At 38.5% G+C, this 124,776-nt stretch overlaps 1 protein-coding gene and 1 pseudogene across 19 annotated transcripts; one reads left to right on the top strand and one right to left on the bottom strand.

Annotated features, from left to right (window-relative positions):
* Positions 1-17,729: 17,729 nt before the first annotated feature.
* CATSPERB (cation channel sperm associated auxiliary subunit beta) lies at positions 17,730-121,311 on the bottom strand. 19 transcript variants are annotated; one of them, XR_012379136.1, is made up of 29 exons: positions 121,090-121,311; positions 118,023-118,101; positions 115,977-116,065; positions 115,370-115,468; positions 113,589-113,729; positions 109,550-109,610; positions 99,439-99,534; positions 95,514-95,663; positions 90,639-90,734; positions 90,384-90,502; positions 89,497-89,529; positions 82,986-83,052; positions 82,666-82,712; positions 81,886-82,050; positions 80,419-80,571; positions 71,694-71,838; positions 60,757-60,911; positions 58,297-58,451; positions 43,880-44,070; positions 41,086-41,421; positions 35,391-35,530; positions 33,004-33,201; positions 32,101-32,211; positions 27,823-27,933; positions 26,397-26,532; positions 25,040-25,140; positions 24,067-24,141; positions 21,824-22,149; positions 19,122-19,253 (listed from the first exon to the last, which is right to left on the bottom strand). XR_012379136.1 is itself a non-coding variant. In XM_073895777.1 (28 exons), the coding sequence occupies exons 2-28, from the start codon at positions 118,099-118,101 to the stop codon at positions 19,038-19,040; spliced, it is 3,465 nt and encodes a 1,154-aa protein (XP_073751878.1). In that variant the 5' UTR covers positions 121,199-121,311; the 3' UTR covers positions 17,730-19,037. The 19 variants fall into 19 exon arrangements, 16 of the variants coding, with proteins under 16 accessions (XP_073751878.1, XP_073751879.1, XP_073751877.1 ...); XM_073895777.1 differs by lacking the exon at positions 21,824-22,149 and having other exon boundaries at positions 17,730-19,253; positions 121,199-121,311; XM_073895778.1 differs by lacking the exon at positions 21,824-22,149 and having other exon boundaries at positions 17,730-19,253; positions 118,023-118,040.
* LOC112822650 (pyruvate dehydrogenase (acetyl-transferring) kinase isozyme 3, mitochondrial pseudogene) lies at positions 100,172-101,394 on the top strand (annotated as a pseudogene).
* Positions 121,312-124,776: the final 3,465 nt, after the last annotated feature.

The raw sequence follows: 124,776 nt of genomic DNA on the forward strand, positions 1-124,776 counted from the left end.
TAATAATAAAAAAAACTCACTGAAGAACTTGTAATGAAATATGTTGATTAGCTTCCTGATACTGAATTCTCCTTGCATTCCTGAACTATAGGACTTGATCACGCTGTATTGTTCATTTCTTGCATGGCTGGATTTGATTTACTAATATTTTATCTGGAATTTTTGCTCATTTTTATTATTAGAGGTACATAAACTTTATAAAAAGAATTGGGGGAGTTTCCACTCTTTTCTATGGCGAGTAAATGTTCAAATAACATTGGAATTATCTGTTCCTTATAGGTGACATAAATCTCAGCTCTTAATCTCTCTGATTCTGCTTTTATTTCAGTGGCAGTTGCTAGATACCTTTTTTAATCTCTTTTATGATACTTGGTTTATGCAAACTTTCCATCTCTTCTTAGGTCCATGTTGGTGATTTAGAATTTGTTAGGGAAGGATGCATTCCTCCAGCTTGTTAAATTCATTTTTTCCATCCAGTTGCCCTGGAAAGTCTCGTACATCTTTTCATCTTGCTAGTATTTGTAGCTATATTGTCTTTCACATTTCTGCTCTTGATTTTTAGTAGCTTTATTTAGATGTAATTGGAATATAATAAAAGACACATATATGAAGTGTGTAATTTGGTAATTTTTGACAAATGCGTATGCCAGGAAAAAACATTACCACAATCGAGATAATGAAACTATCCATCACCCCCTAAAGTGTCTCCAGTGCTCCTCCCACTTCTCCACCCCACCCCCAGGCAACCACTGATCTGCTTTCTGTCGCTATAGATTGGTTTGTATATGGTGTGTACTCTCTTTTGTTTCCTTTGTTCAGTATCATGATTTGGGGTTCATCCCGGTTGTTGATTATACCCATAGTTCATTCCTTCTTATTGCTAAGTAGTATTCCATTGTGGGGTTACAGCCCAATTTGTTTATCCATTGACTTGTTGATGGATATTTGTGCTGTTTCCAGCTTGGGGCTATTATAAGTAAAGTTGCTATGAACATTTGTTTGGATGTGTGCTTTCATTTCTCTTGGGAAAATACTAAGGCATATGGTGCACAGATGTTTAACTTTTTAAGAAATGATAAGACTGTTTTCCAAAGTGGCTGTACCATTTTACATCCAACATTTGGTATGATCAATCTTTAAATTGAGCCATTCTACTAGTTGGGTAGTGGAACAAGAAATGTTGGCGAGGATGTGGAGAAGAAGGAACCCTTGAGCACTGTGGGTGGGAATGCAAACTGGTACAGCCTCCACTGTGAGGGGGAATGCAAACTGGTGCAGCCACTGCAGAAGACAGTATGAAGGTTCTTCAAATATTTATAAATAGAACTATCCTATGATCCAGTAATCTCACTACTGGGTATTTACCCCCAAAATACAAAAACACTAATTTGAAAAGATATATGTACCCCTATGTTTACTGCAGCATTATTTACAATAGCCAAATTATGGAAACAGTTCAAGTGTCCATCAATAGATGAATGAGTAAAGAGGATATGGTGTCTATATACAATGGAATATTATTCAGCCGTAAAAAATGAAATCTTGCCATTTGCAACGACACGGATGGAACTAGAGGGTATTATGCTAAGTGAAATAAGTCAGTCAGAGCAAAACAAATGCCATATCATTTCACTTACATGTGGAATTTAAGAAACTAAACAAAGGAAAAAAGAGAGACAAACCAATAAATAGAATTTTTTAAAGATTTTATGTATTTATTTGAGAGAGAGAGAATGAGCAGGGAGCGGGGAGGGCGAAGGGACAAAGGCAGAGGGAGAAGCAGACTCCCCGCCGAGCAGGGACCCCGATGTGGGGCTCCATCCCAGGACCCCAGGATCATGACCTGAGCCGAAGGCAGACGCTTAACTGACTGAACCACCCAGGCGCCCCAAGAAATAGACTCTTAACTATAGAGAACAAACTGATGGTTACCAGAGGGGAAGAGAGTGGGGGGATGGGTGAAATAGATACTAAGGATTAAAGAGTGCACTTGTGATAATCACTGAGCCATGCATAGAATTTTTGTTGAGTCACTATATTGTACACCTGAAACTAATATAACACTGTCTGTTAACTATACCAGATTAAAATAACAAACTTAATTTAAAAAAAACTTGTGTTGTAGTGTATTATTGTAGTTTTAATTTTGATATGGGCTTGATTTTGATTAGGGTTTGATTTTGATTCCTGGTTCTAATTCTCCTTCAGTTTGTTTTTGTTGCTTCACAACTCAAACAATTAGAAACAAACCGGGACAATCTACTCCTTCCACAACAACCACAGATATGGATACTTGTAAATCTTGTAAAAAGGGGGATATCAGACAATTAAGAAAATCATAAGACACATTTGCAATATTGTACTGTATTTATTGAAAAAAATCAGTGTACAAGAGAATTTTCAGTTCAAACCCATGTTGTTCAAGGATCAACTGTACTGTCTTCCTAACCACTAACTGCTGTAAACTATAAGGTGTACAACTTTGGGTTCATTTTTCACAATTCAAAAAACACAAGTCTTGGGGCACCTGGGTGGCTCAGTCAGTTAAGCGTCTGCCTTTGGCTCAGGTCATGATCCCGGGGTCCTGGGATTGAGCCCCTTGTCAGACCCCCTGCTCAGCGGGGAGTCTGCTTCTCCCTCTCCCTCTGCCCTTCTCCCTACTCATGCGCTCTCTCTCTCAAATAAATAAATTAAAAATCTTTAAAAAAAAAAAGTCAGTCTTATTTTGAAGTTGGGGGAAATTCACCCCAACAGGAGACCTTAAACTGAGGCTCTTTTGACTGTGACATGAGACAGACAGCTTTCTCACTGACTTTGGAACAAATAGATGACATCACAGTAGGGTCAGCTTCCGCCCAAAGCTGGAACACAAGTCCTTTGGATCCTCCCACCTAGGCTCCTTCATAGTCTTCCTTCATATCCTTCTCGTCATTCATTCATTGTCTATCGCCCACTTCCTTGAGTCATGCCTTCCCTTTCCTTTTCATTTCTGCCCTCCTTACCACTTCCTTCTCTATTCCTCATCTACCTACAAACATTCAAGGCTCCCGGTTGTTGCACATTTGTTCCCCTAAACCTCCCTGACATGGTAAGCAAGAACATTTGAGATGCTAACCAAGACAGTCATTGCACGGCCACCATGGTCCTGACCTATCATCAAAGGACCTCTCCACCCCAATTTCTTGAATCCACTAGATGGGTTCCCACTGGCCTCAAGTCTTGGTTGTGCTTCTTAATACAGCCTCTACTTCTTTTCTCCTCTGTCTTGTAATTATCTTCCCAACCAAATGTCTTGCCTCCAAAACCCTTTCTCAGCTCCAGACCACCATCAGAGCTCAACAGATGGTTTAGCCAGTGCTCCAAGGAGAGTGCCAACAAGGAACTGCTGACTCTGTGGACAGTTTCACCGAGCCTTGACCAAGACCTCAGAGATTACTCTAACCCCTAAGAGTGTTCTAAGACAAATGATGTCCGTCTTGCACTGACAAGGCCAAACACAGACCTTTCCCCTTTTGACAAGGCCAGACATTGATCCTCCAACTCCCCATTCTTGGTCTCATGATTGATTTGCTAAGATTAAAACTGTCCCCTGAAACTCGCTAACCACAGAGAAAAACATTTCCTGTTCACATAACTGAGACTTCTCCTGCTTGAAAAACAACCCCGACTATAAATCACCCCATCTGCCACTTGTTTAACCCTCCCTATAAAAAGTCTAAGGCAAAAACATCCTGCTGAGATGCTCTGATCTTTGGATTTTGGATGCTCCACCCATTGACTGAAAAACACCGATCTCCCTACCTGTCTGATTTTTGTCTTTGATATAAATTACATGAAAAAGTGATAAAGCCATAGAGCACCAGTGCAAAAACCAACAAATGGACCAAGAAACAAAAATAAATCATGTTATGTGGAAATCTGATATATGATAAAAAAAAAAAAAGGCACCACAAAGGAATGGCAAAAAAAAAAAAATTGTTTAATTGATGTTACTGGGCAAATTAGCTCACTCTATGGAGAAAAAAATATTAAAAATATAATAAATATAATATAATTATATTAAAAGGAGGGGGTCTCAGACTGAAGTCCTAAATTCAAAAGTTAAACTTACAAATCAAATTGAAGAAAACGTAAGAAAATATCTATGAACTAGAAGTGGAGGGAAACTTCCTAACCCAGACTCAAATAATGCATGACTTTGACTACATCAAAATGAAAAATTTCTGATAAACAATGTACCCATTGGCAAAATTAACAGAGACATGACAGACTGACTAGGGATAACATCAAGGAGAATTGATTTTAGACTCTCATCTGTAAACCATTATTGGGTGATAAATGCAGTGTAGTAATTGCAGATAAGCATTAAAAAAATAAAGTAGACTAGAAAAGAAAGCATCAGAGATCATAGTATTAAAGGAACATACTCATTAACTTTTTGTTTAAGTTGTGTAAATAAAATGCAAATTAAAATATACATTATACACAATGTGTATTGGGGAATATGATATTTGCATATACATATCAGTACATAGTAACATATAATTAGTCACATTTAATTACATAGACTTAATATATAATTACATATTAATATAATCAACATAAACTATAATTAACATATTTACATATCTTTTTATGTGCTAATATGATATATATTATAGATTATATATATGTTGATTGTAATGTTAAATATATTTTTACTGGCGATTATGATCAAAACAGTGAAAACCATTTAATATTTGCTTGAGCAAATCACAGAGAAAATAATGAGAGTCAACAGAAAATTGAGCAAAGTATCCCAAATAGGCAATGAACAGAGAGAGAAGCCTCAGTGGCTAACAAGTATATGAAGAGTTGCTCAAACTTATTAGTAATCTGGCAGATACATTTTAAAACTATGTTACATCAGAATGACAAAAATAAAGACATATGCTACTAAGTGTTAGGGTACCTGGGAACTCTTGCAATTTTGATGAAAGTATAAACTGGTTAGGACATTCTAGAAATAATCATTTGGAGGTACTTCGTGGAATTAAGAACGTAAATTCTCTTTGACTCGGGAAAGAGAAATCCACTTCTAGGTGTGTATATCTGGGAGTGGTATATATACCACCCCTGCCCTTAAGGTTGCATATGATGGGATGCTTGCTCTGGCGGTGTTTATGAATTGCAAAGTTGCAGGCAAATCTAGGTTTTATCCTTAGGGGAATAGATACCTAGAATGTGGTAAGTGCACATTTGTAATATGAATTACTATGCACTAGTTAGAAGCAATAGACTCGGTGTACACCAAACAAAATCTTGAGTGATAAAGGAAAACACAGAATGAGGTTTGCAGCATAATGCCATTCAAGTCAAATACATATATGCAAATACTGCATATTTTAACAGTTAAAACTAGCTGTCTTTAGGTAGTAGCAATATGGATTTTTTTCTTTTCTTTATTCTTTTTGGTATTTTAAAAGTTTTCCACAAGTTTATATATATTGGTTTTCATAATGAGAACGTACGTAATAAAATTTGCTATTAAAAAGTCACCTATGTGAAAGAATAGTCTTTTCAACAAATAGACATTTTTCCGAAGAAAATATATAAATGGCCAACAAGCATACAAAAAGATTCTCCACATCATAGTCATTAGGCAAATGCAAATCACAACCACACTGAGATACTGCTTCACATACATTTGGATGTCAGTAAAGGCAGACAATATAAAGTGTTGGCAAGGATGTGGAGGAATTGGAACCCTCTGCACTGATCGTGAGAATGCAAAACAACGCAACCACTTTGAGAAACAATTTGGCAGGTCCTCAAAATGTTAAACCTAGACGTCCTATATGACTGAGCACTTCTACTCCTGGTATCTACCCAAGAGAAATGAAAACATACGCCCACAAAAACACTTGTATGAGAATGTTCAGAGCAGTATGATTCATGATAGCCAAAGGGTCAAAACAACCCAAATGTCCATCAACTGATGAGTGGCTGAACAAAATGTGGTATATCTATATAATAGGATGCTATCTGGTGGTAAAAAGGAATCAAGTATTGATTCATGCTATAACATGCATGAACTTAAAAGCATTTGCTGACTGAAAGAAGTAAGTCTCAGATGATCACATATTCTATGGTTCAGTTTATATAAAATGTCCAGAAAAAGCAACTCTGTAGAGACAGAAAGTAGATTAGTGGTTGCCTAGGGCTGGGAGTACAGACTGAGGGGTGACTGCTAATGGGTATGAGGTTTCTTTCTGAGGTGATGATATAGTCTAAAATCAGACCATGGTGATGGTTGCCTAATTCTCTATGCTTTTTAGACATTGTGATGAGTGCCAGAGCATTCAGCTTATCCGTATTTTCAGTAATAAGGAAACACTATAACCAGGAGTCATAATTTTCCCATCATCAATGTCTCCAAATAAAGTCTGATTACCTAGAGGAAAAAAAACTATGAAAAATATCTTATATAATATTGTTAAATACACTTGTCTTTTATAAAATTAATACAAGCTCATTGTAAAATTTATAAAACAGAACAAAACTAGAAACAGCTATTATCCTCATACCCAGCACATAATTGCTGTTAATTTTGTGGTCTATTTTCTCAGTTTTTATGTTTTATTTTTTTTAAGATTTTATTTATTCACCCGAGAGAGAGAGAATGAGAGATAGAGAGCACGAGAGGGAAGAGGGTCAGAGGGAGAAGCAGACTCCCTGCCGAGCAGGGAGCCCAATGAGGGACTCGATCCCGGGACTCCAGGACCACGACCTGAGCCGAAGGCAGTCGCTTAACCAACTGAGCCACCCAGGCGCCCTCAGTTTTTATGTTTCAAATAAAAGTTGTATTGTCTATTTGGATTACATAGAATGTAGTATTTTATAATTATTTTATTCTCTTAACTCTGATTTAGAAACCTAGATCTGGGCACTAGATGCACTGTCCTTACTGGATTATCACTGCTTGTATGACCTCTCAGAGGGCAGAGATGGGGGAAGGGACACACACTAACCCATCCATATCAATGTCTATCTATTAGATAAACCCAAGTTTACATTTCAGACATAAGACATTTGCATATTGAAAATGAGGGGATGGAGAAACATTTATCATGCCAATGGGTGTCAGTGAGAAAGCCAGAGTAGCAATACTTATATAAGACAAAAGAGACTTTAAAACAAAGTCTGTACATGTCTCCAAAGAAGACATCCAGATGGCCAACAGACACACGAAAAGTTGGCCAACATCACTCATCATCAGGGAAATGCAAATCAAAACTATAATGAGGTATCACTTTGCACCTGTCAGAATGGCTAAAATCAAAACCACAAGAAACAACAAGTGTTGGCGAGGATGTGGAGAAAAAGGAACCCTTGTGCACTGTTGGTGCGAATGCAAACTTGTGCAGCTGCTGTGGAAAAACAGTATGGAGGGTCCTCAAAAAGTTAAGAATAGAACGACCCTATGATCCAGTAATCGCACCACTGGGTATTTACCTCCAAAATACAAAAACACTAATTCAAAGGGATACTTGCACCCCCATGTTTATTGCAGCACTATTTACAATAGCCAAATTATGGAAACAGCCCAAGTGTCCATCAATAGATGAATGGATAAAGAAGATATGGCATATATATGATGGAATATTATTCAGCCTAAAAAGAATGAAATCTTGCCATTTGCAATGACACGGATGAAGCCAGAGAATATAATGCTAAGTGAAATAAGTCAGAGGAAGGGGGCGCCTGGGTGGCTCAATCATTAAGCACCTGCTTTCGGCTCAGGTCATGATCCCAGGGTCCTGGGATCGAGCCCTGCATCAGGCTCCCTGCTCAGCGGGGAGTCTGCTTCTCCCTCTCCTTCTGCCTCTAGCCCAGCCCCTTGTGCTCGCTCTCGCTCTCTCTCAAATAAATAAATAAATAAAATCTTAAAAAAAAAAAAAGTCTGACCCTTAACCGACTGAGCTACCCAGGCACCACACACCTGAAACTGACATAATTCTGTATGTTAGCGATACTGGAATTAAAATCAAATTAAAATTTTAAAACCCCCTGAGTTTATACTAATATCTCCCACTTTAATCTAGCATCACAGGGTTCATTCTACCTTCTCTCCCTCTGCTTCTTTGTAATTTGTTTCTCTCACAGTGAGAAACTAGGCTCCTATAATCTACACTTTATTTACTTATGTGCTCAACCCTAGAATACACATTAAGTAGTTTCAGGATTTCTAATCTGTACCCCTTTAAGAAACAAACTTAACACCTAGAGTACAGTATTTATGTCCAGTTCATTTTGTCTTCAGCCTTACAGTATTCAGTCAAGACACTTCTTTCCCCAAAGTACTCGGGTCACCTCCTTTTCCTTCATGCACTTCATTAAGATCATATCAGACATTTGCAATACATTTGTTACAATGTGCATTCCATCCTGAAATCCCTCAACATCCTGGATGATGTTTTAAAATGGTATACAGTTAACTTCACCCTTCGTGCTATGTATTTCTAAGGATTTTGATAAATGTAGGGTCGTCTATCCATCACAAAAGGACCAGAGGTAGTTCCATTACCCTAAACACATCCAAGTATGACCCCTTTGTGGTCTGCCTCTCCAACTTCCCCCAATACCAGGCAGCCACCAATCTGTTTTCTGCCCCTCTAGTATTGCCTTTTCCAGAATGTTGTATAAGTGGAATCATATGAGAGTATCAATATAGGCTTTTAGGTTTGGATTCTTTTACTTAGCCAAATACATGTAAGATTCTTCTATGTTGTTGCATCAATTAACAGTCCATTCCTTTTTATCACTGAATAGTATTTGCTGGTATGAACAGATTGTTTATTTGTACACCCGATAAAAATGTTGAAGAACAGCTTGGTTGTGTCCAGCTTGGGGAATTATGAATGAGGCTGCTATAAACATTTATATTCAGGTTTTGTGCTAATATAAACTTTCAATTTACTTGGATTAATATCTAGGAGTGGGATTACTAAGTCAAAGGGTATGTGTATGTTTATCTTTCATAAAACTAACAAATTGTTTTCCAAAGTGGCTGTACTGTTCTGCATTCCCACCAGCAGTGAGAAAGAGTTACTATGACTTTGGGACTACACGGGTATTTGACATCATCATGTTGCTTCCTCCCCTGCTTCCCAACCCCCACATTCTATTAATGCTTATTTGCCATACGTGTATCTTCTTCTGTCAAGTGTCTCTTCAGATCTTTTGCCGATCTTAGAGGTTGTTCATTTTCTTCTTGTTTAAAGAGTTCTTTATATATTCTGCATTCAAGGTCTTTACTGGATATATGACTTGCAAATATTTTCTCCCAGTCTGGTTTACCTTTTCATTTTCTTCATAATGTCTTTTGCAGTGCAAAAGTTATTAATTTCAATAAAGCATAATTCATCATTTATTCTTTTATAGATTGTGCTTTCGTGTCATCTCTAAAAACTCATCAACAGGGCACCTGAGTGGTTTAGTTGGTTAAGCATCCGACTCTTGATTTTGGCTCAGGTAATGATCTCAGGGTTATGAGATGGAGCCCCACACTGAGCTCTGCGCTCAGGGTGAGGCTGCTTGAGATTCTCTCTCTCGCTCTCCCTCTGTCCCCTGTCACATGCTCTTGCTCTCTATAAATAAAATCTTTTTAAAAACTTCATCAGCAAACTTGAGGTCATGCAAATTTTCTCCTATGTTTTCTTTTCTAAAAGTTTTTTCTATGATACATTTGAGTTAATTTTTGTATAAGATTGGGAGTGTTGAGGTTGATTTTTTTTTTTTTTTGGCATATGGACATCTAGTTGTTTGAGTACTACTTACTGAAAAGGCTTTCCATTCTGTTCCATTAATTGATGTATCTGTCTTTTCCCCAACACCACACTCCTTTGATGACTGCCAAAATATACTAAGTCTCGGAATTGGACGGCATGAGCAACCAAATTTGTTCTTCTTTTTGAATTGTTTTGGCTAATCTGGTTCCTTTGGCTTTCCATATGAATTTTAGAATCAGCTTGTGTATATAAAAATTTGTAGGATTATGATTGGAACTGCATTTAATCTGTTGATCAAATTGGAGAGAGTTGACATCTTAAAAATAGTTTTTAATTCATCCATACAGTATATCTCTTCTGTTGACTTAGATCTTCTTTGACTTACTTCATCAGTGTTTGTAGTTGTCAGCAGATAGACCCTGCATGTATTAGATTTGTTTATATATGTTTCTTTTTTTCTTTGACAGTAGAAATTGAAATTAAAACAACAGTACCTTTTACAATGGCACCAAAACCATGGTATACTTAGCAATAAATTGTTTAAGTTGTGTGCAAGTCCTATATGCTGAAAACTAAAAAAGACTGATTAGAGAAACTAAGGAAGATCCAAATAAATGGAGAGAGGTGGCATGCTCAGGAGTTGAAAGACTCAGTACGGTTAAGCCTTCAACTCTCCCCTAATCTAGCTATTGATTCAACACAAGCCCAACCAAAATCTCAGATTTTTTGTTGAAATCACACCAAAACATGTACACAAGTGTTCACTGCACATTTATTCCTACTTGCCAAAAACTAGGAACAACCAAAATACACTCTTATTGGTAAATGGTTTAACAAACCATGGTTCATCTATAGACTACTACTCAGCAATAAAAAAAACAAACAAACTACTGAGACAGGCAATACAGATGAATATATATATATATATATATATATATGAATAGATGAATCCTAAGTGCATTCTGTGCAGAGAAAGACGTCCACCTTATAAGATTATATACCATACGATTCCACTTATATGACATTCTGGAAAAGAAAAAAAGCTGCAGAGTCAAAAACATACCCACGGTTCCCAGGGAGTAAGAGTGAGGGAGATGTTAACTACTATGGGTCAAGAGAAAACTTTTTGGAGTGATGGGATCTTGATTGTGATTGTGGTTATGTGAATGTTTACATACGTTTGTCAAAAACCTTAGAATTGCACACTAAAACGGGTGGATTTTACTTACATATAAATTATGTCTCTCTAAACTTAAAAAAGAGAGCAGAAATCAAAATAACAAAATTAGACAAATTTGAGTTCCAGACAAAATATATCAAATGAGACAAATTTGTATAATAATAACAGCGTTAAATAGTTATAATACAAAATAAAGCACCAACTATTATGAAACATTTATAAACCAAGTCAAAATATATGAAGCAAAAACTGTAGGAAATACAAAGGAAATTAAAAAGACAATATTATCAGGTGATTAACTTACCATTTTCCACATAAAGTAGGGAAAGTAAACAAAAATAGGAATTGGGAAGATCCAAAAAACATGTTTTTCTTTTTAAGATTTCTTTTTAACTTGTAAGTAATCTCTATACCCACTGTGGGGTTCCAGCTCACAACCCTGAGATCAAGAGTACCACGTTCTACCTACTGACCCAGCCAGGCACCCCTGAAAAACATGGTTTTCTAAATAAAAGAGATACAAGGTGTACGAATAAAATGATATTACTCTCTGGAAACGGAAACGATGTCTTCCTTTCAAATGTTATTTGAAATCAATCTCTTTATTGTTCCACACAGAGATGCTGAATTAAAAACATTTGAGCAGAATAAATTAAAATAGTATTAGGAAGTTAGGTTACGTGACACATTCTTAGTAGATACACTGCTGTAATAGTATTTACTCTGAAATTTTTTTTGGTCTGAATTTTTTAAGTTTAATATTACAAAGTGATTAAAACCAATTATTAATGTTTTTATGAACTTCAAAATTTGATTCAAAATAGTTCAATTCAAAAATAAGTCTCCGTCCTGGTGTTATTACCTACTTGTAAGAGAAATAATACGAATCGCGGGGCCTGGTACACAGAACATGTAAATGAATGAGTGAATGAATGAATGAATGAATGCGTGTGAATTAACAGATATTAATGCTCTCCAATTAGAAAAGAAAACAAGAAGGAAATTATTTCTATTAAATTAAAACAAACTAAGAATCCAAAAGCATGCCATGTACAAACTCTAAAATGAAAGAAAATGAGCACCTCAAAGCTGAAATATATATTACTGTATTAGGGGAAAAAAGAGGTATCCTTAGTATCAAATAAAAATAAAATTAAAGACAGAAGAGCCACAGATAAACATATCTGTTCTTATATAAACAGGTCTTTGACTAAGGAACAAAATGTCACTTTCATCACTAAAGGAAAAAGATCTATTGCTGGAAGGGAAAAGATTTGCTCTTAATCCCTTATAAATGTGCCCAGAACAGTGCCTGACACTGAATAAATATTTGTCAAATAAGTGAATCATATCAAATCAAGAAACTCAATATATGGGAATAACTGGTCAAACTGATAGCTGAGGAAGAAAGTGATAATTGGAAGATCAAGAAAAGAAACACTCCTAGAAGGCATTAGGGTAGAAAACAGGCATGAAAAAAATAGTACTCAGTAAAATTAAAAATAAATAAATCCAGGAGATTGTGTAAAGAAGAGTGAAGCCTAGCAAAGCCTATCATTGATATAGCTTTACTAGTGAGTTTAAAATCTTTATGGAACAGATAATCCATACTTTAAAGGAACACTTCCATAAAAGAGGGAAAGCGGCCAAACTCATTTTATAACAGAACTAGAAGAAAATATTAGCTAGCCAGACTCAACAGGGTATTAGAAAAAGAAAACATCACGGTCAAGTAGGGTTTATTCTAAGAATGCAAGAATGGTTCAAGTAAGGTCAAATTACAAGTCTAGAAGGCAGAATGACTTGTGGTTATAACTTTTCCTCTGCCAGAGAACTTTTCCATCCGACAAAGAAGCCTTTCCTTCCATGTGCCTGGGAGCCAACAGTCAGCATAATTAACCAGTAACCTCCCCAAGGTCAAAAAAGAGACCTCCCTCATTATAGATACTGGAGCATGATGCAGCACAAGGAATCACCCTGAGGATCACTAGCTGCTATTCTGATTCTCCTGAAAACACTAGCGCATTCACTATATCTTGAATTGAGAAGGGAAGAAGATTTTGCCATTCCAGAAAGGAGAGTGCTGGTTGCCACATACAGAATAAGGTTAGTTATCACCCAAATTGAATTACATCATTACTATTATTACCCTAAAGTCCTACCATTACAGTAAAAACTTAAACGTATCTAAATACTAGATATTTGTCTACTTTCCCCATGGCATTAAGGGTGTTCTTATGATGTGAATATCTTTTACCTAGAGTGTCAATAATCAACAAATCATACATGAGAATAGTTTTGAATAGGGAATGAACCAGAATTTATTCATAAAATATAAGAAAGCCCTCGCAGACGATGACTGTCTGACTTCGTTAGTTTCTCCTGCAGATACCAAAGGGTCTGATGCCCAAGGGTCTGATAAGTACTTGTTAAAATTGATTTGAGTTAGAGGGTAAAAATTGAATAGGTTTCTATGAGTAAGACAGCAGCCGCTTTATTAGGAGGTTTAAATGTATGTGTCCTCCTGAAAATGTCGAAGTCAAGGTCCTTGACCCCAAGTGAACATTGAAGATGTTGTAGTGTGATTTTTCATTCTCATGGGAAAAAGTACCAGATCACTGAGCACAGAACCTGTAATCATTCACTCCCTTGTTTCAACACTTTTTTTTTTTTTTTTTTTTTGAGAGAGAGAGTGCAGGGCAGGGGCAGGGGCAGAGAGAGAGGGAGAGAGAATCTTAAGCTCAGCGTGGAGCCAATGACGCCAGGCTTGATTTCACGACCCTGAGATCATTACCTGAGCCGAAGTCAAGGGTCAGTTGCTTAACTCACTGAGCCACCCAGGAGCCTCTGACAGTTATTCTTTCCATAGCCATTCGGCTAACTTATATTGAGGAGGGGAAACTAGATACGGACAGAAAGAAAAGTATAGAAGGGTCTTCACAAGATTGTTAACATTTATAATAGACGAACTGCAGGCAGAAAAAAAAGGCTGGGTCTTAAAAAAAAATCACATTATTTTCATCGTTGGAAAACCTTCGATCCTTTTGTCATTTTCTTCTTTTCAGACATGCAAACTGAAAGTAAATAATGTCTTTAACAGATCCAAATCTGCACACAACCTGAAATGTTTTGCATACATCCTACCATCTTCTATACTACACGAGGCTACTCAATGTTCATTTATTTCTCTGAAAATTTTTCTTCCATTTCTTTGTTACTTCTTCTTTTTGACTTCTCAAAACCTTTATCATCCTTCGAGATCCAATTTGGCCATTTCCACTTCACATGAGACTCCTCAAATGGCAACCCTTTTTCCTGGGCTCACCACTGGCCACCCCAAAACAAGCTAACAACCAACCAACCAACAAGGGGCACTGTGCTTACTGACAGTGCAGGAACCATTAAGATGTAGGGCCCCTATGCAAGGATTATTCTAACCAAGCAAAACCTCAACATAATGGCCATTAGTGCCACTGAACACATTTCATAATTTTAAGCATCTTTAATGAAAGTCACACTAAATAAATCTAGACATGGAGGGTTTTGGTTTTGGTTTTTTTAACTAGGAGGAACCTACATATAGTAAACTACAAATGTCATTTGGCAGTAATGTTATATAATATACACATACATACACACGGATCCCAAACTTAACAGATTAAGAAAATATGCCAAAATTTAAGTGGTATGATTTTAATTCTTCTTTCCTAGACTTTTATTTTCTAAATTTTCCAGTTACTACTCTTAAAATCAGAGACAAAAAAACCCCACTCCTTTTACTTTTGTTAAACTCATATCCCATCATAAATTAGAACACATCAAAATCATAAGGATTCTCCAAAGCTTCTTCTTTTGAGTCCTTTCTTTGTATTCATTTATAAATTTTTCAACAAATATTTATTATCTACTTTGTGCCTGTGGGATGCTAGGTATTTTGCTACTTTATCTGAACTTCTCTTATAACAGGATGCTCTTGTGTTGTACTTACGGTTTCCCTTGCTCCCCTGAATTTGATAATAAAGTGTTTTTATTCCTCAATCATTTACTGAACACCAGGCATGCAGTAGTCACTATACTAGATAGGCATTTCAAGGAAATGTGACAGCAAATTAGCACCACACCCAGTGCAGGGGCAGACAAGTGTGTAAATAGCAGAAGTGGGCTAATAAGCATGATAATATAGAAATGAGCACATGCAATGCTATTCAAAGTAAAGGAAAACTAATTATCAAAGAAAGGAGGAAACCTTGCAATAGGGAAGACATTTCAACTGGGCCTTGAATAATGGGTCAAATAATCTTGGATGAGGAAGGAGGAGGCTGGGAGGGGAGGAGGAGGCTCACAAAGAGGAGGAGGCTGGCAGGGAGGAGGCTGGAAGGGGGAAGGAGGCTGATGGGGCAGGAGGAGGCTAGCAGGGGAGGACGAGGCTGGCAGGGAGGACGAGGCTGACAGGAGGAGGTTGGCAGCGGGGAGAACTGATAGGGAAGTGCAGGTGCCCAGCTGATGAAGGCTTTGCACAAATGACCACTGCCAAGACCAGCAGAACGACGCAACGAGGTCCAGCCCAGACCACACCATCTTGAGCAAATAAAGTAGTTATTGTTTTAAGTCACTAAACTGAGGAGTTGGTTACACAGCAATAGAAAACAGAAGCAGTCAGGTAAGAGAGGGATCTTAAAACTTGTTATTTAGAACAAAAGTCTTGTTGGGCTTGGCCATGTGATTTGATCTGGCTAATGGAATGTGAGCAGCCTTGCTTTAGGTAGTGCAGATGATTCGGTCTCTTCTGTCTGGTCCCGTGCTGTGAGAAGAGCTGGCTGGGTGACCCCTGCTCTATAGCCTATGGTCCAGAACCACAGACATGTAGGGCAGACCTGCTTAGAGGCAAACCACCACAGCCAATCCACAGACCAGTGAGCAAGAGATACTTGTTTGTTGCCCTGAGCCCAAGAGCTGAGATGTAAGGGTTGTTGCTGCTCTAAAAATCTGACTGCTTTGCTCAGCCAAGCAAATACCATCTAAAGTCTTCCTTCAGTGAAACCTTGACAGCTTCCTGATGGCCTCCCTTGCAGGCTGAATCTCAAAATCCCTCCTGTGCCCCACTCTTTGGTGGATTTGGACTCAAAATAGACAGGAAGGTGTTAAACAGAAAAGAGTTACATCCCACAATTGCAGTGCTCCTTTTATTGTCAAAACCCCGGGGAAATTTTTATGGGCCAGCAGTTTTGAGGTGTTTGACCAAAGACTGAAGAACATAGTGCTGATTATTCTCAATCTGTTGCCATACTGATGCTGTATTCAGTATGCTAGCTGAGGCTGCTAGCTGGGGTTCTAAGGGATTGGATTAACTAATGCAAATCTGGCCCAATATGTGCACCATGCCAGGTGACACTGAAAGGCCATATAGCACCTGACCAGTGGAGAGGAATTCAGACCGATGACACCTGGATGTCTCTTTCCTTTTTTTTGGTCATTAAGAGTGGATTGATAAAGGAAGAATTTGAATCTTTCAAGGCATGCTCCCTGACCTTCTCTGTACATAGGTAATGTTTCTACAGCCCTTTCTAAGTGCCAGGCTCTGTTCTAAGCACTTTGTGTATTAAGTCCTTTAATTCACAAGCAATCCAATGAAGTAAGTCACATTATTATATTGACAAAGAAACTGAGACACAGAGAAATCGGTTTTTCAAGATAACACAGCTAGAAAGTGGCAAAGACAGCATTCCAACCCAAGTGTTCCTACCTTGGAGGCCAAGCTCTTACCTGCCATGCTGTATAGCAGGATTGGATGAGGGTGGGTAGTGCTGTAGTTAGAGCTGGATGCCTGGTCTTGATGGAGATGGGCAGTGCCGAGGACCACCATGTCCAGCATGCTCATAATGACAGCAGAGTAGGCACAGTAATCATGGTACAGGGGCAACCGATGAAAACCCTGGAACTTGGCATATTGCTCTAGTTCAAGCTCAATCCTTCCCTTGGCAGGGCAGCAATGTACCTTTACTGTTCTGCCCCCTCTGGCTCTGTGCCCCAGTCTGGTGGGAAGCAAGTTGACCCACCTCACTATGCTATAGAATAGTAGGTTTCAGGGACCTGAGAAGCATGTAGTAGCAACTTCTTAAGATATCTTGATATGGTATATGTGTGATGGAGTAGAAAGTCAAACTCAATAAGAATACACTTTAGCAAAGTTTGGGCTAATTCAGGATTCTGGAGCCTGTGGGGGCCTCCTAATCCAGGGTAAAGGACAGGCAAGAGCGCCTTGCATTCCCTACCACATAGAAGGATAAACAGTACCTGGCAGGTCGTTTGGGAAATGTGAGGCAGCCCACATCACATACCATTTAGAATATTCTGCTCTAATGCATTTTGGTTCTAAAAGTGGCAGCTTTGAGTGGCCTCTAGTCCAATAGAGGCTGTAGTACAGATCTGGTTACTCTCTTCTCATGAACCCGCAGACCCATGAACAAATTTATGTCTTGTTTGTATCAATCTCTGTGAAGAGTCTGAGATTTTATCCTACTTGCAAACGTACAAGGTAGTTCTGGGTGCCGGGTGAAGACACCCAGCCTGCCCATTCGCTCCGAAAGCCTTATATGCTTCCATGGTATTCTTCCATCTCTGCCCCTTTATGCGCCAACACAAGGAATGGGACAACCCTTGCCCCCCAAAATGCGAATAGTAAAGCCCTGATGAATTTTTTCGGAATTTTCTAATCAGAAAATCTAGACAGAAGTTATTCTCACTTCCACATATGTTGAAGTTTTGTGTTAAGTCAACATTTTATTTTAATTACGCTTGGGGAGATACAATCATCTTTTCAGCACGTATGGATTCTTAAGTGTTTTGATCTCTCAGAGGCAAATTTGCCTCTGACTCTGTCCGCAACTTCACAAAAACAAGTGAGGCAATGCGCTGATGTTCTGGGATTCACTGCATTATTGTTACTCCGTCACCCAGAAACGGGTGGTCTTATGATAAGGAGAAGGTCTGTTGAAAGTTCATGCACAATGGCCCCTTGGACACTGGCAATTTCCCTGGTTGCTGGAATATATGTCCCGTGTCATAATCCCCAGTATACAGGGTGGTTTCCTATAGCTACAGCACAGTCACTTGGGAGACAAGGGATGGAGAGTGAATGATTTCACTTAATAAAACCCTACTGAGAGTTCTGCTTTCTGTGTCCTGAACAAGGGGTCTCTCTAGCCAGTGTAGCAGTGCTTCTTTCTGTGAACACGATAATGATTCCACTGAATTGGAAACCAAGACTGTCATGTGGCTTTTCTTGGTTCCCGGTATATGAGGAAAACACACTCTTCTGGACTAGATACTTAGCTTCTCCTTACGTTGTCAAAGCAGTGTGCCACTCCTTCAGAGCTTTGCCAAGAGACTATAGCTCTGATCTCGGAATGTATTGTCATCTTCTATTTGGGAACGGGTGCTTTGACAGAGCATGCAGAGGTACATCTTTTGGAATTCCACATGCTTGTATGTAGGTTTGTAAACCAATACCTTGCCCAGTGTTCTTCCAACACCCCCATAATGGAGGTCACATTTCCCTCTTTTTAGGTACTACTATCTCATTTTGAAATTGCTTCAAGAAACCCAAATGGCTTTCTCTTTAATTCCCATGAAGCTCTGCCAGCACACTTGCAGATGAGCCTCCCCCACACCTGCCTTTCTCTGGCATGACTGCATTCTACCCACGTTCTTTCTTGAACAGAGCAAGGCTCGGGTGTCCTGATCCCACAGCATGGGCTCTAGTCAATAAAAGCCAAAAAATACCAAAAACCCATTCCAAGCTAAAAAATACAGAAAACGCAGTCCACACAGAGATGCTTATTCATTTTACAGTTTTGTAAAAACTTCAAGGAAAATCTTCTATGTAAGCGTTAACAGAAGACATTTTCCACATATTTAAAATAAGAAAACAGAACAGTAAACATATTTGACGAGTAGCGATTTGAGTTATAAATGGTCATCCTGAAGTATTTTTTTCTTGTTTTTATATTAACATTTAAATATATTGTTCTAGGAATTGTCTCATAAAGCCAGGACATTCAGAGAAAATTGTGATTATCACCGGTTCCCTATTCAGATTTTGATCTATGAGCCATCTGATTCATGCTGAAATTTGACAAGTTCACTTTGTTTCTCCTCATCAATTTTTGGCACATATCACTTGGGTGGATGTTACGTATTTGAAACATAAATGTTGTAAAAATTAACCCCCCCAGTGCTACAGCCGCTGCAACAGCTATGAGTGTGTGTCCTGGAAATGGCAATGGTACTTCATCAACATAAATCTGCAACAGAAAAAGCACAGTCTTTTAGTTTTCTGAATCTAGTCATTTAAGACGCTGAACTTTATATGATTTCCATTAACGGTGGAGACACTATTAATCAATTTAGCAAACTTCTGCTCAGGTACATACAGATATTCAGCATCCACAAAGCCTAGGAACAGTCTCTGGACAATCTGGTAAGTAACCGTTTGCATGCAATACAGAACATAAATTCTATTGTCCTAGGTCTTTAACCACAGAGGTCGGCAGGATACTTAGATGGCAGGAAAACACTCTGTGTTCAATTACAGAGGAACGGACAGAGTGCCATGGGAACACAGTTAGGAAATGCCTAACTGCCGAGGGTGACCAGGGAAAGCACTTCCTGAGCTGCATCTTGAAGAATAAGTGGGTTCACAGAAGACAAGGAGAAGAATGGGCATTCCAGGGAGAGGGAATAAGCATGTGCTCCTTCAAGCTGTCATCTTTTTAGAAAATCCTCTATGTGCCAACATAGGGAAATTTCTGTATATTCAAAACACTTCCTACACCTGAATGGATAACGAATAAAAACGAGTGCCTAGAAGAGAGACAGGATTGTTGACAGAGAGGCACAGAGGTGTCTTTTTCTCTGAGACTTGAGGCTAGGATGGGTGCCATATACGTTAATTCTAGAAGTGGGGGCATATAGAGAGTAAGGTGGTTCGAGCCCAGTGACTTGGGTTTTCTCTGTGAAGTAGGAAGCTAGATCATATTTTGAGGTAGAAGAAAGTAGAGATGAGTGGAAATAGGACAGTGGAGAATGTGGGAAAATGCTAAGGATGGGTAAGCTGCTTTAGGATACAGCTCAAGTTAAAGGTACCACCATCCTCCCACTGACCAAAGGAGGTATGCCTTTTCTTTGAAACAACCCTCATATGCCATCGATTCTTTTACGATATCTCTCAGATTCATTCTTTCCTTTCCATTTTCAATCCTGCTACTGTGAGCTTTATTACCTCCCTTTGTATGAACAAACCGCTCAGCCTCCTCTCTGGGCTGTCAATCCATGTTGACATAATAACATTGCCAGATTCGTCTTTGTAAGACACCCGTCTGTCTATAAAACACCTTAAAAAAAAAAGTGAAGTTGCTTTATTTGTAACGAAAATAATTTTGATGATACAGAACTGGTACCAGAAGTGGGATGTTATAAGCAGCAGAATTGAAAAGATGGTCCTGGCTAAGTGGTGTGGAAAGCAGTGAAAAACCGTTCTTTCCCATCTGGGCAGTTAAGTATCCTCGTGGTAATGGATCAGCTGGCTTAGCCATCTCCTGTTGTACTGTAGAGCCAATGGTGTGTGCCCAATGGTACTGGAATTATTGGGAATTTGATAGAAAATGTTAGATATTGGATGTGATATTCCACTTGTGGTCTTCAGGATGGTACTACAAGAAAACAAAAATCTTCCTTCTAAGCAGGACCATCAGAGGAGTATGGATGATTAGCTTTGTTAAGAAAGATCTAATCTGTTTGTGGCCAATGAGAGAGACAATTGTATGCTACGTGTAATCACAAAAGTGAATTTTCTTTTCCATGCTGAAGTTAGAAAGAGCCAGAGGAAACAATTCATTGTAATCTTGGTCTATTTGGCTTTTGTTTGCATCTTTCCGTTCTGCTTCCTCAGTGTTGGGTATCTCCCCTCTTAGACCCCACAGCCCTCATGGCTGACAGCAGCTCTTGGGGCCACAAGCTGTTTTGTTCAATATCATCAAAAAAGAGCAAATCCATGTCTCAGCATTTGGTGCAAAAATCCTGTGATTCACTCTGACTGGACTGCTGTAGACCATGGGCTCCATCCCTGAACACCTTTTTTCAAAAATGTTTAATGGCTTCTTCTTGCTGACAGGAACATTCTAAAGTTCTTATTATGAGCTTTAAGGTCTCCCACAGTTTGACCCTAACCTATCCACTTTCTCATACAGAACCTTACATTCCAGCCAAATGGATAGAAGCCGTTCAAGAGATAAGCTTGATGCTTTCTCTTACTTGTGTTTTTGCTGCTGCTGTTCCCTCCACCCAGAATGACTTCCTTACCCAATTTTTACATAAAATAAAATTTTAGTCACCTTACTAGACTCTAGAAACATTTCACTTGTTCAGTTAAGCCATCCATTATTTTTTTAAGAGTAGAAGGCTGTATCACCTCTGAATTCTGTATTCGCCAGCTAAATGGCCATGTCTACAGTTCTTGAAAACAGTTTTTCTTCAAATGTTTCCCTTCCATTCTTCTTTGACTATCCAAATATTCCACACCATGTCTAAAAAAAGGTTAAACCCCAGAATCATAGAAGAGTGTCTCCTAGACACATTATCTCTTTACTGCCAAAATACTTCGACTTGTATTTCTTAAACACAAAGAATTCACTTAAATAGCCACAGTGTAATTGCCAACATCAAGGCATTAACACTGAGACAGTGCTGTTCTCTATTCTACAGGCGTTATTCAAATTTTGTCAATTACCCCAATAATGTCCTTTAAGGTGCGCAAAAATCCCCATTGTTTCAGGATACTTTCAAAAGCAGGTGTCGACAGTCCCAAGAAACTTACACTCTTTTTCTACTGTTAATGATTCTCTCCCTTGGTTAACTGTACAATCACTTCCCGTCTTTCTTTTATTTATTTTTTTTGTGGTTCCTCCTTCATTCCAGAAGCTTTGTTTCCTTCTGTTGACACTTCTTTTCAGTCTGAAGAAATTCTTTGTGTTTTTTTTAAAAAGAGAAGTTCCGCCAACAGCGGATTATCTTAGTTTTCCTTCATCTGAGAGTGCTTTTATTTTTCCTTCATTCCTGAAGGATATTGTCACTGGATACAGAATTCTGGATTGGCAGTCCTTCCTCCCACGTTGGGCAACTTTCTTCTAGCTTCCATGGTTTCTGAGGAAAAATCAGCAGTCATTCAAATTATTGTTCACTTACATGGCTTTGTTGTTGCTGTTGTTTTGGCTGCTTTCAATATTTTTTTATTTTTCATTTTTAGTAGTTTGGTTATGATATGTTTAGGCAGAATCTCTATATCTTGCTCTGGATTCACTAAGCTTCTTAAATATGTAAATTTACGTCTTCACCAAATTTGGGACATTTTCAGCCTTTATTCTTTCCTCTTTTCTCCTCCTTCTCCTCCCCCTCCCTTACCCCTCCCCTCCCCTCCCCACTCCTCCTCCCACCTCCCTCTCCTCCCATTCCTCCTCCCTTTTCTCCCATTCCTCCCCCTCCTCCCCTTCATCATCCTTCTTTTTTCTGCATTAGTCCCTTTTTCTGTCCTGCATGGGCTCTGGGGACCCAAAGGTCAGACTTTTGATACTATCACATAGATCCCTGAGGCCACTCCTTTTAAAGTCTTTTTTCTTCAGAGTGGATTTCTACTCGTTTGTTTTCAAATTCACTGATTTTTTTTTCTCTGCATATTTGTTCTGCTAGCAAATCTATCCAGTGATTTTTTAAATTTTAAATATTGTATTTTTCAGTTCTAAAATTTCCATTTGGTTTTCTTTTTTATAGCTTCCATTTCTCTGCTGAGAATTTCTCCCTTTCCCTTTTCAGTCATTTCAAAACTCGTTTACCTTTACCTCACAGAGTCTGGTTATCATGGCTGGTTTAAAACATCTTCTGATCATTTCATTTGCCATCAATTGCTGATTGTCTTTTCTTTTGAGAATCTATTATATTTTCTTAGTTATTGGCATATTGAGTGATCTGGGATTTTATCCTGGACATTTAAGATGGTTCTGTTGTGAGACTCTGAGTCTTATTAAAAATTCTCTGGAAAATATTGGGGTTTTGTTTGTTTTAGCAGTTGGCTACACTGGTTGAGTTAAGATCAAGTTACACTTTACTCTCAGTGGTGGCTCTGGTGTCAGTTCAGTTTCAAAACTTTGGCTATGCTCTGTGTCTTTCTGGTTCCTGTGTTACTCAGGGGTTATTCCAGAACTTAAGTGGTGTTTATATTGCAGGTTTATTTTGAAGCCTTTGCTATGCTTCTTTGTTTTTGTTTTTTGAATGACTATATTTTCACCAATTTTATTTTATTTTTTAAGTTTTTATTTAAATTCCAGTTAGTTAACACACATTTACAGCAGTGCAGATCCATTACTGGGGCTGGCCTTAAGGCAGGGTCAGGATAGAAAAAGGAGAGGTGTGGGGGAAGAGGGAGGAACGGGAGAGGGAAAGAGGAAGGAAAGGAGGGAGGGGAGAGAGAGACAGAGATCTTGTTTTTGATAATGTGGTAACAGTATTTGATAATGAAGGAGTCATTAATCAATTTAATCAAATCCTCATTCCTTCTCATCCTGGTAGCCATTGTCGTTATGTGAAGAAGCATAACTGAATTATTGCACATCATGGGGTAATTTGGGGAGATTGATTTTGGTTCCCAAAACTTTCAGATCTTGATGGCTTTTGGTGTATTAAGACTCTACCATTACAATGAAGATAATCAGGAAGATTATAATGGAAACTAAAATGTTAAAGACATATGTTTCTTTGGGGACATGGGGTGAGAGGAAATGTGGTAAAAGTCTGAAAATGAGTTAAAAATGGAAGATGGAGAGAGAACAAAAACAAATACAGGCACTTATTAAAATTTTCCCACCACTGATGGGTACTGTTACATGTCATACACTCTACCTTCATCATTACTGACAATGTCACCCCCCTTTCTCCAGGATCCCCTGTCTCCAGGCCTTGTCCATCACACAAATTTTGCCGTTTTTCTCTTTTGTGTCTCTTGCACTGACACTTGTTATGCTACTTCCCCAGCCATCACCCCATCGGTACCTTGTGCATTTACCATACCTGAAATTCTTCAACTAAGTTACAAAAAGTGACCCCTGGAACAACGGACACTCTGAAGTGAAAAAGCTCAGAGCCCTGTGGAAAAAAGGCACTTGGTCATTAGCAGCACAGACACGTATGTTCCTTTAAGTTAAAATACACACTGGAGCCACTTAACCTATAGATGTTGCAAAGAAAGATAGGATCCCCTTCCTAGGGCATCTACTTCATGTATCAAAATAAAAATGGGGGAAGAAGGACAAAAGCTGAAACTTGGTTTTAGAATGAAGAAATATAAGGCGCCTGGGTGGCTCAGTCATTAAGCGTCTGCCTTTGGCTCAGGTCATGGTCCCAGGGTCCTGGGATTGAGCCCACATCGAGCCCCACATCGGGCTCCCTGCTCAGCGGGAAGCCTGCTTCTCCCTCTTCCACTCCCCCTGCTTGTGCTCTCTCTCTCACTGTGTGTCTGTCAAATAAATAAAATCTAAAAAAAAAAAAAATGAAGAAATATAAACATAAAGCCTAACATGACCTTGATAGGTAATTTGGGCTAATCCTCATATTCATGGTTTTGATATGTCCACTTGTTTTTATCAGCTTTTGTAACAATTATCTGGATTATATCAACTTCATGTGTTCTTACGGGCAGCTAGAACCAGAAGACACCTGTGTACATCCAGATGAAGGATACCAAAACCGTTTTATTCCCTAAATTTTGGAAATACCCTTTCTACTCCATCTTGAAAAATAATCTATTAGGTTTGCCTATCAGCTCAAAAAACAGTAAGTTAATGTTAAATTCAACTTTCAGATACTTTTAGAAATAATAATATCAAGAGAAAGGGAGGAAAAATAAACACCCTCCATATACTTTAAAGATGCAATTTCTACCATTGATTGACGCTTATACTTTAAAACTTAAACCAATCTTTGTTTAGACATATATGTTTTACTTCAACTCAAAACAGGAAAAACAGAAGTTCTGTCAACTCACCTTTATACTTAAGTTGAGGCCTAAAGGATTATACACTGGAGCATTAAGACGTGGTTCCAAGTAATTTTTCAACTTTTTTATATTGTCTGGTACACTGTGTTCTAAAAGTACATGAAGTATCTTTTAAGCATACTTATAATATTTTCACATTTTGCATAAAATTTGCTACATAATCAAGGTACAATGAAGGATTTTACTCTGTAACATGACTAAGTTATCCCAGACTTTTGATTCGGCTTGACTATATAGAAAATATATTTAGGGAAAATTAGGCCTTGTAGCTAACATTGCATCTCCTCAGGGACACTATCAAGAAGGATAAGACCTCTGGGGTGCCTGGGTGGCTCAATCAGTTAATAGTCTGACTTTTGACTTCAGCTCAGGTCATGATCTAAGGATTGTGAGGTCGAGCAGCACGTTGGGCTCCGAGCTGGGCATGGAGCCTGCTTAAGATTCTCTCTCTCCCTCTGCCCCTCCCCAAGTAAAAAAGATTTTATTTTATTATTTAATTATTATTTTTTTAGAAGGCTACATGTCCAGCATGGAGCCCAATGTGGGGCTTGAGCTCATGACCCTGAGATCAAGACCTAGGCTGAGATCAAGAGTCAGATGCTTAACTGACTGAGCCACCCAGATACCCGAAAGATTTTATTGTCAAGTAATCTCTACACCCAATGTGGGATTTGGATTTATAACCCCAAGATCAAGAGTCACATGCTTTACTAACTGAGCCAGCCAGGTACCCCTCATTTTTCTTATTTAATAAAGTTTCTGCATCCCTTAAATTATTTTACCATAGAATTTTGAAGAAACTTTGCTTGTAAAATTAGAAGATAGATTCTTTTTTTTTTTTAAGTTTTATTTATTTAAGTAATCTCTACACCCAACGTGAGCTTGAATTCATGACCTGAGATCAAGAGTCGCATGCTCTTCGGACTGAGTCAGACTGGTGCCCCTAGAAGACAGGTTCTATAGGCTATCTGGCCATACTTTTAGAACTTCCTCTGTAATATTGCAAAAGCAGTCAAAAGAGACAACTATGTAGCACAAATTCAATCATTTTTGCCTCTCATCTACAAAATTGCTTTTCAAATATTTTACCAAAAATGCTTTTATGCCATGAAATCCAGGGCACCGAAAGTAATAATGAAATACATGGGAGCAAGAGGAGGAGAGTGAATAGCAATGTGCCAGTTGATTCAAATTCTTCTCCAAAGAGGGGTGCCTGGGTGGCTCAGTCAGTTAGGTGTCTGACTCTTGGTTGTTCCTTGTGTAAACAGATTTTATAAGCCACTTACCTAGATAATAACAACATTAATTATAAGACAAAATAACCGTAGAAGAAAGCAAACCCTACTTAGTTTCCAGTTTTCCCTCTTATTCACTTCTGTCACGGTAACCAGATATGGAGTTTCCACTGGGATACGTCCATCCTCACTGTAAATTTCCAAAGAAACTGGATATTGTGTAACTGGAAACTTAAAACGAGGAACCTAAAGTTCAAATTCCAAGAATGAATGTCAATTTGGAAAATTCAAGACTAATTTCATTTCCTCGTAAAGGGTGAATAAATATATTTCCCCAAGAGTTTGGCCATTCTAAATGACATGCGCCTCTTAGGGTTCCTGCCTTCTCGGCCCATGAAAAACAATCTGTCTTAGAGTAGAATGAACGTGAACTCCAAAAGTAATGCACAAATATTGTGGTAACAAAATTTGTAACTTTCTTTTGGCCCTTTTCAGGAATTCATTATGATGGTATTCAAACTTTTTTGGCTAACTCATATCTCATAGGGCACTGCATGAATTGGACCTTGCCCACCACCTTTCCGCCTCTCTCCCATCCAGCCATGATCTTTCAGCCACACTCATGAAGCTCAGGCTCTGGAGTCAGAGTCCAAATCTAGCTCTCTCATGTATTAATGATGTAATCTTTGGCAAATTACCTGGCTTGTCTGTGCCTCAAATTAAATGAGGCAAATCATGGAGAGTGCTTAGAGCAGTGTTTAGTAGATAGTAAAAGCTCAACAAATATTATTGCAATTCAGTGAGGGGAGAGTTGTAGGGGTATATATAACAACCTTCCTAATTCACTGCTAACACTATGCTCGATATGGTATTAAGTGATTTTATATAAAGGATAAATATAGAGAGAGAGCGAGAGAGTCTATAATGCTATCATATAGTCTTACAAGGCCTTGAAATAGACCTACTTAAGTGCACATTTAACTTAGCTAATGCAAACACCAATATCCATCTGATACACCTCTGAACACTTTGAGATTAACAGAATCAAATATTTGACACAGAACCCATTCTCTTAAACAATACTATAGTCTTCTATTTTATCAATACTACCAAGCTGAGCTCCTTGATTACAAGGACTTCAACTTCTATATTCCCAGTACTGATACACATTAGATACTCAGTAATTTCGGAATGAATCAATATCCATTGTAATCTAGTGTAGTGTATGACAGGTTACAAGTTGTTTTCATATAGATACACACACACACACACACACACACACACGTGTGTGTATCTTTATAAGAAGCCTGTGAAATGGACAGTGTGGGCAAGTATTATTCTATTTTGCAGTGGTGGTTCGTTACCTTGTTTTGGAATATTTAAATCCAGATCTTCCGAGCTCTGTGCCCTGTTTAGTTCTATGTCATAAGACATTAGTTCCATGTCTTAACTTTCATATTTAATCAAAATGCACACTTCAGAATCTTATATTAATATGAAAGTACTTAGTCTTCAGGCAATTAAAAATTACCTTACCTTTTCTCTGCAATCTGAGAAAGCAACAGCATGTGAAAACTTCTGATCATTTGTGCAGTTACACTCCTCCCGAGTAGACATGTTAGCGCACTGCTTGAATTTACCAGATCTCTGCAAATAGAATATAGGTGACTTGCTTTTTTTGTGGCAGGACTTCTGCAAATTGAGTAAATGTTCACTAAATATTTGTTTCCCGAATGAATAAAATCCCTGAGAAGGTAAGAGGGGGGGAAAAGTCCATTAATAATGGACTCAAAGTACAGTATTTCTGAATTTTGTTTCCTTGCTTGGTAATTTGATCTCAAGTATCAGCTGCTTGTCAGGTTGATGATTAACACGCATGAGACCTACAAAGCCTGTGTTATTCTGAATGCAGCACATGAGGACCACCAGACTCCCTGTTCTGGGCCCCTCCCATTGCAGACATGAAGACAGAGACCTAGAAGGAGCCAACGTGATATGATGGGACTGTGGACTCTATGGAACCCTCTCCAAGTCTACCATTTCAAACTGCCTTTCTTCGTGGCATTCACCAATGCCATTTAAAATCTCCATTATAACTGTCCATTTGTCATTCATTTTTTATTTGATCACTCTTGCTAGAGATTGGCTTTTGATTTTGATAATCAGCTCTATTTTTTAAAATGTTATTCTTCCTTTTACTTTTTATTTTAGGATTACCATCCCCCCAGCTTCTTTTTTCTTCTTCTTCTTTTTATTGAGATAAAATTCACCATTTTAACCATTTTCAAGTGTACAATTTGGTGAGTTTTAGTACATTAGGAATGTTGTTCAATCATCATGACTGTCTAATTCCAGAACATTTTCATCAGCCCAAATGGAAACCCTGTACCCATTGATAGTTATTCCCACTGGGGCTCCTGCTTGGTTCAGTCAATGGAACATGGGACTCTTGATCTCAGGGTTGTGAGTTCAAACCCCGTTGGTGGGTGTCGAGATTACTTAAAAATAAAATCTTAAAAAAAGTAGTTACTCTTCATTTCCCCCAGCCCATCTATTCATTCTATTTTCTATCTCTATGAATTTTCCTATTCCAGACATCTTATATAAGTGGAAATATACAGTACATAGCTTTTGTGTTTGTTTTCTTTTGTTCAATACTGTTTTTGGCAGTATTGCCAAATACTGTGGTGGCATATGGCAATACTTCATTCCTTTTTATGACTGAGTAATATTCTATTGTGTGGATATTGCCTATTTTGTTTATCCATTCATCAGTTAATGGATATTTGGTTGTTTCCCTTCTTTGGCTATTATGCATAATGCTGATATAAATTTTCTGTTTGAACATACATTCTCAATTTTGGGGGGATGTATATCTAGGAGTAAAATTGTTGGGCCATAGAGTAATTCTATATGTTTAACTTTCTGAAGACCTGCCAAAATATTTGCTGCACCATTTCATGGTCTCCTCAGCAATGTATGAGGGTTCCAATTTCTCCACATCCTCACCAACATTTGTCATTTTCCATTAAAAATATTATTATAGGTATCCTAATGTGTGTGAAGTGGTATCTCATTGTGATTTTGATTTACATTTATGTAAGGATTAATGATATTGAGCATCATTCATGGGCTTGTTGGCCATCTGTATATCTTCTCTGGAGGACTGTCTATTTAGAGACTTCATCTATTTCTGACTGGGTGGTTTGTCTCTTTGTTGTGGAGTTATAAGAGATCTTGAGATAGTCTGGATACTAGATCCTTATCAGATACATGAATTGCAAATATTGTCTCCCATTCAGTGAGTGTCTTTTCACTTTCTTGACAGTGTCCTTTCATCCACACACAGAAGTTTTTAATTGACTGGAATTGAAGAAGAATGCAGTATTATAGCTAGTCATTGCCTGGAGCAGAGCTTCTTACCCCAAAATGCAAGATTCAACAAGAAGTCAACCTCCTCATGTGTTGAGTATATAATAATATATGTACAAATGTGCATTATCAGATTGTTCAATAGTCTGAAAGCACTCCTTGTGTCTGGCACTGTTCTGGGTACGAAAGATGCAGTAGAGAGTAAAATAGATTTCAAAACAACAACAACAACCCTGACTTAATGTAGTTTACCTTTTTATGAAACACAATAAATAAAACAAATGAGTAAAGCCTTAAAATTGTAATAAGTGCACTGAAGAACAAGAAAGGAGAGAAGGGGGACAGGGAGTGGGTACCACTGGGGGTGGGGCTTCCAAGTCTAAATAGCATGGTCAAGGCAGCCCTCACAACAATGGTGACGTTTAAGCAAAGACCCGAAGACAGTGACAGAGTGCACCATGAACTATCTGGCAGAAGAGCATTCCAGACAGAGCAATTTCCTTGGCTTCAAAGGCCCTGAGATGGAAATTCATCTGGCATATTTGAAGAACTACATGGAGGCCAGTGTGGCTAGAGCAGATTAACCCGGGAGGAAATCAGGTCAGATGGAATGCCAAGGCCAAATCATAAAGGACCTGACAGACCATTGTGAGAATTTGGCTTTAGCTCTGAATTACATGCAATGACAAGGGAGAGTTGTTGTTGTTGTTGTTGTTGTTGTTGTTTAAGATTTTATTTATTTGACAGAGAGAGTACCTCAGGAGGAGCGGCAGGCAGAGGGTAAGGGAGAAGCAGACTCCCCACTGAGCAGGGAACCTGATGCAGTGCTCAGTCCCAGGACCCTGAGATCATGACCTGAGCTGAAGTCAGACACCTAACCGACTGAGCCACCCAGGTGCCCCATTAGCCCCTCTCCTCTTACTGCTACTTCTGGATGTGGTTTTGGAGCCAAGAACTCTAAATGGACCCCTTTCTCCTGACCTCTCCCAGGTTACCCTTTGGACTTCAAAGGGGATCAGTGGAGTGAGAGCATCTTTTCTCAGACAAAAGGAGCCCCCAGACCCATCTCACATGGCCAGCCCAGTGAAACGAAAGGTATCCTAAAGAAAGAAGACTATTTGATCCAACACATTTAAACTCCTACCAATGTTCCGCCTAGAAAACAACCAAACCCAGCAGCACTCTGCCTCTCTGGAGTATGGAGTGAACAAGATAGAAAGAACAGACAGAAACCATGAGGTTGAGAGGAAGAGTATGTGATGGGGTGGCTTCCTGAGGAAACCTCACAGATGCCTGTGGAATCTCCATCCAGAAGAACACACCTGCCTACCTATAGATGTGCACAGACATTCACACCCATTCCGTATGTGCATGCATTGTATATGTACACACACACACACCTAGAAAGACATAAAATGCTTGTTTCTTTTGTTCAAAACTCTCCCTTGTCAGGATGCCTGGATGGCTCAGTCGGTTAAGCGGCTGCCTTCAGCTCAGGTCTTGATCCCAGGGTGCTGGGATTGAGTCCCACATCGGGCTCCCTGCTTGGCGGGGAGCCTGCCTCTCCCTTACCCTCTGCCTGATGCTCCTCCTGATGTACTCTCTCTGTCAAATAAATAAAGTCTTAAACAACAACAACAACAACGACTCTCCCTTGTCATTGCATGTAATTCAGAACTAAAGCCAAATTCTCACAATGGTCTGTCAGGTCCTTTATGATTTGGCCTTGGCATTCCATCTGACCTGATTTCCTCCCGGGTTAATCTGCTCCAGCCACACTGGCCTCCATGTAGTTCTTCAAATATGCCAGATGAATTTCCATCTCAGGGCCTTTGAAGCCAAGGAAATTGCTCTGTCTGGAATGCTCTTCTGCCAGATAGTTCATGGTGCACTCTGTCACTGTCTTCGGGTCTTTGCTTAAACATCACCATTGTTGTGAGGGCTGCCTTGACCATGCTATTTAGACATGGAAGCCCCACCCCCAGTGGTACCCACTCCCTGTCCCCCTTCTCTCCTTTCTTGTTCTTCAGTGCACTTATTACAATTTTAAGGTTTTACTCATTTGTTTTATTTATTGTGTTTCATAAAAAGGTAAACTACATTAAGTCAGGGTTGTTGTTGTTGTTTTGAAATCTATTTTACTCTCTACTGCATCTTTTGTACCCAGAACAGTGCCAGACACTCTCCTTGCTCCTCCCCATTTATGCTCTGTGTCTCTCTTAAATAAAAAAATCTTTTAAAAAAAATGAAAGGGGGACTAAAGGAAGAGGAGGAGGAACAGGGTAGTAGGAATAGTAATAAACACTGACATATCAGGGCAGATGGAACATTATTTTGAATGAACCTTCTCATTTAGTCCCACAGCTAGGTCCATCTGTAATTTCACTGAACGTTTTCTTGAATTCCAATAAGAACTGGTTTGTATGTTCAAAAATTATTTACCTTTGACTTAGGAAATAGATTTCTTGGTATAGGTTTGCTGGGATCCACATGGTAAAAATTGTCTGTGAGTGGAATAGCAATTCCCATATTAGATGGAGGCCTGTAGTTTATCTGTAAGTGATTAAGCAAAGAAAACGTGTAATTCATAATTATTTACTAAGTATTTAACTTAAAATTCTTGGTTTTCCAGAAAAGCATTCAAAGCAAATATTTCATTTTTAGTTCCAGGCATTCGAGTAAATTTCTATTCTCCCTGCACTCCCTACACCTTATTTTTCTGGGATTTCAACAACCTTAGCCCACGGCAATATAATTGTTTGGAACTTGTAAATAAGTGAAAAAAAATTTAGTGTGTAAAATAGCTACCATAAAGTAAATGCAAGAAAGTTTCAACACCTTATAAAAATTCTTGGTGGTGTATTTAGTAAATAAATCTTCAAGTTCGGTCGGTTGCTTTTTTTGACACAGAGAAAATCTTAAGTAATAAGTTCATCAGCAAGGAATAATAATACATGTTTTTTAAAGTGTCACAGATTCTGACAAGGCAGAAATTAAAATTGTAACTACATTGAAATGGAACCAGTAAGATGGAATTAGGACAGGTCAACATAAAGGCCAATAACTGCATATAGCACAAAATCCCCAAGATTGTGCCACCATAATATAGCATAAAATAATTTTTAAGATGGTGAGACTGAGTTACCAGGAAAAGTCATTATTTCAGGAAGTGTTGGCATTTTAGAAATAAATAATTGTCACATCCTCAAGATGACAGGAAGATTGAACCATAACTGGAGTGTTTTGTGCATCTCAGGAAAGAAATGATAAGATGGAATAGCCAGCCATCCACACAAAAGTAATATATCACAGGTACCCTTAAAACAATCTGCTTAGGTTTCTTACCGGTAAAGTTTTGATCATATTAAAACCCTGACTGTCTTTGTGAACACCGCTAATCCAGTCTTCTAGTGGGATGAGTTTACTAGGAATGTGATGCATAGATTTGAGATAACTACAGCTGTTTTTCAACGTTGGTACAACTGTTGTGACAAAGCACTCAGTAGATGCTCCCCAGACAACTAATGCCAATGAGGTTGAACCCTGAGAACATCCAAAGAAATGAAGGTTATTGAAAGTAACTGTTAAATTACTACTTCAATTTCCTTGCTGGTTATGGGTGTAGTGATCCAAAGGTGCACCAGCACCCCAATGTTTATAGCAGCAATGTCCACAATAGCCAGACTATGGAAAGAATCTAGATGTCCATCAACAGATGAATGGATAAAGAAGATGTGGTATATCTATACAATGGAATATTACTCAGCCATTGGAAAGGATGAAATCTTACCATTTACATTGACGTGGATGGAACTGGAGGGTATTATGCTGAGTGAAATAAGTCAATCAGAGAAAGACAATTATCACATAGTTTCACTTATATGAGAACTATAAGAAACAGTGCAGAGGAAGGGGATTAAGCCCCGCATCAGGCTCTGCACTCAGTGGGGAGTCTGCCTGTCCCTCTCCATCTCCCTCTGGCCATCCCCTTGTTCATGCTCTCTCTGTGTCTCTCTCAAAACAAATAAATAAAAATTTTTTTAAATGTAGAAATACTAATAACTGTGATGATGTTGTAGACTCTGGTACCTCTATCCCCATACTCTGTAGCCATTAAAAATGGTATATTTTAAAAAATTTTTACCAAAACACATTGAACCAGAATCTATGCAGGATTCTACTATTAAAGGAAATATGGTTGGGGGTGGGAGAGGCACAAATTAAGTAAGAGACAAGGAAGCAAACATAAGAATCCAAAATGTTAGACAATCTATAACACAGCTGATCTGATTTCTACAATTCAATGGCAAATGAAGAAAACTGACTAGTATCTAAGACACTTAAGAAAAAATAATCACATACCATGTGAATCTTGTTTGGCTCCCAATTCACACAAAACAACTATAAAAATATCTTTGAGAAAATTGGGGAATTTGATTATGGACTAGTTTTTGTAGGATACGAAGAAGAAGAAGAAGGAGAAGGAGGAGGAGGAGGAGGAGGAGGGGGAGGGGGAGGGGGAGAAGTTTTAGGAACAACAATGGCATGATAATGGTTATACGAGAGATAATGCACATATTTTTTAGAGATGTATATTGAGTCATATAAGGAGTGAAATGACATGATGCTTGCTTTCATTCTAAAATATCTCAGACTATAAAACAAAAACCAAAAGGTTGGGGGAAGATGATAAAACACAAGTAGCAAAATCTTGACTACCGTTTGAGTACTAGGTATATGGAAACTCTACTTTGGTCTATATCTCAAAGTCTGAATGATAAAGACAATTTTGGGATATGTAGAAAAAATATTTAGTGACTCAAAAGGATTAAATCATATAGTTAAGTGGAAGGGGAAAAATGTTTAAAGTGTATGTACAATGCTCTCCCAGTTTCAGGGAAAAAAGAAAAGAAAAATACTGTCAGTTCATAGTGATTGAGCCTTTTCCATGTGCCAGACATTTATTTATTTTTTTAAAGATTTTATTTATTTATTTGATAGACACAGCGGGAGAGGGAACACAAGCAGGGGGAGTGGGAGAGGGAGAAGCAGGCTTCCCACTGAGCAGGCAGCCCAATGTGGGGCTCGATCCCAGGACCGTGGGATCATGACCTGAGCCGAAGGCAGACACTTAACGACTGAGCCACCCAGGCACCCCTCCACAGGCCAGACGTTTAGATGCCCTACTTGAATGATCACATTGAATTCTCAGAAACTACCCTGTGAGGCAGGTATTGTCATTATCATCTCCAATTCATAGATGAGAAGACTTAACCATAGTAAAAAGACCTTCCCAAGTTCACAGACAGCACCAAAAGTGAGATCTGTACCAGGCAGTCTTATCCAAAGCTCACTTGTTGAGCCTCTGTTCTATAATGCTAAGGTTTTATTTATTTGTCAGAGAGAGAGGCAGAGAGAGAGAAAGAGAGCACAAGCAAGGGGAACTGCAGGCAGAGGGAGAGGCAGACTCCCTGCTGAGCAGCGAGCCTGTTGCGGGACTCAATCCCAGGACCCCAGGATCATGACTTGAGCCGAAGGCAGATGCTTAACTGACTGAGCCACTCAGGTATACCTCGTAATGGTTTACTGCCTTTTTGTAATTGCCCAAATGTTAAAAGTGCTTAGTCATTCTTGAAAGGTAGGATTATGTGTAATTTTCCCTTCTTTCCCTTGACTTATATTGTAAGTTTTCCATAATTAATAGACTTTTTTGTAATTAAAGAAAATCTTACTTGACGTAAAGCTTTGCTAGCTGCAGAAATTTTCATTATGTAACTATCAGTATCATCAAAAGAGCCTTCAGCTTTAACTTCCAACAAATTTGCATTTCCAACAATGACTTTCAGTAGTGGTATTTCGAGTGTTCGAACACCTATGGAAACAAGGCTAAAGGTTAAAATTAAACCATAGTGTGTCAATTATACTAAAAGAAATCTGGAAACTAAAAAAGAAAAATAATTAAATCATGCAAATTTTAAACAATTTCATAATGTCTAGCTAATCAGGATTCTAGAACAGCTACAGACTCTATTATGAAGGCTTCATAATGGCTACAAATATAGTTAGGAATTTATATGGAGTTAACTTTGATGGCTCTTGGAAAAATTTAACTTCACAAATATTTTCTCACAGAAATATTGCTCCCTTCCATTTCTCATTCTTCAGCCAAGGTCTCAAATGCATGAAAAGGTCACTTGGACAGTACTGGTCACACTGAGCTGGATGGCTTAGTGAAGAAACTGAAGGATGCATGCTCAACTTCAAGATCTATCAGCCCATGGTTGCCAAGACAAAATGAGGCAGGTAACATGACCTGTCATCAGGCCTATTTCTGCCTGCAGGCCACCTGCTTGCAATCGCTCCATACTGAGAAATTTACTAGAAAAAGAGATTTGACAGACTATGTAGTCTATCTGCCATCTTTACTAATCAGTAAATCAGGGCTGAGAAGTAGGAAATGATTTTCCTGAAGTCTCATCTACAACCGTTTCCCTTAAACCAAAGTGAGCTGGTTAGTGCTTCCTAAACTGTCACTGGGTATTTCTGTTAGAATGCAGATTCTGATTTACCAGGGTCGTTGGGGGGAACTGAGGTTGTACATACTCCACCTTAGCTGTATTCAGGTATAACTGATGAAGAAAATTGTATATATTTAAAGTGTATAACGTGATGATTTCATATATACGCACACACACACACTGTGAAATGAACACCACAATTAAATTAACACATCCACCACCTCATAGTTACTTTGCATGTGTAATGAGAACATATAAGATCTACTCTCTTAGCAGTATTATTATGATTTTTTTTTGAAAGTGGGTGGAGAGAGGAGAAGGGGAAAGGGAGAGAGAGAATCTTAAGCAAGCTCCACGTCCAGCACAGAGCCTGAAGCGGGTCTCAATGTCATGACCGTCCATCTCAGGACCCTGAGATCAGGACCTGAGCCAAAATCAAAAGTCGGATGCTTAACTGCCTGAGCCACCCAGGCACCTCCAATACAGTATTATTAACTATAGGCCCCATGGCATACGTTACACCCCCAGAACTTACTCATTTTACAATGAGAAGTTTGTATCCACTCACCAACATCTGTCCATTTTTTTCTACTCCCTAACCCCTGGCAACCAGCATTTATTCTACTCTCTATTTCTGTGAGTTAGACTTTTAAAAATTAGATTCCACATCTGAGTGAGATAATATAGTACTTATCTATCTCTATGTGGCTTATTTCATTTAGCATATCCTCCAGGTTCATCCATGTTGCTGCAAATGGCAGAATTTCCTTCTTTTTATGGCTTAATAATTATCCATCTCTCTCTCTCTCTCTCTCTCTCTCTCTCTCTCTCTCTCTCACACACACACACACACACACACACACACACACACACACACACACACACCCCATGTTTTCTTTATCCATTCTTCCATCAACCGACACTTAGGCTGTTTCTGTATCTTGGCTATTATAACCTGCAATAAACATGGGAGTGCAGATATCTCTTGAGAAAGTGATTTTGTTTCCTTCAGATATATACCCAGAAGTGGGATTTCTGGATCATATGGTAACTCTATTTTTAATTTTTTGAGGAACTTCCATACTGTTTTCCATAGTGGCTGCCCCAGTTTACATTTCCTCCAATGGTGCATGAAGGTTCCCTTTTTGTCTACATCCTCACCAATGCTTGTCATCTCTTATCTTTTTGATACTTGTCATTCTAACAGGTTTGAGGTGATAACTCACTGTGATTTTGATTTGCATTTTCCTCATGATTTGTGATGTTGAACACTTTCTCCTGTATTTGTTGGCTATGCATATGTCTTCTTTGAAAAATGTCTATTCAGGTTATTTGCCCGTTTTTTAATTGCATTATTTGTGGGGTTTTGTTTTTTGCTATTGAGATGCATGAGTTCCTTATACATTTTAGATACTAACTTCTTATTGGATATATGGTTTGCCCATATTTTCTCCCACTCGATAAGTTGTCTTTTCATTTTGCTGGTTTCCTTTGCTGTGCAGAAGCTTTTTAGTTTGACGTAGTCCTACTTATTTACTTGTTTTTGTTGCCTTTGATTTTTGTGTCATATCCAGAAAAGCCAGTGCCAAGACCAAAGTCAAGGATCTTTTCCCCTATGTTTTCTTCTAGGAGTTTTATGGTTTTAGGTCTTACATTTAAACCTTTAATCCATTTCATTAATTTTTGTGAGGGGTGTAAGATAAGAGTTCAGTTTCATTCTTTTGGATGTGATTATCCAGTTTTCCCTACGTCATTATTGAAGAGACTATCTTTTTCCCCACTGTGTGTTCTTGGCTTCCTTGTCAAATATTAATTAACCATATATGTGTGGGTTTATTTCTGAGCTCTCTATTTTACTTCATTGGGCTTTGGTTTTTATGCCAGTACCATAATGTTTTGATTAATATAGTGTTGTAATATACTTTGAAATCAGGGAGTGTGATGTCTCCAGTTTTGTTCTTCCTAAAGATTGCTTTAGCTATTCAGGGTTTTTAATGTGATATATGATACTAACATAATGAAGGGTAAAAATCGTTGATCATCTACATCGCAATAAATGTAGAAAAAGCATTCGACAACATTCAACATCCATTCATGATAAAAACTCTCGACAAATTACGTATAGAAGGAATGTATCTCAACACAATAAAGGTCATATATGACAAGACCGTAGCTAACTTCATACTCCTATGTCATCATACTCATCATACTCAATGCTTAAAACTTTGCCTCTAAGATCAGGAACAAGACAAGGATGCCTACTCTTGCTAATTCTGTTCAACATGGTACTGGAAGTCCTACCCAGAACAATTAGGCAAGAAAAAGAAATACAATGCATCCAAATCAGAAAGGAAGAAGTAAAATTGCTTCTGTTTGCAGATAACAGGATCTTATACAAAGATAAGTAAAGTTGCAGGACATAGAATCAAAACACAAAAATCAGTTGTGTTTCTATATACTAACAATGAACTATCCAAAAGAGAAATTAAGAAAACAATCTCATTTACAATAGCATCAAAAAGAATAAAATACATAGGAATAAATTTAACCAAAGAGGTAAAAGACCTGTACACTGAAAACTATGAGATATCAGTGAAAGAAATTGAAGAAGACACAAATAAATGGAAAGATATCCTGTGTTCATATATTGCAAGAATACTGTTAAAATTTTCATACCTACAGACTCAATGCAATCCATATCAATATTCAATAGGGTTTTTCAAAGAAATAGAAAAAACAGCCCTAAAATTTGTGTGGAACCACAAAAGATTCTACACTTCTAACAAGCAGCTAGGTGCTGCTGATGTGGTTGGTCTAGGCACCCACACTTTGAGTAGCATGCACTAGGCTTTTCTTCACAAAGAGGCAATTGAGTTGATTTGATTATTACTATTTGCTTCCATCAAACTGAATGAGTAAAACTGTACCATTCAACAATGAATTTGGTATATTTTAGTATATGTGCTGCCGAAGTGAGCACTGAATTTGGTATATTTTAAAGCTGAAATATTTAGAATACTGTGGGACTTATACCAGAATATGAAGAGATAACAAAGGAACAGAGTTTTAAAAATCCAGAATGGTGAAGATGATAGGTAAATTGTTTACTGTATTCTGAAACCAGTTAAGAAAGATCGCACTATTCAAGAAGTGATATTGGAACAACTAGCTAACCACCTACAATATACCAAAGCAAAATCTACATAAATTAAAGACTTAGATGGAAAGTTAAAACTATAAAATTAAAACTCCAAAATTACTTGAAGGAAATATGGACAATTAGTCATATAATCAATGAGAAAGGATTCTAAGAGTTTCAAGAGTAAGTTTTGTGTGTGTGTGTTTTTTTTTTTTTAACAATATTTAAGTCCACAATCTTGATTGAAACAGAAAGAGTTGTCCTCCAGTTTTTTTTTTTTTTTTGGTAATTTTCACTTGTATAAATTGTATTTGATTCTGTTTTTCAAATGAGCCTTTTTTAAAAATTGTGTTTTGTCCTTTCATTATGATTCAAAGATCTTCTTTTGTCTCTTTGAGAGTTTTACATATACCTGGTTTATAGTGTCTTTCTGATTTTTCTATTATCTCAAGGCCTTGGAGATTAAAGATCAAGTTCTTGGGGTGCCTAGATGGCTCAGTCAGTTAAGCCACTGACTCTTGATCTCAGGTCTTGATTTCAGGGTCATGAGTTCAAGCCCTGCATTGGGCTCCACGCTGGGTGTGGAGCCTACTTTATATAAGTAAGTAAGTAAGTAAGTAAGTAAGTAAGTAAGTAAGTAAATAAATAAATAAATAAATAAAATGATAATAAAAATCAAGTTCTCTTTCTTATGTTAGGTCATTTTGTTACATAGTTTTAAAATATTTTCTTTAATTTATGTTCCATGGAGATTGATTTTTCCATGGAAGTCTATGTTCCCTGGATTATGGAAATATTCCTACCAAGGGTTTTAGGCTCGTCTAAGCTGGAACCCATGTGTTATAATTTCTCAGCTTGGGATTCCTACAACTGGTGTGTTGTCTCTAGGGGTTACACAGTCTTGGACTTTGGGGTTTTTACAGGAGATTCTTTTTTTCCACTTTGAGTCTCATGGAGATGATAATCCCCTGAACTCCCTCTTTGGATTGGTAGGTAGAGTTTTCATAATCCCCCTTTCATGATTTAAGCTCCCAGCTTTACTTAATCGTTTTGGTTCCAGCCTTCTACCACGAAGTATGTTCTGCCAATGCCTGGGCATTAAAATCCATCCCTTTGCCTATATGGCCCATACCTGTGCCTCACATCATTCAGGGTGCCACAAAGTAGCTAACTTCTTTGGCTTTGAGTTCCCTCTTCATTTCTGGTGACAGGATTTTCTTCTCTTTCCCTCCCTCCCTCCATCTTTCCCTTCTCTCTTTCTAGCTCAGTTATTTACCAAAATTCCAGTGTGCCATTTCTCCATCATCTTTAGTAAGTTTAATGTTACTTTTGTAATAAATAAATGCCATGGAAAAATGGGGGAAATAGAATACTATTTAAAAGGTATTTTCTGGCTTAAAATAAATACTTGAAATAACTACAACAATATCAAAGGAACGAAACAGTTTTCTTTTCAGAGGACAGCAAAAATCTAAACTAAAATCCTGTGTAAACTTGGGCTGCTAACTTAACCTCATTTTCCTCATTTGTAAATGAGGATTAAAATCTAGCCTTTTAGAGTTGCTATAAGTATTAAATTAAAAATACATAAAAATAATTTAGTACAGAGCCTCGCACATAGTAAGTGTTCAATAATTTGAAGCTAATACCGTTATTAACAGAATGCCAGCTACTATGTAAGCCAAAGATAATGGAAATATCAAAGAGTATATTTTACATTCAAGAAAAACAACATCTCCTTTTGATGTTTCCCAGTAAAAATAAACTTACCTTTTGTATTAGGTATGACCTTAACTTCTAAAGTACGAGATTTCCCCAGATCAATGTATTTCAGGATATTGAGGGATAGGGAATGATCATGTTGAAACCAATAATTACATGGTTTTGCATATATAGACCACATTCGTCCATTCCTGTGCCCCAAGTTGTATAAGAACCAGGAGTCTTTTGGGAAGGTCATATTGTTGAGTACTCCTTCAGGCATGGTAGCAATAGCTAAAGCATTCTTAGCATCTAAAACGCTTATGATCAGGAAGCTGCTGTAACCAGGAATCACCACAGTCTTCTCTATATCCAGATCTTGAAATGAGGAATTAGTACCCGGAGCTAAAACAGGAATAATTTATTATAAAATAAAATAGCCAATGTTCTTCAAGCATACTGGTGGACATAATTGATGAAAACATTATTTGAGTTTTTAAACTATGGTCTTAACCAGAGAACACAGTGGCCAGATTTGAGGTTAGAATTCAAATTATTTTGTAGAAAATATATCACAAATATGTCAAGCACAAACCTATACTTAAACCTTTACTGTGAAACTAGTTCTATAAAATCCTCAGCAGAAAAAAAAAAAAAACAAACCCATGTAGAGCTAAGTAATTATAAGAAAGCTGACTTCTTTACTTTAGAACTGCCAAGAGCCTTAATAACTTAGAATCCTTATTGTGATTCTACAAGAGAAGGATAACATAGCCAATGTTTCCCCAGGATATTTATTGAGTAGACGAATAATTGATTGTTTAGGAAGAGCATGAAGACTTAAAAGAAACTAGACTTTAGGGCAGGACCGTGAGGAACATTCCCATGTAAGAGGATGTGAGAGGAGCCACAAGAGGACTATTTCAGGGAAGGGGAGGTCGCCATAGTCAAATGTCTTTGATAGGTCAAGAAATATACCACCACACCAATGTTCTCCACATTCTGGAAAAATCAGTAGAAGTAGTCAGAAGAGACCATCATAGTTCCCTTTATTGTATATGCATGCTCTAATTTCTCCCACTCTATTATTTTTCTTATTTATTGGAGAGAGAGAGAAAGAGAGAGTGAGGGGGAGAGACAGAGTAGGAGGAAGAGAGAGAATCCCAAGCAGACTCTTCACTGAGCGTGGAGCTGGACACAGGGCTCGATCCCAGGACCCTGAGTTCATGACCTGAGCAGGAACCAAGAGCTGGACGCTTAACCGACTGAGCCATCCAGCCACCCCATTATTTCTCCCACTTTATACAAACCAACAAAAATCCTTTTCCACATTCCCTCCAACTGCCACATAATCTCTCTCCTCCCCTTATAGCAAAATTCCCCCCCAAAAAGTTGCTTTCATTCACTGTCTTCAATTCCTCTCTGTTTAGAGAAATTCAATTCCTACTGTTTAGAACCTAATCCAATCAGACTTTTTGTCTACACTACTCCACCCAATGAAAGATTTTGTCAAGGTTACCAATGACTTGCCCACAGATCTGCTGGCTGGTTTTCCTTCCTCATCTGACCTGACCCTACTGGTTCCCTCCTTCTTGAAAGACCTCCCTCACACTTTCTCTTAATTCTTCCCTGAGCTGACCATCCACTCTCCTGTCCTGTGGGAGAAATTATGGGGCAGCTGGATGGCTCAGTCGGTTAAGCGTCCAGCTCTTGGTTTCTGCTCAGGTCATGAATTCAGGGTCCTGGGATTGAATCCTGTGTCCCCCGTCTTCCTAAACACTAACTGTTGCAATGCCAAGGATTGCAACTTTGGCCTTTCCCTTTCCATATTTATACTCATCTTCCAGGTGATGTCATCTGGTCTCCTAGCATCAACTATCATACATATACTGACTGCTCAAATTTCTCTCTCCAGTCCAGATGCCTTCCCTGAACTCCAGGTTTGTCTTACTAAATATGAGCCTCATTTCTCCACTTGGATGAATAACAGGTATCTTAAATTTAATATAATCTCTCACCTGATTACTGCAATCACAAAATTGATTTTTCTGCTTTCCTTCTTGACTTCTATCACCTGCCCAGCCCATTCTCAACACAGGAACCAAAGTGATCTTGTTAAAACCTAAGGCCAATCCTGTTACTTTCTGCTTGAATACCTCCAATGGCTTCCCATTTACTCACAATAAAAGCCAAATCCTTACAATAAATGATACTAATGTTGGATTTATATCTATTGTATATAATCCTTCAAATAGAAATATCCTACATAATTATATTTTTAACATTCTATTTTTTTAAAGATTTTATTTATTTATTTGACAGAGAGAGAGAGAGAGAGACAGCGAGAGAGGGAACACAAGCAGGGGGAGTGGGAGAGGGAGAAGCAGGCTTCCAGCCCAGCAGGGAGCCCGACGCAGGGCTTGATCCCAGGATCCTGAGATCATGACCTGAGCCAAAGGCAGTCGCTTAACCAACTGAGCCACCCAGGCGCCCCCCAACATAATTATTTTAATATGTAGGGCAAAATCTACATGGACTTCGTATTTTCTTTCTTTTTTTGGGGGGGGGACTTCCTATTTTCTTTCACTTCTCCTGAATACTGTTTAAGACAAAATAACATTATAGGAATAAATGACAGGCACTACTATTGATGAAATATTAATGAAGTTATAGCTAGATTTTATTATATTAGAAATTAAAAATTCCTCCAGGAACCTAAGCATATGTAGATTTCAGCAGCTTGCCAATTGGACTAAATTTTGAAATCTACTGTTCTTCTATAAATGAGCATGAACAATCTTCCGAAAAGATAATTCTTCATTTTTTTCTAGCCATCAGAGATGTACTACATTATTACACTTACTTTGTGATTGAAGAGTAAGTTCATAGAAGACATTTCCAGTTCGATTAATGGAAAGGGAACTAGACAAACAAGGGCTCGTGTTCACTTCTTCTATTCCAAAAGGGTCTATCACTTCCGCAATAACAGAGGACAAAAATCCATCAGGAATGTTATGTTGTAATACCTTTCTTATGTAAGCTGTTCCAGTTTTCCTAAAAACCAAACCAACAAACATCAAGCCATCTGGATAAAACAGTGGTTTAAATGAATAAGCTTGTGAACACATGATTTACAAATACACCACAAACAGCCAACAAATGAATACTTGGTCAACATTTGTTCAACCTCACTAGCAATCAGTGAAATGCCAGCTATAGCCACTGGATACAATTTCCCGCCCATCAAATTAGCAAAGATTTTTAACTGACAGGGTTCAGGAGCAACAAGGATTGAGTGGAGATAGGCACTCATCCACTACTGATGGGCCATAAATTGGTACAAGCTTCCCAGAAAGCAAATTGACATTATGTATTAAGAGCTTTAGCATTATATTTTTTCCCCTCTGATTCCATAAGTCTACTGATAGGGCTCTATCCTAATGCAATAACTTGAAACAGAGAAAAAAAAAAGCTTTCCATACCTGAGATGTTCATCATGGCATTATGATAAAAGTTAGAAATAAATGACAACGATAGGAAAATTAAGTAAATGATAATACATGATCCACTTAGAACAAATGCAGCTATTAAAATCGTATTTAGAAAGTGTTTTTAAGTACATAAGGAAAGCGGTCATATTATAATGTCTAAATTAAAGAAACAGGGTGCCTGGGTGGCTCAGTTAGTTAAGCGACTGCCTTCGGCTCATGTCATGATCCCGGAGTCCTGGGATCGAGTCCCACATCGGGCTCCCGGCTCAGCAGAGAGCCTGCTTCTCCCTCTGACCCTATCCCCTCTCATGCTGTTTCTCTCTCTCTCTCAAATAAATAAATAAAATCTTAAAAAAAAATAAATGAAAGAAGCAATGTGAAAAATGCTAATTAAAAAATTAAAAATGCATATTTAAGAGGTTAATTGGTAATTCATCAAAATGTTAACAGTTGTGATTTTAATTCGCTTCTTCATGTTTATCTGATTTTTTTTTTAAGATTTTTAATTTATTTGACAGAGAGAACAAGTAGGCAGAGCGGCAGGCAGAGGGAGAGGGACAAGCAGACTCCGTGTTGAGCGTGGAGCCTGATGTGGGGCTGGATCCCAGGACCCTGAGATCATGACCTGAGCCAAATCAAGAGTTAGTCGCTTAACCCACTGAGCCACCCAGATACGCCCATGTTTATCTGACTTTTAAGAAATTTGTACAATGAGTAAGTACAAGGAAAAAAATCTATTTTTAAAATGTTAACTTGGGATGTCCACATACCCCCCCAAAAAAAAAAAAATCTAAACACAGACCTTACACCCTTCACAAAAGTTAGCTCAAAATGGATCACAGACTTAAAAATGCAAAACTATAAAGCTCGTACAAGATTAATATAGGAGAGGGCACCTGGGTGGCTCAGTTGGTTAAGCAACTGCCTTCGGCTCATGTCATGATCCTGGAGTCCCGGGATCGAGTCCCACATCGGGCTCCCTGCTCAGCAGGGAGTCTGCTTCTCCCTCTGACCCTCTTCCCTCTCGTGCTCTCTATATCTCATTCTCTCTCTCTCAAATAAATAAATAAAATCTTAAAAAAAAAAGATTAATATAGGAGAAAACCTACATGACCTTGGTCATGGGAATGACTTTTTAGATACAACACCGAAGGCATGATCCATGAAAGAAAAAACTTGATAAGCCATACTTTATTGAAATTAAAAACTTCTCCTCTGTGAAAAACACTATCAATAGAATTAGAAGACAAGCCACATATTGGGGGGTGGAGGCACGGATATTTGCAAAAGACGTGTGTGATAAAGGACTGTTACCCAAAATAAACTGTAGAGCAGGAAAAAAGCCTTTTTTTCTCTACCTCCCTAGATTCTGCACTTGGGACCCTGGAAATTAAAGTGACAAAAAACAGATTACAAGAGGAAAACAAATAGAGTTTATTAACCTGTGTGTCATGTTCACACATGAGAGACATGTCAGTGACAAGGAACTCAAGGGGATGGTTAGAATCTGGAGTTTATAAAGCATTTTAACAAAGAACAGTAAATTTGTAGAGAAATGACAAGACAAAGGAAAAGGGGTTGAGGCTTTCAGGAGTGCCAAACTGTGGAAAAGATAATATACGAGGGACACTCATAAAAGAGAAGTCTTGCCTAGTAAGATTTGTTATGTAGATGCCACTCAAGTCTCTAGGCTGATAGAATCTCTGGAGATTAGGGATCATCTTGCCTTTCCTAGGAGGGAGAGGAAGGGCAGAGATTTTTTTCTTTCTTTCTTTTTTATTAAAGATTTGTTTATTTATTTATTTTAGAGATAGAGCTTGAGCATGAGCAGGGGGAGGGACAGAGGCAGAGGTTGAGAGAGAATCTCAAGCAGACTTTGCAAAAAGTAAATAAAAATAGAAGGGCAAAAATACAAAATGCTGACAACACAAAACGTCTGCAAGGATATGGAGCAACAGGAACTCATTCATTGCTGGTGGGAAGGTCAAATGGTACAGCCACTTTGGAACACAGTTTGGCAGTTTCTCATAGAACTAAAAATGTTCTTACCATGTGACCCAGCAATCACAGTTTCTTGGTATTGATCCAAATGAGTTGAAAACTTAAGCTCACATAAAAACCCAAATAAAGATGTTTATAAGAGCTTTTATTCATAATTGCTAAAACCTTGGAAGCAACCAAGTTGTCCTTCAGTAGGTGAATGGATATATAACTGGGATACATCCAGACAATGGTATGTCAGTGTAGGCTCACAGATAGTAACAAGTGTGTCACCATAACGCAGGGCGCTAATAGTGGGGAAGGGTGTGTGTGGGTGTGAGGGTGAGTATATGAGAACTGTAGTTTCGGCTCAGTTTTGCTGTGGACCTAAAACTTCTCCAAAAAATAAAGTGTATAGATGGAAAAAAAAACAAACAAACCTTAACATCTTTGCATCTGAAGTCAATGACCAATGGTCAGGCAGCCACCTTAACTACCAAAGCTGTCTCCCCACTTCTCCACTGGAGTCTCTTGTATTCAAGTATCTAGGATTGCTCTTGGGGGTAATCATGTTCTACCATTCCAGAAGAGGTAAGAAATCAGATTTTAAAGGAGGAGGAAAGGAGATTTGGAAGGATGGTCTTAATATTACAGGAGTCAGTGAGTTCCTGAGGCTGAGAGGAATATCTGAGTGGGGAAAACATTGCAAAAGGAGAGACAGACAAATCTCATCAAATTTAACTACCTACACATGCTAAGCTCCCATTCCAAGACGGAGGCTGTCCTGCCCCCCACCCCCTTCCCACCCCAATGGCCTACCTCCTCAATGGCCCTTCTACCACACCATCTCACTATGCACAATCCACATAGGCTTCCTTCCTGTTTATTAAACACACTGGATTTTTTCTTGCTCCAGGCTTTTACACTTGCAATTTCTTTTGCCAGGAAAGCTTTCCCCTTAGCTCTTTGCTCTTTGTTCTCAGCTCTTTGCTGATCCTTCTCAATCCCTTGGTCACCATATTTATTTTCTTCTTAGCATGTATGAGATCTAAAACTATTCTGGTTTTTGCTACCTATTTGTCACCTGCCTCTGGTCGTTAGAATGTCTTCTCCATTTGTGCAAGGACCTTGTCCATTTTGCTTACTACTATCTTCCCAGTACCAGCATAAGACTAGACACATGCTAGGCACTCAATAAATATTAGCTCAATTATTGAATAGCCTTACTAAAAATGTGTAAAAGTTGGTGCTTTCCTTTTAAGCAATTTAGTAGGAATATTGACATTGTTATCACTTTTAGGAGTTTATGAAGATTCCTAGGAACAACTGACCTTGTTATGAAATGAGAGAAGTTCCTTCTCAATACTTGATCATTTGTGAAGTGACTATAATTCCCCAGTTACCAAGCAGATACAGTTTTTTACCAGCATGGGTATTTAATCAATTCCTACTGTGGGAAGGAGTTTGAGTCAGTACCCAACATCTCATTGTAGGTGGTACCTACAAAGTATCTGTTGTTGAGATTATATAAGGCTTTTGACCCCCACGATCCAGATTCCTTACTAATGCTCTGAATCCCTTCTTTTCTGCCATCTAACTTTTGGTCCTGAGTCTTATTCCTCAAACTTGCTTTTGAATTCCAAGCCTACCGTTTGCCACACTACCTGATCCCTCACCCATAGCCTGTCTGTCTCAGGTACCTGTCTTAAGCACAACATGAGAACCTCAGATTCCATCACTGTGATAGACAACGTGTAGCTGGATGCAGCAAGCAGAATACAGGCACTGAAGTGTTTTTTAGGGCAAAGAGCCAGGCAATGAAGCAAAGTAATGGAAATTGCTCTGGCTCCGTTGTCCTGTTAGTCTACCTCCCAAATATTTCTCAAATCCCTTGATTCCTCTCCATTTCTACTATCAACACCTTAGACTAAATTATCAAAATTTATCATAGACTACTAAAAATGCCTTTTAAATGATCTAAATGAATCCACAATTGACTCTCCACATCACAACTGCAGCGGTATTCTTTTAAAAAGCTAGATTATTTAAGATAAATAAGTTTGTAAGTTTAAAGAAGGCAGCAATAATGGTGTGCTGTGCATTTCACCTCTCATCTCTATGCCATTCTACATGGAGAAGAAGAAAGTGCTTCTCCCTATGATAAGCCAAGAGGAACTCCAAGGGAGACTTTATAAGCCAACATGTCTTCTGAGGTTTGGGGGCATGGGGATCAGAGTTAGACTCATCCTAAGAAAATATAAAGAGTGGAGACAGACCAGACATCTAGGGTTTGAGGTTATATATGCAGGGATAAAAATAGTAATTAATTTTAGGAGCACCTGGGTGGCTCGGCTGCTTAAGCATCTGACTCTTGATTTCAACTCAGGTCATGATCTCAGGGTCATGAGATCGAGCCCCATGTCATGCTCTGTGCTCAGCAGGGAGTTTGCATGAGATTCTCTCTCTCCCTCTGCCCTTCTCCCCCTGCATGTGCGCTCTCTCTAAAATAAATAAATAAATCTTTTTTTTAATATCAATTAATTTTAGACTTTAACTTAACGCACATATAAAATTCTTGTATAACATGAAAAAAGATTCTCAAAACAAAAACAAAACATAAAAATCCAACCAGAATATAAAAGTCCCAATCCAGTAAAAGAAAAAGAAAAAACATGGAATGAGAGAGAAAAAGAACCTCAAAATATGGCAAACAAGACTCTTAACTAACTGAGAACAAACTGATGGTTACCAGAAGGGAGATGGGGGGTGGGGAGGGTGAAATAGGTGATAGGGATTAGGAAGTACATTTATCATGATGAGCAGTGAGTAACATAAGGAATTGTTGAGTCACTATATTGTACACCTGAAACTAATACAACACTGCATGTTAACTATACTGGAATTAAAAATAAATAAGGCAAGCAAGAGAAGAGAGCAAAAGAGAAACATGAAAAAGCAGGACAAATAGAAAGCACAAAAGATGGTAGAAATTAATTCAAATATATTAGTAAAACACAAATAAGTGTAATTGGCCTAAACTCTCAAATTGAAAAACAAAACTTGTTAGATTGGCTAAAAAACATAAAATCCATGTATGTCTTTTATGAGTGATACATAGGCAGGTGAAGTAAAAAGAAAAATAAAAGAAATCGTATACCAGGCAAGTATAGGCTTGTAAGAAGGCTAGTAAGATTATATGGATTATACACTCCTGCAAAAAAAAAAAGACCCAAAAACCCACTGTAACTCAACAACAAAAAACCAAACAATCCAATTAAAAAAAAGGGCGAAGGACTTGGATAGATATTTCTCATGTGAAGATATACAAATGGTCAATAAGCAGATGAAAAGATGCCCACCATCACTAGTAATTAGGGAAATGGGAATCTAAACCATAATTAAATACCACCTCACATCCATTAGGATGGCTTTTATAAAAAAAAAAAAAAAATTAAACAGAAAGTAACAAGTGTTGGCCAGGATGTGGAGAAACTGGAATGCTTGCGCCTTGTTATTGGAAATGTAAAATGGCATTGCTGCTGTAGAAAATGGTATGAAGGTTCCTCAAAATATTAAACACTAAATTACTATATGATCCAGCAATTCCAATTCTGGGCATATACCTCACAGAATTGAAAACAGGCTCTCAAAGAGATATTTGTACATCCATGTTTGTAACAGCGTTATTCATAAAAGCCAAAAGATGGAAGCAACCCAAGGGTCCATTGATAGATGAATGGAAAAGTAAAATGGGGCACATTTTTCTTTATGGATGTGTGTATATATGACATACAGTGGAATATGATTCAGCCTCAAAAAGGAAGGAAATCCTCTCACAAGGTACAACCATGAATGAACCTTGAGGACGTTATGCTAAGTGAAATAAGCCAGCCACAAAAGAACACATATTGTATGATTTCATTTATATGAGGTCCCCAGTCTGGCTAAATTCATAGAAACAGAAAGTAGAATGGTGGTTTTCAGGCACTGTGAGGTTGGGGATACGGGAAGTTATTGTTTAATGGTGACTGAGTTTCAGTCTGGAAGATGAAAAAGTTCTGGAGATGGATCGTCATGTTTGCACAATAATGTGAATGTGCTTAATGCTATGGAACTGTACACTTAAAGATGCTTAAAATAGTAAATTTTATGTTGTATATATTTTACTACAATGAAAGCACTGAATACAAACTAAAAGCATTATTTTTTTTAATTTTTATTTGAGAGAGGGAGAGAGTATGCAGGGGGCAGGGGCAGAGGCAGAGGGAGAGAGAGAATCTCAAGTAGACTCCCTGCTAAGTGCAGAGCCCAACTCAGGGCTCGATCTCAACCCTGAAATCATGACCTGAACCGAAATCAAGAGTCAGACACTCAACCAACCGAGCCACCCAGGCGCCCCAATATAAAAACATTATTTTTAAGAAGCAAGTAAGTGTTTATCTGAATCTTACTCTTTAGTGCTACCTACTTAACTCTTCAGTATTTATGTGTAGTTGCTCTAATAATACCCCTTCTCCATATATTTATTGTGTGTGTATATTTTTTAAAAAGGTTGAGATTGGGAAGTCATACCAGTTGGCTTTCCATTTGTCACCTCTACAGCAACATGGGTCTTCAAGTCCCTGTGCAAAATGCCCAGTCATCATTGCCCACCTGGCTAACAGACCAAAATAATGAGGATAGATACAGTCAGTCTATGCTATGGGCATTCAGGATAATTTCCAATTACAGTTGTCACTACACATGTCCTAAGTAAAACTGGGAATGACTGAATTTGCCTCTTGATAACCCTCTGTTTCCTTTTCCTTCAACATTCTCCATTATGACTCAGGGCTTAGCAGCCCCCAGATCAGCATTTCCGAGTCCAAAGTGACCCATTCTAACTGTGGAAACACCTTCATAAAGCCCTCTTTTTGCCCAACTAGGAATGCCCCGGTTTCCAGAAAAATCTTTCTCTTCAACACTCTCCCAAACCTTGTCAAAATCCCCTCTCCAAAGTGGCTGACGTCAGCATGACCCAAGAAGAGTACTGAATGAATGGTTATTCTTACAGGAATGCCTAATGGGGTACCAGAAGATCTGGTTTTAGATTTCCTGTCCAGTTTTTCTTTGACTTTGAAGCATATACAGAAGTCAGACCAAAAAACACACACACACACACACACAAAACCACAAAAAAACCCACAAAGCATTATAGAAATAAAAATAGTCACCAAATATCAACAAAATGTTCAACTCATCAGGAAGATTTAAAAATTCAAAATTTATGGGGCTCCTGGGTGGCTCAGTTGGTTAAACATCTGACTCTTAATTTCAGTTCAGGTCGTGATCTCAGGGTCGTGAGATCAAGCCTAACATCCAGCTCTGCTCTGAGTGTGGAGCCTGCTTAAGATTCTCTCTCCTTCTTCCTCTGCCCCGCGCCCCCCAAAGAAATTCTTAAACTTACATGTATCTAACAACAGCCTCAAAGCATATAAGACAAAACTGATAAAACCACAGAAAGAAATTGACAAATCCAATAACACATGAGGAAATTCTAATACAACTCTCTCAATAATTAATAGATTGAGCAGAAAAACATAATCAGTAAGGATCCGGAAAATTGGAACATTACAATTAACAAAATTAATCTGACAAATATTTACATCGCACTGAACAAAAGACTATAGTCTCTATAAACACATGTGGAATATTTACAAAAATTGAGCATAATAAATAGCCTAGTCCTTCACCATAAAGAAAGTTTCAACCAATTTTGAAAAATCACACTTCTGAGAAACAGGAAATTCTGATCTTAAACAAACTGTTCCAGAAAATAAAATTAAAAATTTCATTTACGACCCCGGTATGATCTTGTTTAAAAAATCATGTGAGGACTATATGAGAAAGAAATTACAGGCAAAAATCACTCATGAACATAGACACAAATATCCTAAATATTAGCAAACCGAATCCAGAAATGTACGAAAATAGATAACACACAATGACCAAGATACGTGTATTCCAAGACATCCTGGTGGGTAAATACCAGAATTAGGTGTGTGAAATCCACAATATAATTTACAACATTAACTAAAAGGTTAAAGGAGAAATTCTATATAGAAGCTCAGTAGATGCAGAACCATTTGACACCAAAAATAAAACACCTCTTAAACTGAAAAAAATTTTTTTTCTATAAGCAAAAGGGTTAAAAGAAAAAAAAGATGAAACGCATAATACATAATGGTGAAACGTTTTAAATATTCTTTTAAAAGTCAGAACAACGGGGCCGCCTGGGTGGCTCAGTCAGTTGAGCATCCACCTTCAGCTCAGGTCATGATCCCAGGGTCCTGGGACTGAGTCCCATATCCGGCTCCCTGCTCGGTGGGGAGTCTGCTTCTCTCTCTCCCTCTGTTCCTCCCCCTGCTTGTTCTCTCTCTCTCTCAAAAAAAAAAAAAAAAAAAAGAACAATAAGAAAGCCCACTGCTATAGTCTGAATGTTCGTGCCTGTTCCCTCCCTATTCACATAAGTCGAAAACTTACTGCCCAAAGTGATGGTATTAGGAAGTGGGGCCTTTGGGAGGTGATTTAGGTCCTGAGGATGGAGCCCTCACAAAATGAGATTTGTTCCTTTACAAAAGAGGCTCCAGAGAGATCCCGAGCCCTCCACTGTGTGAGGACACAGTAAGAAGTCAGCAGTCTGCAACCCAGAAGAGGCCTTCACCAGAACCCAACCACACTGGCACCTGAGCGTGGACTTGCAGGCTCTAGAACCATAAGACATGCATTTCCATTGTTTGTAAGCAACTCCGTCTGTGGCATCTTGTGACAGTAGCCCAAACGGACTAAGTCACTCACTTTACCCTTCTAGTTAACAAGATCCTAGACACTGTCATAGGGAAAAGGTATACCATGCTAAGAAATGTTAAGGAAGAAACAAAATAATTTGCAGGCGATACAGTGATCATCTTAGAAAAACCATTATCACTACTCAGAAAATCCAAAATAACCCATAGAACAAGTGCTGGAATAATTAAAGGAAGTTAGCAAATTTGAACAATTTATGGTTGCTCTACAGAAGTCAGCTACCAGACTTCGGAGGCAGAAAGGTCAAGCCAACAAGAAAACGAAACAAAATAAAGCAGATAAAGCACAAAGTTATCACTTTCCATAAGCCCATCCGAGAACTAGGGTCACCAACGAAGATAACTAACTCACATGAGATCCAGGGGAATGAGCCATTCCAAGAGCAATCTGAACACAGGAACGGTCTCACCTGCGGAGGAGCTTGGGAAGGAGAAACACAGTGCTGGCCACCACACAAGCAAGAATTAGCTAAAATTGTTAAAGCAACAACAACAACAAAAAAGGTGAAGCCTACGTGTATGCTGGCATGTAAGTTTGGAAAAGCTGGGGCACCTTTCAAAGGGGAGTCTATACTCACAAGTTCTTTCCCATGGGCTTCCCTGGAGGCTTATGAGAAAGGCCGGATCAGGGCCAATAGACCCTGGTGTGGTCCAGGTGGGATGGAGGACGGGAGGAAACAGGCATGAAGCATCACCCACTTTCCTGAACCTTCTTTTATGGGAAGCAAAAGCTTTAAGCCGTGGGGGGCTGGACATTAACCATTTTTGCACACAGGCCTCAAAAGAAGTGATCCATGCTGGGTGGGGTCCCTGGGGGGTGCTGGCCCTGAAGCCCTGGTTTCCTGCCTGCTTTCCTCCCCGCCGCTTTCCCCGATGGAGCAAAAGCTTTAAGCTACTGGGGGACAGGAAGCAAGGCCACTCATCCATGGGGCACAGGCAAAGACACATTAAGGATGACAGAAGGATAAAATAGTAACTCTCTACCCATTACAGAGGGTCAGGAGGCTGTCTTGAGCCTGAAATTCTGAGAGAACACAAAGTAGAATTATGTCACTGTGAGAACAGCTAGAAATTTCCACCCAAGATTGAACTGCAGATATCAGGCAGGATTTGGCTACAAGAGGTCATTTCTATTAACAGATTAGTGTGTTTTGGTGTTTTGTGGTTTTTTTCTCCTTTAATGGAACCTGACAAGATGAACCTAACATTTAAATGTAAGGACAAAGGCCAAGAAAATCCAGGAGGTGTGTGTGTGTGTGGGGGGTGTTACACAGAGGTTTAGTCAGTGTGACAAAGGGACGACAAATACTCCAATGAAATAGAAGAGAGGAGAAACAGACCCACGCACACACGGACCCCTGACATACTGTGGTTGAGGGGGGTACATCAGTGGGGAAAGGAGTGACTTGTAAGGACAGCTGGTTATTTATGTAAAAAAGAAAGAAAGAAAGAAAGAAATCAGTTCTCACTCCACAAGACACACATTCTCTCTAGATAAGCTAAACACTTCAACATGAAAAGCAGAAGTTTAAAACGATTACAAGAAAACACAGGAGAATCGCTAAAGAGCATGGTGTGTTCATGTGAGTGAATTGCAGAGGCATCAATACTGAGTACTTCAGAAAGCATTGTTGCTCTGTGGAAAAGGCGAGTCTCAGAAGAATACATCTAGCAGAACTGAACAATGCATTTTGATGCATAGGTACATGTTAAAGCCATAAAGAAAAAAAAAATGTCAACATTCACACAAAATTCGAGATGATGCTATAGCTGGGGGGGACTAGCATTGTGGGGGGAAGGGGAGAAGCAGGAAAGGAAAGGAAAGGTTCCCAGGAGAACTGCCTGAAGGGTGAAGGGACCCAACAAGGTGGAAGAGCTCCAGAGGCCTTGGGGCGACAGGGGTAGCTGTCACCAGGTGGACCCTTGCCCCTTCTAAAGGACTCTGGGGGTCTCTGCCCCCTTTACCTTACCTGCCTTCTCTCCCCCAAACTCTGGAAGGGCTAAAAACCAAAAGGCTTGAGGGAAGAAGATAGAAACTGGAAAATAGTAAGCATGAGCAAGACCCCACTCCCCAGGCTCCCCAGTCCGGGTCAGGTGCAAATAGGGGCTGGGAAACAAAATTTAAATTGGGTAAGAGTTTGGCATTTTTTGAAACACTGGACAAGAAGAGAGTCATGTGATTATTAGACTGACTTAGACTTTTTAAGCCAAGGAAATGTTCATCTGCCCTCGAAGAGAAAAGCTATGGGATTTGCCTGATCCTTTATCCAGAGGTAGAAAGGAGGTCAAGTCCATCGAGGCGTTTTGAAGGACAGTAGGAGGAAAATTCAAGGTGGTCTCTCCAGCTTATTCAGGGAGCAAATTTCCCATCTATCAGTTCAGTTATTCACCTAATTAGGAGCCTTGACTGCTTCCCCGTCGCTTGGAATGACATCCTACCCCTGCTCCCCACCCCGGCTGTGACTCAGAAGGCCCTCACTGACATCGTGCCACGGTCTTCAATGACTTCTCTCCTTTTTTCATGACACTGAAGTCACTCTGGTTTTCCTTTGGTTTCTCAAACACACACCATGCTCCCTTTGGCCTGGGGGCCTTCTACACACTATTCTCTCAGTCTGGAACCTTCCCCTGACCTCCTCCTTCATTCTCATTCTTCTGATCCCATCATGAGCATCGCTGGCTCTGAGCAACTTTCCAACACCCTCCAAACAAGGGCTCAACCCCCAGGAAAATACTCTCTGGATGCTCCCCGCTACTCTGTCAGCTGTCATCATGTGAGTTCAAGGTGTGCGTGGGTTCGAAGGTCCTCTTCACGGCTCTATCAGGGCACGGTGAGCCCCTTGCACGTCGTAAGTTTTATGCAACTATTTGTGGAAGAAACGAATGAAGGGCTCTCCCTGATCCAAACGCCTGACTCTCTAGAACCTGCCTTGGCCTGTTGCTGACTTCGGGATTTTGGGTCCCCAATCCTTGACCTGCCCGGCTGACATCTGGCTAGTCTCCAGTTCTCTGATCCTGGCTCTGTGCTCCCCTTTCCTGACTTGGAGATGCTCATTCCCTAGTTTCTGCACAAGTAGAGCCAAGTTACTGAATCTGATCACAGATTGTGCTGTTCTGGTTTGCAAATACAGGTACCTCGCTTTTCCAAAGTTCACCTTACCCCGCTTCACTTGGACAAAAGGCCTATGTTAGCACTTGTTTTTGCTAACTGAAAGAAATCTGAAGAGAATTTCACTTTTATGAGAAAACGCCAAGAGTAAAAATAGCATCCAGCTTTTGTTTTGCAGCGAGCAGATCTGTTATAGGGGCCCCGCCCAGCCTCTTCCCTGCAAATTCCCCGCAGCATCTCAGCATCAAGCCACCACAGCGCTGACCTGGGTGAGCACCTGTGCCTTATCTCCACTTATTTTGTGCATCTGTTAGCAAGATGTGTCCTAAGGTATCAGAAAAAGCCTAATAGAGGGTATTTTGTGGGGTCTGGGAATACTCAGAAATTTTTCCATATAAGTAAGTTGAGGATAATTGCTTCTTTGCTTTATTTACTCCGGTTCGACTTGTGAAAAGTTTCATAGGAATGCTCTACTTTCAGATAGTGAGGGATACTTGATTTGGATGCTTAAGAGAATGATCATATGCTTTTAAAAATAATCAGGATATAAAAAATTAATATTAACATTGAGATTATATTAATCATGTTAATCTTTTAAAAGGTGATTCTATATGGTTTTTAAAAAAGATTTTATTTATTTATTTGAGCGAGAGAGAGGGAGAGAGAGCACAAACAGAGGAACAGGCAGAGGGAGAAGCAGACTCCCTGCTGAGCAGGGAGCCCGATGCAGGACTTGATCCCAGGATGCTGGGATCATGACCTGAGCCAAAGGCAGACACTTAACCTACTGAGCCACCCAGGCAGCCCAATTCTATGTTTTCTACAAGGACATACCTACAGAAACTAAGTGGCTTGGAATGTCACCCATACAAAAACCACTGAAAATAAAATCTAGTTTTAGAGATTACAGGTACTTTTCTTCAACACAGAAAGCTTTATAATCCTTGTAGAAAAAAAAAATAAAACCTACATCAGCACTTTTTCTATATCTGATTTCAGTCTTCACCTCCACTTCTGTGTGAGCTGTTCCATGATACATGGAATTGTTGGCTACGGGACAAGGTGCATACTGACAGCCCAGCACAAATATAATAAACAGATATCAACCTGGTGGAACAGGACCCACTGTGTTTGGAATAGGGTGAGTTTAGGGGTGCCTGGGTAGCTCATTCAGTTAAGCGTCCAGCTCTTGATTTCAGCTCAGGCCATGATCTCACGGTTGCGAGATCGAGCCCTGTGTCCGACTCCATGCTCAGCTAGTAGTCGCTTAAGATTCTCCCTCTGCCCCTTTCCCCCCTTAAAAAAAAAGAAAAAGAAAAAGGTGAATTTCTGGTCATCTGAAATTGTTCTTTTTCTGGTGGTTAGATATTTCAGGAGTTGTAAAATTCATAATGTTCTTCAAAGAGAGTTTTCAGACCTTAAAAGTAGCTTTAAGGGTCAGTGGCTCTTGCTAATACCTTAGAAGCAAGCATTGCTCAAAATACCTCATACCTGGCCACGCAGTATTTCATGCAAGATGGCCTTCACTCTGTTAGATGTGTCTGTCTTTAGGACATGTGACAATGGCCATGTGTGTGAACCCTGTGGACAGTGTCCAGTGAAGCCCAGAACATATTTGATACTCAAGATGATACAGCACATTTCCTGACAGTGCCAAAATAATCAGCCCCGTGTTTCTAAGCTTGGGGCATCATTCAAAGCACCTTGGAGTCTATAAGTGTATTTGGCCTTCCGAGGTATCAAAAAAAGACGTACTCTATTTCACCAAGAAAACTACTCAAAGAAGTTGCCTCAAAATTTAGAGTTTAGTAACCAGTGTGCAATCTAAATAAATGGGAGGCAAGTCAGTAACTACCTGGAGTGTATCACTTTTCCCAAGTGCATGTTGCTGAATTTCTTGGTGTATATATTTTCTTGAGGTTCATTTGCAGGCACATATGCATAAAAGATAATTTCTTTTAAGGTAATGTACTGTGGTGCAAGAGCAGTTTCAAAGCCCATATCAGGAGCCTGGAGAAGGAAAAGAACAAAAAACATTGCATTTATACTATTTTATACTTCAATTAGGGCAAAATGCAAATATCAGATTAGTTTCCAGTGCATGTCACAACAGTACTGTTTTGCTTATCAGTAAGAGTAATATTTCAACATGTTCTGTTTGTATATCCATGTGTGTGTGCAAGGGATAATGCATTTTTCTGTTAAGGAGGCAAAGAAATTCTGAGGAGTAAGGTTCAGTTTTAGGGTTCCTGTGCCCTTGGTAGAAGGCTGGAGTGCAAGGGTGCATGGAAGTATGTCTTCCATTGTGTAGGAGGGGTTTGGAGGTGCAGATTTTAGAGCTCAGTTCTTACTGGAGTTTTTTTGTTTTTTAAGGAAGGGGCTGTGACGTATGTTTCCTGACTTGAAAGTGGCTGCCAATTCTCCTTGCCTTGCGATGGTCCCAAAGCTGGACAGAATCAGGATCAGAGAAGGGTATGTTGAAAAGATCATCCCGAAGGGGATGTTGGGGTTGACCTGGTGGCCATGACATGAGTAGGTGGTAGATAGTGCAGACTGGTTGGGGGCACAGCCATTCAATGGTGCCTCCAAGACCCATTTTCAGTCATGCCTTGTCCCCTGGGCTCTTGAGAAGAGGAAAGAGTGGGAAACAGAGGCGAGGAGAACTGGCATGAGACTGAATCGGTCAATGTCCTAAGGCTCTTTGAAGAGCCTCTTGAAAAGGCTGAATGTGCTTTAGAATTCCCAATGCCATTCTAGCCTTGGGAATGACAAGAACATCCCACAAAAAAGTGTATACAAGTCCATTAAAAGGCCACACACAGACAGAAGCACAGGCCTTGGGACCTACTGTCCGGGTAGATGCTTGATGCAGTAACTACCCAGTGGTGTGTATAATTTGGGCTAACTTATTTAGCCTTGTTGTGCCTCATTTCCCTCATCAGTAAAATGAAGATAAATAGTTGTTATAAAGATTTAAGAATGCACAACAGCACCTGTCACATAGAACCAAATAAAGGCTAGTGATTATTTTTATCCAGAGAGGACGCATGCATAGTTTGTTTTGGGGGTTGGGAGGCGAACTCATCTTGAGGCTAAAAATCCCGACTGGCTTTTTATTTTAATAATTTAAACTTTCACATAAGAGAACTAAGACGTTTTCTACATTATTGTGTAGTGAAAAAGGTAGGTTTCTGCTTTTTTTGGTAACTCCCACCCTCCCGCTCACATCCTTTGGGTCTCTGCAGAGCCCACCTAACAGACGGCAAATACACGGCAAGTCACGTGGCCGCACTGGACGGTCACGGGGGAGTCACGTGGCCGCATTCGACGGTCACGGGGACGTTCCCACCTCACTCTGCGTTTCCCAAGACAAGGAGAGTGAAAACACGATCTTTTCAACTCTGGTCTTGGCCTGGTAATTTGGAATGATCTATTAAAACTAGAGCCAGCCTTTATTCTATTTCCTTTAGGACAAAGGGAGGGTTTCATTAAGCCCCAGTTTAAAAATAAAAAATCTGATTCTTGGGGCGCCTGGGTGGCTCAGTTGGTTAAGCGACTGCCTTCGGCTCAGGTCATGATCCTGGAGTCCCGGGATCGAGTCCCACGTCGGGCTCCCTGCTCGGCGGGGAGTCTGCTTCTCCCTCTGACCCTCCTCCCTCTCGTGCTCTCTATCTCTCATTCTCTCTCTCAAATAAAATCTTAAAAAAAAAACAACCTGATTCTTTGCTGACATACTGAGGAAAGTCCATTTTCGCGACTGTGTGCCCAGTGATGAGTTCTTAGGCAGATGTACCTTCTCAAGTGGCACATTATACGTTAAAATTATTAGAAAGACCTGTGTGTAGTCTCACCTAGAAAGAAGATAATATCTCCTTTCTTTATCGGCATTAGAAAAGGAAAAAATGAAGGGGCAGGGTGAATACAAAAGAGAAAGGGTAAACCAGTGGGAAAAAGATAACTCGTGTTTCTTGGTCAACCTTGAGAGGTAGAAAAATCAAACCTTCCATGAACCTGGGTTGGAAGTAATAGGTCTAAGTAATAGCTGAGAATATCTAATGGTGTTGCTGTGAAGATATTTGTAGGGACATATTCTGGGTGGAGTTAAATCTATAAAACCCTGTGTGGAACTGGGAAGAAGGTTTTGGAGATATTCTCTGGTATATGGAGGTTTCTCCTACAGTCAAACGGAGCAAAATGCATTGATAAGAGTTTGTCCCAAGCAAAACACCTCCTCCTTTTCCCATAATTGTGTGTGTAGAGTGTGGCATCTATTCTTAAAACAAGGCAAATAGTCTCAATGCATTATATCACTAACCTGTCCAAAAATACCTTTAGAATTCCCAAAGGTTCTGAGTGACACATCAGCTTCAAAATGGTCTGGAGTCAGTTTATGTATAAAGCCCATGTGGTCGTAGTATAATGTGAAAATCTTATTAGAAATAGATCCAATTTTACTATATCTTGTTAATCCTATTAGGAAAGAAACAGAAGTTTCTTGATACAGTACAACTAGAGAACTTTCAATACCATACCTTGGGGGGGGGGAAACCCGCACTTAAACTAAGGGGTGGGAGTAGGGCTTCGAGACTCCAGAATTAGTAAAACACGTATTAGTCTTTGTTAAGTCCCTGGGAAGTCCTTTCCAGGCTGCATCTCATTACAGAATCTCTTTGCTAAGAGGGGAAGGGCCAAGGGGGACGAGGTAGAGGCCTAGAGAAGGAGAGGTGAGCGCCCTCTGGTGGCGGTTCCTCTTCCTGATCCAGGAAACTGGACACACCTGAATAGGTAGGGGACAGTAAGAAAATTAACCCCCAGAGACGCAAGGAGAATTATCCGCAGAGACTATTGGGTCATTAGCTATCCTAGGATCAATATGTTGAGCCAGATTTGGTGTTCTGTGTTTCTCTTCTGCCTTAGGGCAACATGTTAAGCAGGAGTGGCAGTAATCTGGTAGTACATAGAACAAGCATGCACCCAGCCAGACACTGGTCCAGAGAGAGAGCCACCTCCCCTGACTGGAGCCAGAGAGAAAGCTCACGTCTTGAGATGCAAAAGGCTGATTTCCACACCCCCAGCCCCATTTGGCCAGACTCTCCTGGTCCATTCTTCTGTCCCTGACCCCTGAACATTGGAGCACCCCAGGACTCAATTTTTCGATCTCTTCTCTCATGATCGCTGGAGATTCAACCCATTTTTATGTGAATGATTCACAAATTTAAACCTCCTGTCTCATTCTCTTCCCTGAACTCCCGATTTGCATATCTAGCCTCCTGCTGACAGCTCCAGATCCATGGCTGTCAGGCATCTCACACCAAACTCATCCCAGACTGAGTTGCCAATCCCCAGGCAAACTCCTCCACCCTAGTATTCCTCATCTCCATCACAGCAACTGCCATTTTTCCTGTTGTTCAGTCCAAAACCTTGGTGTCATTCTTAACTCCCCTCTTTCTCTCACACCCTACATCTGATCCATCAGCAAATCCTACTGACTCCCCCCTCAAGATAGAGAACCCAACCTCTTCTCACCACATCCTCCTGTCACCCTGCACAAGCCAGTATGCTATGGGAAGAGTTTATTATGAGGAATTAGCTCATGCAAGCATGGAGGCTGAGAAGTCCTGTGATCGGCTGTCTATAAGCCCGAGAACCAGGGCACTGGCTGGCGGGAACTCCCAGTCTGAGGGCAAAGACATGAGAACCGAGAACCAGAAAGACGACTGGTTTAAATCCCAGTCCAAGGACAGGAGAAGACTGATGTCCCAGCTCACAAGCAGGCAGGAAGAAAACAGGGTGAATTCCACTTCTCTTCACCCTTTCGTTCTACTCAGGCCCTCAGCAGATTGGATGATGCTCACCCACACTGGGAGGGCAGTCTGCTTCACAGAGCCCACTGATTCAAACGCTAATCTCATCTGGACACAGACACATTCAGAAATCATGTTTCCTCTGGGTACCCCTTGGCCCAGTCAAGCTGACTCATAAAATGAACCATTACAATGGCCGTGGTTCAATATGCCATAGTTCATCTGTAAACATACAATACACGTTTTTCACATTTTAACTTTTATAATTGCTGTGTCTTGCAATCATTGTCCACCAGGTGGCACCCACGCTACAGCAGTCAATTTGCTACGCTTGCATGACTTGGTATCAGCTCTGTATTGTCTGTCACTTGGAGTTTCCTGAAACACTAGTATAATAAATGTTGAATTTTACTGATGCTTAAAATGCCTTCAAAAATATTATAATTTGGGACGCCTGGGTGGCTCAGTCTGTTAAGCGTCTGCCTTCGGCTCAGGTCATGATCCCGGGGTCCTGGGATCGGGTCCTACATTTGGTTCCTTGCTCAGTGGGGAGCCCACCTCTCCCTCTGCCTGTCATTCCCTCTGCTTGTGCTGTCTCTCTGACAGATAAATAAATAAATAAAATCTCTAAAAATATGTATTATAACTTGGCGTTGAAACAAACTTACTGTCAGTGCAGTAAGAGAGGAAAACAAAGCAGGGCATATATATTATATATATATATATATTTCAATAAAACAAACGACACTGGAAGAATTACTGCGATCTCACATTTCCTTGTACAACCACAACCAAGTGTTTTCTAGGACCTAAGAAAGGAAGAAACTCACAAGTAGATGAAATTGCATTATCTTTTGCTAGTGAAATACACTCAAAATGATCACCTTATCACACACCAAGCAATGCAATTGTAGGCAGGGGAAATAATGTCAGAGTAATCCACCCATCACTCAGGATCACTGTTAAAACCTTGTGTTAAAGTTGAATTGGAAGTTTTTCTTTGTGTTAATAGAACAAAGTCATCTTACAATCAGTGAATCTCAGATTTGGTAAAATATAGGTTTTACAACATTCTTCTGTTGGCTTTGCATATGAATAACTGGTTGAGTTGGTTCCAAATTCTTAGGTAATATTATTTTTCTCTGAAGGTTCTGAGAAGAATATGTGCTTGCTAGTCATTGTTGTGGCAGCAAAATCCAAGACTGGCTTGTTTTTTTGTGCCTTTCAAATTGATTTACATTTTTTATTTCAAATAATTCAGATGTGTTTTTTGCTTTTTAAAAAAGTTTAAAAAATAGCATAATGTTATTGTCAATTTTGGTTTCCTTTATTTTTTTCTATTTTCAGTATTTATTCATTCACCCATCCAGCCATTCATATCAGAGGGAATGTGCTAGGAACTGTAGATAGATAAACAGCCACCACCTCTGCTCATCACTGGAAATTCCTCCAACTTGCAGTTTCTCAATCTTTAGCATCTATATTTACCATTGGAGATTCTTTCCACTTATTTATTCATTACACATGCGGACATGTTTCTTATATCTCTGATATGTAATAGTTTATCACTTATATGGACAATTTAGTTCCATTTTCTTTGGTGTTATTTTCACTGTTTCCAAAGTAATCTTGCTTCTTTTTGTTTCACAATATATGCTATTTCTTTATTTGCCTGTTCCTCCAGATCCATCCCCAGACTTTTTCTCTGACCGCTACACTGGAAGTCTGACCCCTATGAATTGTATTATTTGTGCTGTGTTTCCAGATGCCTTCTGATTGGATTTGACCAATGAAAGGCACTAGGAGGAGGTAAGAACAAGGGAGGGAGAGAGAAGTCTAGGTAGTTCTTCCTGCCTTTCTCCCTACTTTAGTGATGCAGTTCTGACACCAGCTTTGAGCCCCCTACACGATACCTCTTGCAGGGTGGCCCCTGTTCCATTCCAGCTTCGACTGGGCTTAGGTAACGCTATTACCTACCTACTGTCTTCTCTATCATTCTATCTATCACCCATTTATTTGCATTATCCCTTAAATCAAAGGGACTGTAATGGTTTTCTCCCATTGCTAATCTCCGGTTATTTTAAGATCATTGTTGGTTCCTTTAACTTGGTCCACTGCTCTGCCAATAGTCCCCTTATAAAGGCTCTCCAGGTGAAACACTCGAGTGGAATTATGTTTCCTGCCAGGACTATAAGTGACACAGACTTTTACTGGAAATATCCCTGGAAGATAGAAAATCGAGCCTGGATTCTGGGACTGAGCTGCTCACATATTTAAGGAACGCACAGATGACCTCTTTGCCTGGTAGCTACTGTGAACTGGTAATCCACAGCAAGCGAGGGCATCGCAATTACTCCAGTTATTACTGGTGCAGCATGAGATGGTATGTCCGTGGAGGGCCACACTTTAGATGATCTAGTAGGGTGGCTATACATGACAACGATGACAATTATGGTTTTTACAAAGCCCGTCAGGTGGTATGACTTATATGGATATATTAAAGAGCTTACCAAAAAAACCCACTACTCATGACCTTGAATTATCAAACTCAAGGTCACAGTAGAAAATTCGCGAGCTATATGGGGACAAAAGAACCCTCACTTCATACCACACACAAAAACAGAAATTTCACACAGACCTATATAACAAATCTAAAAACAAGCTTCTAGAAGAAAACAGGAAAATGCCTTCAAAACTTTGGGATAGCCGGGACTTCTCAGAGGATATAAAAGAAGCGCTAACCATACAAGCGAAGATTGACAGAATGCACTTTTAAAAACTAATAGTTTTGCCCCTCACAGGACACCATAAAGAGAATAGAAAAGACAGGGGCGCCTGGGCGGCTCAGTTGGTGAGCGTCTGCCTTCGGCTCAGGTCGTGATCCCGGGTTCCTGGGATCGAGCCCCGCGTCGGGCTCCCTGCTCCGCGGGAAGCCCCCTTCTCCCTCTCCCACTCCCCCTGCTTGTGTTCCCTCTCTCGCTGTGTCTCTCTCTGTCAAATAAATAAAAATCTTTAAAAAAAAAGAAAATAGAAAAGACAGCCTATTGGTTGGGCAAAGATGTTTGCAAGTTATGTTTCTAAAAGAGGACTCATGTCCATAATACATTAAAAACTCAGAGAAATCAATTTAAAAAAGTCATTCCATTAAAAACTTGATTAAAAAGAGACTTGAGATAATTTACCAAAAAAAAAAGATGAAAATCGACCAATGAACATATGAAAATGTGCTCAACATCATTACTCATGCGAACTAAATCTGCAGTGGGTACAATTACATGCTCATCACAACGGCTTACTATTTATTTATTTTTTAACTTAATTTAATTTTATTATGTTAGTCACCATACAATAAATGGCTTACTATTTAAAAGACTAACAATATGAGGGCGCCTGGGTGGCTCAGTCGTTAAGCGTCAACCTTCGGCTCAGGTCGTGATCCCAGGGTCCTGGGATCGAGCCCCGCGTCGGGCTCCCTGCTCTGTGGAAAGCCTGCTTCTCCCTCTCCCACTCCCCCTGCTTGTGTTCCCTCTCTCGCTGTGTCTCTCTCTGTCAAATACATAAATAAAAATCTTAAAATAAGTAAATAAATAAAAGACTAACGATATGAAGTGCTGGTGAGAAGGGGGAGCAGCTGGAATCCCTTCAGATTGCTGGTTGGGCAGTCATTTGATACAGTCACTTTGGGAAAATGTTGACAGTACTTAATATTTTTTTCCATAAAAAACTAAACAAACATATACTTTATGATGCAGCGGTTCTATCCCTAGGTATACACCACACAGAAGTGAAAGCTCTGTCCAGCAAAAGACTAATACAAGAATGTCCATGGCCTCTCCATAGTAAGCCCCACACTGAAACAATTCAAATACCTACTAGGAGTGGAATAGATAAACATAGTATTCAGACAACGCAAGGCTACACGGCAGTGAAAAAGAACAGATTGGTAATACATGCATCAATATGGAGGAATCTCACAGTTATAATGTTGACTGAAAAAAAAGTCAGACACAAAAGAATATGTATACTGCATAACGGTATTTATGTGAGGTTCAAAACCAGATAAAACTAATCTATGGTATTAGAAGTCAGAATAATGGCTACCCTTGGAAGTATACTGATGAGAAAGTAGCATGAGGGAGCTTTCTGGAATACTGCAAATGTTCCATACCTCACTCTACTTTCCAACCCCTCCTAATATCACTCAGAGTCATTTTTGTTTATTTTGTAATCATATGATGGCTGATCATTAGATTCTTAAATGCTCACTGTCTCAGCAAGTGTTCCAGCAAATACACCAAAAGATGAACCTGATACTAATAGAAATTGAATAAAGGCTTTGTTGACAGAATAGAGAATACATAAACACAGTGGTGAAGACCTGGGGAAACAGAGTAAGAATTTGGTGTTTTCTTCTTATCCTTGAACAAGGAAGGACCAATGAGGAGATTTTATGATGATAACACTGAATTCTGCTGGTGGGTGTCAAGGACACAATACTGAGGTCAAGGAAACCTTGCTTTTTGAAGTCATATCAGAAATCTTTAGAAAGCGTGTTTAAAATCATATCAGAGACCAGAAGAAACTAGTTTGAAGCTAAACAGTCAAGAATGCTGACATATTAAAAACAACAACAACAATAACAACAACCAAAACCCAGCCTCACTCTTGTCTTGAAAACAATGTTTTTCATACTCTGGTTAGACCTAATCAGATATCTCCAAGTTTAGCCCAAATTCCAAATTTACCCAAAAATCTACAAAAGTGCTACTTGAGCATTGTTTAGGGAGACCGTATTTCTGAAGGTAGATCTCCTTGCCTATTAAGCTCCTGAATTTCAGCTTTATTTCTTTACACAATTGATAGCTTCATTGTATTATGAATACCTAACAAAACGGACCAAAAAAATATGTATGAAAACTATCATCCTCTTTGAAGAAAACAGAGGAGTAAATCTTCATGACCTTGGATTAGGCCATGAATGGTTCCTTAGATAGGACACCAAAAGTATAAACAACAAAAGGAAAAATAAATTGGACTTCATCAAAATTAAAAATGTTTGTGCATCAAAAAGCACCATCCAGCAAGTCAAAAAAAATAACCCACAATGAAAGAAAATACACCCAAATCATGTATATGATAAGGGACTAATAGCCAAAATATATAAAATACTCTTACAACTCAACAATAAAAAGACAACCCAATTTTAAAATGGGCATAGGATTTAAACAGACATTTCTCCAAAGCAAATGTACAAATGGCCACTAACATGGAAAGTTGCTTAACATCATTAGTCCTTAGTAAAATGCAAATCAAAACCACAATGAGATACAATTTCTTATCCACTCAGGTAACTAAAATAAAAAAGACAGACAATAACAACTGTTGGCAAGGATGTGGAAAAATAATGCTATATGTTGCTGGTGGGAATGTAAAATGGTGCCACAGTTTGGCAGTTCCTCAAAATGTTAAACACAGAGGTACCATATGACCCAGCAGTTAGACTCCTATGTATATACCCAAGGGAACTGAAAGCATATTTCTACACAAAAATTTGAACATAAATTGTTCATAAAACCATTATTCATAAGAGCTAAAAACTGTTTAAACGTCGCTCATCAACCCAAATGTCCGGATAAACGAAATGTGCCATATCCATGAAATGGAATGTTATTCAACCACAAAAAGGAATGAAGTACTGATACCTGCTACAACATGGATAAAACTTGAAGACATGCTAAGTGAAATAAGCCAGTCACAAAAGGACAAAAAAAATGTACGATTCCACTTATATGAGGTTCCTAGAATAGTCAAATTCACAGGGACCAAAGTAGTTGCGAGGGGCAGGGGGGAAGGAAGAATGGGGAGTTATTGTTTAGTGGGTACAGAATTTTAGTTTGGGAAGATGGGAAAGAGGGTTATGGATGGTGGTGGTTGCACCACTTGATGCCACTGAACTATACACTTAAACATGGTTAGAATGCTAAGCTTTGTGCTTAGGTATATTTTAGCACAAAATTAAGGAGCAAAAAACAAAACCAAAATCACCAGCAACAATCAAAAAAGAACAAAAGAACAATATGCCAAAACACACAAAAGAAAGCACTAAGGAAAGAAAGAGAAAATGTTGATGTAACAGGTCACACGACTCTACACCCAGCCCTTTGCGGTCATAATAAGAGAAGGAAGCTAAATCGACAAAATCCTGAGGACTCTCAGTAGTACGGCTCCTAACAAGAGAGAAGTTGGCAGTGCATAAGATGGTACTCAAAGGAAAAGAAATCAAGCCCTCTTGAGCGTAGCCAGGTCTATCACCTTCCAAGGCACTGTACTGAGAGAACAGGTTCAAGTGCCACCTTGAGGAGGGGAAGCAAACAGGTCTCAAGAATAATCCACCTACATTACATTAGAGCAAATAGAAGGTCTGACCAGTGCTGCACACACTGTAATGATGAACTAGAGAAAAAGAAAGGAAGAGCAGGGACAGAAAGAAGACATGAAGAAGGAAAATGGGTAAACAGTTAGGTGGGGGAATAGCGGAGGGGAAGGGGAAAGAAAAGGCAAAGAAGGTACTAATAGCATAAAAATATATAAAGAATCCAGTGGAGACAAAGCCTATCCCAAGAGGAGGTAATTTTTCCCCCGTATTTTGCATCAGAGGACCTTAATAAATTAATAGATTCAACAAAACAAGACCTCAAAGACCTAATAATTGAATAACAAAATAAAATGAGAATGCAGATCATAGAGATACAGACATAAATGGAGAACCATGTTCTTTTATCATTCTAGGCTCCAAGACTGATTAACAAAATTCAACCAAGTTGGAAAAGATTGGGCACCTGTCAAGAAGGTCAATGAATGTGAGCGGTTTCTTTTACTGCACAAATAAACTGAGAGGAGCTATGTAGCCCTTGATCAATGAAATCACAGAATTAAAGTAGACGGAGAGCCATATATCATTTACACAACTCCACCTCTTACAAGTCATGTGATTTCAGTTGCATCAATTTAATTTGTAAAAGTAGGCTAATATTACCTACTTCAGCCAGTGCTGTGAATATTAAACAAGATGACATTTGTAACATGTTAAGCACGAATGCAGCTCAGTAAGTAGGAGCTATTATTGTCTTTTGGGAAAGTAAAACACCACAGAAATTGTAAATGAGAACATAGCATGATGATCCAGGGTTCCGCTCTTTAGGGCTGTTCATAGGATCCTACTATTGTAGATCCCAATGCTCCATCACACCTTGGAGAGTACTGGGAAGACAGTAGAGCAGGAAGTACCAGGAGTCTGTCTGCTCACCTGGACAACAGTTGCATTGGCAGAATCTATCTGATGTAATTATTTTAGAATTCTGGAGTCTATCGAAGGCTTGCAACTTCCAGAGGAAGACTTGGATGGTAAATTGTGGTTAATTTCAGCCCTTAGCGGTAGCTACCCATCTTCCACTAAAGGCACCCAGCAGGGCTGTGCACACATTCCTGGGGCAGTTTACAGGAGCCAGGGTGGGCAAAAAGGACCCTATCCTCCAAATATTGGGGATCTGTGTTCCGATATTTTCATGGTAAAAAATATTTAACAGACTAGGAATAAAAGGAGATTACCTCAACATAATAAAAGCCATATATGAGAAATCCACAGTGAACATGATACTCAATGGTGAAAGACTGAAAACTTTTCCTCTAAGATCAGGAATGAGGCAAGGATGTCTGCTTTTTACCACTTCTACTCAATATAGTATTGGAAGTTTTAGCTAGAGCAATTAGGCAAGAAAAAATAAAAGGCATCCAAATCACAAAGGAAGAAATAAAATTATCTCTCTTCACAGTGATATGATCCTATACGTAGAAACCCTAATGATTCTACAAAAAAATTATTAGAATAAATGAATTCAGCAAAGTAGCACAATATAAAATCAACACAAAAAAAATCAGTTGTATTACACTAACAATGAATAATCAGAAAAGGAAATTAGGAAAACAATTCCATTTATAATACCATCCAAAAGAATACATAGGATTTAACTTAACCAAGGAGACTTAAGGCAACCCACAGAAGGGGAAAAAATATTTGCAAATGTTTGATAAAGGATTAATATGCAGAGTATACAGAGAACTTCTTTAACTCAGCAATTAAAAAAACAAGCAATCTGATTAATAAATTGGCAAAGGACCTGAATAGAAATTTCTAAGAAGATATACAAATGGCCAATAAACACAAGAAAAGATGCTCAATCATTAGGAAAATGCAAATCAAAACTAAGAGACACTACTTCACATCCATTAGGATGACCACTATCAAAAGAAAAACAAAAACAAAACTGAAAATAACAAGTGTTGGCAAGGATGCAGAGAAATTTAAACTCTCTTATACTGGCAGTGGGGATGTAAAATGGTACAGCTACTGTGGAAAAGAGAATTGTAAGGTCTAAAAAGTTAAAAACAGAATTACCATGCAGCAATTCCACTTCTGGGTATATACCCAAAAGAGTTGAAAGCAGGCTTTCAAAGGGATATTTGTACACCTATGTTCATAGCAGTGCTATTCAAAATAGCTAAAACATGAAAGTGACACAAATGTCCCTTGTTGGATGAATAGATAAGCAAAATGTCATATATATATATATATATATATATATATATGTACACACACACACACACACACACACAATGGGATATTATTTAGCCTTACAAATGAAGGAAATTCTGATACATGCTACAACATGGTTATACCTTGAGAACATTCTGCTAAGTGAAATAACCCAGTCACAAAAGGACAAATACCATATGATTCCACTTATATGAGGTACCTAGAGTAGTCAAAATCATAGAGACAGAAAATAGAATGGTGGTTGCTCGGGCTGTGGAAAGGCAGAAAATGAGGATTTATTATTTTAATTTTATTTTTTAAAGATTTATTTATTTATTTATTTGAGAGTGAGAGCATGTGCACGCGCAAGTGAGAGCATGTGCAGGGGTGGGCAGAGGGGTAAAGGGAGAAGAGATTCTTAAGCAGACTCTGTGCTGAGCACGGAGCCTGACAGGGGGTCGGTCTCACAACCCTGAGGTCATGACCTGAGCCTAAACCAAGAGTCAGTCACCCAACTGGCTGTACCACCCAGGAGCCCCCATGAGGATTTATTTTTTAAGGGCTATAGAGTTTCAGTTTTACAAGATAGAAAGCATTCTGGAGATGGATGGTGCTGATGGCTGCAGAAATTTTGAATGTATTTAATACCACCAAACTGTATACTTAAAAATGAGTAGGATGGTCAGCTTTATCTTATGCGTATCTTACCACGATGAAAATAATTTTTAAACACCTGTTACCTCTAATAGGTTTGAGACTTTAAGATTAGTTGATTAGTATGGCAGTTTTTTTTCATCTATGTTCTAATCCCTGGCTCACATGTAGTTCTTACACCAATAAAAGTGAATTTCTCACCTGCCTTTGTCAAGTAAACATTTCCACTTTGGGAAACAAAAGTAATATCTGAAGTATAAAAACTATGGTAAGTATTCTTTATGATATCATCATGAAAATCAGCCAATAATTCGAAGGTGTTGCCGCCGTCGACTGAAAGCCATACCTAAGGGAATGAAAAGATAATACCTCTCAAGAGGCTGCCCTCTGTCAGCATTAACCTATCAGCCTGATCTTCCTACATAAGGAAAGTCGGACAGCATGGCCTTTCTCATACTCCCACATCCATCACATGCACGCACGCACATACAGACTCCTTACCCACTTGGTCAACACTCTCTAGTTCCTTCCTAGAGTTCGGATGACAGTGTATGTGGCAGAGTCTCAGGTCAACACAGTGTGCATGGTGAATGTGTAAAAGAATGAAGTTATCCAATCATCTCCCAAGTGGGGTCCCCTTGGTCATAAAAGGATGAAGTGCTGGGTGTACTTGGATATGAAGGAGACAGCTTACCTCATACTGACATAAGACTTTATGTTCCAGGCATCTGGAAAACATGTATGTGAACAATGAGCCCATTGACGCTTGCAAGAGTGGGTGTCCTGGGACCTTAGTAAATCTTCAAATATCCTCTACTATGTAAGTTTCTCTATTCCCTCAACTTTCAGTTAAGAGTTGCTTGAAGATAAATCAGATCCTGTATTGGATGAATCCTGCTTGCTTGGTACCTCTTTTAATGGCCTAAGTCTTATTCAGATGAAGATTTCAGGTTTTTAAAGTTCTTTTTAAAAATTAATTTTAATGACAAGTTATACCTGACAATAGGGTTTTCTTAAATTTAAAACATTGTAAATGCAGCTGAAGTCTCTTTGACCACCATCCAAATAATTTTCCTTTTTTTTTTAACCTTATGTTATATAATTGTGGTCTCCTCTGTCCCAGAGGTAACCACTGTTTTATATTTTAAAATTTCTACATTTATATATATATATTTTTTTCTATAACTATATCTTTCTATATCTGGTTGCCATACTAGCACTTTAGACTATCTTTAACCTTGCACGGGATTGCGTGTTTAGGGCATGCATTATTACAGAGAAAATGTACTGAACAACACATGGAGACTTCTATCGCTCAGAAATTAGTGCTCATTGCTGACATAGCACAATCCATACTCCAAGATATGGGAGCCTCCAATTTTACTTTGGCTTTGGCTCCTGCAAATGTTACTAGTGAGCATGGTGGTGGGTGGGTGGGTGAGGGAAGGTACTTGGACCAATACATTCAAAATGTTATCATACTGTACCTATTGTTCTATAAGTTACATTTGCCACTCAACAAACATATCTCAGATCATTTTATATTAGCTCATGGAGATCTCCACATTCTTCTATTTTGCCGCATAGTATCCAATATTATGGATATACCATACTGAAGATACTCTATTTTCCTACTAATGGACACCTAAACGTTGTATCAAAATGCTCACTGTTATAGACAATACTGCAAGGAGCATTCACTCACCTGTCTCTCTGTACTAATGTTGAAGTGTATCTCTAGAGCAGATACTGAAAAATTGAGTTGCTGAGTTAGAGGCTATGCATATTTGTATAATTTTAATAGAAATGCTAAAATGCTTTTCAATTTCCCTGAACCACTTTATATTTCCGTTAGCAGTGTATTCCCAAACCTCACAAATACTTGATATCATCAAAAATTTACTTTTAATTTTTACTGATTACCTGAATGAAAACAATGGCATCTCATTGCATTTTTTCAATTTTAAATTATTGATCCATGTACAGCTCACTTTTATTTTTCTTATGTTATTTCATAATGAACGTGTGTGAACTGACATTCTAACCCAAGAATTAGCATGTTGCTAGTACTTTGCTTTTTCTTCTTTCTCTCCATTCCTATCATCCTGCATCTTCCCTCGGAGATGTCCTATATTCTGAAATGAAATTTGTGTTTTCACAATTTTTTTTTAGTTTTAGCAATATATATGTATGCATGTTTAAGTAATATATTGCTTAAATTTCCTTTTTGCTCTTTATAAAAAGATACCATCCATATATTGTCTTCTAAAACTTACTTTTCCTCCTCTCAACATTATTTACTTATATTCATACTTGTTGCATATAGCTCAGTTCATTTGCTTTTATATTGCTGTAAAATAGTTCATTATGTGAATGAACTGCAATTTATTTATTCATTCTCCTATTCATGGTCATCTGGACTATTTTCAGTTATTTAATGCTATTACTAACAGTGCTATGATGAAAATTTTACAATTTTTCCTCATATATGTGTTTCCCTTGCCAAAAAAAGCGAAATTGGTGAGTCATAGCATATGCAACCATTGTAATTTACAAGATAATAATGCCAAATTGCTTTCTAAAATAGTTTCTAGTAATTCACTCTCCCATCAGCAATGGATAAGAGATCTGATTGATCCATATCCTTATCAACATCTCATGTTGAGATGATTGTGTGGGTTTCCATTTTCCTTCTGTTAATGTGGTGTATTACATTTACTAATTTTCATATGTTGAACGACCCTCGCATTCCAGAATTAAATCCCATTTGCTCATGGTATTTATAATCCTTTTAATGCACTCTTTAATTCAGTTTGCTAGTATTTTGTTGAAGACATTTGCATGAATGTTCTTTGGGGATATTGATTTCTAGTTTTCTTTTCTTATAGTGTACTTATCTGGCTTTGGTATTAGGGTAACACTGGCCTCAGAGAGTGACCCTGAAAATGATCCTTCTTCAATTTTTTGGTAAGAGTTTGAGGAGGATTGGTGTTAATTCTTTAAATATTTAGAACAATTCAATCAATAAAGCCATTTGGTCTTGGGATTTCCTTTGTTGGGAGGTATTTGATTACTCAAATTTCTATTCAAGTCCTCTGCCAATTTATTAATCAGATTGCTTGGTTTTTTTATTGCTGAGTTGTAGAAGTTCTCTATATATACTGCATATTAATCCCTTATTCAATCTTGTAACTAGTTTTTGGTCTGTTCGGATTTTCTATTTCCTCATGATTTACTATTGGTAGGTTATGGGTTTCTAGGAAATTATCCATTTCTTCTAGGTTATCCAGTGTGCTAGCATATAATTTTTCATAATCTCGTAATCCTTATTTCTGTGGTATCAGTTGTAATGTCTCATCTTTAATTTTTTATTTTAGTTGACTCTTCTTTTTTTCTTAGTGACTATAGCTAAGGGTTTATCAATTTTTTTGAACTTTCAAAGAACCAGCTCTTAGTTTTAATGATTTTTTTCTATTATTTTTATATTCTCTATTGCATTTATCTCTGCTCTAGTCTTTATTATTTCCTTCCATGTGCTAACTTTGGGTTTGATTTCTTTCTATAGTTCCCTAAATTGTAAAGTTAGGTTGTTGATTTGAGATTTTTCTTCCTTATTAACCTGTGGGTTTATAGCTATAAACTTCCCTATTAGTATCGTTATTGCTGCATCCCATAAATTTGGTGTGTTTTGGTTTCATTTTATTTTTCTTAAGATATGTTCTAGTTTCCCTTCTTCTTTTTTATTATGTTGTTGGCCACTGTATAGTACATCATTAGTTTTAGATGTAGTGTTCAATGATTCATTAGTTGCATATAATACCCAGTGCTCATCACAACACGTGCCCGAGTTTCCCTTCTGACTACTTCTTTGACTCATTGGTTGTTTAAAAATGTATTGATTAATTTCCATATACTTGCGGATTTTCCAGTTTTCTTTCTGCTATCGATTTCTAGTTTCCTTCCATTGCAATTAGAAAAGACATTTTTCATAATTTTAGTCACTTTAAATGCGTTGAGACTTGTTTGGTGGCCTTGCTTATGTTCTGTCCTAAAGAATGCTCTGTGTGTATTTGAGAAGCATTTATATTCTGCTGTTGTTGAGTGGAGTCATCTGATTATGTCTGTTAGGTCTAATTGGCCGACAATGTGGTTCATGTCTTCTATGTCCTTATTTATCTTCTGTCTGGTTTTTCTATCCATTATTGAAAGTGGGGTATTGAAGGCCCCAACTGTTCTGTTGCCGTTTCTCCCTTCAGTTCTTTTAAAGTTTGCTTCATGTATTAACTCCGATGCTTGGTGCATGGACAATTTTAATTGTTATATCTTCTTGGTGAATTGACCTTTTATTATTATATAATGACCTTGTCTCTTATAACACTTTGTGACTTACAGTTTATTCTGTATGACATTAATATAGCCAGCCCTGTTCTCTTTTGGTTAACCATGTGCACGGAATTTTTTTTTCAATCTTTTCACTTTCAGCTTATGTGTGTGCTTAGATCTAAAGCGAATTTCTTGTAGACAGCATATGGTTGCATCCTGGGTTTTTTGTTGTTGTTGTTGTTGTTTGTTTTTATGCATTCAACTTATTTTTGTCTTTTGATTGGGGAATTTAATCTATATGCATCTAAAGTAATTACTGATATGGAAGGATTTACTATTGTCATTTTGTTTATTGGTGTTTTTTGTGTCTTGTAGCTTTCTGTCCCTCCTCCTTTCCCTTCTTACTGCTTTCCTTAACATTTCATTGATCATTTGTAGTGACATTCTTTGATTCCCTTATTTTCTTGTGCATATATCCTAAATATATTTTCTTCGTGGTAATCATTGCAATTACATAAAACATTTTAAAGTTATAACATTCTTTTAAATCTGATAACAACTTAACTTCATTGCATGCAAAATCTCCTCTTACACAGCTCTACCTCCCCACTTTGTGTTCCTGACGAACAAATTACATCTTTTTATTTTATATAGTCATTAACATAGATTTTTGGTTTTTAAAAGTTATCTTCTCATTTAAATTCTATACAAGAATTAAAAGTGAATTTATGCACCAAAATTACATTAATACAAAATGCTAAATTTGTCCATGTATTTACATTATTGGAAAACTTTTTATTTTCATGGGACTTCGTGTTGCTGTCTGATATCCTTTACTTTCACCTTGAAGGACTCTCTTCAGCATTTTTTTTGGTCCCCCCGGAACGTAATCTTATGGAAGTTCTCTTGTATGGAGTGAGTCACTTTCCTCTCATTTCTTTCAAGATTCTTTGTCTTTGACTTTTGACATTTTGATTATGTGTCTCAGTGTTAGTCTTCTGGATTTATGGTGATTGGAATTCTTTAAGCTTCTTAATCTGCGTGCCCATTTCTTTCCTCAGATTTGGGAAGTTCCAGCCATTATTTCTTTAAATAAGCACTCTCTGCCCCTTTTTCTCTCTCTACTTCTGTAACTCCCATATTGCATTGATATGTCTGTTTGACAGTTCCTATAAATCCCTGAGGCTTTCTTCACTTTTCTTCATTCTTTTTGCTTTTTGTTCTCTGATTTGGTGATTTCAAACAGCCTCTCCCCAAAGTTTGCTGATTCTTCTGCTTGATCACGTCTGCTGTTCAACTCCTCCAGTGAGTATTTCAGTTCAGTTATTCCATGTTTCAGGCCCAGAACTTCTGCTTGACCTTTTTATAGTTTCTCTTTTTGATATTCTCCATTTGTTCATTATTTTCTAGATTTCTTTTAGTGTTCTATCTGTGTTCTCTTCTAGCTCATTGAGCATCTTTTTGTCGGGCAGCTCGTAGGTCTACATTTCTTTAGGGTCATTCTCTAGGGATTTATTCTGTTCCTTTGATTGGGCCATGTTTCCCTGTTTCTTTGGCATGCCTTGTCATGCTATTATTTTGAGATGTGGGCATTTGATTACACAACCACTTCTCCCAGAGTTTATGGACTGGCTTCATGCAGACCCTTACCAATCAGACCAGCTAGAGGTTCTAGGACTTCTGAAATCTTTTATAAGGATGCATTTTCTCTGGCTTGTGCTGTTTTTAGTTGTCTCAAATTGCCTAAGCAGTTTATCCCTCTCCTTTCAGACACCCATAAGCTCTTGCTGCCCCTGGCATGTGGGTGTAGAACTGCAGCTCTGAAGTGCTACAGTGATCATAACTGTTTTCAACAGATTCTCAACAATGCTGCCAGTTCCATCAGTGCTCTGAGTCAGACGAAACAGATTACCCCGACCGGCCAGAATGTTGGACGCTCAGTTAATTATTTTGTTTCTATCCTGAGGGAGGATCCCTGGTGGGGGAGGTTTCCTCCAAGTTGTGCTGCATTAAGTCATATAGGAGGAGAAGTGTGGATGGTTATGGAAAATGCTGCAAGTTTTCCTACCCCTTTTGTTGGAATCTCTTCGGCTTTAGGTTGGTCTGGATGCTGTAGTTTCTCAAATGGATTCCAGAGTTCTTACAAAGGTATTCTGCTTGGCATCTTGTTAAACTGGTGTCTCTGGAGGAAAGGGAGGGTCTGAACATTCCTGTTCTACCATCTTGCCAACATTACTCCCCTTGTTTCGGCAGTTTCCAGACAAGTCCTGTCAGTGCTCTGGGTTAGGCAGGATAGAAACCAGTCCCTTGAGGAGCCCTCAGACAAGCCAGAGTGTTGCATGCAAGGTCCACTCCTGTTTCTATCCCTTGAGGATCCCGTGAGCAGGAGGATTCCTCCTGGTTGTGCCACACTAGGGTGGCTGGAGGTAGGGCACAGATGGGCAAATTTTCCTGCTCCTTTTATTAGAATCCCTTTTTGGTTTTGCATTGGTTGGGGTGCTGTAGCTGATCAACTGGTCTCTAGAGTTTTTGCAAAGGTACTCTGATCTGTATATTGTTGCTGACTCAATGTGTGTGGGAGAACAAAGGCCTAAACCTTCTTAATCTGCCATCTTGCAGACCCAGAATTCTTTTTAATGAAAGTGATGCTATTTTATTTTTATGGTTACTGCTTTTTTTAAAGTCTTGTTTTAAAATGCTTTCCCCACCTTGATTTAAGAAAGATATTCACTTATATTTTCCTTTAGAAGTTTTTATATTTAAATTATTAATCCATTAGGAGTTGGACTTGATGTATGCTGCAGTGTGGGTATGTATTTCAACATTTTCCCTATGTAACCAATATTTCCCATCCCGTTTTGAGCAATCTCTTCTTTTTCCCTCAGAAGAGTCAAACAATTTTTGGCTTCTATCAACATTCTAGATATAATGGGGCTATTCGTGGGCTTTCTATTTCATTCCACTGTTCCTGAGTCAAAACCACAGTATCATAATTACTACAACTTTTTAAAAAGTGTGAATATCTGGTAATGCAGATCCCTCATCCTTATTCTTCTTTCTAAGTGTCTTGGTTATTCTTGGTCTTTTGTTTTTCCGTATATACTCTTTTTTTGCTTTATTTACATTTTTTAAAAACTGAGGTAGAATTGACATATACCATATATACTTTAGAATTAACTTAAACCCTACAACAAGCCTTGAGATTTTGATTAAAGTTGTATTAGATGTAGATTAATTTGAGGAAGAAATTATAAGACAAGTTTTCCTATCCCTAAGTATGTTTATACCCATTTCTTTATAAAGTTTTAAATGTCCTTCAATAAAGTTTATAATTTTCTACATATAGATCTTAGGAATCTTAGATTTATTCTTATGTATAGTTTTGTTTAAAGGTACTATTTTTAAGTAATCTCTACACCCAACGTGGGGCTTGAACTCACAACCCTGAGATCAAGAGTCACATACTCCACCGACTGAGCCAGCCAAGTGCCCCACTTCACAGTTTTTTTGTATGTCAGTTTGCTTTGTTTTGTTTTTGCTATTGTAAATAATGTCATAAAAATTATGCTTTTATATTTGTTGATCATGTGCAGAGATGAAATTGACTTGCCCTTCCACATTGTTTAACTTTTCTGCTTCTTTTAATAATTTGTATGTATCTTTTAAATTTTCTATATGGGCAATCATATTTTCTGCAAGTAAATAGTTTGTTAATGACTTTTTAATATTCATGCCTTTGATTTCTTAATTTTTTTTCTTTGTCTTATTGCATTCCTTTCTGTGTACTCTTTTACTTCTTAATAATTCCTTGGTAAAACTCCAACTGTGGTTAAATACAACTGTCTTTTCCACTATGTATGGACTCCCACAACTCAACACAGAGAAGAATATTCAATAATGCTGAATTGGTAGCACTTGGAGTTCATAAGCACAAAGTATAAGCAATCATACTGACTTCCCTCAGTCAGTCCACTCTCCCACCCCCCACCCCCGGGGCAATTATTTCACTCTGTTCTCTTTTTTCAAATGCCTAACACTCCTCCATCCTCACTCTCAAATAATAATTTTGATTTTTTTGAGAAAAATAAAAGGTAAATTCCCACACCCTTCCATTACATCTACCCAATTATCAGCTTTGGAATCCAAAAACTCTCCCTTCTTCCTTTTACTATAGGAGCTCCTAAGACCAACCTGTCTTCTAGTTCATAGATTGCATCTCCTCTCACCTACTTAGAAATGTCACTCCAGCAACTCTTCCTCTCTCTCTCCCTCTCTCTCACACCTGCACCATCAGTTTTTCTCTCTCTCCTGAATAATTCCCATCAGCACAACCTAATTCCTTCTGTCTCTTAATCTTCTCTTGACCTCCCTTCCTCCTGCTACCATTGCTGCATTTCACTGCTCTACTTTTCACCAAAACTTTGCAAAAGATATGTTTCTATTGCTGTCACTACTTCCTCTCCTCTCATTCTCTCTTCACTGGGCCTTTGACCTCCCTGATCATCAGAGTGACTCTGTTCTTTACCTGATGTACAACCACTCACCATAGAATAAGTGAATGATTCACACCTACACTAGAGCATGAAATTTCATGTGTACGTACCTGATTACCATAAGCATACAGAAAATGGCTTCGTGGATGGAATACCATTCCAACAGGAGAAGAGAATGATGAAGGAAATACGAAAAGTGGAAATTTTGGTTTTAATCCTGGCTTGTTATTTTTTAGGATGCTCACAGAGGCAATGGTGCTTTTCTAGAAATAGAGAAGCAAACCATGAACAAATCAGAAGAATATTACCATTAATATTACTAGACTATGTTACAATTTCTTGTGTTTCCTGTTACTTGGGTTTTGATTAAGATAGGGACACATCCATTAACACAGCATAGAACTGGAAGGATTAACAACCATCAATATGTCTTTGAGAACAAAGGCCTCCCCCTGCCTTATGTGTCCATTTTGTAAATGTTGAACAGGAAGTTCAGGAGATTAAATTAAATTCGTCCAAGCTTCTATAATAAATGGCATGGGAAAGTTTTATTATAGAACCACTGCTGAACTCCAAAGACAGACTCCAACGCCCATGCTTACAACTGTGATGGCAAACTACTTTTTAAGTGTGGTTGCCTGGGCTACATTCCAGTTCTATTGGATCACGATGCTGTAGGGGGTCAGAATGTGTACCTCAAGATATGCCACTGTGGTATAGAGATTATTGTTAGCTGCAGACGTTTAAGATTCAACAGATGCAGAAAAAAAGCCTTTCCTTTTCTGACTAAAAGCAGGAACTTCTGAGAAATAAGGCTACCATTAATTCTTCTTCAGAACAGATCTACTCCCAGAAGGGAGAATGCAAATAAAACCTACCCCAATTCCCTCCTCCTGGGGAGTTTTATGGCCCTGAGGAGATGGGAAAACCACTCATACCTGTATAAACAAACATTATCACAAACTTTCTTATCGCCTATTTGCTCCCTTGATAACCCATTATCTTTTCACCTGTTTTTCCGTAAGTGCCTTTCTCAACTGTCCCCTTAAACTATTAAGATGATATACAGCCCCCAAATTTAACCACCTTCTAGAGTTTCGCCTTACTGATTTCCACCCATGTGTATGTACACTGCATGCATAAATCGTTTTCTCTTCTCCTGTTGATCTGTCTTTTATCAGTTTAGTTTGCAGGGCCCCAATCACTGAACAAAGGAGGGTAGAGAACAACTATTTTTTTCTCCCCTAAAATTACGAGTCTAAGGCTAGTTCCATTTTTTGTTCCTTTAAACTATCTAATGGAACCTTAACTTTATATAAACCAAGCTCAGCTTATATTCTCCTGGAGCATAAGCAAAGAAGAGTCACTATGAAAAGAGCATCCTATTTTCCACTTTCATCAAACTGAATGACCAGCAGAGGCAAGAAATCTCTAGAGTGCCTTAAACTATATTATTAACCATAAATAATTTTGCTGTATCTAATTTTACCAACTTCTACTGCTACAGATAAAAAAGACTTTGGAAATAAATGTTTGCTAAGATAAATTTTCATTGTTGTATCATCAAGAGCAATCACCTTATGGCCTACTTGGCTGGAGAAGAGGTAAATTCCGGCACTATGCTCTTGGTCAACAAGAAATGTTATCACAGTTGAAGGAAAAGATTTCATTCCTTTTAAAATATGAGGTAAGCAAGGTAACCATTCGTGAAATGGTTCTTTGGTATAAAAACAAGAGCTTGACTACAGAAAGAGAAAGGAAAAGTTAATGCCATTTTTTAAAAAATGTAAGTTCTAATCAGTTATCTTAAGCAAACAAACTGGCAAACCACTGTGTTGTCCCGTCTGACCACAAATAATAGTGATAACTCTTTGATGTCTATGCTTCTCTTCTGGGAATGGGAGTCCAGAAAACGCTGCAAAGCATCTCTTTCTGGCGTGGGTTGTTTTTCTAGAACTACTGTATAGGTCCAGGTTTAACATCACTAGGTAACTGCCACTAAACCCAAGTAGAGGCACAACTGGGTGCAAAGAGGGATGAAGGTTTTCAGCCTGTAGAATTGCCATCTTTTAGGTGAATAACAATCCATGAAACAATCCAAGAAATAAAATTTCTTACCTTTTAAAATAATACCAAGGGCACCTGGGTGGCTCAGTGGGTTAAACGTCTGACTTCAGCTCAGGTCATGATCTCAGGGTCCTGGGATCGAGTCCTGCATTGGGCTCCGTGCTCAACAGGGGAGTCTGCTTCTCCCTCTCCCTCTGCCCCTCCCCCCGATTGTGTGCGCTCTCTCTCACTCTCTCTCAAATAAATAAATAAAATCTTTAAAAAATAAAATAAAATATTTAATACCATACCTCACTTAGAGTCCTGTTTCTCTCAAAGGTGATAGTAACATAATCAACTATAAAACATAAAGGTACAGAAATTACAAGCAGTATCTATATTTCTAAACTATCATTAATTAAGTATACACAAATGCAATTTTTTTTGCACTTATAACAGAGCGTGCCTATTGTCTCAGACTTAATTTTTCCCCTCAGTTTTAGGCCATTGACTTATATAAAGCAAGCCTACCTTTCTACTTTATCCTACTTTTATTTTATGTCATTTTACTTAATCTTTATATGCCATCTATGTTGAAAAAAAAGCCTGTTTATATCTCTTCTCAATTTACCTTCAAAGTGTTCTCTGTTAGCAAAACATTTTTCATTATACCACAATTTTCCTTTGACATAGTCAACCTACACGAATAAATGAAGAAATAAAAATATCATTTAGGGAATAGGTAGACTTAAGGTATAAAATTGAAAAACTTAATAAAAAAATTCTAAAGTATGACAGTTTAGGAATGGGAGGCAAATAAAGGGGGAAAATTGTATGCCAACAAAGGAAAAGGTTGTAGAGTGAGGGCAAGGGACAAGAATATGCATTTTGAACAACACACATGAAAGGAATAAAAAGGAAAGAAACTTCATGTTGAATTGGCCTCTGTTGGTGACAGATGCTGGGGTCGGTCATATAAGACTGTCATTCTGGAGCTACGAGAAGCTGTCAGGCAGTTACCACAGTCATGATGGGTCACATGGTTATAGATTGTATATGTTGGATATGAATTATGTGTGAGAGGTTGAAGATGGTTTTGTTATAGCAAGAGTCCCGTGTTCAAAGTATTGTTGAGACAAAAGGAACACCTTGCGTTTTTATAGACCAGCAATAAAGTCTCTATAATCTGTGCATTAAAAGTCTTTTAAATAGATGTCCTAAAATGGATTGTGGTGATGGTTACACAACTCTGTGATTGTACCAGAGGCCACTGAACTGCATACTTTAAATGGGTGAATTTTGTGCTATGTGAATTATATCTCGATAAAACTTCCAAACAAAAAAAGCACTTCAAAATGGAATGGACAACAATTTATTTGAATGGTGCAGTATCTTCAGGCTAAGCTGTTACATCAAATGAACCTTTAGAGTTCTTATGTAAATCTTGAGGTTTGCAGGATACCGTAATTATCATTATAATATCCAGGCAATTGATCTAGAATTTTTATTAGGCCTTGATTTATTCCTTTTCTTTCTTTTTAGAGTCCTTGTGTTTTTCCTACCTGGAAGCAAACTGGTAAAAGTCCAGTGAATATCCTTGGGAACAATTTAAGCTGACCAGGTTGGCCTCATTCCCAGGATGAGCTCAGGATGCAGAGATTGGTCAGGAATGAAAACATGATCCAAGTCAGGTTAATGAGTCAGCCCAGACCTCCCAGAGCTCCAGGGAAAGAATAGCTCATTCTCTACTACTAAACTGACAACATCAAAACCTGGTGCCTATTCCTACTAACAATTGGAGAAAACCAACTGAGAATGAAGCTAATTTAGAGGAAAAGAGACCCAAACGCGGAAAAGACAGCGTCCTACAGACATCTATTAGGCACTAAATCCAGTCTGTCTGGAAGCTGGATCCACCGCCACCTTGAATTCCCTACTTATATGAGCCAATAGCTTCTCCTTTGCTAAAATCACTTTTAGTTTGGTTTCTATCGTTTGCCTTCAGAAGGTTCTGACTATCCGTGTAGGGGCAAGAATCCAACTATTTTTCTAATAGTTGGATTTTGTATCACGAACCGTGCGGAGGTTGTTCTTATGTGACATGACTTAATCACTTCACCCGACACGTAAGTATTGTTATGCCCATTTTAAAATGAAGCAGTTGAGGTCCAGAGGGTGATAAAGCTGGTTCAAAGTTCACTGTGACATGGCTAATAAGACAGTGCAAGATGTGGCTCTCGGTCTCCATTTACTCATACACTGATTCCGCAAATATTTACTGAGACCCCCAATCTGCAAGGTGGCGTGGTACCTTACTCGCATACGATGGCAGATAAGACAGTCCTTGACATGACACCTCAAGTCTCAGGAGGCTGGTCAGTGGGCCACTCAGACAGAGGAAGGTGAGGGTGGTGAATGAGAGGAAGTAGTGTTGAAAGCTTTGGAGATTGCACGGGAAGGGCACCCTGGTGGTCAGGGGAGGGATTCGTGAGGAATGAGGAGAAATTCTCCAAGTGAAATCCAAAGGAGAAGGAGGGAGAGCCTGCTGAGAAGATAAAACATCTTATACAATGGAGTCAAGGTGCCGGAAGTGTTGGCTCATCTCACGGAAGGCGGAAGGCAAGTGTTTACTATGGCTGGTGAGGATAGTTTGTGGTAAGAGTAGATGGGACAAGGCTGAAGAAGGTGAGGAAGGCTCTGACTGGGAAGGCTTTTGTACGTCTCACAAGAGTTTGAATTGTATCCTTAAAGAACTGACCTCAAGTCCCTGCTATGTCCATGGAACAGACTGGGGAGACTAACAGACTTCGCCTCATGACAAGTTCCCAATTTAGGGCCTTCACACTTCTTATTACCTCTTTCTGGACATGCTTTGTTAAAATCATTCCTAGAGGTCATTTGAGTTTCTGTTTAAACTTCACCTCCTTGGAAGGCCTGCTAGAAGCACCCTGTTTAAAATACTGGATTATCTCTTCTTCACTCCCTATTTCTCTTGCCTGCTCTCATGTCAACAAGCCCAAATTACAATCTGCAGACACATTATGCATTTGTTTATGAACCTGTTTGAAGTCTACCTCCTTCAATAGAGTGGTAGGCCACAGGAGACTAGAGAGGACTTCATCCGTCTTATTCCACAGATAGAATCCCCCTTGTTGAAACAGGCATGGCGTATAGCAAGTGCTCAGCTAATATTTGTTGAATGAATAAGTGAATGAATAAATCATCAAGTATTAACTCCTTCAACTTCCTACCCAAATAGCCACATATACTCCATTCCTACCATCTTTCCTTCAATCATTATAAAGAAGTTCTTATCTAAAGATAAATCCCTATGCTTTTAAGAAAAAGTTAACTTGTTCCCTTTCCTGCCCTGCCACACTACTTCGCTATTTTGGAATACTTGATTTTCCCCCCTCTCATCACTACCAAAACCCCCTGAGTTTTGCTGATATATTTTAGCTCAAGAAGATTTATTACAATATCCTTGCAAATAGTAAAAACCTCTATGAAGGATAATTTGCGTATTTATTCAGTGTCTAAGTATTTATTAACTGATCTGCCAGTCCAAGTTCTAGAAATGTATTATACCCATATACTTGGATTACAAACCTGCCATGTACAAAATTATTAATGGCAACATTGTTTGTAATAGCAAAAGATTACAAAACTACCCAACTATCCATCAATATGGAACAGGTTAGGTCAACTCTAGGAGGTCCACAAAATGGAATACTTACAGCTATAAAGAAAGAAGGGGGGGAAAAGGCCATTCTTTATGTACTAATATGGAATTATCCCGCCAATACGTTGCTACGTGAAAACAACAGGTACGTACATATTTAGAATATTAGTATAAGAGAGGACATTTTATATTCATAATTAGTTAAATTTACATTTGAAAATCACTGAGAAGATAAAAGATGGAGGGGAGGGGCAGAAACAGGGTGAATATATACACAGGAGCAAGTGAGACTTCTCAATGTAGATCTTTATACAACCTTTTTGGTTTTTAACTATGGGGAACGTGTTACTATTTGAAAATAATAATCTTTAGACGTTGAAAATTCTAATTTCCCTTACAACATGTTCTCTCTGTTTCAAGATCTTCATCTAGCACTCCACTTTGATCTGTATAGACGGAAAACGTAGATATTAGGTAAAATGAGAGAAACCATTGCTCATCACTGTTGGCTCGTCTCTTTAACTTCCCAATATCTGTGCTCATTGGTTTATTTTGTTCAAGTTCTGTCTTGAGTATTTTCCTTAGCTGGGATAACTGGGTGAGGTACTCTCCGAATTCTTTCTCAGTCTTAAAGATGAATAATCTCTTGGCTGGTAATAGGATTTTTGGACTTTGGTCCCTTTGTCTTGATAGTCTGTAGATGTGGGTTTTCCTATTTTCCAGCTTCTGTTGTATAAGTGAAATCTAATACCAGTGACATATATTTGCCTTTTCTGTTTGGAAACTTGTAATATTTTCCCCTTCTCCTTCAAATTCAGAAATATTATTAGGATATGCCTATGCATACATCTTTATCAATTCTTCCAGGATTTAGTGGGCCTTTTCAATAGATAGTCTTGGATCTTTCTTAATTTCAGTATAATCTTTTTCTATTCTTTGTGTTATTATTGTCTGTCTTCTATCCGTTCCTTTTTTGTTCCTTCCAAAAATTCTCTCTCCTCTAGACCTGGATTATCCTCAAAGACTTATCTTTGCCCCAGTGATTTTTACTCATCTTTCCTAGATAGTCTGAGAAGTTTCTTCCTCTTCATCTTCTCTGCCATTTATCTGCATTTAAACAGTGGCTATTCTATCCTTCAATTTATTCCATTTTTCATTGCAATTTGTGGTATTTAGTCCCAGAAGGTATTTTTATGTGGCACTTGAAACCCTAAGCTAAGAAATATTAGTGGTCTTTTTTTTTTTCTGGCTAATATCTCAGTGCCCAATAACAGGAACCACATAAGAGGTGTTTATTGGATCATTGTTAAAGAAGTTGATTGATTAAATTCTGCTGTTCTTGTTCAGTTGTTGTCTTCTCTATCAGCAACTCTGGTGTATGTTCTGATTCTAATGATCTTATGCTCTCAGGATGCTGGGCTGGCTCAGATGTATTTTCAAGAGAGTGCTCAGGTCTGGTTTGAGGAACACCTCAGAATGTAGTAATATCGGAGTGACAGAAGGCCAAGAGGTCTCCCCACCTCTGGGCTGCCATTCCCACCTCACCTCAGAACCAGAAAGAGGTTTCCTTGCTTTGGTCTCCTTCAACTTGTTCACCTGAGATGCAGGGAGAATAGAGCCTTCCCACTGGGCTTCTCTCCAGGAGACCAGCCTCTCTTTCAAGGTTGACAGAAACCTTCTCTGTGGGGTTCCCAGAGCTCTGCAAGCCAAGCTCTCTCCAGGAGCCCCCACCTTCTAGTCCTCCACCTACATGTCTATGTGGCCAAATGCCTTGTTCTCACATGACCCATGAGAGGAAAGACGTGCCAGGTTTCCTCAGTAGGGTTCTTCAAAGCTTGGGCTTCGAGTGGAGTCCACCTGTCCGGCATCCCCAACACCCTTGACTTAACAGACAGGTGGACAGGAAATGGAAGTTAATGGGAGCTGAGGGGTAAGGAACAAAGCTCAGGTTATAGTCTCCTTTGCCTCTTTATCACTTTTTAGGTGATTTAGTTTTAGCTGATATATTTGGATTGATTTCTGACATCTTACTTTATAGTTGGTTTTCCATTCTTTTATCTTTGCATCTGTTTTCCTCCTTTCTTGCTTTTTGTGGGAACCGATGGATTATTCTTTAATCCTTTTTTCCTTCCTCTGGTGGGTTGGAAGCTTTAGTTTACATTTCTTTTTCTTTTACGGTAATTATCCTTTAAACTTTATCATTTGTGTGGAACTATACATTTTTTGGTCAAATTCCAAAATTATTCTGCATATTGATTCTCCTACCAAACAAGGATCTTAAAATGGGTTGGTGATTCACTGAAAATTATCTCCATTCCTCCTTGTATTATCTGGAGTTTTGGTTCCACCCAAGTACGAAACACAAAATTTGTAACTGTTGCTTTTTATACCAACTCCATTCTTTGAACAAATATTTAGTAAGTGCCTACCTTGTGCCAGGCACCATGCTAGACACAGACCCCAGAGTGGAGATCACGGACCAGGTGCCTGCCTCTGTTCGAGCTGAGAGCTCACATTCTAGCTCTGTCACTGTTTCTGGCACCCCACTCCTTCATGGGGGTCTCTGGGTGGTAAACTCTCCTAATGTCTTATCTGTGCAAATTTCTTTTCTTCACCCTCATTCTTGAATGATAGAGTTGAGCTAGGTTTGGGGTTCTATTTTGACAGGTGCTTCCCCCTCTTCTTTCTAATGTCCATCAATTTTGACTGTCTGGCCTCCCTGGTTCTCTGCTTCACATTTCCTCCAATTAGAATGGCAAGAAGTTGATCCCATTTGTGCCCTAAGACATAAATGCTCCTTCCTTCTAGATGGTGTGAGTGAGCATTTGTGTGCCCACCTGGGTGTGTGCCCACAGGACTGTATGAGGATGGACGGGGGAAGGGACATGGCAAAAGGCTAGGAAAAATCGTAATTTTGCTGTGGTTTACAAATTGAAGCATGCTTATGTGTTCATGGGAATGACCTAGTTGAATCAACAAAACTCGACTTTGTAATAGAGAGGAAAGAAAAAAAAAAAAAAACTGATGGAACAATCCCCGCCCCCTGCCTCCCCCAAAGGCCAGAAGCAGAGCTGTGGCTAGCCTTTCTCCAGGTAGGCACAGACCCACATGGGAGTAGGTGGACTGGGGAGAGAAATGTTAGCCAAATTTCAGTCTCCACTCTCTTTCCAGCTGGATGCCATCGTGCAGAATACACCTCAACAACCACAACAATCCGGACAGAACATACAAAGAAGGGGTGGGGGCGGCCTCTGAACAAGGAGAGGCACTTCTTCCTTTGAAACAGAAGGGGAGATCATTGCTTAATGTTTGCTGGAAACATGTCTAAATTCAAACTGTAAATCAGATCATAGTAACAGGAATGATCTATGTTGTGGATTCTTCTCTTGCACCTCATCTCTTAGGTCATCGAGGAAATACCTATCTTCTAACCAACCCTTGGGAATTTAAAGCTTCTTACCCTTTCGAAACCACAAAAGTCTGCCCTTGTAAACTACAAGAAAAAAAAAACACTTTAATTTTGGCTTGCATATCAGAAGTCATAACAAAACATAGCAATTTGAATTATTCTAAAGGAAATGATGCTTTTTGTATCCCAGCAGTTCGGAGCGTCACACACTAAAACCAGCCTCTAATATAGTTTATATAATATTCTGGGGATTTCATCTTTGGTCTTTGCTTTGTTTCACTATTTTATTAATTTATTTGTACTTGAACTTAATTTCAGAAAGGATCTAAGATTTTTTTAAAAATCACGTAATGAAAGGCACCCGGGTGGCTCAGTCAGTTGAGCGTCCGACTCTTGGTTTCAGCTCAGGTCATGATCTCAGGGTCGTGGGATCAAGCCCTTGTCAGGCTCCGTGCTCAGCGGGGAGTCTGCCTGAGATTCTCTCTCTCCCTCTCCCTCTGCCCCTCCCCTTTCTCTTTCTAAAATAAATAAATAAATCTTTAAAAAAAAAAGAACTTTGTGGTATGCATATTATATATCCTCACCAAAATGTATATTCCCCTTCTCTCAATCCCAAAACTAACTTTTTAATTTATGTTAATTTGTAATACTACATTTAGCTTTATAAGTTACCACAAGGTATTTTGGGAACATATGTAACTATAAAATAGATAAATAATCTTCTACATGTACATATTTAAAACTTACTATAAATTTGTACAGCAAGAAAACTAGCACGATTTTCAAAGGATATATTCAACACTAGAAGGCAAGGGAAAAATCACTTCCATTTTCTTAAATGGAAAAAGCATTTAAATTCCAAGATATACCACACATAGCTCAAGTATCAAGAATCTCCACTTTATGTTACAGAAGATATTTAATGGCAATTCACGTACCGTTAAGACAGAGGATGACGGATAACGGAGATCTCCACTTACAAAGAGGCCCAGAGAGGTGAGGATAACTAAAAAGTGATTTGTTAAAACCATATCCACCACTGAAAGCTCTGTGTGTTCTAAGGGAAGAAATCATACCAGGGGTTAAAAAGTAAGGAAAAGGTGAGCTCCCCAGCAAAGCAAAGACATATCATCAATACTGATCAAGTGCTGATATACACGGGATCCTGAAGAAGGCACAGTTAGAGGAATTACCTTCTCCAAGTTGGGAATAGATTGTATCAGTCAGGTTATACCACATGGTATCATTGTAATCCCAAAATCCAGAAAAGCTGAGGCCTATGTAAATACCTAATATGAGAAAAAAGGAAGGTTAAGTCTAGATAAGTTTACAAAGCTAGTAACCCACTCCTATGTTGCTCAGTCTTCTGGGGCCAGACTGCTCATCCGCCACACCTTCCAAACCATTCTCTGCCCCACCTCAACTCCCCTCCCCTCAGATGGGATCTCACTTCCCAAGCAATGGAAAGATGAAGTGACTTCAGGTTAACGTAGGAGTTTAGCCAACCAAATGATTTAAAGTTTAAGGATTCTGTTTTATATTGAAGGGGATCCGAATATGCCACCCCAAAATATGCCACTCTGGCTTAAGGATTACTTTGAGCTGAAGGCAGTTGAGAATCAACAGACTCAGGAAGAGTTCTCTGCCCTCTCCCTACCTGCCTAAAAGCAGAGCATAAATTTCCCTTTGGGAAACGTGCCTCCCCGCGCCTGTACCAGGAAGAGAAGAGCACTCATCACCAGAGATGGGAGGGGAGTCAGCACTGAGACAAGTTTGCATAAACAGACTTTATTAGAATAGCTCTTCTCTTTCATTAGTCCCCCCACATATTTCCTAGTCACTTCCCCATAATTTATCATCCCGTGAAGCCCAAACTTATGTCTTTTCTTAAATGGTATCTATGCCCCCAAGTTTAACCACTCAAGTTTCACTTCTACTCAGTTAACTCCTGTGAATGTAAATATTAATAAAAATTGTATGCCTTTTTTCCTGCTAATCGGCCTTTGTTAATTCACAGACCTCATTCACTGAACATAAGAGAGTAGAGGAAGAGTTTTTTCTTTTCTGATGGTATTTTTGTAAGCATAAATATATTCCTATTTCAGAAATACAATCTTAGTCAATACTTTAAAAACTCCAAGAAGAAAATTAAAATTCCAAGAGGAAGAAACTATTTGATTTACTTTAATATTTGTGGTTTAAAAAACAGAAAAAATATTTGCTAACGCCCCATGAGAGCCTAATAAAAGAAGACGGAACACACTGCATATACCTTGATCTCACCTTTCTTTGGCCATGGCTAGGAATGTTGAGAGTCTTTCATTTTAAATACAGAACTATTAACCTGAAGTCATAGGCATAACTATTGAGGGCAGTGGGGGAACCTACAAACGGTTGATAATCTAATGCATATACTCTGTTTCAAAAAGTTGAATGTAGGACCACTCACATCATGAAGTGTGTATTTTCACTCTCAGCTGTTTTCCGTGTAGGGAAAGAGGTAGCAGGAAGTGTTGTTATCATTCACTTTTTCCAGGAAGAGGAAAGTTAATGACAAGCATTGTCTTTCTAAGCACTAAGTCTGTTCCACAGATAACACTATCCTATACTCTAAGTAGGGATGACTACTGGTGTCCCGTATGATATCACATGACCAAACCCCTGCAGAGTTTAGAAATATTTAATAGAGAAGTAAGCAGTGCAATAAATGCCTTATTCTGGTTAATACTTTTAGACTCAAATTAAGTTCCAAGCCCCTCTGTATAACAAATGACCACAACTGTACCCCAGGCTTACAGAAGCTGATGTAGACCATTGTGAAGAGTTTGGATTTTATTCTAATGGCCAAAGGGAAGCCACTGGGTGTTTGATGCAGGGAAGTGATTTGGTTTATATTCAAGAAGATCACCCTGGCGGCTGTATGGAAGGTGGGTTGTACTGCTCCAAGAAAAGAAATAGGGAGACCATTTAAGCTGGAGTGGTGGGGGATGGAAGGGATGGGGTGGCTGGGTGATAGACATTGGGGAGGGTATGTGCTATGGTGAGTGCTGTGAATTGTGTAAGCCTGATGAATCACAGACCTGTACCACTGAAACAAATAATACAGTATATGTAAAAAAATTACAGTATATTTAAAAAAATTACAGTATATTTAAAAAAAATACAGTATATGTAAAAAAAAAGATAGTAGGAGGAGAAAAATGAAGGGGGGGCATCGGAGGTGGAGATGAATCATGAGAGACTGTGGACTCTGAGAAACAAACTGAAGGTTCTAGAGGGGAGGGAGTTGGGGGGATGGGTTAGCCTGGTGATGGGTATTAAAGAGGGCATGTATTAAAGGGAGCACTGGGTGTTATACCCAAACAATGAAGCATGGATCACTACATCAAAAACTAATGATGACGGGCGCCTGGGTGGCTCAGTTGGTTAAGCAACTGCCTTCGGCTCAGGTCATGATCCTGGAGTCCCGAGATCCAGTCCCCCATCGGGCTCCCTGCTCTGCGGGGAGTCTGCTTCTCCCTCTGACCTTCCCGCCCTCTCATGTACTCTCTCTCTCTCTCTCTCTCATTCTCTCTCTCAAATAAATAAATAAAATTAAAAAAAACTAATGATGACATAATAAAATAAAATTTAAAAGAGAAAAGAAGTTATGAATTAGTCTCGTGGAAAACCAATGTTGATTTAAGATTTCAGTAGAGGAGAGAAGTGGTCACGCTCGGGATACACACTGGGTACAGCACCGTCCTGGAATGTCGTGAGAGTAAGAGTGGTCAAGAATGGGTTTTAGATTTTAGTTTTGAGTAACTGGATATGAACTGGGATGAGGAATACTGGAGAGAAACAGATTTCAGAGGAAGATGAATCAAGAGTTCTTGATCAGACTTACTGTATTTGAGATGCTCATTAAGCATCTCAGTAAAACAGACAACTGAATAGAGGCGTTTGGTCTCCAAGGAGCAGTCAGCACCAGCCATAGAAACGCGGGAATCACGGGCCTGGAGACGGCACTTCTACCCAAGGACTGGGTTAAGTTTCTCAGGGAGAGAAGTGGTTCCCTAAGGAAGGAGAGCCCAGGACAAAGTCCTGAGTTCAACAACACTTGAGGGATCACACCAACGAGAAGCCCATGTAGAAAACCAAGGAGTGACCGGTGTGGTAGGATAAAACCAAAGGTGGTATGGAGCAAGCCAAGAGAATGAAGTATTTCGAGGAGCGAGCGGTCAATTTTATCAACTGCTGCTGGGAAAGAAAGAATGAAGATAAAGAATCGGCCGCCGGGGGCGCCTGGGGGGCTCCGTCGGTTAAGCGTCCAACTCTTGATTTTGGCTCAGGTCAGGATCTCGGGGTGGTGAGATGAATCCCCGCGGGCAGGTTCCGCTCAGTGAGGAGTCGGCCCCCTCCTTCTCCTTCTTTCTCCGCCCCGCCCCCAGCTCGCGCATGCGCTGTCTAAAATAAATAAATCTTAAAAAAAAAGAAGGAGAAGAATTGGCTGCTGGAACTGACCACATGGAGATCATGGGTGATCTTGGAAAGAAACGTTTCAGAAGAGCGGCGAGAACCAAACACTGGTCTGTAGTGGAATGAAGACAGAGTGGGAAGGTGGAAAATGTAACACCATCTACAAAAAGTAATTTTGGTTAAAGAAATAAAACAATATAGATATGACTGAAGTCAAGAGGTTGAGTGAGATCCCAAGGAGTGGAGGCTGCCCCTCCTCTCTCCCGTGACTCTCCGCTGCATGGCAGGTTGGAGCAAGAACGTTGAGAAAGGCTCCTCTCCTGCAGCTCAGAGAAGGCAGGCAGGTTTGTAGAGAGAGAAGGAGGGGGTCCTAGCCTGGCATCCATGAAACAAAGTTAGAAAAGGAGCTGAGTTTCCATCTGGTTGACACAGAGGGGGACGAGACACAATTTCCAACTAAATCAGTTCAGCACAAGCAGGCTCTCAAAACTAAAGAACACAAAACAACTGAGCCATTAGGAATTCAAAGACATTTGGGGCAAGGCCATTTGTTTATCCCCATACCAAAGCACACTGTCTGAATCTGTTATTTTATAATAAGTCATGGGAGGGCAAGTTTTTGTTCTTCTTTAAAATTATGTTATTCACATTGTTTCAGTCTCCCATATGAATTTGGGGATTGGCTTGTCAATTTCCAGACACACGAAAAAATACTGCTGTAGTTTTTCTTGGAATTGTATTGAACTGACTGATAAATCTGGAGAGAATTAACATCTTCACAATAGTAGAAGTTCCCGTTCATGCACAGAAACATCTTATTTATTTTAGTCTTTTTATGACTTTCATTAAAGTTTTATAATTTCTGTCCAACAGGCCCTACAACTCTTTTGTTTCTTTGTTTATTCCTAGGTACCTTTTGGGGTTTGTTACTTTCTGAGTAGGGTTTTTAAAAATTATAATCTTTAGTCTTTGGTGGAGTGGTTTTTAGATGTTGTTATTTCATTCCTCAATTTCATAGTACTCCGTATTTGTGCTGATAGCTTGGCTACTACTTGGTTCTTTCGGATTTTTGGATGCACACTCTATCTATGAGTAATGAAATTTTGTTTCTTATCTTTTAGTTCTTTTATTTTCCTCTTCATTCATTGGGTTAGGGACTCGAAGGTCACCAATGACCTAGGAAAAGCAACTACAATAATACATTAGCAGTTGAAATGTGTAAAGATGCTATAAATACTACATAGTAATCTAAAAACACATACATAATAAATAAAATAATGTTATGATGCCTTAGAACATACTTATTTACACGTGGCAGGAATAGCAGATGGATTAGAAATGCAAGGAATAATCTTGGAGAGGAAATAGCATATTGAGAGGTGGCAGGGGATACGTGAAATTAGGAGAGACACTACAGTCACTATGAACATGGCCAGAAGTCACACCTGCAGGTAGACAAGGGGAAGTGAGGAAGAGTAAAGTCTCAGGTATTTTTAGGAAACCGTTTCACTCCCTTATGTTTATGCATCTAACTTGCTCTGCCAGTGAAACATCACTGTTACAAAATACAAAACTCCACCTCTAGCTTTCAGTAAAGACGGTGAACTTACCATTATATGTTGCATTCAAAATGAAGCCAAGTAATGCTACATCATTGGCACACGGACACTTTGCCACTTTGAGATCCACCACATGTGGATAGACTTGGGTGATATCACTTTTTGTCATTATAGTCCCAAGATCCCACTGAAGAATAGGTTCTGTAGAAATCAAATTTAGGTGTTTCAATTGTGGCAGCAGTCTTGAAAAGGGAACGTTGTTGCTTTCCTTTCAGAGTTTTTTGTTTTGTTTTCCCAAGTTTTTATTTATATTCCAGTTAGTTTAACGTACAGTGTAATCTTAGTTTCAGGTGTAAAATTTAGTGACTTAACACTTCCATACAACACCCAGTGCTCATCACAACAAGCGCCCTCCTTTAAGGGTTTTAAAAGTATTATATAAAGGGCCTATGCCATTATCCCCCCAAATGGGTATATTACCTCACCCTTCATCAGTTAAGAAATAGGTTGATTCTTATTTTCCAGAGTAGAAGGAATGAAGTCTAAATGCCCTTGATGGGGGCCCGGTACGGTCACTACTGCAGAAAAGCATGTGGGAAGGGAGACGCTGCTTTGACCATCTTTGGAAAGTACAAGTGGTCACAGGACCTATCCCTAGAAATGGAATTGTAGGATCACAGGACATTTATAATTCAGAGAACAACTTCTGCTTGCTTCAAAAGCCCATGCCACACATTCACTTCTCCTCCCAATTCCATGAGGGAAAATAATCAGAGGAGGACACGTTCTACCCTTCAACTCGGCAATCCATTCTTGGATATGCATGCAAAGAGTTGGAGCTGAAGTTAAATTTTAATGATAAGAAAATGGGAGGATTTTTTTTTTTTTCTTCTGAAAAACATGAGGAAAGGGAGTACAAAAAGCAAGCCAGGGCAATTTGACAAAATACTGCTGTCTGAATTTCAAAAATAGTCAAAGGACTTTTAAAAAGAAATATATAATAATCAATTCTTTAGCTGTTTATATTTCTACAATGTTAATCTTCACCATCTCCCCCAAATCTGTTACAAAACCCTAAAACTTGACCTAATATATTTTTCACTTTGTGGAAAGCAAGAAATGGAGTTAAGTTTCCATCTGGGTTGACACAGTGTAACCTAGAACAGAAAGAGATACAATTTATAACCCAAACTAATTCACTCTGAAATTCAAAGAAATTTGGGGTATGGCAGCTGACTCTCCAGGGCGTAGCACGTCTATGCAGGTAATTAATAACCAGATCTTAGAGGACAGGGAGATTGGACCTTGTATCGAGGGTATGATCACATTGAATTGAAAACACCTTTTTAATTATGTACAAGCTCCTTAAAGTCAGATACTGTATTTTAAACGCTTTAGAATGAGGGAGTGATTAAAAGTCTTGACTATTACTGAGAAGCCAAGGAGACAGAAAAGTGACCCATATGAAAGGGGACAAGTGCCTGTGATTAGGAAAAGTTGTAGTGGAGTGCTCTAGGGCATGGATCGGAGATGAGGAAGTAAGGCAATATTTTTAAACATCTCTTTTGAGTTAGTACTGAATAAAGAGTTCCTACTATAACCCTAACTTTCACCCTTAATTGCCACTTCTCAATGCTTTCTCCCCCGTGTCTTCAGCATTTCAGGAAATGAGACCATTGTCCACTCGACTGCTCAGTAAGAAATCTGGGATTCATCCTGACACCTCTGTCTCCTTCACCCACTGTCCGCCAGGAAGCCCTACCAGCTCTACTTCCAAAATGTATTCTGAAGACTCTTACTCCTCACCATCTCCACCACTAATCCCCCAGCCCACATCCTCTGGGCCACCTCCCGAGTGGACCAGGGCAACAACTGCTAACCAATCCTCCCCCCACCCCATTCTTGCCATCGTTCTCCAGGGGTCCATCCTCTGCACAGCGTCTGAAATGATCCATTTAGGAAGGATAAATCTGAATTTTCCTCTCCTGCTTAAAACACTAGAACAGCTTTTCATTAGAATTAAAATAAACCCCGCACTTCTTACCATGCTCCCTGCAGCTTCTCCAAACTTATTCTAAGCCACTGTTGGTCATTTACTATGCTCTCACATCACTGGCCTCCTTGCAGTTGCTCAAACGGATGAATCTCTTTTCTGCATCTGGAACCTTTAACAACAACTAACTTGAGAAGCTCTTTGCTACCACAGTACCTCCATTCATTCTAAATAAGTGTACACTAAAATTTTAATGCAGTATATAATATTCTGGGTACATTCCAATATGTAAATGACTCACTTCAAATATTTTTTTAAAAACTGAAATAATTATAAGTTGTTATTTTAGTCCTTAAACATAGCTAGCACGGGACTTCAAAATATCAGTCTCAAAAAGCTTGCAATTGCTATTGAATAAATGACTATTTTTTAAAAAATTTGGACACTATGACAAAGCAAGAAAGCACATTTTGTCATTTTTGTTGCAGATACTTTAATTTTGGTTAAAGAAATAAAACAATATAGATATGACTGAAGTTATCTCTGTCCCCTACATAGCCCCATTCCCAAATCCTCCCCAAATGCAACCATTATCATGAAATTGCTGCATCTATTTCTAATCCATTTTTATAGTTTTACAATATATATGTACCCATGAACAGTATATAGCATTGCTTTATGTGTTTTCTGAATTTTAAGAAAATGTTCTCCTATTCTATTCTGAAACTTGATTTTTCTTTCAATGCTTTGATTTCTGTTCCTGATAATATATGTGGGTCTATTTCCTTCGTTTTAACAGATACACTACAGGTATTTCTTTTCCCCTACTGCTGGACGTTTACATTGTTGCTCATTTCTCCTATTACAAATAATACTGCATTAAATAGATTGTCAGGTGTCTCTTGGCACGTGTGCAACCTTTTCTCTAGAGCAGTTAATCCCCTGCACATCAGAATCACCTGTGGGGATTTTTTTTTTTTCCTTTTTAATTATAGATGCCCAGCTCCACTTGTAGAGGTGATTTTAATTGGCACATGGTTGGGTGGAGACATTATTACTCTTCTTAAAGCTACCCAGGAAATTCTTTCCATAAAATGTAATATTTCTTGATTTTTACTCTGCATTCTACATAGCACCAAATCAAAGTGGGAGTAAAGAATAAAAGTAAAAAGGACCTGAAACATATTACATCATATGTTAACTAACCGGAATTTATTTTTTTTTAAAGATTTTATTTATTTATTCATGAGAGACAGAGAGAGAGAGAGAGAGAAGCAGAGGGAGAAGCAGGCTCCCAAGGAGCAGGGAGCCTGATGTGGGACTCGATCCCAGGACCCTGGGATCATGACCTGAGCTGAAGGCAGACGCTTAACCATCTGAGCCACCCAGGCGCCCCTAACCGGAATTTAAATAAAAACTTTTTTTTTTAAAAAAGGAAGGTGAGGAAAGTAAAGATAAATACAAGTTCCAGGAATGAGGACTTAAAAAAATTTTATATTATATTGCTACAGATGATCCAAAAATCAGACTATAAATCAGACAACTGGAAAAGAGAAGCCTACACAATTATATCACTCAGTGTTCATAACCTTAAAACAACCAATTTTTCATGGAAAAAATGTAAATGTTCTAATAAAGAATGAGCAAGAATTTTTGCTGATGGTCATCATAAAGACTGTAATGCAATCAAGAGTATCTTTTATAACATGTTTCTAGAAGATGCAAAAACTTTATAAAGCCGTTGTTTATCATGACCCCAATAGGACTATAGAAAAAGATGTATTTTCATATTTCTGTAGCACTCTTTGCAGATCTCTGTTAACAATTAACCACGTGTATTTAATTCTTTGTCATTCCTGGAGGGTAATGTTCATCTCTCTCTCTCTCTTTAGGACTTAGCACAGAGTCTGGCATATAGTAGGTTACAATGTTTGATGAAAGAATATTATGGATTCCATTTTACTTTTATCTGTTGGCATTTACCTCGAACATTATCCAATAGTGTTCCTTCAGTAGTATAAATATTTAGTCCATGTTGTAAAGTGATCCTTACTAACCATTCTTCTACAGCTGCAATATCTGAAAACAAAAGGCAAATCAGCCATTTTTTTGTATGCCAAGTTGGTGAAATTTAAGGCTATATAAACACAACCAACAACATTACTGTTCATTTCCCAATCGATTTGACTGCATTTATATTTAAGGTTTCCCATGCTTTTTTCCTACAGACATTTTGATGGTAAAATAAATATAAGAATTATGAAGTGATCTTACTACCACAGCATAAATCCAGATATTTAATTAATTAACTTCTGTATTTATTTTTGTAGGTAGACTCCATGCCCAGTGTGGAGCCCAGTGTGGGGCTTGAACTCATGACCCTGAGACTAAGACCTGAGCTGAGATCAAGAGTTGGACACTTAACCACCTGAGCCACCCAGGCACCCCTGGATAATATTTTAGATCATAATTTGTCTCCAAGAGCTGTTGTGGCTTAAAAAGCAAGTGATGACACTTCATGTGCAATGGTATACTACTATTTTAAAGTAGACCATGATTAATTAAAATATATAGTGTAACTCATAGGGCCAACACTAAAAAAAAAAATTTAAGGTATAATTAATAAGCCAATAGTAGAGATAAAATGGAATAAAACATAATTAATATTATTAAGAGAAAGAAAGATAGTGAAAGAGATGGAACAGAAAATAGCCTGATGACAGGTTTCAATGCAACCATATCAACAATCACATTAAATGTAAGTGGTCTAAAAATACCAATTAAAAGATTTCCAGATTAGATGGAAAAATCAAGATTGAACTATATGCTATCTATAAGAAACCCACCTTAAATATTTATAAAGGCATTGGTGGGTTAAAATAAAAGAATGGGTGTGGCCTGGAGAAGCCATGCGTGGTGAACTCAGCCTGGGAGCTCTTATGACATGGGCCAAGGCTGAGGCTGAAATCAGGGCACACTCATGAAAAACATGCCTGACCCAAATGCCTTGGCTGCACAGGCCTTCATGTATACCCAGGCATCTAGTTGAGTCTGTGCACCAATCCAGGGAGGATATGCCTCTTCCAGTGGCTCCGAAGCAGCTGGTACCTGGGTAGATCAAGTGCTATTTGTGTTTCTTGCTGTCACTATTTTCCATCAAGCAATTCCTGGACTTTGGGAAAGATAATGGTGTGAGAAAACATCATATAGGTTTCTATAAAAGGAGCTTCCCATGTGATGGCTAAGCCAAGAAAAGAAGTCAATCTTCTGATATATGACTTAACTGGCCTTCAGTGGGACGGGTTCAAAGTTGGGATGTGCATAACTATCTTTGACTTTTTTTTAAAATATGAAGAGCCCTGAGGATCCACAGGTCTTGCATAAATCTGCAAGTTCTGATTAAAGTCAGAAATGGTGTGGTTCCTATGATGGTACATGTAGTGATCGAATATAAGGAAAAGCATGGATTTAATTCTTTATTGCCAGTAACATCCAATTATTTTCTGGATTGGTTTTGTATCAATTGCATCTCTTTCCACTTGTGTGTTAGCCAGCACACACTGCTGTTTCGTGGTCATACTAAGCCTGCTTATCCTGAACACACAGGAAATATGAATCCCACCTGCAATGTGGCTAATAGAGTGAAGGATGTATAGGAAGCAGCCAAGAAGCTGTGCAAAACAGGGCTAGCTGGTCGTTGGAAGAGTTCAAGAGCTGGAAGAGGAAGAATTCAATGGCAAAGCTCCAAACAAACCTTGGCAGGTAGTGGATGTGCCCTTACACCTGCTTCAGGTGCTGTGCAAGAACTCAGAAGTTCTAACAGAACTACATGAAGAGTTCTAGGAAACAGGGATGTCTGGCTGTGAAGACCCTAGGTACTTCGCGTGAAGAAGACTTGCGCGTTAGATAAGCGACCAAGGCGATGGTATCCTACGCTGAAAAATAGCACCATAGCTACTCCAATGCTTGTATGTTTATTTTGGCTTAGACCAGCTGGTTGTTTTCCACAGAGTCCTTCCTACAGCTACAGCTACAGCTCCTCCATGAAACCAGTTAACCGAGTCATTTTTCATCGTATCTTGCTGCCGTGTGGTTAAGGTGGGTTTCTTATAGATAGTACCTGACATCGAAGAGCACAGAGCCTCCCTACAGCTCTTGTGACCTCCCACCTCCCACCTCGTTGTTACAGAGTTGAGCGCCCACAATCTTTACAGCACTGTGAACTTCTTCCCCATTGCTGACAGCGCAAATACCTCCCATTGCTCTTTGTGACCCCTGGCCATGTTTGTCTCAAACCTTATCAGTTAGTGCCACAGGCATCTGGAAGTTAAAGACATCAGCTGAGTCTGCCTTGATAATTTGGTCCCAGGGTCCTCCCCTCCCTACAGGCATCCTTCCTCTACTCTTGGATTTAAAGTTCTGCCTTCCTACATCTGATTATATTCTCAGTGGGAGGCATCAGTACTTTTGTGTCAGATCTTATTTACTGATGCATCGGTTTCCAAAATCATTTGTGTGCTTCCGCTCTGTTGACTAATGTGCTCTAAAGGTTGTCTTGGGAAAACAAGGCAAGAGGGTGAAAAAACACGTTATGCAAACACTAATTTACAGACAGCTGTAGTGGCTTTATCAATCTCTGACAAAGATTTCAGATCAAGGTAGTATCAGGAGTAAAGAGGGGCCAGTGCATATGATAAAGGGATCGATTCACTAAAAAGGTGTGACAACTCTAAACATGTACGTGAGTAACAAGAGGTTCAAAATACAAAAGTCAAAGGCTGATAAAACTGAAAAGAGAAATTTAAAAATCCACAGCTATAGTGGGATATTTCAACACTCCTCTGTCAGTAACTGACAAAAATCAGTAAGAATAATGAAAAGCTATCACTATCAACCAACTGAGCTAACCAACATTTATAGAACGCTCCAGCTGAGAAGACCAGAATAAATACTTTCTTCAGGTGCACATGGACGATTCACCAAATAGGCCATAGGAAACATCTTAACAAATTATCATATGAAATAGGTTCTCAGAACACAGAATTCATCTAGAAAAAATCGATAACAAAGATATCTGGAAAACCCCCAAATATTTGGACATCTTACAACATACTTCTAAATAACCACAGGTCAAAGAGAAAGTAGCATGGCGAATTAGAATACATTTTGAATTGAAAGAAAATGAAAACACAACCAAATCAAAATTTATGGGATGCAGATAAAGCAGTGCTAGAGAGAAATATGTAGCAGTAAAATATTTATAGTGGATAAAAGAAATAAATAACCTATCTGAAGCCAGGGTTGAAAGATAGTAACGGCCTTACACAGAGTCAAGTAGTAAATACTTTGGGCTTTATGGGCCATATGGTCTCTGTCACAACACTTTTAACTCTGCCATCGGAGTACAAAAGCGGCTACAGGAAACACAGAAATTAATGACCATGGCTGTGTTCCAATCAAACTTTGTTTACAAAAACAGGCTGCAGGCCAAAAGTGTAGTTTGCTGACCCCTAATCTAAAGGTTCCCAATTTAAGGAACTAGGGAAAAAGCAGTAAATTAAACCAAAAGTAAGTAGAATAATGAGAGTAAAGGTCAATGAAAGAAAGGACAGGAAAACAATATTCACAATCAATGAAATCAAAAGATACTTCTTTGAAAGGGTCTATAAAATTGATGAACTTTTCAGACTAATAAAGAAAAAATGGTACCAATAAGTCATATTAGAGATGAAATGCGGAACATCACTGCAGACTCCCTATTCTAAGGAAAATAAGAGACTATCACAAACAGCTCTTGTGTCATAAATTCAAGACTGTAAATGAAATGGAAAAGTTCCTTGAAAGATGCAAACTGCCAAAACACACTTAAGAAAAAAATAGAGAACATGAGTCCGCCCATATCTCTTAAGGAAATGGATTTTGTGGTTAAAGGCTTTCCCACAAAGAAAACTCCAGGCCTAGATATTTTCACTGGCCTGGAGAATCCCACCAAACATTTAATGAAAAGTTGGTACTATAAAATCTTTTCCATAACATAGGAGGGACTCTTCCTCATATTTATCTATTTCTCTTTTGAGAAATCAGCTTTATGTTCAGGGTTACTTAGTTCTAAAAGCCTCTGTACTTACTTTTCCTTCCCACCAGGTTTACCAGCAAGTCAGGATTTCAAAAACCACAACAAACAAGCAGCTTGTGGCGGAGGTGAGGGGGGCGGGTGTTGTTGATGGTCCCAGGCAGTGATCACCTGTATTTCATTTTGGCAATTACACCAGGACTCCCTTTCAAAGAAATTTCTGTGCAAAGTGCTGTATTTCCTAGAATGAGGCTCATTGTTTTTCAACCTTGAAATCGCCCTCTTGGAAAGCAGACCCAGAAACCCCAGCTTTCAGAAGTTAGTCACAATATCACCATCATTCTAGCAATTATACATTAATAGCTCCCAAAATTACTTTATTTAACAGAGGGCCTCAAGACAAGGCGAAATTTCTCATAGCACTCTCGTCTGCCCCTGCTGACTGTTCTGGGTCTCTCTTCCATGGGAATTTTCACCCTTAAAGTTCTGGGGATGACCCCAGCTGCACTGAGTTGCCAAGCAGAGCCCATCTGAAGGGCGGAGGGGGGGATTTGGACACCTGGTCCCCGGGGTGCCGTCAGACCCAGCAACAATGAACTTGTTCATTATTCATAAACACTGTCCAATAAAGAGCATGAATCAAAACTAAAAAGCCAACCTTTCTGCCCAGACTCCTGGACGAAAATGATTGTTAAAAGTCTGTATAATTTGGGGCACCTGGGTGGCAGAGTTGGTTGAGCGAGGGACTCTTGATTTTGGCTCAGGTCGTAATCTCAGGGTCGTGGGATTGCCAGAGGATGGGCTCTGCTCTCAGTGCAGTTTGCTTGGTACTCTTTCTCCTTCTGCCCAACCCCCCATGCTCACACACATGGAGCTCTCTCTCTCTCTCCCTCCCTCCCTCTAAAATAAGTAAAATCTTTTTTTAAAATCTGTATAATTTGAACCCAAAAGATGGCTGTTAAAAATAAACCAAGAAATACCCAGAAACTGGTTTCTAGTGAAAGCTTGACTTCCAATACAATAAAATGATTTAGACATGTTCACAGCCCCTTATTTAAGCCTTCCTGAAACGCCTTAAGTAGACAGCATTTTTTTTGATATATTGTTCCATGATTCATTGTTTGCATATAACACCGAAGTGTTATTGTAATTATAATACGTGCCCTCCTTAAAAGTAGACAGCATTTCAATTCAGAGGCCAAAGTGAAAATACCTTTGAAAAGAAAAGCAATGTGGCTGGGAAAACTTTTGCATCTTGCCAAACATTCTCCGCCCTGCTCACCCACCCACCCACCCCACCCCTCCGCCGCCCCATCATGAGCTTGGGCTTTCTGGGAAGGTCAGTGGTTTCCCAGTCAAAAACATTCTTGAAGTCATCGGGTATGGAGGGATGGAGACTCGGCATCTGAGCAGGTGTGTTCCTAGTTCCATATCTGGGGCTCAAGAGCCAAACAGCTTGATCCTACAGGGCGTCATGAAGACATTCCCCAGGGTGATGAAGATTCTAAAGCATCTGAGGCTCCATAAGAACTCCTGGACATTATCACCTGTGCTGGGCTACCTCGACTCCTCCCCAAAGCACGGTAGGTCCTTTTTCACCCTGGCGTTCATCAGCAGGACAAAACAGCAGAGCAAATCATTTTATAACAATAGCATTATCAGATACCAAAAGGAGATAAAGACCTTAGGAGAAAATTAAACTCCAGGCTGATAACCACAAGAACCTACTAGCCAAATGAGTCCAACAATATATAAAAAGGATAATAAATCATAACTAAGAGTTGTTTATCGTAGGATTGCTAGGCTAGCTCAAAATTCAAAAATGAATCAATGAAATCCACCATATCAACAGACTGAAGAGAAAAATCCTTATTTTCTCAACAGATGCAGAAAGAGCATTTAACAAATTTCAACACAAATTCATGATAAAAACTCAGCAAACCAGGAATAGAAGGGAACTTCCTTAATATGATAAAGGGCATCTACAAAATACCTACAGTAACATTATACATAATGATGAAAGATTGAATGTTTTCCCCCTAAAACTGGAGATAAGGCCAAGATGTCCTCTTACCATTCTTATTCTACATGGTGCTGGGGTCCTACCACTACAAATATGGCAAGAAAAAGAAATAAATGAATACATACTGGAAAGGAAGAAATTATCTCTATTTCCGGATGAATGATTTTTCTATGTAGAAAAACCAAAGAATATACAAAAAGCTACTAGAAACAATAAGCAAACTTAACAAGGTTGCAAGACACACAATCAATCTACAAAAATCAATCCTATTTCTACATATTAGCAATGAACAGTTGGAAATTCAAATATTAATAATAACCACATATAATACACCAAAACATGAAATACTTAGGTATAAAATTGTTTTTTAATGTGTAAGATCTCTATGCTGAAAACCACAAAGCCCTGATGAAATAGTTCAAAGAAAATATAAATAAATGGAGAGGTATACAGTGTTCATGGATTGAAAAACTCAGTGGTGAGATGTCAATTTCCTCTGAACTATAGATTTAATGTGATCCAAATTTAAAAACCACAGGATTTTTTATAGAACTGACAAGTTTATTCTAAAATTTATAGAGAAAGGCAAAAGAAGTATACTAACAAAACAATTCTGAAAAAGATCAGAGTTGAAGGATTAACATTACTTATTATAAGCTTATTATTTATAAAGGCTTAAGTAATCAAGACAACGTGATATGGGTGAAAAGACAGAGAACCCAGAAATAGTAATACAATGGAGACAAAATAGTTTTTACAACAATAGTGCTGGAATAATTGAGTATGTATATTCCCCCCAAATAAACTTCAGTCCATATAACATACAAAAATTAACTCAAATTGAGTCATAGACATAAATACAAAACCTGGAACCATAATCTTCTTGAAGTAAATATAGGAGAACATCTTTGTGAACTTGAGTCAGCTATGATGCCAAAAGTGCAATCAATAAAATAAAAAACTGATAAATTAGACTTCACCAAAATTAAAAACTCTGATCTGCAAGAGATATTAATAGATGAAAAATACAAGCCACAGACTAGGAAAACAATATTTGTAGATCTGATGAGGGACTTAGATCCAAAATACATAACAAACTTGCAGAAGATTAGCATAGGTAATTCAAATGGTAAATAAGCACAAAAAAATGTTCAATGATTAGGGAAATGCAAATTAAAATTATTAAATGCCACTATACACCTATCAGAATGGCTAAAATTACACACACACCCTTATACAAAGTGCTGGCATTGATTCAGATAACCCAATGGTGAGAATGCAGAATGATGCAGCTACTTTGGAAAATAGTTTGACAATTTCCTCTAAAGTTAAACTTACACTTACTGTATAACACAGTGATCCTACTACTTGGTATTAGCCAAATACAACAAAAGTTTATGTTCACAAGAGAACCTGTATGCTTGTAGCAGCTTTACTCAAAATAGCTAAAAACTGGAAAAATCCAAATTGCCCTTCAATAAAATTAACTCTGGTACACCCATACAATGGAATACTATCCAGTAAGAAAATGGAAGAAATTACAACATAGATGAATTTCAGATGAATTGTGCTAAGAAGCCAGACTCAAAAGGATACATTTTCCATGATTCCATGTATATGACTCTGGAATAGGCAAAATGACAGGAACAGAAAACAGATCCGTGGGGGGGGGGGGGGGGCTTGGGCAATGGGGAGAGGTCAATTACAGGTGGGATAATATTGTTGGGTGTTAGAGCACTTCTGTATCTTGATTGTACTGATTACTCAACTGTACACATTTGTGCAAACTTACAGAACTAGATGCTTTTCAAAAAAGGATACATTTTACTGAATGCAAATTATATCTTATTTACAAATAATAAAAAAGGACAAATTATGAAGTCTAAATCAAAGAGGAACTCTTTTTTCTTTCAACAGTTGTATGCTGTTCAAACTTCAAACTGCCTTTAGCACTTTTTGGCTGTCACTGCATCTCCCTACGGCTCCATGGGTCTCAGTTAAATCATTTGAAAATGGACATGATAGGGGCATCTGGGTGGCACAGTTGGTTAAGTGACTGACTTGATTTCAGCTCAGGTTATGATCTCAGGGTCATGGGATTGAGCCCTGTGTCGGGCTCTGGGCTCAGCACGGAGTCTGCTTGGGACTCTCTCTCCCTCTCCCTCGGTCCCTCCCTCTCCCCTCAAATAAATAAATAAATGTTAAAAAAGGAAAAGAAAATGGACATCATAATGGTACCTAGCACATAGTGAGGGACAGATGAGTTAGTATAAGTGAAGTGTTTAGAGTAGTGATGAACCTGCTAGTTCTACTATCATGACAATTTTGTTACCTTTGTGGTTGATGTGTTCTCAACTACCCTTCCCAAGATGTCATGCTTACATGATACAACAATTCATGGCAGGGCAGTAGATAAGATATGGTTAAGGAAGAAAAAAAATGAATGAGCAAGTATGGTCTCCTTCCCATGAATATATTTTTTCCTGATTTCTAGCATATTCCTAATTAGGCCAGCCTCTCCTATTATATTATGAGCTCAAATATATTTCTTTTTACTCAGTCCAGGGAATTGTGTCATGCGAGGCAGAGCTCATGTGGTGTCTTTCCATAAAATACTTAAGTTCTCAGGTTGCCTTTGTTCCTGTCTGGGTGACCCTAGAATCACTGCATTTCTGAAATTAAAGTTTGTAAATAGAAGGAGCAAAAATAACAAGTGATCTTCACTTTTTCCTTTCTCAAACTAATGTCAATATTATGCCAAGGAGCTAGAACATTCCATCCTAATACTAATGAGAGTTAAGTTAGATTTAAAAAAAAAATGAGTATAATTTTCAGGATGAATTCCTTGAAAAAAAAAGTTACCAAGTTTCCAACAGACTAATTTGGAAAAAATTAATATGAATATGGGATAAAAATGCTATATAATTCATATCAGATGTTACAGCACTGGGGCTGCTTTTGCATTTTTGTCTTTGACACTTCCTTATGTGGAAACTTTTCTATCATTTCTTCCTTACTCTAACTTTAGTCTAACTCTGAAGGACACACAATCCCATATGCCCTTTAATTACTCCTGTACCTAGAGGGGTTGGCCTGTTGGATTCCCATTGTCCTGCTCCTTCATCACCATTTGATTGATACACAAGTGGGTGCTAGATCAACACTAGGCCAATTAAAGGTACTCTCCTGGGAATTTAGAATTGGGCTGGCCCCTAGGAAATGTATATTTTAAAAAATTGACTAGCAGTGAGGCAGCTTTAGAAAGCTAGTCTGCAGAGAGAGAAAAATAAACGTAGATTTACAGAAAACAGAAATGAGAAATAGGGCAAAAGTCTTGATGGTTGTCCGTTTCTTAGTCCTAATTCCTTCCTATAACCTGGTTGCTTTTTTATCTTTGGGCTCCATGACAAAAACAAATTTCTTCTTTTTTCTTCAGTGAAGCCAAGTTGGTTTCTGCTTTTTGCACCTATCATATTAAAATAATATGCCCTCCCTCATTTTTAAAAGTATGAAAATGTATTTCATGCCTCAAGATCTACTAGCTCAGTCCATAGCTCAGTACTTATAACTCCTGGAAATTTACTTTCCTCCTTTTTCTATCTGGGTATTTACAGTAGCATATAAAGATATTCTACCACATAACACTTAATAGTAGATTCCATAGTGAATAATATATTTCATATTACAGACTATTTTAAGGTAACCTATTGGTACTTGAATTTCTCCATACTACAATTTTTGAGTTCTTTCTAGAAAATGAGTTTACTTAAATAAAGAACAATATAAATGTTATGTGTGTTAAACCAATCTATCTGTAATAGAATTGCCAGTTACATTTGAATTCTAGATGAATTATAATAATTTTTAGTAAGTATGTCCCAAGTATGACATGAGACATTTATATGGAATAGCAAATAATTTTTTAATATAAGTGCTTTTTATTTGCTACATTTGGCAACCCAGACCCATGAGTAAAAGTTAATTCACATCACTCTTACCTGTATTTTTTGTAATGTTTTCTCTGGGAATATTGATCAACCAGTAAACTCGATCACTGAACTTGAATAAAGAAGATGTCAGAATACAGTATTTGACAATGTCAATGGCAACACTTATTTTGTTATATCCCATCCTATCTTTAAAAATGGAAATTAAATAAAAACATCTAATGCATATACCCTTTACCCAGGAATTTCATTGTTTGGAATTTATCCTACATTATACTCACATATGTGTGAAATAAAATGTGCTCAAGAATATTTTTCATCATTGCTTGTAATGGTAGAAGACTGGAAATAACTAAAATGTTAATTGATTATGTAAAATGCTATAAAGTGGCATACCATGCAACTGTGCTCAGGTAGCACAAAACTGAGGCATTACTGGCTTGATGTGCCAGAGAACAGAGCTTGGTGTGGACAGAGAATTGGGAATTTAAGGGGAAAATCTGACAGGCAAGAGAACTGCAAGAGTGATGAGCTCAGAGCTAAATAATAAATTTCCCCAAATCCTGGGGCAATGCAAGTGCTGAGGAGACCAATGAAGGCCATGTTAAAAAAAAATCAATCATGGAAGCTTAACAAACTGAACAGAGATAACAGCTGCTGAAACCATAGATAAGACAGTTTACAGTTTGTGTCAAGGCAAGAAAGAGCCTTTTACACCACAAGCAACAATTCCCCCACTCCAGCAAAATCTCATAAGAACATAAGAGAATCCAGAGTTCCTACAGCTTATTATCTTAAATGTCCAGTTTCAACCAAAATAATATGACATGAAAAGAGAAACATGTACTGATAAAAAAAAAAGTTAGATGATAAACTTGATAAACTGACCCAGAGTGAGTCTAGACAGCAGATGAAGACTTCAAAGCAGCTATTATAAATATGTACATAGGCTTAAAGAAAATGTCCTAGTGAAAGAATGGACAGGGAATCCCAGCACATAAATGAAAAATATAACAATAAAACCAGATGAAAATAATGAGGCAAAAAGTATAATAACCAAAATAAAATATTTACTAGATGAGCAGATTGGTGATGGTAAGAGAATCAGTGAATTTAGAGATACAGCAGTTGAAATTATTCTATCTGAAAAAGGGGGGAAATGATTAAAGAAAAATGACCAGAGCCTTCAATATCTCTGGGACAATGTTGTATATTCTAAAATGTGCATAATTCGAGCCCCAGTAGGAAAAGAGATAGAGAAAGGAGCAGAACATTTTTTTAGAGAAATAGTGGCTGAAGACTTTACAAATTTGATAAACTTATAATTCAAGAAGCCCAGAGAAATCCAATCAGGGTAAATACAAAGAGAAAATCTTAAAAGCATGCAGAGGAAAATGGCACATTACATATGAGGGACAATAATACAATTAATAGTTGACTTCTCATTCAGAAACAATGGTGTCAGTTGACATATTCAAAATGCAGAATAACATATTCAAAATGTCAAAAGGAAATGGGAGTCAACCAGAAATTCTGTATCTGACAAAAGTATCATTCAAAAATCAAGGTGACCACTAAAAACCTATTAGAATTCATAAGTGAGTTCAGCAAGGTTGTAGGATACAAGATCATATATAAAAATTAAATGTATTTCTACACACTTGCAAGGAATAATCTGAAAATGAGATTAAGAAAGCAATTCCCTCTACAATAGAATAAAAAAGAGGGGCACCTGTGTGGCTCAGTCAGTTAAGTGTCTGCCTTCAGCTCAGGTCATGAACCCAGGGTCCTGGAATCAAGCCCTGCATCGGGCTCCTTGCTCAGTGGGGAGCCCACTTTTCCCTCACTCTCCCTGCTGCTCCCCCTGCTTGTGTTCTCTCTCTCTCTCTCTCTCTCTGTGTGTGTGTCAAATAAATAAAATCTTTAAAAAAAAGAATCAAAAAGAATAAAATATTAGGAACAAAATTAACAAAAGCAGTATAAAATTATACTCTGAAAACTACAAAACATTGTTGAGAGAAATTAAAGAAAATCTAAATAAATAGAAAAACATCCTATATTCATGGATGGGAGATAACATTATTAAAATGGCAATACCATCCAAATTGACCTATAGATTCAACACAATCTCTATCAGAATTCCAGCAGGCTTCTTTGTAAATATTGACAAGCTTATCCTAAAATTCACATGGAAGTCAGCAAATTCATATAGAGACTAGCAAAAACAACCTTGAAAAGGAATAGCAAAGTCGGAGGACTCGTGCTTCCTATTTCAAAACTTACTACAAAACAACAGTATCAAGACAACACAGTACTGGCATAAGGATAGATGTATGGATCAGTGCAATAGAATTGAGAATCCAGAAATAAACCCTCACCTTTACAGTCAACTGATCTTTCAACAAAGGTGCCGAAACAATTCAGTAGGGAAAGAACAATAGTATTTTCAACAAATGGTGCTAAGACAGATGGATATCCACATACAAACTATGCACATGGACCCCAACCTCACGCCACACACAAAAATGAACTCGAAATGGATCAACAACCTAAATGTAAAAAGTAAAACTACGAACCTCTTAGGAGAAAACAGAGGGGTAAATCTCTGTGACCTTGAACTAGGCAATGGCTTCCTACATGACACCAAAGAACAAGGTCAACAACAATGAAATGGATAATTAGGCTCCATCAAAATAACTTTTGTGCATCGAAGGAGACTGCCTAAAACGTAAAAAGACAACCCAGAAAATGGGAGAAAATACTTGCCAATCATGTGTCTGACAGGGGACTTGTATTGAGAATATAAAGACAAGAATAAGAAGACAACCCAATTAAGAATGGACAAAGAATTTAAATAGATATTTCCACATAGAAGATACTCAAATGGACAATAAACATGTGAAAAGATGCTGAACCTCATTAATCATCAAGGAAATGCAAATCAAAACCAAATGAGACAGCACTTCACATCCACTGGGATGGCTGTATCACCAAACACCAACAGTAACAAGTGTGGGTGAGGATGTAGAGAAATCCGAACCCTAATACACTATTGGTAGGAATGTAAAAGAGTGCAACCACTCTGGAAAGCAGTCTGGCAGTTACCAGACTGTTACCCTAGGACCTCACAACTCAATTTCCCAGGTTATACACCCAAGAGAAATTAAAAATACATATTTCCACACAAAGATTTGTACACAGATGTTCATAGCTACATGATTCACTGCAGCCCAAAAGTGGAAACAACCTAAATGTCCAGCCACTGATGAATGGATAGACAAAACGTGGTATTGATACACTGGAATATGCACGTGCCACCACGTGGACGAAACGTGGAGAAGTTATGTTAGCTGAAGGGAAGCCAGTCACAAAGAGATACATGTTGTAGGATTTCATTTATCTGAGACGCTCAGAATAAGCAAACCCGGAAAGACAGATGTAGTTTAGTGGTTGCCTACATCTGGAGAGCAGAGCGTGAGCGGGGGAGTGACTGTTAAGGGGGATGGGCTGTCTTTTCACGGTCAAGAAAGTGTTCTAAAATTAGATAGTAGTGATGTTGGCATACTCTGTGAATATACTAAACACCATTTAATTGTGCATTTTAAATAGGTGAACTGTATGGCATGCAAATTGTATCTTAATAAATATATAATTTTTTCTTAACCCCAAAAATGAGGGTGAAATAAAGACATTTTCGAGGTAATAAATCTCCCAGAGAATTCATTGCCCACAGACTTGCACTGTAAGAAATGATAAAAATTCTTTGGGCTGAAGAAATATGACACCAGATGGCAGCTCCCATCCCAGGAAAAGAATGAAGAGCGATTCAAATCATAAATATGTAGGTAAAGAGTAAAAAACCACCCGTATTTTTTCTTTAATTTCTTAAGAACTAGCGTTCACTTCAGCAGCACATATACTAATTTCTTAAAAACTATTTAAAGCAAAAAGTTTAACATTGTATTGTTAGGTTTAAAACACAAAACATATAGATGTGATATCATGGACTATTTAAAAAAAAAAACACATCCTATGAGAGAGAGTATATTTCTCATTAATAATATCAAAGAATAAAACAAAATGTTATTACCAAAGTTAAATTAAAGTGGAAGATGCCAGTATAAGTACTATTTATAATTCCCAAGCTGGGAGCAAGTCCTCCTGATGTGAACACACCTAGAAATTCCTTCGAAGTAAGCTCACTTTCAGATTGGAAAGAACACTCGATTTTCTTTAGGAGAGAGGGGAGAAAAAAAAGTAATGACAATTTGATGGAGAGAAGCATATTTTACATTAATTTAAAAGTGAGGGGAAATCTATGAAAAGTAGATGCTGCTGAAGACTGCTATCTTCAGTAATTATTAGGAAAAAAAATCTCTTTTGAAATAGTACACTTCTAGAACTCAGTCATCTATTATGCTAGTATCATAATAGGCTTTAATTCATTGATATAATAATCTTTGCTGTCAAAAAATTTACATAAAGTTATTATGTTTAATAAATATAGAATCAAAGCCATCTGCCATCACGTGTAGAAATCCCTATTTTATTAAAATCATTATTTTATGTTAAATTTTGTGTTAAACCCCTATTTTATTAAAATCATTATTTTGTGTTAAAGGAGCAAATGTATAAGGCAAAACTCATTTTAGTGCATTTTATTGGCTATCTCCCAGTTTTGAGAAGGTAGATGAGAAAGCAGCAATTATAGATGGTAGGTTTTACTGAAAGCCAACATGAGATGCATGCTAACAGCTTCCTCTCATTTGGTTCTCCTAATAGTTAAGACCACTTTGGGCAAGTTACCTGAGTTTCAGTTTCCTTATCTGTAACACAGGGAAACGATTGATTCCAAAAACATTTTCCGAGCTCTTACCACAAATCTGGGCAGTGTTATGGGGGCTGGGGAAACAGAACTGCATAAAACAGACAAAAATCCCTGCTCTCAAAGAACTTACATTCTAATGGAGATTGGAGGGAAGATAAACCCAAACCCTTTCCCCTGATTTACAATGTATTGCCCTTTGTGAAGTTGGCATAGAAGCTCCAAATTCTAATTCTCAGCCTTTTGAGTTACTCATCACTGAGTTTTCCTGTGGCTATCTGCAATGCATTGTAAATAAAGTCTGGGTTTTTTTCTCCTGTTAATGTGTCTCTCCTCCATTTATTTTACAGGCCCCAGGTACTGAATCTAAGAGGGTAGTTTCAGTCCTTCTCCACTAATCTTAAGTACTATACCTTACAGAAGATTAAATATCATCATGAACGTAAGATGCCTGACACACATAAACATTTTATAAATGTTAGGCATTATTTCTACTGATATCACTTCTAGAACTACCATTTCACAACTATACGAAACGTAGGTTATAGTTAATTCCCTTTTAGGAAGACAAAACTAGAGATGAGAAGGGTTAGGTAACCTGCCCCAGGGCACACAGACCATGTATGTCCATGCATAACTCCAAGATTTGACCCCAGCTCCGAAGGTCTCTCTTCCTCTAAAGCCCATTCTTATTTCCATAATATGTAATCACAAAGAGGAAAGGCATTTTTGACTCAAAGGGCATGCACTGCACAACAGTTGTGAATAAAAAAGTAAATATATGTTTGGCATATCAAGAAGGAACTGAGAACTAAGTCAAGAAGACTGGGGGAAAATGTATTTGTCCTTGTGGGGTGTTTATCTTTGTTTTTATTATATTTATCATAGATTTCAAACAATCTGTACATTTTTTCTTAACTTAGGTTTTTGTTAGCATTTGCTGGATGGCTATCTTAATAGTATATTCTATTTTATTTTGGGTTTGTGTGTGTGTGTGTGTGTTTAAATGCCATTATATGAATTGTAAAAATCAAATTATCCCTTACCCAAATGACAACTGCAATGCGGTACTTGTTATAAAAAGGGAAAGATTCTTTCTCTGGGTCATGTGAAGTAAATTTCTCTAACAGGCTACATCTGTCAAACTTCAAAAGGACAAATCAGATCCATAAAAAATAAAGATCATTACAACCAATCTTTTAAAAGGAAAGGGGAATGTAGCTAAAAAAAAAAAGGGGGGGTGGTGCCTGGGTGCCTCAGTGGATTAGGCAGCTGCCTTCAGCTCCGGTCATGATCCCAGAGTCCTGGGATCGAGCCCCACGTCAGGCTCCCTGCTCGGCAGGGAACCTGCTTCTCCCGCTCCCTCTGCCTGCCGCTCTGCCTACTTGTGCTCACTGTCTGTCAAATAAATAAATAAAATCTTAAAAAAGAAAAAAAAAAAAAGCAAAACTACCCAGGCTGTTCAATGGCTAAATGCAATATTTCACCTGATCCAAGTGGAATGGAATAGAAAAGATTATTATTTACATAGGATTTTACCTCCCCAACTCTGAACATAGTAGAAGGCACTTGAAAAGAGTACAGTGCTACTGGTTTTCCATGTAGCGTTAAAAAGACTGTGAGGGGTTGTTGCATACTATTAGGGGACCTTACCAAGTCATCTGAGGAAAGATACAACTTGATTATTTCATTCTTTTGGGGGAACCCTTTGCTATCACAAGCAAAGTGTATCTCCATATCACCTAAATAATAAAAAAAAACATATATTTTAAGTCACTGAAAGAATTTCCATATTTCTTAAACTGACAAAATAATTTTAAAAGGTAAGAATTATAATTGTATATTTTAAATTCAGAAGTGGTCAAAAACCAGTTCTTGACTTTTTTTTAATTTTTAAAAAATTTTCAACAAATTTCATTACCCAGATGCAAAGTCAATAAGAACCTTTTTTCACCTGAAGCATACTTCAGAATACATGGTTCTAAAAGATTTATATAAAACCTTCTATCCAAGAAAAATAGAATACACATTTTCCTCAAGTGCACACAGAAGAATCCCCTGGCTCAATCACATAAAAAAAGACATAACAAATATAAAATTTAAGAAGACTGAAATCATACCAAAAATATTTTCTGACCACCATGGTACAAAACTAAAGATCAACAATAAAACAAAGCTGGAAATTTTGCAATGTAACTATTAAATAGTTCTTGACTCTGAAAGCCCTTGGGGAGCACGGAGAAGGGACAGGAGTTGGAGACTGAAGAGAGAATTTGTATTTTAATAGAGAGCTGTCGATAGGAAAGAGACTCCTCTCCCAAAACCGGGGAAAAGGGGTTGGGAGGAAGATCCCTTCCCCTTAGCTTGATCTGAAGTGAATCTCTTGTAGACAGCAGAGTTGGGTCGTGGGTTTTTATCCATTCTGTCTAACCCCCTCTCAGTGAATTTAGGCTAAAGCTTAAATTCCAGCCTGGCATTCAAGTAATTCCATGACATGAACCAGTTTCCTATCTTTCCAAAATACTTTACTTCTTCTATCCCTTCATTCTGGCCAAACTGAATATTTACTGCTCCCCTCACATTATAGGATTACCTGCCTCCATGACCTTACCATCACTTACCCTGATGTTGTCTCTCCCATGCACGCATAGACACACTCATTTTGGGGACCTAGATTGATTGCTTTCGTTTGTACAAAGCTTTCCCTGACCAACCCTCTCAGGCGGAAGTAAACACTCCCTTCTCTGAAATCTCGTAAGTTGGCCTGTGACTCTCTAATCTTAGATTCTACCCGTGTGTGTGTTATATATTCTACAGTAGAATCTAGGAACTGGTACTGGGTCATCCCAGAAATCAAGCATTTCTGCAACACACCTGTGAATAGAAGACAGCCTGAATCCATCTCTTCATTAGTCAGTCAACAATTTTTTTTTATTAAGCATCTACTATGTTCTAGCAGATCCAGTCCAGAATGCTAGAAAATCTAACAATCTGCACAAGTGGAGGTGAATTGCCTTGTCTTACCCCTTGTACAAAGCATTTCCACCATAAAAGTCCTACCGGGTAACTTAATCCATGTATTAACTTTCAGAAAATGATCTTCAGTCTCAATCTGTGAGACCTATAATTCAGTTTACAATTCATACTACATGTAACCATGTAGGAAAAAGCAAAAAAAAAAAAAAAAAAAAAGCTATTTAAGGGCGCCTGGGTGGCTCAGTCGTTAAGCGTCTGCCTTCGGCTCAGGTCATGATCCCAGGGTCCTGGGATCGAGTCCCACATCGGGCTCCTTGCTCCGTGGGAAGCCTGCTTCTCCCTCTCCCACTCCCCCTGCTTGTGTTCCTGCTCTCGCTGTCTCTCTCTCTGTCAAATAAATAAATAAAATCTTTTTGAAAAAAGCTATTTAAGTAATTCAATAATTAAGGTTTTTCAAATATAAAATGCTCCTTAAACTTTAAATATTCTATGACTTATAAGCGATGAAACACTATAACAAAGGTGTCTATGTACACAACTTATACCAGTAGATTCACAGTGATATATTAGAAACCTCTGGACAAGAGCACAATAAATAATACCTGGGAAAAATTGGAAGACAAGGTAAAGAAGTACCAAAAAAAGTATTTTAATTGTTAGTGAGGAAGGGACTAAAGGAGAACTCCTACAAGAAAACAGAGAGTAAGAGAGTCTGAAACTTACCTTTATTATATATTATTCCTGATGAAAAATCAAATATGTTCAAAAGTAAAATTATAATATATAAAAGTAGCAATCCCATCTATTGAAAGAAATAAGAATTATTTCTATTCAACCACTCTGAACATATTTTTAGTTCCTTTTTCTACAACTAGAAAGTAAAGAAGTCATCTATACCTTGAAGTTAAAAATATTTCTTTTTGTGACAAAGCAAACAATGTCACAGTTGAGTAAGCTCTACATTTACTTCCTAGTTGGTATTAAAGATATTTATAAATATCATTATTCAAACTAAAGAGCTGTGGCTCTGGTTTTTCTTCAATGTAGATAACTGGGGAGGTGTAATCAATTTTATAGCTCTGTAAAACGGAGTCTGACTTGATAAAGACCGAGGACGGTAGAGCTATACCTTGATCTGATATTTTGACTGCACTGCTTTTGAGAGAGATAATCCACATGGATCCTGAGCATCCCTGCATGTTCTTCCTGTGTGCCAAGCATGCAAAGCCCTGGACACTCTTTACCCAGGCCTTTTTTAAGATTTGTGTTTGTGGCAAGAAACCTTGAGGGATGGCGTGCCTGGGTGGCTCAGTCGTTAGGCATCTGCCTTCAGCTCAGGTCATGATCCCAGGGTCCTGGGATCGAGCCCTGCATAGGGCTCCCTGCTCGGCGGGAAGCCTGCTTCTCCCTCTCTCACTCCCCCTGCTTGTGTTCCCTCTCTCGCTGTGTCTCTCTCTGTCAAATAAATAAAATCTTAAAAAAAAATTTTAAATTAAAAAAAAGAAGAAGAAAAAGAAACCCTGAGGGATGAGGTAACATCCCCCTTGGACAAGAGCAGGCTTGTCCCCATGGTGAATCTCCCAAGCTCAGAGTTCTCCTATAATGCACCCCACTATGTGTGTAAGCAAGCCTCTTTGACGGGCTGAAATGTGTCCCCCTAAAAATTCATCTGTTGAAGCCCTAACCCCCAGTACTCAGAATGTGGTCATATTTGGAGATAGGGTCTTTACAAAAGTGATTAAGTTAAAATGAAATCATTAGGGTGGGCCCTGATCCAATGTGACTGGCGTCCTTATAAGAAAAGGAAATTTGGGCACAGACATGTGCAAAGGGGAGACGATGTGAAGACACAGGGAGAAAATGACAAAGGAGAGAGGCTTGGAATGGATCCTTCCTTCTTGGCCCTCAGAAGGAACCAACCCTGCTAACACCCTGAACTCAGACTTTTAAGTGTCCAGGAGTGTGAATCAATAACTTCTGTTGCTTAAGCCACCCAGCCTGCTGTATTTTGTTACTGCAGCCCTAGTAAGATAATGCAGCTTCTGCGATGGATGTCTGCTCCACGGCACTGCGGGGGGCGGGAGGGGAGGATGGGGGGGATGGATGGGGAACTGGAGTGAGCAGCATGCCAACACTGGCTACTACTTTTGCTGTGAGTGATTAAGTCTTTTGTCTCTGACCTAGGAGTCTTGTGTCTTTTGCCAGCATCCAAGAAACAGTAACAGACTGACTTGCCAGGTAGGTAAAACATAATCCAGATCCTGCATGGTTCCTGACAACGGCTGAGTAAATTATATTTAACTGATGTTTTTCCTCCCTCAAAATTTGCTTGGTTTGCTTAATTCAATACATTTAACCAACAATATAAAGTTCAAACATTCACTGGATTTTTAAATTCGTCATCTTTATCACATGGTCAGGGAAGAATTGTGGGGTTTTGTTTGTTCTTTTTTTTTTTTAAGTGCTCTTTTTTGGTCACCTGAGAAAACAGTTTGTTTTCACAAGGTAAGACAAAATAAAAGTATAGCAAAACTGTATCAGCATGGTGCTATGCTCAATTATATTTTTGGTGCAAGAATGAATTTAACATTAAATGGAGAAGGCATCACAGTCAAACTTTGAAAATAGTGCCTTTGCCAGGAAAATCTTGTAGTATTTCACTAAACATTCACATTAAATGACATAACACCATTATAAGAACCTATCAGTTTTTCTCCTCCCTAAAAAACAGATTGAAATGTATTATGCTCCTGGGCTCCAGGATGGATGATCTATTATTACGTTATCCTCAGAGCTGTTCCAATTCAGTTCTCTCGAATAAATATAAAATATCTCTCATTTCATTTGAGTGGATTTGGTTGTATCTATCTTTGACCAAAGAACTAAAAACCTACTTTAAAAGGCTTCTAAGTGCTTTCATTAAGGGCAGGAAACCTGAGAGAGCATAATTGGAGGGAGAGACAGCCAAGGAAGGACCTTTGCGCTCTCTGTGGATTTGCCAATAGTTACACATTCTCTTGTTCTAGTAATTCAGCCCATATTCATTCTTTTTTAATTTAAACATGGAAAGTACTTTAGAATTAATATATGAGACCCAAAGTTACATGTCTAAAGTCCATTACTAGCTAGCAACAGAGTCAGACTTAGAACCAAGATCTCCTGATTTAAAAGATTTAGTCAGCATACAAGGATGCCACAAAATGAAAATTTAAAAACACAAAGCAATGAAGGAAATGATTAGATTTGATCTCTCACCAAAACTACTAACTGTATACGCCATAATTCTGTTCCATACATTCATTCACCTCCTTTTCCCCTTCTTCAGTATTACAAGTTTGCTCGATTTCATACTACCTTCTTTCAACAACCAACCATCTCCTGGTTAGAGAAAAAGCACTGACTGGCTTAAGATCGGCTCTGCCCATTGGAATGTCTGATCTTTGGAAAGTTACTTAACTTTTTTGATTCAGTAAAATAGGGATAATAGCTACTTCACAGCATTGTTGTGAGAACTGAATGAGTAATAAACTTTACACGTTTAACAGCTGCTTTACATAGACTAAGCAATTGATAACTACTAGCTCTGAATCCATGTCTTGATATACTGAAGCGACTTCTTTATCTTCATCCCACTCCTTACTCACTCTGTTAAGCAATAAAATTACTTCCAGTTACCAATCCCATTTAATTATTATGAATTTTACATAATGGCCAGGTGTAAGTCACATATCTGGGTATTTTCTATTCTCTAGCAAAAAATATTGAGAATTGTCCCAAAGAAGGAACCTACCTTTTCCACCATCTGATTCATTTTTAGTCACTCTGTTATAGAATAGTGATTACATTATCAATATGTACTAGAGTAGGGCCTTTATTTTAATATTTCTTACTGTGACCACCTCCTAATAGGATGACCAACTAGTTGCAGTTTTCTTTTTTGTATTTTCCCAAGTTTCTTCCATCCAAGCTGAGAAAGAAGACCCAGGCCTGAGTTTTCAGTTTACTGGTTTAGTAGTCCACTAACTTTGGTAATAGCCAATCAGCTGCTACCAAGTGCAGACGCAGGCTTAGAAAATCTAAAGGGTAGGCAGTTGGAATTTCCAGTTAACTGCCTTCTTCAGAGTACCAAAGGTCATTTTCTTTCAAAATCTAAGAGATGGAGTTTCTCCAAACCTGTCATCTTTAATACATCCACTAGGAAGGCTCAGAAACCTACATATGACTATTTTCAAGATCCATAAATCGTCATGGGACGACTGAGTACCTGAGGAAAAACAAATGCTAAAAAGAAATGCCAACTACATACAAGGAGGTTTAAGAGAAGAAAATCTGTCAAAGAGAGCCTCATGACCATGTCTTCAAGGAAGATTGGGACTGCAAAAAAATAGAGAAGACCTTGTTGACAGGGAAAACAGGATCAGTAAATACACAAAGCAAAGGAATGAGAATGAGCCGGGCATGCATGGGAATCAGTAAAACCAAGTGATATGCTGATTTGTTCTCCAGATTCATCTTTCTGTGAATGTCCTCTGTCTGGTTGATTATATCTACTTAGGCTGCCTTTGGCTACTGAGCCCAGACTGAACCTGTCTGACTTAACTAAGCACCCGGACAAGTCATGAATGGTCACAGGGACTAGCGATTTCTTTAATAATGATGATAAAACCTGTGTTATACTCATGTTCTCCTTCAGAAATCCTGTCACATGGCCATGTAGAACCTGCTAGTATGCGGGTTTCATCTACTCCCGGAAGAACCTGTATAAGAAACACTTTTCCTGGGGTGCCTGGGTGGCTCAGTCAGTTGAGTGTCTGACTCTTGGTTTTGGCTTGGGTCATGATCTTGGGGTCCTGGGATTGAGACCTGTGTTGGGCTCCGTGCTCAGCAGAGAGTCTGCTTGAGATTCTCTCTCTTTCTCTCCCTCTGCCCCTTCCCCCACCTGGCTCTCTCTCTCTCTAACAAGTGAATAAATCTTAAAAAAAAAAAAAAAAGAAAAGAAAAACACTTTTCTCTTACCTTTTCCAGTGACCTTGACCTAAAGACGGAAGTTATTCCTCAATTTGAAATAATGTGCAGAACTCAACAAAATGTTTCTTCTATAATAGAAACTCAGTTATCAGAAACTCCTTTTTGTTGCTGGTTTCGGATTACATAAGGTGATGAAGTTTTCATACGGAAGCAAAAGCTGTAATTCTCAGTGTCTGTAGCAACACTGTGGTAAGCTGCTTCCCCACACTGCATCAAAATAGGAATGTCTGAGCAGTGTTGTAGGAATACACTGATGGTCCTCAGGAAAACTATGAAGGTGGTGACATTGCCCTCTATTCCCCCAGCAACACTTTGTTTCCCTTCCTCATTTTTTCCCATGTGATGCTTCCTCCCCGGCTTGAGTAATGCTTTCCTTCCCTCGAAGATAAGGATCTGCATCAGTCAGACTTACTGATGAATTAACTTTGATACAAATGAGTACCAAGAGAACTCCCATGGCAGATGATTTACCTATAACAGCACAATGACAGATGTTCTTCCCTCAAAACACAAGTCAGGCACTGGGTATCTGGTTAGGAGGTTTGGGAACCAGGGAAGGGGCTAATTGGAAGGATGACTTTCACTTTTTTTTCTTTGTAATTTTTCTCTGACTATAAAAGTGCTCATTATGCGAAATTGGAAAAATACAAACAGGTATAGGGAAATTAATTACCTATAAACCAAGAGTCAGATAGAACCACTGCTAAATTTTGACATATTTATTCAATCTCTTCCCTACATGTTTGTATATTTCATGTAGGATCGTTCTATATATAGTTTTTCAGTCATTGTTATTCTGACCATTTTCTCATGTAATTCAACTGTTCTCTCAGAAGTTTTCACAATTACACATCTAAAATAACTACACACGATTTATTTAAACATAAGACACTCAGCTGTTTTCGGTGTTTTCATGTTATGAATAATGTGGTAATAAACGGTCTTAAACAGAAATCTGTCCCTACATTTAAAATGTTTTCTTAGGATATGCATATACTGAAGACAGGCTGGCAAATTGCTTTCCAGAAAATGCAGCACTGAGAATGAGATGTAATCTATAATAATTTGATAGGCAATAAAGTATCTCATTTAGTTTTACTTGTTTTAGTATTGGTGCAACTGAACATTTACAATATATGTGTTAACATTTTTTCTGTGTGGTCATATATTTTTTCTTCTATAAATTGTTTGGACATATTCTTGATCATGTCCTACTGGAATTACAGTGTTTTGCTTGTGAAATGGTAAAATAATCTCTTTGAATATTTACTGTGAATATTAAACCAAACTTGTCACTTAACTTTGTGTATGATGAGCTTTGATGTAATTCAAATGTGATACAGTCAAATTTATCAGTATTTTCCTTTCTGGTGATTTCCCTCACCTCGTGGCTTCAAAGACCACCCCAACCAGAGACAGACTTTGATCATACGTCCTATATAAGAAAACTTAAAGACTCAGCAAGTTCAAAGAATAAAACAACAAGGACATTTTGATCACCCCAGATTAACAATTTTTCCCAGTTTTTAAAAAATGGTTTTCTTGTGGGGTATTTCAAACATTAGAAAAAGCAGGAAGAATGGTATGATTAGCCCCTTTGTATCTATCACCCAGCTTTAGTCCTATTTCATCGATACACCCACGCATTCATCTTTCTTCTCCAGGATTATCCTGAAGATATCTTAAACATCCATATATAGTTCAGTATATATTCCTTAGAGAAAATGACTTTTTAATTAAAGAAAACCACAATGCCATTTCATGCCTAAAGATGAGAACGATTCCTGGGTATCTATCCAGTGACTGTTCTTATTTCCCTAATTATCTCATTCTTAAAATCGTTTATACTTTGTATGAATCAAAATCCAATAAGGTTCATACTTTGTAATTAAGTGATAGTATCTTTGAAGTGTTTTTTTTTTCTTTTTCAAGTTTTTATTTAAATGCTGGTTTGTTAACATATAGTGCAATATTAGTTCCAGGTATAGAATTTAGTGATTCATGACTTACATAGAATATACAGTGCTCATCACAAGTGCCCTCCTTAACCCCCATCACCATTTTAATCCATCCTCCCGCCCACCTCCCTTCCAGCAACCCTCGGTTTGTTCTCTGTAGTTAAGAGTCTGTTTTCTGGTTTGCCCCTCTTTTTTTGTTTTGTCCCCCTATGCTCATCTGTTTTGTTTCTTAAATTCCACATGAGTGAAATCATATGGTATTTGTCTTTCTCTGACTGACTTATTTTGCTTAGCATTATACTCTCTAGCTCCTTCCACATCATTGTAGATGGCAAGATTTCATTCTTTTTGATGGCTGAGTAATATTCCATCACACACACACACACACACACACACACACACACACACCATTCCATACTATATATGTATAAATACATATATTTATATATATAAATACATACATACATATATATATATATATATATATATAT

Source organism: Callorhinus ursinus, unplaced genomic scaffold (assembly GCF_003265705.2).
Source record: "Callorhinus ursinus isolate GAN/ISIS: 27379988/994484 unplaced genomic scaffold, GSC_fseal_2.0 scaffold8, whole genome shotgun sequence".
NCBI classification, from domain to species: Eukaryota; Metazoa; Chordata; class Mammalia; order Carnivora; family Otariidae; genus Callorhinus; species Callorhinus ursinus.

Coding starts and splice junctions, on each gene's coding strand:
- CATSPERB (XM_073895776.1), bottom strand. CDS start 121,110: ATGAATCAGATGGTGGAAAAG. Junction 109,611..113,588: donor TCCACTTTAATTTAACTTTG/GTAATAACATTT, acceptor TCTTTATTCAAG/TTCAGTGATCGAGTTTACTG. Junction 41,422..43,879: donor ACTTACTCTTCAATCACAAA/GTAAGTGTAATA, acceptor TTCCTGTTTTAG/CTCCGGGTACTAATTCCTCA.